Below are 143317 nucleotides of genomic sequence, written 5' to 3'. Positions count from 1 at the left end.
CACCATTCAATGGGCAGGATTTTCAGAAGGAGGGCTGCTCAGATTGGACACACCCAAATACGAGAGCATTGGAAATCACTTGGCCCTTTTGGCTCTGTGCGCTGAAAGCCTCTCTCCCCAAAAAACAACCCCGAGGCCAAACTGCTTCCAGATTACTAAGCCTATATTTAATAGAGCAGTTACTACTCTTTGTACAGCACCTAGCGCGATGGAGTCCCTCAGCCCCACTGTAACACAAATAATAATGTTGTTAATAAAATAATAAATAATAATAATAAATACTTGCTTACCTAGAGTAGGGTCATAATCCCCAATGAATCTCTTGGTGATGAATCTCACAGTTAGAGCTGCATTGGAGAAAAACAAAACAACCCCCCCCACCCCTGAAAGTCAGTTGTGATCAACAAAGCAAACTCAGTAAAACACTGATTAACTGAGACAGGAGGGCTCTGATGAGTTTGCTCCTCTCTGTAGTGAGGACGTCCTCCAACCCTGAGTGCAGGCTGATGGCGGTGTGCCCTGCTGGGCTCCGCACAGGCAGGGGGAGGGAGTTTTTGATCCCAACCAGGTATACTAGTAACTAGGTTGGGAGCCAGTCAGGATCTCTGAAGAAGCTACTCCAAAGTGTAACCACGAGCATCAATAAACACTGGGTAACAAACAAACAGAAAACAAAGTCTCTCTCCCGCACCGGGCAACGCTGCCACCTGAAAAGCTACGGGGCAGGGGAGAGCATATTAAAATGGCAGATTGGCCAAGACCTACTTCCAGTACCCTGGGAGTTTGAAGGCTGAAAACTGCAAGACTTACAGTAGATAGACTGGAAAGGATCTGAGGGTAACTTTACATTGACCAGCAAGCAGTTCTCTGCCCAAATCCAAAGTCAGGACTTGCCGTGTGTGAACAGAAGAACAGAGAAAGCCTGATTGTGCCTCTCTGCACCCTGGTTACCAGAGGAACTGACTAGAGCTAAGAGTTAACTTAGCTGCTTCCAACAGAGAAGTTCACAATGTAGCCAATGCTCTGTTCTCCCGATTGGTGGACGAGAACTGCCTTGGCATTGCCCAAAGTTGTTTTTATATAGCAGCCGCTTTACAAACACAGATCCCCAGAGCAGAGGGCAGATGTCTTTCTAAAGGATATGCTCGAGTTCAATCGCAAATTGCTGGGCGGAACGCAGGATCCCTGGGTAGAATTCCGTAGCTCGTACAATTCAGAAAGTCAGATTGGATGACCACAACGGTCTTTTCTGGCCTTAAAATCTAGTGAAAGTATCTAACCACACAGTGACACAGATGAACTAAATTCTGGCCCGATTTACACCCTGGGCAATCCTACTGATTTCAGTCAGGAATGTATTTTAGGGGTGCTTCATAGTGCTTCTCTTATCCCTTGCATTTGTGCACAAATATTTCCCTCGCACACAGATGCAATACCAACAGAAAACGAACCTGAGTCAATATACAGCAGTACAGTGGCATTTGACAAGTTCCCTAAGAGCAGAGAGATCACGGAGACCCAGAGCTTTTGCTCCGTCAGCAATTTCACCTGCTTCACCCCGTCCAATAGCGCACGTCACATTTTAAAACAACATTTCACAGCTAACCCTCAGGAGTCGCATTGATTTCACCCACAGATTTTCAAGACCAGAACAGACCATTATGAGCAATCTAGTTGATCTCTTGCATAACACAGAATTTCACACAGACTCCTGCCCTGAATCTTACACTTTGCGTCTGGACAAGAGCATATAGTGTAGAAGCAGTCAGAGACTATTCTGGTGAGCACTCTAAAATACAGGTCATCATAATTCAACATGCTTTTCTGTATGTGTGACATTGGCAAACAGTGCTTTGTGGCCCGAGCCTGCATGTGCTTAACTTTACGCACAGTGAGTAGCCCAAGTGACTTTGGTGTAGGGTGACCAGATAGCAACTGTGAAAAAACATAATGGGGGTGGAGGGTAAAAGGCACCTATATAAGAAAAAGTCCCCCAAAACAGGACTGTCCCTATAAAAACGGGACATCTGGTCACCCTACTTCAGTGGGGCTATTTACTGCGCAGGAAGTTCAGCATGGGCGTACGCTTTGGCAGGACAGAGGGATCTTGATGTATCACATCAGCCTAGGTGACATAACTGCTCCAGAAAGGGTGGGATATCTGCTCGGTCTGATGAATTTCCAATACTGTTTATTGAACGTTTTATTCTCAAGTTAAATGTATCGAACGCAAATTGTACCATCTTGTATATTCGCATTCAATCGGTCAAAGGCTCGACACCCCAATAGTTGTAAAATGAGACAGCACCACCACATTTGTATGTTATATAAGAAATTAGAGGCGCTTGGCAAACAGAGGGGGGGAAGATAGTTCAAAGCTAGGTTCTACCTATAGTCAGCAGTATCCTTTTAAAATAAGACATACAACAAAACAACTATTAAAGAATATTTACGTCTGAGAACATAGTGGAGGGTGGGGAAGAGCAAGACAGAAAGGCCTATACAAGGAACAGCTTGAAATGTAGCCCAGAACCTCTCTCCTCACTCTCCTGTTTGCTGTCACTTACCCCTTACATGCCACACATATACTGCATTTATGCCTGGGAATGTCTGTCCCCAGCACAGGGAAGGGATGTTGTTTTCGCTCGACCCTTCCCTACCTAGGCTTCAGAGACCAAGCTCCAGCGCGAGCTGCAACTTCAAAGCACTATCTGCAGTTTCCTTTAGCGCACTGGCCCGAATCTGTGGACGCAGGCTGGGAGGCTTGCTCCCGCTCGCCCCAAAATGCTACGTAGGCATACCTGGGCCAGGGCCCCCAAGGGGAGTTTGCTTTAGCCCTTCACAAATAACCGGATGGTGGCAGTGAAAATGTCTTTTTTTCCCCTTTTGTATTTCCCAGTCAGGCAGGCCCGGAAGCAGCAACAGAGATCAAATCGTTCAGTCAAGAGCGTTGGGTGGGAACAGCCACAGAAGAGGAATGTACACAATTAAACCATTCTATCCAAGCGTCCAACCTCCCTGCAACAGGGGGACAGGAGGCCCAAATCCTTTGTGTCCAATTTAATACTCAGTTGAACCAGGACAAAGCCTAATGCTGGAGCGCTGGGCCAGTAGTTCCATCCCAACACTGCATCTGTCTAGTGCTTAATTGGTAATGAAAGAGGTGCCGGGGCTCAAGCAATTTTTTTATATTCATAACTGATGCAGCAAGCCCAGAGGTGCCTGGCTGTGAACTGCCAAGCCCAGAGGTGCCAGGGCTCAGCGCTGACAAGCTCTGGCACAAATTAAGCATTGCATATGCCCATTTCTCCCTTCCCCTCCCATGGAAAAGTACTGGCTTGTGTCGTGTCTTGCACATTCACTCTAAGCAAGCCAGACTAACCCCAAAGCAGCCTCGGGAAAGGAACAATCCTCGAGGGAGGCCACCCAAGTGAAATGACAGGCCTGGTAAAGGTGAAGTATAGTGGGCTGGGAACTAAATAAATGCCTCTTCAGAGCTGGCTGCAATGGGTTACTAGGTGACAAGACTAGTCTCCGGGTGAGGCAGATGTCCTCTGGCAATTCCCAGAGAAATGCCCTGTCCAGCGGTGGGGAGAACCAGGCCCTTGCTCACCTGCTTACACGGAGCGTGGAGACTCAGTTGGCTACAGTCCAGGAGCATGCGGGAAGGAGGAAAGGCTCTTTCTAAAAAGCGAGCGATTGCAGTGCTGATGTCCTGGAGATTCAAACTCGGCCTTTCACCATAGAACAGGGGCAGGGGCTGCAGCTGAGCAAGCTTCTCCACCCCACCCCACCAATGTTCCTCTTCCCTGACCTGGAAGAATAAGCTGTAGGGGTGAGAGCACAGCTTACTATAGAGTCCAAAGGTTGACTGGACATGGAGACTCAAGAGATGTCTGTCGTCTCACTGTTTCTATTGCAATGGTGGATTCCTGTCTACTAGGAACTTGGCTGAGTGCAAACAGCCATCAGATGGCAGTCACTCTTCCATGTGACAGGAAGGCGAGCATCTATGCCTAGAGTAAAAAGGGGGTATAGTGGGTAGCTAGACTAGTGGGTCATTAAGGGTACAGTAGAAAAAAATGCCCATTTAGGGTGGGATTTTCAGAAGCACTCAGCACTGGCCTAGCATTACTCCCATTGACTCTAAGGGAGATCTAGCTAGACAGCTTTTACACTGAATCTCTATTTTACTAGTTCCAGGGTGCTTGATAAATGCAGTGACAAGTAAAGAGGAACCAGCCCACATTCACAAACGGCCCCCCAGAAATCTCAGAGGACAGGAGAGGAGGTTCCTAGGGACTGGTGTACAGGTGGGAGGGAAGGGGTGTGCAGGACATCACATCGCAGAGAGGGAAGCTCTGATGAGGAAATACAAGGTGTGAGCTAATCACAGATTATAATCAAACTAATGGCTGTGTGCCAGGTTACCAGAAACATTAAAAGTTAATACATCAAGGCTGAGTATCAAGGTAAAGAACTAGCAGCTTTACTGAACATCTCCAGCTTGGCTGAAGGTCTACGCAAAGCCAACAAAGTCCCATATGGCCCTGTCCTAGCATGCCCTGGGGCTGGGCTCTGGGCTGGCTCTATTTCAGCTGCTCTGGAGTCCTGTTCCGGAATACAGAGATCCTGCTCTTGACAGCTTATCCATGGTAATGGAGAGGTTGAGGACAAGTTCAAAGTGCTTGGAAGGAGGGATTTCAGAGACACAACCAGTTGGTAATTAGTGGAGTCCCAGAAATGCCTTACTAAGGATGCAACAAGATCAGGTCAGGGTTCACGCTGATGGGAGAACGCTGCTGGTGGTGGGTAAGGTTAAAGAAAACAGTTGAATACTCCACAGGGGAGACTAAGAACAGAAAGGTGATGTTTACTGGTTCATTGTTTAGCAGGGAACACAGGAGCAGACAGAATAGAAACCTGAACATCAGGGCGGAGAGACTATGTGACGCAGGGTGGAGGGCTTCCCTTCTGCCAGGAGCTGGAAACCATTGAGGGGGCAATCTACATGCCACATTACACACAAGAACTTAGCAAAGCACATACCCGTGTGGAAGAAATGATCATGATTGTACGCTTTAGGGGTAATGAGGGAGGAAGCACAAAGGGGAGGTTCAAGAAGTATTGACTTACTACTCGCCGTACAAATACAGACAGCCCAGCACAGAAACACAGCCAGCCAGATGCAGAAGGTATAGAAAGTTAAGTGGGACACTAGAGACTCTCTCCATCTGGGAAAGGATAATTACCAGGGCACTAAGGTCAAGAACGTAGGTGGTGTGGTGGACACAGGCAGCCATGCAGAGGAGATGGGTGGGGTCTTGCTGGTGAAAGAAGGCCCTGGTTAAAGCACGGATGGAGCAGAAACTGTGTGTGCTCCAGCCATTAGGGAATACAGTTAGACAGATTTCCCACGGTGAAAGAGCCACAGGAATCAGGAATTATGGGTCACTGAACCAGAAAGACCCATGTGGCTGGGAAGTGACTGAGCAAACACAAAAAGGATTTTTAAAAGGCCCCGATTCTACCTTGTCTGGACTCAGAGAGAAATAAGGATCTGCTCCTGCTCCCACACTGTTCAATGGCAACACTCCCATTGGTTTCAATGGAACAGGAGCGAGCCCTAAAATTGGATACACGCTCAGAACACCAACAACATTCCAGCTGATAAGGAAGGAGCCGTGCTGGAGCTCTTAGGAGGAAAAAGGGTTTCACTTTGTCCAGGGATGGGAAACGGACTCCTGCTTTGAAACAATAAAGTACACTAGAGCCGTGGTTTGCAACCTTTTTTGAGACCACTGCACTAGGGACCTTTAAGTGTGCAGCAGCAGGGTCCACATGGACACAGTGCGCAGCCGGTTAGCGCGACATAGATTTGCACCCCAGGTTGCCATGAATTGAGCGCGCATTTAGACAAGCCCTTATTCTATGTCCTGTTTTACTTTGAATATTCTATGCTGACACCTGCATTAAAAGCGGTTCAGTTTGAATTGGATGGACCTATTATTTTCCCATAATATATCAGGGACACTTCGGAAGTTGCTTCTAAAGATCTTAGTTAAGTATTTTTGCAAATCACACTGGACTTCCACACTACAGGGAGGTTTTGAAATATAGTACCTGCTCTGAACTTCAGATCAAACACAATCACCAGTATTGTGTATGAGGATACCCAGATAAGTCAATTTCTTAACTGGTTTCCAAGCAGTCAAAATAATTGGTAGGCAAATTAATTTTCATAACTTCGGTCTTCGATGTATTGAGAAGACCCATTTTCTTGGCGGAATTTGCAAGATCATCTGTCTTTTGCTACTTGGGTTTCCACCTTCCACCCAAAAAACGGGACACCTGAACCATTTCATCTGGGACAGTTACCTCAAATGAGGGACAATCCTGGAAAACCTGGGACAGGTGACAACACTACTTAGAGATTTCCTGGGACAACTACCTCAAAAGAGGAACGATTCTGGGAAAGCCTGGACAGGTGGCAACCCTATTTGCTGCATATCTTCAATTATTTTATTTAGAAGACAGATACAATCTGCCACGTCTACAGCTCAGATCTCACCACCTATCCATGCAATGCCTGTTTCCATACTGAGAGTCTATCACATCACAAAATCAATAGCGACTCCAAACCAGATGGTGGATACGATGCAATGTCACCTTACACCAGTGTGAACTGTAAACCAGCCTGTTAGCCCCTGGTTTATCTTTATTATTCAGTAAGTGTTTTGATACACATTTCTAATCACACAAGTTGATGGAGTCCCCAGAAAAGTTATCTGCCAAATTGACTATTATTTATTAAATAATAAGGGGAAAAATCCAAAGAGTCTTACAGGTCTCTAGTTTCATTTTCCCTGTGTTGTAATTATTGACAAGAGACAAAACGCAGAAATACACTGTAGCTTAATAAAACTGCCCAACAGGGCTCGCTAAGAGTTGGATCCTGCTGCGGGTATTTATTTTCATCTTTAAGGACACTATTGATTTGTCAGAGAAAGGGGGAGACAGTGGAACAAATCAAACCTGATTCCTAGGAAGCACCTGACACTGTCGTACGCTCTAGGCAGTCTCCCAAAGCTGCATCACACGGTACTTTATTAAGATGGAGAACCAATTAAATTGATTAAAAATTGGCTTGGGTACAAGAAAACAACAGAAGTTGCCAATACAAGGAAGTGGATGAGGGCAGAGAGGCGTGACAATGTGAAGACCTTTTTTGTTCATCACTTCAGATGTTTTTATACCTTTCAGAGAGGGGGATTTAAAAAGCGGACATGGTTACACTTTATATTAAGGTTCCATTTATAAATGGTTAATAAATTAACAGATGTTTTAATAAATCGTTAACTGATTGCTAGAGAGACCAATAGGTTGCTTGGAATGATGCTTTACAACCATCTATAATGCCACCTACCAATGTGCATATAGCTCTCTATATCACATGCGACTCATGTCTGCTGCAACAGGCTTCTGACATCTCTTAATCACTTATTAATGCTTTATAAACAGAACCTTCATGTGAAATATGACTGTGATGACACTGGCTAGTGTCAAAATTAGACAGCAGAAGATATGCGGCCAGGGGAGAGGGGGAAGCAAACACACATTAAAAGGTTTGGATATTCTGGATTTATAAGCTTTTACAGGTGACTTACCTAGTTCAATATCCAAACCTCTAAACTACAGATAAGCCTGAAACAAAGCTGCTCGACTTTGATGATATTCAAATCCAGATGCAGCTGGTCCCAGCCACCCTTCCTGCAATGGCTTTGAACATGGTTTTGTCCTGGTCACAGTGTTTTGCTGCTAGCACGGACACCTGTTGAGGATTTCCAGTCAACCACATCAAAGGATTGGCAGGAAATTATTTTCAAGGAGTGGGTTACTTTCCTCCTGGAAACGCATCTTTCGCCATCTCCCAAGATTTTAATTGCTCCTGCATGTGGAAGGGGTTCACAGATAGTGTCCCTGACAGCTCACTAAACCTGACCTCTAACTGAACTGTCTGATTCCAAAAGGATCATTACGGGACACTGCTGTCAAGTTACAATCAGACTGGGGGAGGGGAGACGTGGAGCGGGGCTGTTCGTAGCTGCACTTCAGAGGACTGAAACCAAGGGGATTTCAAAAAAAATCGAATTCATTTTTCATTTGCAGTGTTGTAGCCATGCTGATCCCAGGATATGAGAGAGACAAGGTGGGTGAGGTCATACCTTTTACTGGACCAGCTTCTGTTGGTGAACAAAACAAGCTTTTGAGCTATATAGGGCTGTTGAAGAGCTCTGTGCAGCTTGAAAAGTCATCTCGTTCACCAACAGAAGCGAGTGCAATAAAAGATATTACCTCCCCCACCTTGCCTCTCAAATTCGTTTTTCCTCATTCGCGTTGCCTGTTTAGCTTTTACATGCTTTTCAGCTTGGATAATGAAAACTACTCACTCTCTGGTTTTCATACACTAAAACAATGCGCCCATGTGTGAGTTAAAAAACAATCCCGGGGAATGCTGAAACTGAAATAAGAGAGGAAAGCACGGGACTCAAGAGCCCTGGGTTCAAATCCCACCACTGCTATATACTTTCCTCTGTGACGTAGGGCAAGTTACTGAGTCTGTGCCTCAGTTCCTTATCTGCAAAATGGGGATCATATTTTTTTTTGTCTGTCTTGCCCATTTTTAGATTATAAAATATTCAAGGCACGGACTGTCTCTCAGTCCAGCGCCTAGTACAATGAGGCCTAGATCTCAGCTGGGCCCTCAAAATGCTTCTGTAATACAAAAATAATAAATAGTCTACGTGAACTGTCATCAAACATTTCTATGTCTTAACCCCCCCCCCCGCACAGGGCAGTAGGTGATCTTACTTGTCGGTGAACACTGGGATAGAAATACAACTGTGGAGCTCTGCTAATACACTAGGATTGTGAAAGCTGAGAGTGGGACAATGGCATAGTCCGAAGTATGAATCAAGCTCCAGAATTCACCTTACTGTAAGTATGAAAGTCCGTCAGACTTCTGAGATTTGGCTTTCTCCAAGCAATGTTGCAAAATAACTATTCAAAGGCAAGCAATTGGGAGACATCACTTCCCCCACCTCACCTCCGTGCCTACAGTCTCTAGGGAGGCTACCCAGCTAATTACTCACTCTTCTGACCTGTATTTTTAAACTAAAAAGTAAGCCAGATGTTAGTGTCATTGTGGAGACTGACTTATTTTAACAGGCTATCGCACTAGCACATTGTACAGACAAAAGCATTAGGAGTGAAGTCTAAACTTCAGAGGGGATTTCAACCACTGGTGTAGCTGAACTAACGCACATCCTTAATGCAGACATGCAAAGCCACTAGAAGCCATAATTTGCACCGATGCAGTTCACTCCCTACTTGAAATTGAGCTAAACTGCATCACTTCAAATTGTGGTTTATAGGCGCAGGTTTGGCTGCCTGCACTGGAAAGGTATGTCTATACTGCAACGGTGAGCAAGTCTCCTAGCCTGGGCAGACAGACTTGTATTAATGAGCCTCGCACAAACATGCTAGAAAAGGCAGTGTGGACACTGCAGCACCATAGAATCATAGAATATCAGGGTTGGAAGGGACCTCAGGAGGTCATCTAGTCCAACCCCCTGCTCAAAGCAGGACCGATCCCCAATTAAATCATCCCAGCCAGGGCTTTGTCAAGCCTGACCTTAAAAACTTCTAAGGAAGGAGATTCCACCACCTCCCTAGGTAACGCATTCCAGTGTTTCACCACCCTCCTAGTGAAAAAGTTTTTCCTAATATCCCAACCTAAATCTCCCCCACTGCAACTTGAGACCATTACACCAGCAGAGGCCTGGGCTAGCCACCTGGGCTTGGACCCACGGTCAGGGTGGGTTCAAGCTTGGATAGCTAGCCCAAGCCTCCGCCAGGGCCACAACCTCCACGCAGCTATTTTTACCACATCTGTGCAAGCCTCAAGCCTGTGTACCCAGGCTGAGAGGCTCACTCCCAGCTGCAGTCTAGACATAATCTTGGTTTTCACTGCTGCTGCTAGGCAGGTGACTGGCCAGTGATGGCTGCAATCAGGGCAAATCCTCAGTGCAGGCATGGCCAAAAGCCATTAACCTTTCAAGTGCATTAGTCCACTTTGATCTTTTAAAATAAACAAACAAAAAATAACCACCCCCCCACCAGTCATTTTATAGATGGAAATAATTCTTTCTAGGATCAATTTAAATGGAAAACGGGAACCACCACTTAATTATAATGAGGGGTGGCCTGAAATTCCCTGGCATCTGGTTAATCAAATCGTGTTCTCTCTGCAATTCTTTTCTTGTATGTTATGGCTGATGAGTTATTAAAGTGCATGAGGGAACCATATATGTTCAGCTTCAAGGTTATGAAATTGACTAGTTGTTGGTTTGCGGGGTTTTCTTACCAGCATTCTTCTGCATGAAACACAGTTCATGTGACTTTTCATTTACTGTTCCATCTGCTCTTCCCACTTCCAATTACTCAGTCCTGGCCTGGATACCACACATAGGTCCCGATTCTACAAGCAGCTGGGCGCGGGAGGATCCCTGCACCTACGCAGAATCCCAGCAGGCTCTGCCCACATGAAACTTGTGAGTTCAGGGCTTTTGACACTTAACACACCCACGTCAGAGCCACACTCAGGTGCTGTCTTTTTTGCAACTGTACCCCATACTAGGAGCTGCTGGCAGGATATTTTCCTAGGAGGGGTTCCCTCCAATTTGGTATTCATTCCTTTTCCTGGTCGAAAATAGCCTACGGTGTTGACTTTTGAAACCTGCTGGAAAACCTGTCTATCTAGGAAGGTGTATGGGTGTGAGTATTTATTTGATGGGAGAGGTTAGGATTTTACAGGAGCTGAAATGGAGGTGTTGTGATTCGCCTTCTTTTCTGTGTGGAGAAAGGCTGTTGCTTTTCAACCGCTGTTGGGTTTTTGTTTCATGCCTTAGTTGGATTGCACTTTTAATTCTCTTACTAAGCCCAGGCTCTAGGGGCTATGGAGACCTTTTCATGTTTATATGCCCAATTCAAAAAAGTCATAAACTTAAGTTAAAATGTTAACTCCAAGAGTTTATTTCACTTCCTTTTAAACAATGAAAAATTGTGATTTTTCATTTACTGAAAGGAAGGAATTCACCAGTTTACAAAGAAATAAATTCGGTGGAAATGCACAACTAACAGAGCATCTGCAGCCAAAGCAAAGTCTGTGTTGTGAACCAGACAGGGATACCATATCTGTAGGGTATTTCTGGAGTGGGCAAATAAATGGTGGGGAAGTGTTCTTTAAAACTTGCCATCTCTCTCCCCCCACAAAAAAATGACCACAATACTTTCCTGGAGTTTACTGTGGAAATTTGCATTTCAACTGCCAACACCACTGACCCCTAGTAACAGAGAAAAAGTATGACTGTACCAGAGTAAACTTGTATCTCCCAATAAGAACATAAGAATGGCCATACTGGGTCAGACCGAAGGTCCATCCAGCCCAGTATCCTGTCTACTGACAGTGGCCAATGCCAGGTGCCCCAGAGGGAGTGAACCTAACAGGTAATGATCAAGTGATCTCTCTCCTGCCATCCATCGCCACCCTCTGACAAACAGAGGCTAGGGATACCATTCCTTACCCATCCTGTCTAATAGCTATTAATGGACTTAACCTCCATGAATTTATCCAGCTCTCTTTTAAACCCTGTTATAGTCCTAGCCTTCACAACCTCGTCAGGCAAGGAGTTCCACAGGTTGACTGTCTGCTGTGTGAAGCCCCTACAGAAGCTCCTACAGCAGGGATGGGCGAACTACGGCCCGCAAGCTGTTTTAAGCCGGCCCGTGAGCCGCAGCGCACGGCTCGGCCCCACTCTGGTGCTCCGGCCAGGGGCCAGACCACGCGGCTCCTATGCGCTCCAATGGCCCCCTCCGGCATTCCAATGGGAGCTGCATGGGCAGTGCCTGCGGATGGGGCAGTGTGCAGAGCCACCTGGCTGCACCTCCGCATAGGAGCCAGAGAAGGGACATGCCACTGCTTCCAGGAGCCTCTTGAGGTAAGCACCGCTCGGAGCCTGCATCCCTGAGCCTCTCCCCATGCCCCAACCCCCTGCCCCAGACTTGGTCTCCCTCCTGCTCTCCAAACCCCTCGATCCCAGCCCGGAGCACCCTCCTTCACCCCAAACCTCTCATCCCCAGCCCCACCCCAGAGCCCGCACCTCCCCCCAGCCAGAACCTGCACCCCTTCCCACACCCCAGCCCCGATCCCACTCCTGCCCTCTGTACCCCTTGGTCCCAGCCCAGAGCACCCTCCTACATCCGAAACTCCTCATCCCCAGAGCCTGCACCCCAACCCCAATTTTGTGAGCATTCATGGCCCGCCACACAATTTCTATTCCTCAATGTGGCCCTCGGGCCAAAAAGTTTGCCCACCCCTGCCCTACAGGCTCTCAGACCATTGTGCTAGATGCTGTACAAACACATAGATGAAGATGGTCTTCCCCCCCAGTAGTTTACAATCTAGACAGACAGATGGGGGTGGGGGAAAGCAAGTGACTTGTTTAAAGTCACAGCAGTTCAGTGATAAAACAAGGACTAGAAGAACCCAGGTCCCTGACTCCCAGTCCAGTGCTCTATCTACTAGACCACACTGCCTTTCAGTCCACAAACCTACCCAAACTTCAGCTTAAAAAAAAAAGTCACTTGAAAGTGCAGTGAAAGTCATTCAACTTTTAACCCCACTTTCCCCACCCCCAAACTTATAACTAAAGGATGTTAATGGCTTGCTCGCTTTAATTTACTAAATACAGGTAGGAATTTCAGAGTAACTGATGGGAGTTTAAACCTGGCATTTACATTGTTTTCCCCCAAAAGATATCTTTCATATGGCTCGAAGATATAGGACACTGACCCACAAGTCTAAGCCAAGCTGATCTACAAGGAGCATTTCTGCAGGCAGGCGGTGACATGAGCCAAAAATCCTTTGGGTATGATTCCCAGAATCAATGAGTCCCCGCTAACTCCAAATGGAGTCAGGGGAAGTTCAGCACCCCCACTAATGAGAACTTTTGTGTTTACTGCCTCCAGTCCAACAATCTCCAGTCCACTGTCCTTTGCAAAGGCTGATTTTAGAAGCCAGGACTGCCTGCCTGCCCGACCACCCCCTTACAGAGCCCGGTGTTTGCCCTGTTTCGAGCGGCAGTGGAAAGCATCTGATCGGCAACATTTCAGGCGTGGGGCAAGTGATCTATTCACGCCCCCAGCGCACGTGTCTGCAAGGGAAGCCCATAACACACCGGCTGGGCTGAGGGCTTTGGCGGGAAGGTGCTATGCAAAACACGAAGGGTGGGGTGACAAAGCGCACCCACTTGCCAAACCTGACGGCACCAGGGGTGGGGAAATCCCTGCTGGGGCGCCAGGGGGAGCCTGACTGCCCAGGGCCCCCGGGGGCGCTGATCTAAGGCCCGTGTCCGGGATCTCGGTCCAGGCAGCCTCGCAGGCAGGGCACAGTCAGCCCGGGGTGACCACGGGCGGCCTGAGCCTTTCCCCCCGCCTGGCTTCCCGCTTCCGCCGTCCGGCAAAGCCGGGAGGAAGCGGGGAAGTTGCCTGGCCAGGCGGCTGGCGCTGCCCTGCAGGGCGGGGGGTCCGAGGCCCCCCCGGGCGCACGGCGGGCAGGGTCCCTACCTGTTTTGCCCACGGCGCCCTGTCCCAGCACCACCAGCCGCAGCGTCCGCGCTTGGCTCAGGCTGACCGAGCGCCGCAGGGGCCGCGAGAAGCTCATGCTGCCGCCGGGGAAGGGGCTCAGGGCGCTGCCCGCTCCATGCTCCGCGGCCGCCGCGCTCGGGCTCCGGCTGGCTCCGCTCTGGCTCCCGGGCGCGCACAGTCTGCGGCGGGGGAGGAGAGAGCTCCGCCCAGGAGGGACGGGCCGGCCGCCAGCGCCCCCGACTCCTCCCGGGATCCCAGCCCGTCAGCTCCGGGGCAGAGCTAGTGCTGCTCCCCAATCCTCAGGGGGCCGGGATCTCCCCGCTCCCCAGCGCCTCCTGAATCCCCAAGGGGCCGGGATCTCCCTAGCCGCTCCCCAATCCCCAGGGGGCCGGGATCTCCCTAGCTCCCCAGCCGCTCCCCAATCCCCAGGGGGCTGGGATCTCCCCTCTCCTCACTGCAGGCTCGCTGCCTTTTCCTTGTCTCTGGGGTAGCTACCTGTCGCCCTCCCCCATTCCCACAAAAGACACCCCTCCTAGCCTGGGACACAGTCAAGCCCCCAATATCTGTAAATCTACTGACTCTTCAGAAGTAAGTGGCTGGATGTATCTCTGTGTACAGGAGGACTGATCTGAGAGGAAGAATGGCATTATGGTTAAGGCACTGGGTTGAGAGTCAGGCAATCTGTATTCTGTTCCTGGCGGTGCCACCGAATTCTTTTGTGACTTTGGGCAAGTCACTTAGTCTCTCTCTGCTTCAGTTTTCCGTCTGTAAAACTGAGATAATTCTACTTCCTTTGACTCATCTATTTAGACGGTAAGATCTTCAAGGCAGGGCCTGTCTCTCACTTCCTGTGTGTACCATGCCTAGCACAAAACGACCCTGATCTCAGTTGGGACCTCTAGGTGCAACTCCAATACAAATAACAATGTAGACAGAGGAACAGGGAGAGAATGAGCATACCAGGCAGAGAGACCATGACAGCATGATGTTTACAAATGAAGCTGACAAGATTTCATAATTTTACATCATGATTTTTTTCTAATATGATCTTTGTTTTGCCATGTAAGGTTATGAAGCACAGCTTCATGGATTATGTTTACAGAGGACGGGCTGCTTTATTTTCCCTTATCAAACTTGGTACATTGACTGTAAATTCTCTCTCAATTCTGCCCTTTCTTCCTCCTTTGCAAATATGCCAGAAAGTATTTAATAACTGTACACATTTTGCTTATCCCTGCAGACTGCAGTAAGGAACAGAAAGCCAATGTTTAGTGAAATACATCTTCTACCCGGACAGCAGGGAATGTGCTGTGCACACACACGTTGACAAAACAATGTTCAGCACTGGATTAGCATTTGGAGAGATGTTTTCATTTGTGACATTAAAAGTCTGTATCCTTTGTGGGAGGCAGTGTGGCCTAGGGGTTAAAAGGATGACTGGAAGTCAGGACTCCTGAATTAATGTGACTTTGGGCAAGTCCCATAAACACAGCGCTTCAGTTTCCCCATCTGTTAAATGGCTTAATTAATAGTTCCATACCTTACCAAGTCTCTTGAGTTCCTTGGGTGGAAGGTGTTATATATGTGCTAAGAAGTCCCATGTATTATGTCAGATGTGTGCATTTCTTCAGTGGATTAACAGTCTATCATTATTCATTTTCTTAATAAACAACTGTGCCTTACATTGAAAAGTAGCAATTTGCATCCTAAAAGTGGTGCAACAAACTTTACAGATATTGAAATCAGTTTTCCCCACTGCTGAAAAACAACCACCTCTCGGGTAAGTCTTGGCATCTCTTTGATAGTGCAGAGCCCACCTCTTCCCTTCTTTGAGTACCAGCTCATAGAAAATCTGTCATTTCATTAATAGAAAATGATATGCACAAAGCCTGTTATCTCAAATGGAGGTTTGCAAACAAACACACACTGGTTTAGATAAAACAATAAAACAAGTTTATTAACTACAGAAAGATAGATTTTAAGTGATTACAGTAATGAGGCATACAAGTCAGGATTGGTTACAAAGAAATAAAAGGTAAAATGCAAACTAACACCTACCTTAACACGCTAAGTGAACTTGAAGCAAAAAGAAAAGGAGTACTTGTGGCACCTTAGAGACTAACCAATTTATTTGAGCATGAGCTTTCGTGAGCTACAGCTCACTTCATCGGGTGCATCCGATGAAGTGAGCTGTAGCTCACGAAAGCTCATGCTCAAATAAATTGGTTAGTCTCTAAGGTGCCACAAGTACTCCTTTTCTTTTTGCGAATACAGACTAACACGGCTGTTACTCTGAAACCTGAAGCAAAAAGGTTTTTCTCACCACATGCTCACAGAAGTCTGGCTGGATTTTTCAGTCAAGACCACTCCCCCAGTTCAATGATGCTTCTTTTGTCTTTCAAATGTTGTTGATGCCCTGAACAGAGATGAGGGAAGAGAGCTGATTTGTGTCCTCTGTTCCTCATTTTTATATCTTTTCCTCCTCTTTGAGAATCATCTCCAGCTGGGGTTCAAGTGACAGCCGGTCTGTTTACATGGGAACCTCCAACTAAAATGTAAATTTCTCACTCACACCCTTCTTGCTGTCAAAGAATGGCCACTTAACGAGGCCATAGTCCATCTGATTTTGTTGATATCTGGCTGAGGCATCAGTTTGCTTCTGAGGAACTGGTTTGGGCTGCTTCCCCAGATTTGCAATATGCCTTAGTAACATCATGCAGTAGAATCTTATAACTTTACATGCAATGTTGCCACACATATTTTACCAGGACAATAATAACCAGTGAATTATAAGTTTTCATATGATACCTCACAAGGCATACTTTGTACAAAATGTATCCTAGTTTTGTAAAAATGGTGAACTTAAGGGTACAGTGTGTCACAGAGACCCCCCCTCCACCCCCACCCCCCTTCCAGGAAAATCTAATCAGTCTAGCCCTTCTTTGCCTAAGAGATGATAAAATCCTAACTTGAGTAGTCATGGCTGCAGGCCACTTTATAACATACCTGTTATCTAAAGAGGAACTAATTTAAAAGTATGTTACTTTGGTTTGAGAGGGATGGAGGGGTTTTGAACCAATTTAACTTGGCACTGTCCACTCTCTACTGTGCCCCTTTGCTTCTGCATGCCCTTTCCACAGCTTTTGCTTGTAGTGACTAGGGGCATGTTGGCTTCAGGCCGTCTGGGCATAATCACAGTGTGGGTGGACAGAGCAGCTCCTTCCTCATTTCTCCATGAGGAGTCTGGGTTTGGCTGGGCAATGTGCTAGGGGAAGGAGAATATGAGCACATGACAGTAGGCTAGGGAAGGAGTTTTGCAAACATCAGGAAAATAAAGAGAGGTCCATTCTAGGTGCTCATCTGTTGGTCTTGTCAGCCATCAGAGCAGCCTGCTGGGGTGAGTGCAAATTTGCCAGTGAGGCCTCTGTGTGGTGAGGGGATTTAATGGAACTTTTCTCCCAGATTGCATGTCACCTGTTCTATGGGCGAGGTGGCCGCTGCAGAAGACCAAGGTGCTCTTAAATCTCATAGGCTGAGGGCATAAATGGTGCATCGACCTTCGGCTGAAACTCAGAGGGACAGTCCAAGAGGCTGTAGCAGAAAATGTATTATGTCCTCAGAGCTGCTAAGCATCCCCTCAGCTGCTCATCCACATATATTGTTCCCATCTCCATAAGGGGCTGGGGACAGGGTGGCCTTGCTTCTTTGTGATGTCTCAAGGCATTTGTGTGAAGAACTGGGCGGAAAGAAAAACAATGTTGGTGTGATGTGGGAACTTTTCTGCACCTCTGGCATTTATACATTGGCAGAATTTCATGGGACAATCAGTCTGTAGCCAATCAAGAGAGCCTGGTCAACGTGCCCCTCTCACTAAAACACAGGTCAAGGATGCAGGAGAATTACTGCGAAGAAGCTAACGGCGGAATCTATGGGCAATGCGCACACAGTAGCTGTGTTGTCCATATCTAACCCACCACTTTGTGAAGCTCTCAGAGCATAAAAAACAATTAGAAACCCCAATTCTCTTGCCCCTGCTCCAATTGAAAAAGTGAGAGGCTACCTTTCTGCTGGGAGGGAGAACGAAGATCCTGTTGTACTGAATTTGTGTAAAATACCTGGTGTGTAATAAAAGTGTTACGTGGACCCACTCTAAGGCTCCCATTGATTGCAGTGGGCTTTGGATCAGCCCCCAGAAGAGCTAATTATGAGTGCTAATTGCTTTTCACTGCAAGGCACAGAACTGTAGTGTCTCTAACCCAGGTGGGGAGAGGGGAAGCTGAGCTCCATGGCAGTTGCTGTCCCTCCTGCAGGCTCCCCCCACGCCCCTTTACATTCCTGCCTTATTTCACCTACTTCAATAAAAGCCTGACTCAGACTTGTACAGGTTTGTTTTCTTCCTCCTTGAGGAAAGTCAATAGGCCTGGGAGAGCCTATCGTGTTCCCTTATACTCAGCTTCAACCCAATTAAGTGCTGGCCCTGGGAGTCACGGGATTAATATTTGCCACTCCAGAGCCTTCTGCTCAGACACAGCCTAGAATGCGCCCAACAGGAGAAGGCTGCACTGTTCCATTCACACTGGAATTGCCAGGGCAGAGCAGCGCACTGGGCCACCCAGTCCAGTATCCTGTCTCCGAGGGTGGCCAGCACCGCTGCTTCAGCGCAAGGTGCAAGAAATTCAGATGTGGCCAACTATGGAATAAGATGCACACAGAAGAAGTTTCCTTCTGACCATGCGTCCCCCATGCAGAGGTTGGCGTATGCCCTGAAGTAGAAGCGTTTATATCCTTGACAACCCATTCAGAAATAACACTGACAAACCACCATGCCTGGCTCTCCTTTCTCAGCCCTGCTCCGGGCCACCTGCTGCACGTGATGCCCAGAGGTGGCTGCATATGCTATATCCAGAGGCAGCACACCTGTTGCATGCTACACACCTACCTGCCTAGGTAGCCACCTGCTGTATGTAACACAGAGTGTAAAGGGAGTAACAGACGATATAAGTGTTGTCAGTTAATACTAACTGAGGGTGAAATTCACTCTGGTGTAGAGGACCCATACAAGGGTATAAACACAACTAATGCCCTTAAAATAAGGCTTAATTGATGCATTTTGCACTAGGGTGAATTTCACCCTAAAGGCAATATGGGCCTGTGGAAAGGGCACTGGTCTCAGGAGACATGGGTTTCTACTAGTCATGGCTCTGCCACTGACCTACTGTATGACCTTGGGCAAGTTGCTTTCCCTCTCTATGCTTCTGTTAACCCTCCTACCCTTTGTCTGTCTTGTGTATTTAGATTTTAAGCTCTTGTGATGCTGTATGATTGAGATATGATCATGTATATCATTAATATTGCCGCTGTTGGACAACTGCAATAGAATGTGTACAAAGTATATCATGTAAGGTGTCAGTGGAAAAGTTATGATTTGCTGAGTATGATTATCCTGTTTACATGCATGTATCATTTTTGGATCTGAAGTTATGAACAGACTATGTACTGGCATCCTACATATGTGCTGTATTCCTGAGCAACACCCCCAGGTAAAATCTACACTGAAGCAAGACAGCTTTGTGTTGATGGCCCATCAAAGGCAATTAACTCTCACAATGGCCCGTAGAAGAAATCCATCCAGCCCAGCAAGCCTTCCTGTGGACCCCCCAGCCAGAATATGGGTAATGGCTGTGCTTGTGATTCATCAAAGCATGTGTGGGCATGTGACTTGTTCATGTGACCCTGGACTCCATCTTGTGCCTGTAATTTTCCACAAACAAAGACTGAGAACTTTGTTGCGGACAGTAAAATTCCATCCCCATGGGAGAGGATATAAAAGACCCTGGCTGGAAAATCTCCATTTTGTCTTCATTTCCTGCTTTATTTCTCTGGATTGGATTTCTAAGAAGGAAGCTCTAAACAAGGACTGATGACCCTGAAGCTGTTTGGGTAATTTCCAGAGAGACTTTTTGCAAACTAGCACTTTATTCCCTCACTGCTACAAACCTGATACAATAACTTTGCAATGATTGTATATATCTGATTTGACCATTTTAACTCTTTCTTTTCTCTCATAAATAAACATTTAGATATTAGATACTAAAGGATTGGCAACAGCATGATTATTGGGTAAGATCCGGGTTATATATTGACCTGGGTACGTGGCAGATCTTTTGAGATCAGAAGAACCCTTTGATTGATGAATTGGTTTTCAATAACCTCTTGTCATAAAGTCTAGTATCTTGGTGGTGAAACCAGGGCTGGGATGCCTAAGGAGAGTGCATTATGGACTTCTTGTTAACTAGTGTGGTGAGACATAAGTTTACTTTTGTTTCTGGCTTGGTATAGCTAATAATGGAATAACCATCAGTTCGGGGTGAGTCTGCCCTATTTCTCACTTGTCCTGAATCTGGCATCCTCAGCTGTGACCCATGGAGGCACGGTGGGAGCTCTTTAGAGCAGGGACTGTATCTTACTCTACGTGGGTACCGTACATAGAACTATGGGGTCTCAATTTTGGTTGGGACCTTTAGGCTCCATTGTAATATAGGTAGGAAATTAGGCATAATGATTAGCAGTTATGTAAACCAGCATCCAGGTTAACCAGAGCACTAGCAATGCTCAATGGAGCCAGTTGAAGGTCTGCACTTTCTGAATGCATTTTGTGTTATATCGAAATATCTATGCGCAGGATATTCCATATTGTGCCTTGCTACCTTTGAAGCAGAGTGAAGATCTCTGCAGAGTTTGCATTTGGAAATAGGCCAGATTCAAAGTGAATTGCATCATTGCAAATTTCAGAGTAACAGCTGTGTTAGTCTGTATTCGCAAAAAGAAAAGGAGTACTTGTGGCACCTTAGGGTATGTCTACACTACGGAATAAGGTCGAATTTATAGAAGTCGGTTTTTTAGAAATCGGTTTTATATATTCGAGTGTGTGTGTCCCCACAGAAGTGCATTAAGTGCATTAACTCGGCGGAGTGCTTCCACAGTACCGAGGCTAGAGTCGACTTCCGGAGCGTTGCACTGTGGGTAGCTATCCCACAGTTCCCGCAGTCTCCGCTGCCCATTGGAATTCTGGGTTGAGATCCCAATGCCTGATGGGGCTGAAACATTGTCGCGGGTGGTTCTGGGTACATATCGTCAGTCCCCCCTTCCCTCCCTCCCTCCGTGAAAGCAAGGGCAGACAATCGTTTCGCGCCTTTTTTCCTGAGTTACCTGTGCGGACGCCATACCATCGCAAGCATGGAGCCCGCTCAGGTAACCGTCACCGTATGTCTCCTGGGTGCTGGCAGATGCGGTATGGCATTGCTACACAGTAGCAGCAACCCCTTGCCTTCTGGCAGCAGACGGTACAGTACGACTGGTAGCTGTTCTCGTCATGTCCGAGGTGCTCCTGGCCACGTCGGCTGGGAGCGCCTGGGCAGACATGGGCTCAGGGACTAAATTTTTGGTGACTTGACCAGGTCATTCTCTTAAGTCCGGCAGTCAATCCTATTGAACCATCTTATGGTGAGCAGGTAGGCAATATGTCCTTCTGCACTGTCTGCTGCCAGCCAAAGATGTAAAAGATAGATGGAGTGGATCAAAACAAGAAATAAACCGGATTTGTTTTGTACTCATTTGCCTCTTCCCCTGTCTATGGGAATCATTCCTCTAGGTCACACTGCAGTCACTCACAGAGAAGGTGCAGCGAGCTAAATCTAGCCATGTATCAATCAGAGGCCAGGCTAACCTCCTTGTTCCAATAAGAACAATAACTTAGGTGCACCATTTCTTATTGGAACCCTCCGTGAAGTCAACCCTGTAACCCCTCCCTGCGTCAGAGCAACGGCAAACAATCGTGCATCTGAGTTGAGAGTGCTGTCCAGAGCAGTCACAATGGAGCACTCTGATTGGGCTAAAACATTGTCGCGGGTGGTTCTGGGTACATATTGTCCGGCCCCCGTTCCCTCCCTCCCTCCGTGAAGGCAAGGGCAGACAATCGTTTCGCGCCTTTTTTCCTGAGTTACCTGTGCGGACGCCATACCACGGCAAGCATGGAGACCGCTCAGGTAACCGTCACCGTATGTCTCCTGGGTGCTGGCAGACGCGGTACTGCATTGCTACACAGTAGCAGCAACCCATTGCCTTCTGGCAGCAGACGGTGCAGTATGACTGTTACCCGTCCTCATCGTGTCCGAGGTGCTCCTGGCCACGTCGGCTGGGAGCGCCTGGGCAGACATGGGCGCAGGGACTAAATTTTTGGTGACTTGACCAGGTCATTCTCTTTAGTCCTGCAGTCAGTCCTATTGAACCGTCTTATGGTGATCAGGCAGGCAATACGGATTGCTAGCAGTCGTATTGTACCGTCTTCTGCCGGGCAGGCAAGAGATGACGATGGCTAGCAATCGTACTGTACCATCTTCTGCCGGGCAGGCAAGAGATGAGGATGGCTAGCAGTCGTACTGTACCATCTTCTGCCGAGCAGCCATGAGATGTGGATGGCATGCAGTCCTTCTGCACCGTCTGCTGCCAGCCAAAGATGTAAAAGATAGATGGAGTGGATCGAAACAAGAAATAGACCAGATTTGTTTTGTACTCATTTGCCTCTTCCCCTGTCTAGGGGACTCATTCCTCTAGGTCACACTGCAGTCACTCACAGAGAAGGTGCAGCGAGCTAAATCTAGCCATGTATCAATCAGAGGCCACGCTAACCTCCTTGTTCCAATAAGAACAGTAACTTAGGTGCACCATTTCTTATTGGAACCCTCCATGAACTCCTGCCTGAACTACTCCTTGATTTAAAGCCACCCCCTTTGTGGATTTTAGCTCCCTGAAGCCAACCCTGTAAGCCGTGTCGTCAGTCGCCCCTCCCTCCGTCAGAGCAACGGCAGACAATCATTCCGCGCCTTTTTTCTGTGCGGACGCCATACCAAGGCAAGCATGGAGTCCGCTCAGCTCACTTTGGCAATTAGGAGCACATTAAACACCACACGCATTATCCAGCAGTATATGCAGCACCAGAACCTGGCAAAGCGCTACCGGGCGAGGAGGCGACGTCAGCGCGGTCACGTGAGTGATCAGGACATGGACACAGATTTCTCTGAAAGCATGGGCCCTGACAATGCATGCATCATGGTGCTAATGGGGCAGGTTCATGCTGTGGAACGCCGGTTCTGGGCTCGGGAAACAAGCACAGACTGGTGGGACCGCATAGTGTTGCAGGTCTGGGACGATTCCCAGTGGCTGCGAAACTTTCGCATGCGTAAGGGCACTTTCATGGAACTCTGTGACTTGCTTTCCCCTGCCCTGAAGCGCATGAATACCAAGATGAGAGCAGCCCTCACAGTTGAGAAGCGAGTGGCGATAGCCCTGTGGAAGCTTGCAACGCCAGACAGCTACCGGTCAGTTGGGAATCAATTTGGAGTGGGCAAATCTACTGTTGGGGCTGCTGTGATGCAAGTAGCCCACGCAATCAAAGATCTGCTGATATCAAGGGTAGTGACCCTGGGAAATGTGCAGGTCATAGTGGATGGCTTTGCTGCAATGGGATTCCCTAACTGTGGTGGGGCCATAGACGGAACCTATATCCCTATCTTGGCACCGGAGCACCAAGCCGGCGAGTACATAAACCGCAAGGGGTACTTTTCAATAGTGCTGCAAGCTCTGGTGGATCACAAGGGACGTTTCACCAACATCAACGTGGGATGGCCGGGAAAGGTACATGACGCTCGCATCTTCAGGAACTCTGGTCTGTTTCAAAAGCTGCAAGAAGGGACTTTATTCCCAGACCAGAAAATAACTGTTGGGGATGTTGAAATGCCTATATGTATCCTTGGGGACCCAGCCTACCCCTTAATGCCATGGCTCATGAAGCCATACACAGGCAGCCTGGACAGTAGTCAGGAGCTGTTCAACTACAGGCTGAGCAAGTGCAGAATGGTGGTAGAATGTGCATTTGGACGTTTAAAGGCGCGCTGGCGCAGTTTACTGACTCGCTTAGACCTCAGCGAAACCAATATTCCCACTGTTATTACTGCTTGCTGTGTGCTCCACAATATCTGTGAGAGTAAGGGGGAGACGTTTATGGCGGGGTGGGAGGTTGAGGCAAATCGCCTGGCTGCTGGTTACGCGCAGCCAGACACCAGGGCGGTTAGAAGAGCACAGGAGGGCGCGGTACGCATCAGAGAGGCTTTGAAAACCAGTTTCGTGACTGGCCAGGCTACGGTGTGAAAGTTCTGTTTGTTTCTCCTTGATGAAACCCCCCGCCCCTTGGTTCACTCTACTTCCCTGTAAGCTAACCACCCTCCCCTCCTCCCTTCGATCACCGCTTGCAGAGGCAATAAAGTCATTGTTGCTTCACATTCATGCATTCTTCATTCATTCATCACACAAACAGGGGGATGACTACCAAGGTAGCCCAGGAGGGGTGGTGGAGGAGGGAAGGAAAATGCCACACAGCACTTTAAAAGTTTACAACTTTAAAATTTATTGAATGACAGCCTTCTTTTTTTTGGGCAATCCTCTGTGGTGGAGTGGCTGGTTGGCCGGAGGCCCCCCCACCGCGTTCTTGGGCGTTTGGGTGTGGAGGCTATGGAACTTGGGGAGGAGGGCGGTTGGTTACACAGGGGCTGTAGTGGCAGTCTGTTCTCCAGCTGCCTTTGCTGCAGCTCAACCATACACTGGAGCATACTGGTTTGGTCCTCCAGCAGCCTCAGCATTGAATCCTGCCTCCTCTCATCACGCTGCCGCCACATTCGAGCTTCAGCCCTCTCTTCAGCCCGCCACTTACTCTCTTCAGCCCGCCACCTCTCCTCCTGGTCATTTTGTGCTTTCCTGCAGTCTGACATTATTTGCCTCCACGCATTCGTCTGTGCTCTGTCAGTGTGGGAGGACAGCATCAGCTCGGAGAACATTTCATCTCGAGTGCGTTTTTTTTTCTTTCTAATCTTCACTAGCCTCTGGGAAGGAGAAGATCCTGTGATCGTTGAAACACATGCAGCTGGTGGAGAAAAAAAAAGGGACAGCGGTATTTAAAAAGACACATTTTATAAAACACTGGCTACACTCTTTCAGGGTAAACCTTGCTGTTAACATTACATACATAGCACATGTGCTTTCGTTACAAGGTCGCATTTTGCCTCCCCCCACCGCGTGGCTACCCCCTCCACCCTCCCCCGTCCCTGTGGCTAACAGCGGGGAACATTTCTGTTCAGCCGCAGGCAAACAGCCCAGCAGGAATGGGCTCCTCTGAGTGTCCCCTGAAGAAAAGCACCCTATTTCAACCAGGTGACCATGGATTATATCTCACTCTCCTGAGGATAACACAGAGAGATAAAGAACGGATGTTGCTTGAACGCCAGCAAACATACACTGCAATGCTTTGTTGTACAATGATTCCCGAGTACATGTTACTGGCCTGGAGTGGTAAAGTGTCCTACCATGAAGGACGCAATAAGTCTGCCCTCCCCAGAAACCTTTTGCAAAGGCTTTGGGAGTATATCCAGGAGAGCCGCGAATGCCAGGGCAAAGTAATCCTTTCACATGCTTGCTTTTACACTATGTATAGTATTTTAAAAGGTACACTCACCGGAGGTCCCTTCTCCGCCTGCTGGGTCCAGGAGGCAGCCTTGGGTGGGTTCGGGGGGTACTGGCTCCAGGTCCAGGGTGAGAAACAGTTCCTGGCTGTCGGGAAAACCGGTTTCTCCGCTTGCTTGCTGTGAGCTATCTACAACCTCCTCCTCCTCATCATCATCTTCTTCGTCCTCAAAACCTGCTTCCGTATTGCCTCCATCTCCATTGAAGGAGTCAAACAACACGGCTGGGGTAGTGGTGGCTGAACCCCCTAAAATGGCATGCAGCTCATCATAGAAGCGGCATGTTTGGGGCTCTGACCCGGAGCGGCCGTTCGCCTCTCTGGTTTTCTGGTAGGCTTGCCTCAGCTCCTTCAGTTTCACGCGGCACTGCTTCGGGTCCCTGTTATGGCCTCTGTCCTTCATGCCCTGGGAGATTTTGACAAAGGTTTTGGCATTTCGAAAACTGGAACGGAGTTCTGATAGCACGGATTCCTCTCCCCATACAGCGATCAGATCCCGTACCTCCCGTTCGGTCCATGCTGGAGCTCTTTTGCGATTCTGAGACTCCATCATGGTCACCTCTGCTGATGAGCTCTGCATGGTCACCTGCAGCTTGCCACGCTGGCCAAACAGGAAATGAGATTCAAAAGTTCGCGGTTCTTTTCCTGTCTACCTGGCCAGTGCATCTGAGTTGAGAGTGCTGTCCAGAGCGGTCAAAATGGAGCACTCTGGGATAGCTCCCGGAGGCCAATACCGTCGAATTGTGTCCACAGTACCCCAAATTCGACCCGGCAAGGCCGATTTAAGCGCTAATCCACTTGTCAGGGGTGGAGTAAGGAAATCGATTTTAAGAGCCCTTTAAGTCGAAATAAATGGCTTCATCGTGTGGACAGGTACGGGCTTACATCGATTTAACGCTGCTAAATTCGACCTAAAGTCCTAGTGTAGACCAGGGCTTAGAGACTAACCAATTTATTTGAGCATGAGCTTTCATTACAAATAAAACCCTCTCAGCAGGCAGATAAAAAGCAATAGTTGTCTTAAAAAGAAAAGGAGGACTTGTGGCACCTTAGAGACTAACAAATTTATTTGAGCATAAGCTTTCGTGAGCTACGGCTCACTTCATTGGATGCTCATGAAAGCTTATGCTCAAATAAATTTTGCGAATACAGTCTTTTTGCGAATACAGACTAACACGGCTGCTACTCTGAAAGTTGTCTTAAAGCAGATGAAGCAAGAAATCACCCTGGGCTACTGTCTTGGAGCATGGGATAACCACCACATGATCCTAGCTATATCTTAGCATGGGTCACTGGCTATTTCGAGATCAAAATGGATTTGAACTTTGCTGGGACTGAGAGAAAAAATAACTGGCTACTTCTTTTATGAGTCAGGCCCTTCCCTCACAATTCAATGAACTGAAAGCGAGGGGATGTAATCAAAAATCTTGGGGGAAATTTTCTAAAGGGCCCAAGTGACTTTGGAGCCTAAATCCCATTTTCAAAAGCAGTTTAGGTGTTTTGGAGCCTAAGTCTCATTGGCTTTTAATGGAACTCAGGCTCCTAAGTGCTCAAGTCACTTTTGAAAATTGGATTTAGGAGCCTAACTCGGGTGCTTTTGAAAATGTTACCGTCTCATTAGTGATCTTACAAATACTATCATTCTACTATGACACACTGTCACAAACATTGCTATCACCATACATCTCTATAGTTAATCTAGTAATACATTCAGAAAATTCACTCTGGGGGACTCCACATTCTTCCTGTAGAGACAGCAATGCCACCTTGCCAATAAACACCTAGCATGGGTTTTTGTTTTTTATTTTGTTGCTGTAGAAATTAACAAGCGCTCCCATTAACTTCAGGAGGAACTGGACCTGCCGTTTTTCTTAGCAGGTCTGTGGACCCGCTTCTGCTCCTACTGAAATTAACTTAAAATAAAACTTAAGGAACTTAAAATTTGAGCAGTTGCTGGTAGGATAGGGACACAGGTCACAGTCACTTTTCCATATTCTATAAATAGGAGCTAACATATGTGAAAGATTACTGGCCTCAATGTCTGATCATGTCCTAGATTGCTCATTGCTGCAAGACTTCTGCAAAACAGTTATAACTGCATACACCTACTGACAAAATATTACCAACCCTCCCCCCACCGTTTATTAAAAAGCTTATTTCCTTGGTCACAAAGAAAAGCTCCATTATACAGAGAAATCTAGCCAACACAATTCCCTGATATAACAGCCTTCCTGGTTCTGAATTCTAACCACTACAACGTATTTTGTATTTGCAGCCAGGATGTGTCTGTATCACGCTGAGAAAATAAATTTGGGTCTCGAAAGAGTTCAAAGATGCCTTACAAAGCTGACAGAATAAGAAAGAAAGAAAAACAAAACCAAAGGGGAATAACAAGAGCATTTCCTTAGCACCCCTCCAGCCTCAAAGCTCTACGAACCTTTCAAACTGCATTTTCATTTAGCTGGAAACATGCTGCAGTATGGGACGTGTCAGGGAGTTCAAGTATTAAGTAATTCCAATGATTGTAACTAGATGCTGCCCCTAGCTGTTGCCAGTGGGTCTGAATAGATAGTTTTACACAACTTGGGGCATGGCTATACTTGATGTAGAGCGCTTTGAGTTAGACCCACCTTCGGAGAGTGCCGTAGGGAAAGCGCTGCAGTCTGTCCACACGGACAGCTGCAAGCACGCTGGCGTGGCCACATTTGCGGCACTTGCAGCAGCATTGGGAGCGGTGCATTACGGGCAGCTATCCCACAGAGCACCTCTTCCCATTCTGGCGCTGTGGCTTGTGGGAAGGGGGCGGGGCATTCTGGGTCCTGTCCCAATGCCCCGTGGTGCATCAGTTCGCATCCCAGCAATCCCTGTGCTTCCGTCCACATTTGACGCCATCTTTCAACATTTTTTGTGCTGCACGCTCTGTCTTCCCATTCGGTCTGGGGGAATGGAGCCCGAACTGCTGAGGAGTATGCTGACGAATCTTGCCAGCACGTAACGTTTGGCAGTCGAGTTATTCCTTATGATCCAAAGTGACAGTGAGGGCTCCGACATCAACTCTCGCAACACATATGACACGAGTTTGCTTGTGGCATTCACGGACATGCTCACCACCGTGGAATGCCACTTTTGGGCTCGGGAAACAAGCACTGAGTGGTGGGATCACATCGTCATGCGTGTCTGGGATGATGAGCAGGGGCTGCAGAACTTTCGGATGAGAAAAGCCACTTTCATGGGACAGTATGAGGAGCTCGCCCCCACCCTGCGGCGCAAGGTCACGAGATTGAGAGCTGCCCTGACAGTGGAGAAGTGGGCGGCTATTGCTTTTGAAAATGTTACCGTCTCATTAGTGATCTTACAAATACTATCAACCTATTGTGACACAATAGGCAACTCCAGACAGCTACCAATTGGTCGCTAACCAGTTTGGAGTGGGAAAGTTGATTGTTGGAATCACGTTGATGCAAGTTTGCAGGGCCATTAATCGCATCCTGCTCAGAAGAACTGTGACTCTGGGTAACGTGCATGACATTCTTGCTGGCTTGCACAAATGAGTTTCCCTAACTGCAGAGGGGAGATAAATAGCACACACATTCCAATTCTGGCACCAGCCCACCTAACCTCCGAGTACGTTAATCGGAAGGGGTATTTCTCTATGGTTCTCCAGGCGCTTGTGGATCACCCTGGGCATTTCATTGACATTAATGCAGGCTGGCCCGGAAAGGTGCATGACGCACACATCTTTCGGAACACTGGCCTGTTCAGGAAGCTGCAAGCCAGGACTTTTTTCCCAGACCAGAAGATCACCATAGGGGAAGTCAAAATGCCCATTGTGATCCTTGGAGACCCCGCTTAACCTTTAATGCCGTGGCTCATGAAACCCTACACAGGGAGCCTTGACAGCAGCAAGGAGCGGTTCAACAACAGGCTGAGCCGGTGCAGAATGACTGTGGAGTGTGCTTTAGGCTGTTTAAAGGGCCGCTGGTGCTCTCTGTATGGGAAGCTGGACCTGGCCGATGACAGCATCCCTGCGGTTATAGCCGCGTGCAGTACCCTGCATAACATTTGTGAAGGGAAGGGTGAAAGCTTTACTCAGGTACGGACCACGGAGGTTCAACACCTGGAGGCTGAATTTGAACAGCCAGAGAGCAGGGCTATTAGAGGGGCCCCGGGCGGAGCTGCAAGGATTAGGGATGCCTTGAGGGAGCAAATTTGAGGCTGAAAGCCACCAGTAATGTCTGGTGCCCTGCATGGAAGTGAAGTGCAGAGGTTCCAATGTTAGTAGGAATCTGTGTTTGCTACGCTGATTTGAAGTGCCTGTTTCTTTCCTGGGCTAAGGTATCTTTTACTTTATGCAATAATAAAGAATGTTTTCAAAGCCAAAAAATCCATTTATTGAAAAGAAAATTCATTTATTGAAAAGAAACACAACTGCTTGGGAAACAGAAAGGGCAAGGGGGTGCGGAACGGTACAACCACAGATTTGCATATGTCCTGTTATCATACTCAGCCTTCCTGTCTGGAGTGCTGTGCAATGAGTGCTACACTTCAGGATGGCTATACTGCATGGTGATGGGGGTTGAGTGCAGTAGGTAAGGGTCGTCGTTTTCAGGGCTGGGTGGTGAAGCTACAAGTGTTGGAGGCAGCTGGTGGCGGTAAGAACCTGGATGTTGGGGAAAGTGGGTTGGAGGTGACATGGGGGCACAAGGGAAAGAGTTTTCGGACAAGGGCTGCGGGGGGGGCGGGCGCGGTAGTGGTCCACCTGCATGGCTACGAACATCTGGATAGAGTCCGCTTGGCACTCCATTATGGTTATCAGCCGATCTGTGCTTTTCTGCCAGAGTACCACGCTTTTGTGCTGCCACTCCTCATTCTGTTGGCGGATCCTCCTTTCACTGTCCCACCACTCCTGCACTTGTTGATTTTCATTACTTGAATGCTGCATTACTTCATGCAACATGTCTTCCTTGCTTCTATGTGACCGCTTTCTGATTCTTTGGAGTCTTTCAGCCGGTGATAACATGGATGGCTGAGATCTCAAGGTTGCATCTTTCAGAGTAACAGCCGTGTTAGTCCGTATTCTCAAAAAGAAAAGGAGTACTTGTGGCACCTTAGAGACTAACCAATTTATTTGAGCATAAACTTTCGTGAGTTACAGCTCACTTCATCGGATGCATAGCGTGGAAAATACAGAAGATGTTTTTATACACACAGACCATGAAAAAATGGGTGTTTATCACTACAAAAGATTTTCTCTCCCCCTATCCCACTCTCCTGCTGGTAATAGCTTATCTAAAGTGATCACTCTCCTTACAATGTGTAGGATAATCAGAGTGGGCCATTTCCAGCACAAATCCAGGTTTTCCTCCCCCCCGCTCCCAAAATCCCACTCTCCTGTTGGTAATAGTTTATCTATGCTTACCTATCTAATCTTACCTACTTATCTTATCTAAGCTATTACCAATAGGAGAGTTGGGTTTTGGGGGCGGGGGGGAGGAAAACCTGGATTTGTGCTGGAAATGGCCCACCTTGATTATCATACACATTGTAAGGAGAGTGATCACTTTAGATAAGCTATTACCAGCAGGAGAGTGGGGTGGGGGGAGAGAAAAACACCCATTTTTTCATGGTCTGTGTGTATAAAAACATCTTCTGTATTTTCCACGGTATGCATCCGATGAAGTGAGCTGTAACTCACGAAAGCTTATGCTCAAATAAATTGGTTAGTCTCTAAGGTTGCATCTGTAAAGGCAAAATGCAACACTTAACAGAGGCAGCATTGTTCACACCAGCCAGAGCAATGATTCCCTCATACTTAAGGGCAAGCACAGTCTACACAATAGCATAATTTGCCCGTCCCAAAGTGAGCACACACAACCCACAGGAGCCCCAAAATGGTGAGTAAGCACAGGGTCAAGTGTGACTGATTGTTTCATGGCTGTACTGTCCTCTGGGTTTCTGTGCCTTGGGGAGAGCCAACAGTGGCAGGGGGCCCCTATACTGAACACTGTCCCCACATTTTCCACAGGAGTTCGTCCTGGAAGATATTTTGCTGCCGAGGGTGACCTGGGAAGCAAGGGAGGGCCTTCTACTGCAATGCGGCTTCCGCCCTAGCCCATATGCAGCTTGCCCGTGTGCAGCAATGGTCCCCCCGCTCCTCACAGCACAGTGGCGCGGACATGTTAGCCTTACTGGGACAAGGACCACAGTGGCTCTCCTGAGAAACCTGCGCAAGCACATTGCCCAGGTTCTGCATGAGACCTTTGAAGAGATCACTGAGGCCGATTACCGCAATGTGAGAGAGCACATCAATGCCCTATTCCGCATCTAGGCATTCATTCAGCCCTAACCCTCCTCGCCCCAAGAGCCCACACCAAATAACTTCCTTCCCAAAATAAAAGCCACTTACTGGGAACCTCCTCTGGTGTTTGTCCTTCCCCAAGCACCGGCCCCCGCGACTGGCTACCTTCCTTGAGAACAGCTCCTGGCTGCATGCATCTAGGGATTCTGGGGTGTCTTCCTCCGCCTCAGCACCCTCACTCCTGCTTTGCTCCTCCTCCTGCCTTGTTGAACTGGGCTCTGAAGTGTCCATAGGGGTACTCAGGGTGGAGGTGGGGTCACCCCCAAGTATTGCGTCCAGCTCTTTGTAGAAACTGCAGGTTGTGGGGGCAGCACTGGAGCGGCGGTTTGCCTCGCGGGCTTTGTGATAGGCATTCCGCAGCTCCTTCACTTTAACCCTGCACTGCAGTGCGTCCCGGTCATGGCCCCTTTCCATCATGTCCCTTGATATCTGCCCAAAGGTATCGTAATTTCTACGGCTGGAGCGCAGCTGGGACTGGACAGCTTCCTCCCCCCAAACACTGATGGGTCCAGCACCTCGCCATTGCTCCATTCTGGGGATCGCCTGGCGCGTGGAGGCATGGTCACCTGGAAAGATTCGCTGAGAGCACTCCACGCCTGGCTGAGCAAACAGGAAGGGGATTTTCAAAATTCCCAGAGAATTTAAAGGGCAGGTCTGACGGTTGGTCACCTGAGGGCAGGGCAGTAGAGTTCAAAGTGATGAGCAGAATAGCGAGAACAGGCATCGTGGGACGCTTCTGGATGCCGATCGGAGCGCACTAACAGACCAGGGCCTCCACACTGGCGCCGCGGCGCTCCAGCAGGGGTGCACCAAACGTTATTCCACTCGCCAAGGCGGAGTACCAGCCGCACTCTAGCCGCGGAGTCAGAGCGCTCTACATGCCTTGCCAGTGTGGACGGGTAGTGAACTAGGGCGCCCGGGGCTCCTCTAATGCACTCTAACTCGAAAGTGTAGCCAAGCCCTTGGTTTCATACAATCCTACGCCAGTCTCTAAAAAAGTGGGGCAGGATATGATGATAACACTTAGCAGGTATATAGTGCTTCATTACACTACACCACACTAATGAATCCTCAACGTGTAGGCTGAGCATCAAGAGCAATTTCTTAGCATTAAGGCTTATTCTAGAGTGTGGATTAATTTGCCAAGGGAACAGATAAAAATGTAACAGGACAGAGCACCGTAGATTATGCTGCAGGGAGCAATTCTGCACTGGGCACCCTGGGGGACAAATTTGATAAGCCTTTTTCCATCCTTCATTTTGATGAATCTGTTGTTTTGGGGATGAGCGTCACCAAATGGCACACTTAACAGACAAGCAAACATTACCAGTGGGTGACATGTGCAGAACAAAGGGAACAATATTAGCCCTTCTACTTAATAAAACATTAAAAATCCCCAAAACATTCATATCTGGCTAAAAAACCCACACAAACAAATTAAAGTGCCATAGTTCATGCTCTTGAGGGTGATTGACGAATTCATCATAACGCTGATGTTTAATCGGGCCAAGAATTCATTGATCTCTTGCACAACACTGCAAGCTGCTCCCCAGCACAGCGAACACTTCATTACTGCCTGGCTAAGTGGTTTCCCTTTAGTTCTCCAGAATGGTGACCGAAAAGGTGGGGTGAGGGATTTATTCAAGACTTCAATTTGAGTCAGGAAATGAAGGCCTGCACAGCCATTAATCCAGCCCTTTGCATACAATCGCTAACAAGTTCAGAGACAGCATGGGTCTCTCTCATCGTACTAGCAAAGATGGAGAAGGAGCATTTGTCTCCCTGTACATTTAATAGACAAGCTTTTGGCAAGCCGCCTGCAGTATTGCCAACTTCAAGCATTCACAAATCACGAGTGAGCCTCCCCCGCCCCACTCCAAATCATAATATTGGTAGAGCTGGGTGGAGAATGGAAATCCCGTTTCGTGGAGGATTTTGAGATTTTTGAAACTTGTTTTCTGTTCCTATTTGGACCCAAACCTGAAAATTGTGAAAGTTGCTGTAAAAAGAGATTCATTTTGGCTAAATGAAAAAACAAATGGCTAAATAAAAGCTAAATGTTTCACCTTGATTTTTTAAATCTTATAATACAAAATAAAACAAATTAGAAATCAAAAGTCATGTTGAAACGAAAAATTGAAAGGTTTCATTCTGAAAATGTCAAAGCGAGACATTTTGACATTGTTGGAACTTTTTTCCCCTCTAAAATGAAATTTTGGAAAAATTGACAATTTTGCAAAGTATTTTGCTTTTGACAGAAATGTGTTTTCCAATAGAAAACTTTTCCATCGGCGGTTTTCTGACCAGCTCTAGAGTGGCTTAAAAAGTATGTAAAGTAAGTAAAAAGTAAAAAATGATAAAAGGTGGGTTCTTTTTATTTGCTTTCTGGTTTCTCAGCCTTTAGGTTGCACTCACGTCACATTATCAAGCTTTTTTCTACAACCAAGAGAGCTAGAAGTTTAATTTAAAAAAAAAATGAAAAGAGATTCTCATCCAGTCTCTTGGTTCTGGCAGCTGGGGGTTTAAGAAAGACACCAAAAATTGCTGGGACTGATGTAGCTATGCCAACCTAACCCACAGTGTAGACACAGCTATGTCAAATGGACAAATGTAGCTACCATTGTTTAGGGAAGTGGAGTTCCAACACCACCAGAAAAACCCCTTCTGTTGGTGTTGGCTGCATCCACACGATGAGACTATGCTGGCATAGCTACACTGGAACAGTCTTTGTAGTGTGGATACCCTAATTCTGTTTCCTGCACCACCTAGTGATCCTTTGGAGGCTCCTATTCAAGTACTCCCTTGACCCAACCCTGCTTAGCTCTCTCAGGCTCACAGCACAAGTACCCAAGCATATTTATAATGAATGTTATTATGGCACAGGGTGGTAGAGAACCGGATGGATTTGTAAATGAGATGTTGGGCCCTCTTCAACACCCTTTCTTTGGACTTAGTCTCTGCCACTTTGAAAGGGTTATTACCCCCCCTAGGAAGTGCTGAGCAAGGGCCATTTTTTACTTTACGTAGTAGCTGCAGGGAATCTGACAGCTACTCTGACAATGTGCTGAAAGATCTAAAAAAAGCAGGTTTCAGAGTAGCAGCCGTGTTAGTCTGTATTCGCAAAAAGAAAAGGAGTACTTGTGGCACCTTAGAGACTAACCAATTTATTTGAGCATAAGCTTTCGTGAGCTACAGCTGTGCCGGGCGCTGTACACACGCAGTACAGTCAAAGTCAGTCCCTGCCCCAAAGGTCTTACAATCTATATAGACAACAGGTGGGGAAAAGGAAATACAATCCCCACACACACTGATGGGGACTGAGGCACAGAAAGACTAAACACCTTGCCCAACGTCACACAGTTCGTCTGTGGCAGAATTGGGAATTGAATCCAGTTCTCTGGAGTCCATTCAGTGCCTTAGCCAAAAGGCCATCTGGAAACACTTCCTTACATTACTGTTTGTACTGAAGTAGTGCCTAGGAGCCCCAATCATGAACCCAGGGACTGGGGCCCCACTGTACTGTAAATATACAGAGCAAAAGGAGAGGCCCTGTCCCAAAGAGCTTATAGGCCCCTCTTCTCTGCTTTAAATGTTAGTGCCACCAGCTGTTAAAGGACCCTGAACTCAGCCAAAAGAACATTTTCAAATATGGCAGAGATCTGTCATTTCTAAGGCTATTTATATGACTTCTGCTAATGGGTTGGGACTCTGAACAGCTTTTTAGAAATAATCAGGTTCACCTTTAAGAGGATTAACTCCTCAGCTGCATCTCCTCTTGCTAATCATTAACACGGATTTGCACCGATCGGCCCCATCGTGAAGCGCATTCCAAGTCCTGTAGTCACCAGGTTCATCTCTCCCGTCGCCCCCATGTTTGTTATGTACCATACCATACCACATTATTCTCTGGAGCTGTAGAACTGCAAGGATCATATCATACTACTCTGGTTTTGAGCTCCCAAAGAATGGAACAGTAGTGATTGTGTCATGAGAGGGAGGAATCACATGCTACACACAATGTCTATTGACCTGATTGTAGGGTTCATTTATGTTTGTGCACTAGACCTCATCCAGCAAAGCACTGAAGCGTGTGAATAACTATGCACAGGAGCAGTCCCATTGAAATTAATGAGGCTATTAACACACTTAAATGTTTTGCTGGATCAGGGTCTAAGCTGCAAGGCTGTGAAGTTACGTGGCTTTTCTCTTTTACACCACTAGATCTCCGTCCATTTTAAAAGCTGAGCTGACCACTTGCTTTCATATTTTCCATGATGCCTGTCTTCTGCTTGTGAGAGTGCTGGAGCTCAGGCAAAGACAGACTGGAGTGGAATTAAACATCTTGTCAATGATCCTTGGATTCTGAATTTCAGAAGGAATTGGTTACAAACAAACATCATTAAAGCTGAAATAGTATTTCAACAAACAATGTTTGTTAAAAAAGTAAAAATAGGTTTCCATTATAGCCAATAATAAAAAGCCCAAGACTTTCCAGTGACAAGAGTTCTTTATTTCCATACTTCCTAAAGCAGTAAAAATAAACCTAGCCCTACTAGACCAACAATCCGTCATGACAAGCAGGGAGCAATTTCTATGGTGTTTATCCGGAGGACCGTCTGTGGCTGCACGATAACTGAAAAGGAATGAAAGAAGAAAAATAAGATCATGCATTAAAGTATCTTATACACTAAGGCCCGGATTTGTAAAGGTATTTAGACACTGCTGTTCACAGTGCCGCAATGCCTAACTGATTTAGGAGCCTAAATATCATTTTCAAAAAGAGATTTAGGCATTTAGATAGCTAAATCCCATCGGCAATAAAAAAAAATGAGAATTAGGTACCTAAATCAGTTAGGCTTTGTGATGCTGAGCACTGCAATGCCTAAATACCTTTAAAAATCTGGACCAAAGGCCCTGTCTACACTAGCCGGCTTTTGCTGACACAGTTACGTTGATGCAGGGTGGGATAAGGTGCGATCCATGACCCACACGGTGGTGCCGGCAAAAGTCCCACATGTAGACACAGTTATACCGAAACAATTGTGCTTTTACCAGCACAGCTTGCGTCACTTGAGAGAGCTGGAGTGGACTACACCAGCAAAAGTGCAGTTTTGCTGGTATTGTTATGTAGGTATAACTATACTGGCAAAGCCGTCTCACGTAGGCAGAGCCTGAGCGAAGGTATGAGCACGAATGGTGAGCTCCTGTGAGAGTGTGACAGGTTTCACTTTTGCCCAATATTTCTACCTCACTGCTTTTTCCTGTTGATAATTCAGGAAGAAACTTTACAGCTGCCACATTTACATGGTAATCAAGGCCTGGTTCAAGATGCTGTTTAGACTTGTTAACATCTGTGGATAAATATGCAAGATTAGAGGCTGGGGAAGGAGAACAGCAACACTTCCATGTGTTGAAAGCAGTATTTTAAACAGTCTTTTTGGCAATGTGTGTCAGATAGCAGAGGAAGGAAATGAGGTCACTTTGCTCAGAACGGTCAGGACTTGTGTCCCCTGCCCATGTTGCTGTGTTGTGAACCATCAGGGCACTCCTCTGGGCACTGTGTCCCTGTGCTGTGAGACACGAGGGCATTGTGTATAGAGCCCATAGCCCTGTGCTGTGTGTCAGCAGAGCATTCCTGTGGGCACTGTGTACCATGCCCATGTCCGTGCTCTGAGCTCCAAGGGCATTATGTAGTGGGACCATGTCCCTGTGCACTGAGCTGGGAGGGTATTGGGTACTGAGCCCACATCCCTGTGCCATCTGGGCACTCCTGTGGGCATTGCATACCATGCCCTTGTCCATACTCTGAGCTGCAAGGACATTGTGTGCTATGCCTATGTCACTGGGCTCTGAGCTGCGAGGGCATTCTGTACCGATCCTGTGGCCCTGGGCCATGAAGGCAGTGGGAAGTGACGGTGCTATATTCTTTTCATCTTACTTTTCTTCCTTTGATAATTGTGCCTTTTCCAAAATCTCATGTTAATTCTTGGCCAAGATTCTGTTTTTTCGATAACTGTGGCTTCCACACGGACAAGATCTTTCCTTAAAAATGAAAAAAAAGAAACACAGCGTAACTAATGACGGCCTTCTCTAATCAATGGGCAGACTCCCTGGAAGACTATCACAAAGTAATGCACCTTTCTGACAAAACCCTGTCCTGTGGGAACTGCAAGGTCCCCAGCTGCTGAGTGGGTAAATCCATCTCAGCAGTGCCCACTTGCAGGCTTTGCACTGAAGAAACACAGGATTGACTATGCAAGTCTTATCAGGTAAGTGCCACACTAGTCTGCAGGGCAGTACTTCTCTGCTTCACTGGGAGGGCGTTAGAAATGTCTGATGCTGGTAGAGTAACAGTGGAAGTCTGCAACGACACTCAGAGCTGGCAATCCCAAATTCCCAGTGCTGTGAATGCCTGCAATGAAACCTGATGCACATCGTGCTTTTAAAAAAATCCTGTATTTCCCACTTGGCTTAAAGTACAGCAAACCTTCAATACTGGGCTCAGACTGGTTGGCAACTCTTCTACAGAGCTCTTCCTTCGTCAAGACCAAAGCTGTTCCCCTTTCTACAAAGCAGCAGAGACAGCAAGCACTGGCATTTTGATTTATAGACTGAAGGTTACATTCTTCACCTGAGTATTGAGTTGGTCCTGCTTTGAGCAGGGGGTTGGACTAGATGACCACCGGAGGTCCCTTCCAACCCTGATATTCTATGATTCTATTCCTAGAGAAGACAATGGACTGTTCACCTGATAAGAGGAGCAGGACTTGATCCTGTGTCCAATAATGTGGCTAACAGACCACTGCTCTCTGTCTTGTTGTGTGACCTTGCATGAGTCCTTTCACCTCTCTTTCTCCTCCCACCCTTTGTCTACCTTGTCTATTTAATCCTGAGATTTCAATCTTATTTGGAGGAGAAGTCCAGATATAAATTCAGGACTTCATGCTTTCCTAGATCCAGAATGGATCTCTCACAGACACCTGTGGGAGGCTTGCCAAGAGATTATTAAGGGAAGAATATGGCCTTAAATGTCTTGATTCTGTAACCTATTGCCACAGTCAGCATCACTCAATGATAAAATCTTTCCTATCCTCCCTTCCCTGTGAAAAGAAAAGGAGTACTGGTGGCACCTTAGAGACTAACCAATTTATTTGAGCATAAGCTTTCGTGAGCTACAGCTCACTTCATCAGATGCATACTGTGGAAAGTGTAGAAGATCTTTTTATACACACAAAGCATTAAAAAATACCTCCCCCCACCCCACTCTCCTGCTGGTAATAGCTTATCTAAAGTGATCACTCTCCTTACAATGTGTATGATAATCAAGTTGGGCCATTTCCAGCACAAATCCAGGTTTTCTCACCCCCCCCCACAAACCCACTCCCCTGTGAAAGATACTCAGAGCAGCATGGTTCCAAAAGCTCCCATCTCACATGAGCTGGCACGCAAGGCATTCTCTCTCGAAAGGGCAGTGACTCAGCGTGCAAACACACATGGAATTCGGCACTCAGCGACAGCTCACACACACATCCTTGGATGCTGGAAGCTAGTGAGAGGAGAACTCTTGGCCAAGACCACTGAGGTATCCCCTTGTGGAAGAGCGCCCTGGAATCTTTAACTGCCATCTAGAGAGGCGGACAGAAAGGAGGGCAATTTAAGGTCCACGCCGAAGAATGAGCTACCTGCTTGAGCAACTGTGCCCCTCGCTCATAACAAATCAGCCTCATTTTAGGACAGGAAACCCAGTCCTGTGCTTTGGGAAGTTCTGGTTGTAATGAACGGTAGGGGTGGAGGATGCTCCTTTTCACAACACCCCAAACAACATTAAAAGCTCACTACTGTGCTCCCTTCTCCGCTGGAGGACACGTACAGAACACTTTCCTGACAAATGACTCAGTCTGCATGTAAGGAAAAACAACAGCCCTCCAATAAGATCATGAAAGGGCCAAAGGCTTTGAAACATTCACCATCAGTATGAACATATACCCTTTGGGAATACAATATCTATAAGAGATTGAATTCTTAGGCTGATTTTTTGTCTGTGTTCCGCTATCTGCATATTCTGCAGCCAGACACAGGGAACAAATACAGTTTAATATACATGGCTACTGGCCACATCTAAATGAGCTACAGAGCAGAGCGTGACCCGGAGAAAGGATGTACTCCACAGCTAGCACAATGACACCCCAATCACAGTTAGGGTCTCTAGGTGCACGGAACAGCAATGCTAGAAAAGAAACCAGCAAAGGCAAAGAAAAGCAGGGTACAGGGGTATTTTGTGAAAAATGTCTTCCTATTAGGGAGCTATTCTGCCTGACCCTGTGCCTGAAGCCAATGAGAAAGCTAGACTCCCGCTTGCCTCACGACTGCAGGATTAGACTCCATGCATGTAAGCAAGTCCAGTCACTAACACTAGCAGCTGTGCTGTGGAATCACATGGACATAATCGACACTCAGAAGGCAAGATCAGTGGGGACAGAGTGATTCAAACACTAAAATCTGTGGGCTGTTTTAAGCAAATAGTAGTCAAGATTTTAAGCAGTGCAGTAATGGGCTACAGGCCACCAGAAGTATGAAAAACAGAGTGGTGGTGCAGGGAAAGCTGGTCCAGAAATGAGCCTTTGGTTGCTGGCGGGCCAGGTGTCCTAGCTCTCATGGGCCTTACTTGTGTTCAGCCAGAGGTGTTACACTAGGGAAATATCTATACAAACCCATGTAGGCAACTCCCCTCTCTAGGCGCTGGATACACACTGTCCTACAGGCATGTGTACTGAGCAACAGCAACACACATACAAGCAGACCTTCCAAAATGCCATTCTTAAGCATGCCCAGGTGCCAAGAAGCAACTTCTGTCTGCAGGTCAAGTTTCAAAGCTATCTGACAAAGCTGTGTGTCTGACTACAGTGTGAATTTTGCCCTCTGTTGAATCAGTCATTAGGGCTGAATGTCTGAGAGACTGAACTCTTCAGGGAAGGGACTCTCGCTCTCAATAGGCATCTGTCCAGCGCAGCGCAAAATGAGGTCCTAATCTTGAATCAAGGCCTCTTGGCGCTAGAGCAATATAAATAATAAATAGTAACGGTTTATTAAACTTCTCAGCTGTTAGCCTTATGCAATCACAGAGGTGAACTCCTGGCCCCCCTGAGTTGAATGGTAAACTCCCACTGACTTCAGTGGTGCCAGAATTTCCAGATTAGGTTTTTCTAATAAGGAAGAGGAATTCATACGATAACTTCCTATATCCAAGTTGGAGTGAAAGTGATTGTTACTAAATAATGAATATAATCCATGCAGGGGACATCCCATAAGTATCAAGATGCTTACTGATGACAATCTTTATATCACGCCCAGGAGTCTCTCTCCTGACAGGAGGCAGGTGAACCTCAACATGGCTTTTTTGGGGGAAAGAGGCAGTTTGGCACCGTGCCATCTGGCAACCAGGATTCTGTAGCCTTGGCCAACCTGGGCAAGCAGACAAGAGGAAGCCTTGTGTAAAATAGCTGGCTACGTTAATGGAAAGAAATCTGATCAACAGCATCTAGGGTTAGAGTAAGCTGAGCTCTTTGCCTAACACATGAACCACCAAGGACGCCATGTCCCCTTTACTTAGGGCTAAATTGCCTTAGGGTGTTTTGCAATGGTTCAGAGCGTAAACACCTCAGTGGAAAGCAGTGAAAACGCTGCTATGATTTCTGGATCACAATCATTTCCCGTTGCAGCTTTGGGGTGTACAACACTGTACAAGTTATAAAGCTAAGGAAATGACAATTGAATACAACTTAATATTGCTTTTGCATAGAAACACTGGACAATAAGTGGTTGCAAAGAACAAGGCAGACCACAGACTTGGCACTTGGTATGAGCTACTGGGAGTGGGAGGAGAGACACCTTTTGTTTTGTTTGAAGATGTTAAAGGAGTATCATGTTGGGAGGTATCTGATTTCTAAGGAAAATTAAAATGACCATCTGTCTAAAACAGAACAAGTTCCTACCCGCCTCCAAGTCTGATCAAGGAATGCAGCTGAAATGGACTGCACTGCACCGACACTGGCTCAGATGTTCTCTTATGTGTTGATTTTTAAGCCAATGGAAAACAAAAAGTCTTTGTATTAATCCAAGCTGTTATCTATCCTCCAAAACACTTGTGGCTTAGGGAGAGTAGGGAACTATGTACAAATACTACCATCTCTAATAGGTGGTGCTCTGTTTTCCTTTGTCTCATACCATAGTAGTGGGCAGCTTGTAGATATGTCAGAGTTTCCCCAAAGCCCCAAAAGAGAGGATGGGATGTAGGGTGACCAGACAGCAAGTGTGAAAAATCGGGACAGGGGTTGGGGGGTCATAGGTGCCTATATCAGACAAAGCCCCAAATATCAGGACTGTCCCTATAAAATCAGGACATCTGGTCACCCTAATGGGACACCACACCACACTTCTATTTCACACACATTTCCTCTCCTCCACTACTTTTAACTCAGTGTAACCTAATACTGAAACGCAACCGTTTGGGCTGCAGTCAGTCACACTGCCAAAGCCCCCCCACTTTTGAGGCACATACAGAGACCAAATGATGGCTTTTCCTCTTCCCCAAAATCTCCAGGGAAGCCCTGTGTTTCAGTGTGTGCCCAAAGGCTAGTGCACAAATATAGCTTTGCCAGGGTACTGTCATGCTAGCAATTAATTAGCAGAGTTTAGGGCACTGCGCAGAAAGATCTGCATTGCTGGAGGAACGTTCCTTTAAGTGGTGCCAAAAACGTGGCCTTTTTGAGGTGACTCACAACTTACACAGAGTCTGCAAAATCTGAGCTTTCATTGCAAGATATTAAGTTTCTAGCCCTATTGGTATTTTTGCAAAAATTCCCCACAAATGTCAATGCTGGTTCACTTCCTCTGCTGGTAGCAGTGTTGGGAGCCCAGAGTACACAAGGCTCCCATGGGCCCCAGCGTTTCAGGTCTAAAATGCTGGCAGCCACGGAAACCCTGTCTACTGTAGGGCTCCCAATGCTGCTAGCACTTCTGCAGCTGAACTGACAATAGTGACTGTGCAAATGTTTTACAAGTAATCCCTAGGGTAGACAAGGATATGGTTGCAAAGAAAACTGGCCAGCCAAGAACAGAACGTGAATCAATGCAGCGTTGTCTTCCTGATTATGCATAAACACAGCCTGAAATAAAGGCTCTGCGAGGTGTGAGCTCCCTCTTCTCTCAGTTCATTTCACTGGGGGTGTTAATGCTAAAGCCTAACATTGTCATGCAACACATCAACATTAACTATTTTGCTGCTGAACACTGTAGCAGATGAGACGTGGCAGAGAGTGGGAATGAAGCTGGCGGGGAGGCATGGAAACTGAGAGAAGCTGCAGGGAGGGAAACAGACAGAGCAAAAAAGAGGAGAAACACAAAGACCAGGTCTATGCTACATGCTTTTGCCAGCACAGTTGAGTTGGTCAGTGGTGTGATTTGCGACCCCACATAGCTGTGCCAGCAAAAACCCCAAGTACGGATACAGCTTATACTGGCAAAACCATGCTTTTGCCGGTATATTTTATTTCACCGGGGGGACTGGAATAAGCTATCCCAGCACAAGCGCAGTTTTGCTGGTATAAGCTGCATCCACACTAGGAGTGCTTTGCTGGCATAATATTCCTGAAAAGCTATACCAGCAAAACACTCTCGCCTAGATCTGACCAAGGACAGGAGAGGAAGGAGGATGAGGAAGGAAGGAAGTTTAACTCTAAAGGGAAGTGCATTTACCCAATACGTGATGCTGAATATGACAATAAGGCACTTAAATAATGACAAAAAGTGAGGTTACTAGATACAGTTCCCCATCTTTCAACCCTTGATCTTTGTGCGTATCAGCCTGTGACATCAGGGAGAGTTCTGCTGTGGGCTGGGGAATGTACATAGTCTGATCTCCCAGCCCACGGGCCATAAATTAAAAATGTGATTTGGCCCGATCCACAGAATGAATTTGCCTCCCCTGCTTAACACATTCTGCCCTGAGAAGCCCCACAGGCACATTTTACATTAAAACATTTGAAGTGAAAAAATATTGCTGTAATCATCAGTCTGTTTCCTATTTTTAGTACAATGAGTAACAATAATAATGCTTTACAGTTCTATCATCTGAAGATCTCAAAGCACGTTAGAAATGTTGAAGAATTTTGTCTTGTGACTGGCCTGGGAGATAGACAGAGCCAGGAATAGGGGGTACTCGTCACAAGACCACCCTTCCTCTCTATGAGAGGATTTACAGTCTTTAAGTGTATGTAAGAGTAAGATGCCTCCACACTGTCCCCATCAGCAGTTGGATTCACTTCCTCATCCCATTAATACGTTACAGCTGTGTTCAACCCTTAACTATTTTGCTCTACGTTACTAGAAGAGCAGATTTAGTTCTAGGATCAAATGAGAGTCACAGACTTAGGGGCCTAATCCCTTTGATGTGTGCACCTAACTCCCCACAAATGCTAAGAGAAGTGACACACGCACAACCCCCTCAGCACTGCTTGCAGTATGCTGCATAGACTTCTTGTATGCCCGCAGCCCTGGCAGGGCTGAATCTTGAAAACATTTCACTTGGCAGTCAGCTGACTTGAAGATACGTTATTATAAAGTGTGTCTTTCTTACCCCAGAAGTGGCTTTCCAATTAGTGTGAAGTCATCGGCACCAACCAGCAAAACCTGGAGAGATTAAATTATGCACTTGGGTCACTTGCCAGTGGTTGCAATGTAATTAGAAACAATATTATCAAAACTTTACAAGTATCCTAGAGGCTAGGGTGTTGGAAAATTTGCACTTTTATGAGCTTCAAGCCTCAATCTGCTGCTGAAAGAGAGCAACAAGCCAAGAAACAGACCCATTCAATAAACATTCTCCCAGGCAAGGGCTAGGTTTTTTTCTACCAGAGCATGTTTTACGAACACTCTGCACTAATCAGAGCCCCTAAATCCTTTGATTCTATCTGCATTTGTAAGACAGTGGAAGAAAAGGCAGAGAAAAAATAAAGACCCTGAATTTCTAAGATCTTCATGCCAAGGCCTGTGAACATAGCTGCTATGATCACTGGAGTTTTATAGCAGTTGCTATGCACTCCTTAGGGAAATAGCAACATTTTCATTCTTCTTCTCTCTGCACACTCAGATGGGTAACAAACAAATAGATATCCAGGGTAGAGTCATGCCATGTACTAGTCCTTTGGCTCAGGGAATTTAAATTGCCTGCTTAAGTAAGAGAACAGTCAAGACTTGGGCAGACTGGGAAGTATTTAAAACACAGAGTTTCTACAGCCTATTTCTTTTCCCCACTAACTGTACTGCAGCAGTTAAAAGGGTTGCACATATAACTAGGGCTTTGATTTCTGGTTCAGATAGACATTTGTTAGCAAAAACCTGACAGGATTATGGTCTGGATTTACTGGAAGAGTAAACATAAATGCCTGACTTTCTTCACCCTGCCCCAGATCTGTGCACTCTCAGCAGGCTGCTTCTTGCAATCGCCTGTCTCACCCAAGGATTCAACCGGCAGTTGCCAGAAAAAGTGCCTCAATACTGGGCTTTAAAGCAACAAACTTGTAGAAAAGTGGCCTCTTCCATACCCTATTACACTGCAAATAAATGCTTGGCTATGATGAATAAAGATTAATCCAGTGTAGCCTCACTTCATGGTATTTCAACCAAGCTTTGGATTAATGAGTTTCTGTGGGGTCATTTAAGTGTTAGAAGTGGATTATGTTGGAAATATCTAACCAGGAGCCCACAATTATCCCCTCCATGCCTTCCTTATCCACAGATACAATGAACATCATGGAAGCTCAGGAGAGAAATCAACTCTTACGTCACTTTCGGATGTACAGTCTCTTTTGGGCAGATTACTGCGTCAACTGATTAGTGTTGTCAATCCCAAAACAACAAACTTTTCTTGTGCAGCATGTCTGGGAATGCAAACATCCAACAGAGAGATGTTTACAACTTTGGACCGAATGGGTAAAGCAAACTGTCTGTCTTCCCACACAGAGGGAAGGAGCCTGAAATCTGCAGAGCAATTCAGTCCATCTCTCTCTGATGTAAATCATGCTAACACTGTCAATAAGAGGGTAATTAAAATCACAGCAACAGTGAAGGCCTTGCAAGTAGCTACAGTTAGAACTGGAGCTTCTGCAGATCCAAAGGGAATATTCAGGACTTCTCTGAAATTGATTTCTGAGTTCTCAGGGAACTTCTTCCCATTTATGATGCCACGTTGGGAAAGCTGGCCTCTATCCACGGCATTTCTGCTAATGTGCCCAAAGAATAACAACACATCCTTGTGGTTAGCACAGAACTGGTGGGGCTGAGCAGTATAAACATCTTCTGTGGAAACACATCCATGACATTAAACCTTACAGAGGGCTACTGTGGCAGGGGAGAGCATGGGACACCAGTTTCCCATAATCTGTTGTTTGTTTATTTTTATAAACAGCCAGCTCCCTCTTCCAGCCCTCAGCACAATCTTAAATACCACAACACCCACTAACCCTGCTGAGTCAGTTTTATTGCCTTCCATATGGGTGAATGGAGTTTTCTTGACTTGTTGGTGAGGTAGGGGGACCCCTAGGGTTTTATGAAACAATGAAGCAGGCATCGTGAATAGTAAGTAGGTGGCTTGGATCATTTGGTCAGTGACCTCTAGTTTCAATAAATGAATAGAGGTCAACAGCTTTTCCCAAGGATGAAATAGATATACCTTCCCCCAAATTGCATTAGCTGAGGCAGCCTGGAGAAAGAACCAAAGCCACAGTGGGCTGCATGGGTGGGGACTAGTCTCATGTCTGTCACAAACAATCGCTGACATAAGGCGGGCTAGGAGTTCTCGAGTTAACGTACATAATCCTGAACATCGGGAGGGTTTTACCTTCTCCAGTCGGATTCGGTCTCCACATTCAGCCGGCAGCACGTTTTCCATTAAAATCAAATCTTCACTGGTTACCTTCCACTGCTTACTGGCAAAGTGAACCACAGCAAAGAGCCTTCCATACTGCCCAGTGGCAATCATCTCATTCACTTTTTGCACGACCTCTGTTAACAAATGGTGAGTTAATGAGTACATCAGAGATAGGCCACAGTGAGAAAAACCAGCAGAAAAGGCTAGCTGTTCAACACCAACACATTTTGTCCCTGCCACCCTCCCACAGAAACCATTACCTGAGTAGTAGTCCTACTTAGGGTGGCCGGGATTGGCTGAACAGTGATGATGTTTCATAAGCATGGACTTTATCTCCCTTCTTGAAAGACTGAGGTCTCGTCTACACTTGGATGTTAGCTGCTGGACTGGCTGAATCCATACAACCCCCTAATGTAGACACAGTTTACACTGCTACAGCTTATATTGAATTGCTGAAGTCTGAGACATTTGTTTAGACACCACTGGAATGCCCTATCCTGCAGATCCAAGGTGTTCCACAAGAGAGTGCCCCACTCTGCCTTCGATGCATCCCGCAGTGTACAGGAGTCACCCCGTAACTCCTGAAAACCTTACAAAATTCACAGGGGCTGAAGAAGGGCTCCAGTGTACTTTGTAAGGTACACAGGCTCTGCAAATTGTGGCTCCACTGTACTTGAAAAGCCCAAGCTTGAGATCTTGTGTATTTCACAAAGCAAGCAGGGTCCCTTCCTCAGCCCCTTACTGTACATTTCCCAGAGAAGTTATCCATGCATGCATGTGCATTGCAGCATTCCTTAGCTATGCAAAATGTTCCACATAAGCAAAGCCCACCATTTTAAAAAGTCATAACTCAGTCAAATCAAATTCTATCTTTATGGGAACACTCAAAGGCACTTCCTAATGAGGGCTATTTCCCTGTCAAATTTCAACTTTCTACCCTCAAGCCTTTCAGCTCTCAAGATGTTCAGAAAATGAGTATTTTTTATAATAAGGAAAGGTATATTCCCCCCTTCCTTGTGCTCAAAAATAACTGACCCAATTTTACTCAGAATTTAAACAAAAATCCCATTTCAGAAAGAGATGAAGCATAGAATATTTTACCCCAAAAGGCACACAAAAAACCCAAAGTTATGAGCAACTGAAAACAGGGAGCTAGATGGAAACTATTACGCAACCTTAATGACAGAAGTCAGCGCCATTCCCACTACAATTAAGCAAGGAGCTTATGTCATGGTCAGAAAGTACTGCACATAGGAACAAACCAAATGTCCACGTGGTCTAGTATCCTTTGACTCACAGTTATTACTACTGGATGCTTCAGAGACAGAAGTGTGATCCCCATCTCCTTTCCATTATGACCTCAACTGCACTTCATGATATTGTTGGGAAAAAGTTTTTCCTGCCTCAAGATTGTGAATAGCTTATTCCATTGTGGTCAATATCCTTGTGGGCAAAATGTTCAAACCTATGTGCTTTAAATTAGGCTCCTAAATCCCTACTTAGGCTCCTAAATAAAAGTCGGCTGATTTACAGTAATGCAAAGTGTGACACTATACCCCATCTTTGTCATAGTAATATTATTATATGATATGATTAAGGCATAATTATGCTGCATTTTGTACAAGATGGGTCATGTAAGGCGTCATTGGAAAAGTTTTGATTTGCTGAATATGATTATTCTATTTGTGTGCATGTATCATTTTTGTATCTGAAGTTATAAATACTATGTATCTGTATTTCAAATGTGGTTAAATCTGGGTGACACCCACTAGGCAAAATGCTTCCAGCCTAGATAGCTGGTTGTGAAGGGCTTATTCAGGGTAATGGGCCGTTAGGAAAAACAATAGGCCTTAGGAGAAGCTTATCCCCCACCTGGTGAGCTTTCCTGAGAAGGCTCCAGACAGCCTGTAAGTAATGGCTGCAAGGGCATGTGACTAGACCACATGACTCTGGACTCCATTTTGGATACCTGTATTTTTCCACAAACTGGTCTGGGAACCAAGTTTGAAACAAAGGGTTCCTGCCATATGGAAGGCTATACAAGGCAGGGAGTGACATCATCTATTGTTCTTCACTCCCCCACAACTCAACACCCGAGAGAAGCTCTGAAAGAAAAGGACTTGGAATGGGGGTAGGGAGCCCAAGCTACAAAGCAAGTGCAGCTTGTGCCTTGAGAAGCTGCAAGCCTGCTTGTATCATCAGCCAGGGTGAGAAATTGCTGATTCATATCCAATCTTTCTGTTTGCTATCACTTATAATCACTTAAAATCTATCTTTTTGTAGTTAATAAACTTGTTCTATGTTTTAATCTAAACCAGTGTGCCTTTGACTGAAGTGTCTGGGGAAAATCCCAGCTTGGTTACCACAAGCATGCATATTCCTCTCCACATTGAGGAAGAGACGAACTGAGTAATAAGTTCATACTGGCTGGGGTTTTGACCAGGGCAGGACGGTACTGCTCTGGGGTCTTAGGCTGGGGAAGTGGGGGTTATTTGGCGGCAGCCTCCCTATCGTTGGTTCATGCAGTGGCTGGCCAAAGCCTGCATGCAACTGTAGCTGGGTATGTCCCTGCCTGTGAGAATGCTGGTGGGAGTGTTGGACTCAGAGCGGTCTAAAGCTTGTCACAGCAGCAAGGTGTGAGACGGAGCCCAAGCTGGTAAGGCAGAGGGCTCAGTGATACCCCAGTTCCAGGTGGCACCCTGTCACACACAGTACTAGCATCTCCCATTGAAGTCAATGACACTTGTAGGTGCTCCGTAAATTTGAAATTCAAACTACTTATATTCAGAACCCTAACTTCAGACCTGTATATTTGAAAATTTTGGCCTATAATTTTATCCGAGCTGAAACGACTGCAGTTTCATGATCAGATCCTTAAAAAAGGAAATTCACATCAACGAAATGCTGCCATTTTATCATTAATAGTCATCTGCATTTTTGCAGTACAGGGAATGATCTTACATAAAATATCTCTGGCCATTTCCAGGCACAACAGAGTGAGTGAGGGAAAGATTGGCAGGTAGAACTCAAATACTCTTATAGATGTGAGTTGAGGTCAGAGCTCTAATATTCGAAGCTTGCTCTGGAGGGGCAAGCCAGTAGCTTTGGAAAGAGGCCTCCTGGACACATCGTATGGAATGACACAAAACCATGAATATCTATGAGGTTATGAAGCCTGGAAATTACAATGGCTCAAAGGCAGAGAGCCCTGTGCAAATCAGACTCTACGGCAGATTTGATACATTTTACCAAACAGTTCAATACTTATTTCCCCCAGTATTGATATTAAAAATTTATGGTTCACTGTGTCAACAAACAGTACTTGCAGGACAAACACTTTTCTTCATTACATTAATTTGTCACTTGTGCAATAGCGAGTGGTGCAGTGTGTGCTGTGCACAGAGCAGAATAAAAACAATCCAGAAAAGGAGGTCTGGAGCTGAAGGCTCTTTTTCAAGTAGCTGATGATCCATGTAGTTATTTATTGATATTTTATCCCTCCATTGTTGAGTGAACTACATACATTAAATGCAGCATCCCAGGGCCCCAGCAGACAGTGCAACAGCTCCCTTCTCTAAAATATGCTGGGTGGAATGAGAGAAAAACATGAAGAAGACTGAGAAGAACCAAAACCCACTCAGAAGACCAAGGATGTGCTGCCTTACAGTCTTTCAAACGGCCAACAACAGTATGGAAGCAGTGCTGCCGGGCTCTGCAGCTGGAGAACTTTACCTGCATGGAACTTTGCCTCTTCTATTGGATCTGGTAGTTTGACTCCGGGCCATGGGGGTGAGGACAATGATGTTTTGGCAATAATTCTGTCAAAAATAAGGTGCGAATCAGCTATTACAAATATTTATTACCATGAGACCCAAACCATTAACAAAGACGAGAATCAATAGCATATGCACATAAAATTCCTACATAGCGGGAGAGTGAAAAGCAGGGCTGCTCTGCCATCTGCGGAGGGAGGCAAAACCTCAGGAGTTACGGTTCTCTTCCTGACACAGCTCACTCATCAGCACTCAGGGCCTGATCCAAAGCCCACTGAAGTCAGTGGGGAACTTTCCAGTCAATGGGCTTTGGATCAGCCCCTGAGTGAGTTAAAGAAGTTTTGGTTACTGATTCTCCCCACTCCAGTGTTCTGTGTGATGGTCAGGGGATGTCTAACTAGATGAAGCAAGAAAAATATCCTCTTTGCATAAGAGTCAGGATAAAACTTGCTACAGCAAGGGGGATTTTGATGGAGTAAATTTCCCATTCCTATCTCCCCAAACCCTGTTAAACTCCCATCACAGCAACTGAGCAGCTGCCTCAAGAAAGACCATATTAAAAGCAGGCCCAGTAATGAAATACATTGATGCATTCTGACAATTAGGGCACCAGCAGGCACTTTTCAAAGGTGTTGAAATTGCAACCCATTTGAAGAGATTGTTTAACCACATGCTGAAAACGCTTTGTCTTGCTTCAGAGCTAGTCTTGCAAATTACAAAAAGGCACTGTACTCAAACAGAAAGAGCTGCTACCCCCAATGCTCAATGCCGTTCAGCTACACAACAAAGTTCAGAGAACCCCTGAGAGCTTTGCGAGAAAGGAGATGAATGGCTCATTTGTCGTCCCCTCCCCCCACCCCCGTATAAACAGTACAAGTTGAGGACAAGTTTTTTCTTCAATATTATAATGCAACAAGCCAAAATATGCAAAAATGACCTTTAAGAATAAGCAGTTTGAAGTTGAGCTGGAGATTCGCTTAAAATCTCCTTCGGCCTTTGCTACACCAGGCTTTAACTTCGCACCATTGTTGACACCATTGCAGCTACAGCTGGGAATGCTGGTGCACATAAAGCGCCAGGGGCTACCAGTGGCTTTTACCACCATGTTGTGTAGATGACATGAGGCATGATCCCACCCCACTGCCACTGACTTCAGTGGGAGCAGGCCTAGACTGCTTTAAATGCTGGTGGCTGCCTGAAGCATTGTCTACACTACGTTGTCTACTCTCCCCGTTTGCTGCACTGGTGTTAACAATGGTGGGGAGTATTTCAGAAAACAACCCAGCACAGATGCAGCCTTAGAAGGAAAAGAAGGTCTAAGATAATGTCCCTAAATCAGCCTCAGGGGACTGGAGATTAATCACTCATGCATGTTACTTGTCCCTCTCTAGGCAGACTATTTTTAAAAGCTCTTCTCTGCTAAATTGGTAGTTTAGTGAGGGCCTTGAGAACCACAGCTGGGCTCTCTATACAAGATTACAAAGTTGCTTTTTTTAAGCTTCCAGCTGCACATCTTGAACGACGACACTGATAGCTGCTAACATCCCTCTTGGAAATTTCTGCTTTAATACAGCGTTTGAGCTGAAAGACTTTATTTAATCCGAAAGCCCCATTGTGAACATAAGAATAGCCTTACTGGGTCATACCAGTGGTCCATCTAGCCCGGTATTCTGTCTTCCAACAAAGGCCAATGACACGTGCTTCAGAGAGAACCAAGAGAGCAGGCCATCGCTGAGTGATCCTTCCCCTGTTGTCCATTTCCAGCTTCTGGCAATCAGAAGCTAGGGACACCCAGAGTATTGGGTTGCATTTCTGACCATCTTGGCTAACAGGATGGACCTATTCTCCATGAACTGATCTAATTCTTTTTTGAACCCCGTTATAGTTCTGGACTTCACAACATCTCCTGACAACGAGTTCCACCGGCTGACTATGCGTTGTGTGAAGAAATACTTCTTTTTGTTTGTTTTAAACCTGCTGCCTAATAATTTCATTGGGTAACCTCTGGTTCTTGTGTTATATGAAGGAGTAAATAACACTTCCTTATTTACTTTCTCCACACCAGTCATGATTTTATAGACCCCTTGCATATCCAAGCTGAAAAGTCCTAGTCTGTTTAATCTCTCCTTATGTGGAAGCTGTTCCATATCCTTAATCATTTTTGTTGATTTTCTCTGTACCTTTTCCAATTGCAATGTACCTTTTTTGAGATAGGGTGACCAGAACTGCACACAGTATTCAAGGTGTGGGTGTACCATGGATTTATATAGTAGTATTTTGATATTTTCTGTCTTATCTATCCCTTTCCTAATGGTTCCTAACATTGTTAGCTTTTTTGATTGCTGCTGCACATTAAGTGGATGTTTTCAGAGAACTATTCACGACTCCAAAATCTTTCTTCAGTGGTAACAGCTAATTTAGACCCCATCAGTTTGTATGTATGTTTGGGATTATGTTTTCCAATGTGCATCTGCCATGTTGTTGCCCAGTCACCCAGTTTTGTGAGATCCTTTTGTAACTCTTCGCAGTCTGCTTTGGACTAACTATCTTGAGTAACTACCACTGAGCTTGTTTGTTACTTTCCAATTTGCTTTGGGTTTTGGGGTAAACTGACTTGTGGGTCTGTCTACACAGCAACTAGACACCCGTGACTCGCCTTTACTACATCCTTTACTGTGGATGAAGGGAAAGCAGTGGACGTGTTGTTCCTTGACTTTAGCAAAGCTTTTGACACGGTCTTCCACAGTATTCTTGCCAGCAAGTTAAAGAAGTATGGGCTGGATGAATGGACTATAAGGTGGATAGAAAGCTGGCTAGACTGTCGGGCTCAACGGGTAGCGATCAATGGCTCCATGTCTAGTTGGCAGCCGGTATCAAGTGGAGTGCCCCAGGGGTCGGTCCTGGGGCAGGTTTTGTTCAATATCTTCATAAATGATCTGGAGGATGGTGTGGATTGCACCCTCAGCAAGTTTGCAGATGACACTAAACTGGGAGGAGTGGTAGATACGCTGGAGGGAAGGGATAGGATACAGAGGGACCTAGACAAATTGGAGGATTGGGCCAAAAGAAATCTGATGAGGTTCAACAAGGACAAGTGCAGAGTCCTGCACTTAGGACGGAAGAATCCAATGCACCGCTACAGACTAGGGACCGAATGGCTTGGCAGCAGTTCTGCAGAAAAGGACCTAGGGGTTACAGTGGACGAGAAGTTGGATATGAGTAAACAGTGTGCCCTTGTTGCCAAGAAGGCCAATGGCATTTTGGGATGTATAAGGAGGGGCATTGCCAGCAGATCGAGGGACGTGATCGTTCCCCTCTATTCGACATTGATGAGGCCTCATCTGGAGTACTGTGTCCAGTTTTGGGCCCCACACTACAAGAAGGATGTGGAAAAATTGGAAAGAGTCCAGCAGAGGGCAACAAAAATGATTAGGGGACTGGAACACATGACTTATGTGGAGAGGTTGAGGGAACTGGGGATGTTTAGTCTTCAGAAGGGAAGAATGAGGGGGGATTTGATAGCTGCTTTCAACTACCTGAAAGGGGGTTCCAAAGAGTATGGCTCTAGACTGTTCTCAGGTTAGCAGATGACTGAACAAGGAGTAATGGTCTCAAGTTGCAGTGGGGGAGATTTAGGTTGGATATTAGGAAAAACTTTTTCACTACAAGGGTGGTGAAACACTGGAATGCGTTACCTAGGGAGGTGGTGGAATCTCCTTCCCTAGAAGTTTTTAAGGTCAGGCTTGACAAAGCCCTGGCTGGGATGATTTAGTCGGGGATCGGTCCTGCTTTGAGCAGGGGGTTGGACTAGATGACCTCCTGAGGTCCCTTCCAACCCTGATATTCTATGATTCTATGATTCTACTCGACTAGGGCTCAGACTGTGGGGAAGTTTCATTGTTGTGTAGACCTTGGACTCTGTGGGGTGCGAGGGTCCCAGAGTTTAGACTCCAGCCTGAGCCTGGAAGTCTACACAGCAATGAAACAGCCCAGCAGCCTGAGCCCTGCAAGCCTGAGGCGGTTGGCACGGCCAAATGAGGGGTTCTTTTTGCTGTGTAGACATAATGCGTGTTCTCTGAATGACCGGATCCAACTGGCTAACAGATCCAGCTCACAGACCATGGTTACCATTTTGGGGGGAATACAAAGGGGTCAGGAGTTCTTAGTGACAGCTGGCACAGCAGTGCTTCATATACGCAGCCAAGAAGCTGTGGTTTGTTATTAGTTTTGTACTTTATACAGACTTGGTCTACGGAATGAGATCCAGCAAATTTTATTAAACGTTCCAACGTATATCCTCAACATTTTTTCTGTGCCTCTTATAGCTGTGATCCAAATTCCTTTACTTTCTGATGTACCTCCTGACTGCACCAAGAGAAGGGTTTCTACATACTAGACCGGGGTGGGCAAACTTTTTTGCCCGAGGGCCACATCTGGGTGGGGAAATTGTATGCAGGGCCATGAATGTAGGGCTGGGGCAGAGGTTTGGGGTGCAGGAGGGAGTGCAGTGTGCAGGAAGAGGCCCAGGACAAGGGGTTGGGGTGCAGGAGGGGGCCCACGGCAGGCAGTGGGGGTGCAGGATGAGTGCGGGGTGTGGCAGGGGGTTGGGGGCTCCGGGCAGGGTTCTGAGTGTGACAGCGGGCTCAGGGCAGGGGGTTGGGGTGCACAAGAGGTTTGGGGTGCTCGCTCCGGCCCACTGCCGCTTACCTTGAGCAGCTCCGGGGTGGCAGCGGCGCACAGCGGGGCTAAGGCAGGCTCCCTGCCTGCCCTGGCCCTGCACTGCTCCTGGAAGTGGCCAGCATGTCTGGCAGTGGCTCCTGGGGGTGGGGTGGGGCAGGCGGCTCCGCCGTGCGCTGCCCTCGCCTGTGGGTACCACTCCCAAAACTCCCATTGGCCTCGGTTCCCCATTCCTGGTCAATGGAAGCTGAGGGGGGCGGTGCCTGCAGGTGAGGGCAGCGCATGGAGCCCTCTGCCTGCCCCCCTCCCCCAGAGGCCGCAGGGAAGTGGTGCCGGACGCTTCTCAGAGCAGAGCAGGGCCAGGGCAGGCAGGGAGCCTGCCTTAGCCCTGCTGAGCCACGGGGCTGGTAATCCCACGAGCTGGAATGAAAGGCCTGATGGGCCAGATCCGGCCCACGGGCCGTAGTTTTCCCTCCCCTGTGCTAGACATTCTTTCCTGAGGAATCTCCTTGAGAATCCAGCTAACAGGAAGAACAGAGCATTATACTTGGATGACACTGGGTACCATAGATTGACTTTTCCTAAGGGCACTCAGCACTGACATCCACAATTCAAAAGAACTGTCATCAGAGCTCAAACTGCCCAAGCACTGGCTGCTAATTTCTGTGCTGAATAGGCCTTCCCAGGAGGCTGATTTAGTTTCTACTCTTAGGTGTTGCTACCTTACCTACTGGAAATGTCAAAATTGCTAACACAATGACAGCTCTAATTAAGTGACAGGTTTCAGAGTGTCCTGGGGATGCAATGAGTGGCAGCAAATCCTCTGCTGCTGCCACAACACTGATGAATGGAAGCTAGCAGGGATATTTAAGCCAGCATCCATCAGTGTTTTCCTGTCAGCAATCTGAGTGGATTCTCTCTGCTTTAGTCAAGACTGTCACTGTGTGGGATTCTTTGCCCCAACATTGAAAAGAATCCCTTGTTACCTGAAAAGCCCTGTTCAACTAATAGTATGTCAACTACATTGGCTGGTTTGCTTGTCCAAAGAAGGGATGACAGACAAGGAACTAGGACATCACTAGTGAAAATACCTATTTGCTATAAACTTCACAGATGAGCATCAATTAAAACCCTGCTCAAATATTTCAACAGTTTTAATTAGAAGATGAAAAGGTACATAGAAAATGCCTATATGCTATAAAATGGAAGTCAGACTAAATGATCACAATAATCCCTTCTGGCTTTAAAATCTAAGAAGTGTGATTTTAGGTGGAAAAATTATCTGAGTAACCTTTGCTGGAGTTAGGAACCTCTTATGATCTCTCATACAAGTTGTGACATTTTGGAAGGGTTGTGGCAACAGCTAACACCTCTGCTTCATGACTTTCTATGAAAGGTTTTCATTTGTTCCATAGAACGATGGAGGGAAAAGCATGATTATTCTAAAGGACAATACTTTGCACACATACAATGCTTCTCACCCAGAGCTCTCAAAGCACTTTACCAAAGAAGGTAAGCACTGAAGCGTACCCTCTTTGCAGAAGGGGAAACTGGCATAGAGAGATTATGTGAACTACACAAAATCATACTGAGGCAGTGGGAACAGAACCTAAGTTCCACTCTCACTCCTCACAGCAACTGTGTGTTTTGCTACGCAAGCCCCACCATGGAGCAGAAAGCTTACCTTCCCCTGCAAATACTCTAAGTAATAGTTGCCATCAAGAACAATTCTGCATATTCCAGTGTCTAAGGGGATCCTAACAGTTGCAGGATGTTTTAATTCAAAGAGACAAACAGTTAAAATGCCCCATACCTAATAAGGAATAAATATTTTAATAAGTAAGAACCAATGACACTGCAAAGACATTTGCAGAAAATAGTCTTTGATTCAGTATGATCTTCTCTTTTGAGCAGGTAATGTGTCTCAGATGGGCTGGCCAGAAAGGCATTGGCTTCTGAAACTTAAAACAGCCAGGAACTGTCCGACTACCATAAAATGGTCTCTGACATAAAAAAGGAGCAAAGAATTTCCTGAGAGCTCTGGTCAATACTGCCCTGCAGTAGTTTTCATAGTTATCAAGTGATGTGAAAATTACAACAAGCATTTTCAAATTCAAGGGAAACGCTAGACACTAGTAAATCAGGGTAAAATGAATAGCATGGGAGTTATGTTCAATCTACTTGGCAATGTCCATTAGTGCTCTTTAAAGTGCCTACATTTAACAGAAACACAAACCAAATGTTATCAAAAAGTTCTAAAGAACCATGCCTTTTTGGGCTGGCTCCATGGCTTAATGGCAGTGCCATATTCTGTGATGCAGGGACAAAGTAAAAACCCTCTCTCTCAAGCACTCAAGACAAAGGGAAGGGAGTGCCTCATCTTGCTCTTTAGAACTGCAGAAATCAGAGACAGAGAATAATTACTAGGTCATATATTTCAGGACCCAGCACAGAGTAATTTTCTATGTCTTTAGTGACCCCTTCTGGCTAAAGCAAGGAGCAGCACTGACTGAAGCTGTACCCTGACTTGCTCAGGGAGTTGCAGGTACCTCTATCTATACCGGGTCACTGAAAGGGAGAGGGAGACAATAATGGGGAGCAGGGGAAGGGAGGGTCAGTATTTCAGATGGAAGCAGAGCAACACGTTGACATTACCCTTGCTGTAGTGAAGTGCTTTGAGATCGCTCACTTCGAACTGTAGACCACAACAGAGACGCTAATAAGAAGAAAGGAGAGAGAGAATTAAAAATAAGCAGTAACATTTATCAGTCCCGGGTAATTTAATGAGTAAGTATGAGCCATGCCAATTTCAGCACTGCTGGGAAAAGCACCACAATGCAGGAGACAGAAACAAGACACAGTACGTAATAAATCAAGAACTCCTCCCTAATGCACCATATCCCAAGGGAGCAGAACAGAGACAGGATCACTCTTCTACAGCATACACGGAATACGTACAGTCAATGAGAGTGTCAGCTAGAAGATTCCAAATGTGGATTGCAACAACGTAATATTGTTGTATTTGTGCATAACATCTCTTTTGTCACCAAGACAGGGGAATGTTCCAGGAGTCTATACATAGCTGTGTTGCATCCTTCCAGTGCTGAACTATTTCTTTAATGGATACGGTTAAGTGTATCCTTCCCTGCCTAGAAGCCTCTCACCCTTTTAAGGCTGTGACAAGTTATAGAAAATGTGTAGGACAAAACAAGGTGGCTCTTTGCAACTTTCATTAAGCCTCACCAAGCTTCCCCACACCCTCATTTCCATGCATGCAAAGGAGGGGAGAGAGAGAACTGCAGATAACTCCAGTAACTCCCTGGCCATTCATTCTCCAAGCAGTCACTTCAGTGACAAGTGAAACATAGGGAACCAGTGTGAGTGCAGAGAGCTTAAAGAAACCTTTCTAGAGTGGGGGACCTTGGTTTGTACATGCATATGCCTTGGCTTTCCCTGACTCCAAGTACCATCTCTCTTCTCACAGACAAGCGGGCTGTAAAACAGCATCAGTTGGAGAGATTAAAAAACACAGAAAACTTGAACACAAAGATTGTTTTAAATGGCTAAATCAGGGCTCTCTATTTACATTTAACTCTCTAGACCAGGGGTGGGTAAACTATGGCCTGTGGGCCGGTTCCGGCCCACCAGCCATTTTAATCCAGCCCTTGAGCTTCCACTGGAGAGCAGAGTCTGGGGCTTGCCCCGCTCTGGCACTCCAGCCGGGGAGCAGGGTCGGGTGCCGCTCCACGTGGCTCCCAGAAGCAGCAGCATGGCCCCATTCCGGCTCCTACATGTAGGAACAACCAGGGGGCTTCGCTCTACACACTACTCCCGCATCTCTCATTGGCCAGGAACCACAGCCAATGGGAACTGCGGGGGCGGTGCCTGTGGACGGGGCAGTGTGCAGAACCGCCTGGCCATGCCTCCAGGTAGGAGCCAGAGAAGGGACATGCCGCTGCTTCCGGGAGCCGCTTGAGGTAAGTGCTGCCCGGAGCCTGCACCCCCTCACCACCCACCATGCCCCAAACCCCTGATCCCCCTCCTGCCCTCTGAGCCTCTTGATCCCAGCCTGGAGCACCCTCCTGCACCCCAAACCCCATCCCCAGCCCTACCCCAGAGCCCGCACCCCCAGCTGGCGCCTGCACCCCAACCCCTGCCCCAGCCCGCCCTCTGAAACCCTCGGTCCCATCCCAGAGAGCCCTCCTACACCCCAAACTCCTCATCCCCAGGCCCACCCCAGAGCCTACACCCCCAGCGAGAGCCCTCACCCCCCCCCACCCTGAACTCCTCATTTCTGGTCCCATCCCAGATCCCACACCCCCAGCCAGAGCCCTCACCCCCTCCTGCATCCCAACCCCAATTTTGTGAGTATTCATGGCCTGCCATACAATTTCTATTCCCAGATGTGGCCCTCAGGCCAAAAAGTTTGCCCACCCCTGCTCTTGACAATGAGCAACTGAAATGGCAAAGGAAGAGTGGAATGGAGGATTATCATTAATGTGACCAAATATCCAGAGAGATTAATGAAAATCCCCTAACGGAAGGGTTGCTTTCTGATGGGCAATTATTTTAATTTCCTTTTTGCAGTCACAACATTGGAGATATTTTCTTTGGAAAGGAACTAGACCTGCACAATTGCTAATTAACAGGGAGGGCCTAACCCTGGAAAACTGGGCTAGTAAATAAGAAAGACAGCAATTGAATGAAAAAGAAGCTGTCTCTGAAGTTGTTTGCTTAGCTAAAAGAAAGTGTTTGCACAGCTCCTTTAAGCAGCTGCTTTTGAGGAATGTTGGAAGTTGCGTTGCCTCCTTCTTTCACCCTCCACAGTGCAATAAATACATATGTCTGGAAAGGGCCCGTTACAACCAAATAAACATAATGATTCTAGACTATGTGCTCTGCTTTTGATTATAACCAACTGGAGGCACAAATCAAAGGTAGGTCTGGATTTAAAGCTAATGAGGCAGGCAGCTTATTCAGATAATCACACTTAGCTCTTTGTATAGTGTTTTGCATTAGTAGATCTCAAAGTGCTTTCACAAGCATCCTGCTACTGGCCACATCTACACGTTCAGCTCAACCTCTCCCATTTGATGGGACTGCTACCAGACTGCTGTCCCTGAATTTTGCTTAAGGGCTCCATATTTTATGACAAACTCTAGCTAGTAGATGTCTCAGAAATGTGAAGTGCCATTTCCTGTTGGCTGCTGTGAGGATGGTCACTGCTACTTTACTCCTCACCAGACTCTCTTTATGTCTTGTTCCCCTGCAAAAATCTCTGGTGCTTGCCTCTGCTGCACTACATAGTTTTTCGGAGCACCAGCAGCATGAAACTGACATAATTCTTGACTATATCACTCAGGCCTACAGGGTTCTGAATAGCAAATAAAAAACCCAACCAGAATCTTTGTTAATTTTACTCTGGTGCTGTTAGCCAAGGCTAAGCATCAAGGGGCACTCAAGCTGTCTGCCTGCAGACTCAGGAAGACAACTGGCATTGGTCTATATTTGGAAGGTAATTAGGGCTGGACACCCTTTATTTTTGATGAAATCATAAGTTTTTTTAGAAATTGATGGTATAGATCTCCTCTTTCACCCACCCAAGCTTGCCACTCACTTTTTCAAGCCCTGAGTACTAGTGATTCTGGCAGAGGTGCTGTGTCTGTCATACACAATTGCCTATGGCAAGACCCAACTGCTATGTGGTCCACCTACGAGTGACGTGTATGGGCAATATGTGACTGCCTTAGGCAGCAGATTTAAGAATCAGGAAATAGTGCCAATATCGAGCTAAGCTGCAGATTTCACCAGGGTATGACAACTAATATATGCATCTGTTCAGCTGATTATCCATTCTTTTCAGAGTCACAGCTTCCCAGGACAGAGTTCCCCATCGTATAAGTATGGCTTTCAATCTTTGTTCCTAGATGGATGACTTTACATATGGCTGTATTAAAATGCACACTCTTTGTTTGAGCCCAGCTTACCAAGTGATTCAGATTGCTCTGAATTAGTGACCCTCATCTTCATTATTAACCACTTCCCCAATCTCCGTGTCATCTGCAAATTATATCAGTGATAATTTTATGGTTTTTTTTTTTTCCAGGTCACTGGTAAAAATGTTAAATAGTGTAGGGATAAGAACCCATCCCTCCAGGACCCCACAAGAAACACACCCACGCCTGATGATTCCCTGTTTACAATTACCTGTAAATTAGCCAGTTTTTAATCCATTTAACATAGTACTATGTTGATTTTGTACCATTCTTGTTTCTTAATGTCATGTGGTACAAAGTCAAATACTTTATAGAAGTCTATTACATCAACACCATTTCCTTTTTCAAACTTGTAGCTATCAAGTTTTTGTACTGGTGCAATTATTTCAGCTAGGGATTTTTTTAAAATTAAAGTTATACAAGTACACTCCCCAGTGTGGACACAATTAAAGGGCAGCATAAAGGGATCTTACATTGATATAGCTTATTCCCCTTCCCATATGGGAATAGCTATGCTGCTATAAAGCACCAGCATAGGGATACAACTGCATTCATGCTAAGAGAGTCTTAACTATACTGGAATGGTTAACATGTTACAACTTTCCAATGTAGACAAGTCCTAACTTGTTTGAAGCCCGGCCAGCTGTGACACAGTTAAAGGCCAGAAGGGACCACCAGACAGTCTGTACATCACAGGCCACCAATACCCACACACCAAACCCAACTGATTCAATTAGACCAATGTATTACAGCCTACAGGAGGCTAAACTATTATGTGCCACAGGCAGAGAACAAGAGAGAGGGGGGTGCACCAGTGCCTGAGGCCCCCACAATGGCAGGGAAATGATTAAGTGAGATACACCCAGATAATCCTGGCAAGTTAACCGCACCCACACACTGGAAAGAAAGGGGGGGGTGGGGGAAGAAACACAACCCAACGGCAACAGCCACTGCCAATCTGACCCTTCACTGACGCCAAGGCCAGAAGGGACCATTGTGCCCATCTAGTCTGATCTCGGTCCTGGGTGACACAGGCCCTAGAACTTCCCCAAAATACGCGTGTGTGTGAGGGGAGGAGAGCGGGGAAGTCCATCCCAGCCCCACACAGGGCAACCCGCTAGCCCCGAGCATTCGCGCCAGAGCCGGCCAGGGCGAGTGCCCGTCCCTGCGCGGCGGACACCCGCACTCAGGCTGCGAGCTCCCCGGGGCAGGGACTGGGGTGACCGGACAGCGAGCGGGACAGAGCTGGGGGGGGGGGTCACAGGTACCCAGAGAAGAAAACGCCCCGAATTCCGGGACTGCCCCGATACAGCCCTGCCAGCGACGGACTTTCCCTCCTGGCCTTGCAGCGCGCCCAGCACACCGGGGCCCGGGCGCTCCGGTGGCCGGGACACGGACACCCCTTCCGCCCATCAGGGCAGGGGCCGGGCGTACAGAGGGGCCCAGCGCTGGGGTGCAGCCGACCCCGCGTTAACCGCAGCGCGGGGCGGGGAGCAAAACCCCAGAGGCCCCCGCCGCCGCCGCCGGGTCTCACCTGCCGCGGGGCCCGCCCGCTGCCGCCCCGGGCCCAGGAGCCGCCCGCAGGCCGCCGCCGCCATCATCCCGCCCGCCGGAGCCGGAAGCCGGGGGAGCCGGAGTGAGGGCGCACCGGGCCGGCCGGGAACGCAGCCCCGGCCCAAGCGGCGGCTGCAGGAGGCCCCGGGCCCGCGGCCCCCCCGGCGCCCATGGCGGCGGTGCCGGACTTCGTGTCCCGGCAGCTGGAGCTGCTGCAGGAGGAGAGAGAGGCCGAGATCCAGGAGACCAGGTACCGGGGCTGGGGTCCCGCCCCGCCGGAGACACGGCGTCCCCCAGCCTCACGGGGACCCCGGACCCTCCCCGTCCCCTATGGAGACCCCCACCGTCCCCAGTAACGACCCTTGCGGGGAGCCAGCAACCCTCCCCATCCCCGATGAGATCCAGGACTCCCCACCCGACCCTTATGGAGCCCCAGGAACCTCTGATATCCCCTAGTGTGAGTGACCCCCACCCCAATGAAACTAGGGGCCCCCACTGTCCCCTATGGAGACCCCCCCACCATCATCCCGTATAAAGAACCCCACCTCATCCTTTTGGGGCCTCCCAATCCCTGTGAGATCCAGGAAACTCCACCATCCTCTCTGGGGACCCCTCCCTTGTAACCTTATAGCCCCACAATCCGACATTACCCTCCCCCACCCACCTTATTAGCTACTTGGGACAGTAGATGCCACCCCCCAACCCCCAGTCTCATAACCACCTGGTCCTGCAACTCTGCCTGCAGCACCCACAGACTCTTGTGGATCCCAGCACTGACCCTATTGTAATAGAATTCTGTGCTTGCCACTCAGAAGGGTGTAGACATGAGTGGCTGGTATCAGCCCCTATATTAAGGTTGCCCAACACTTCCCATTGTAAAATATGATTTAATAATTTTTTAAAAAAAGAAAAGAAAATTAAAAGAATGTTGTAAACTTTTGAATGCTTGACTTTGCAACTTAATTAGCTTTCTTTTAGCAGAGGTTTGTTTGCTTGTGGGTTGTTTGTATGTAATTAAATAATTATGTTAAATACTAGGGGCTTGTTGCTTTGTAGACACACCAATAAAGGTCTCCAAGGACAGGAGTCTGGGGGCTTGTCTACATCTGGGAATTTAAGGAAACTTAGCCTGATGCAAATTTCTCCTTAAATTTCTCTAATGTAGAAATTACCTCGCATGCAGTCAGAGGAAAAACAAAACATTCTGAAAGACTCAGAGGAAGGAATGAACTTTAATTTCTTTATTTTAGCAACGTATTTTAATTGATTTAATGAAAACAAACAAACAGTGCAATGAGCAAGACCTTTACATTAATGTAACAGTCATTATCACCTCAATCATAAACTGCTTGCCTTAAATTTCAAGGCCCTTCATGGTCAGTCCCCACCCTGCTTATCATCTCTTGTTTGCTATTGCACTGTTGACTTTCCTCCAGTCGGTCCATGATGCAAGCCTCCTTTGCCCACTTCTTAAGTTTTCAAACAAGCACCTTCATGCTTTCTCCCATCCTCAAAGCTGCTTCATTATCCACCTTCAAATCCCTCCTCAGGACTGTCTTTTGCCAGGAGGCCTGCTAAAATCTTGACAATGGTTAGGCTGGTGGTCTGCAGAGACCACCACCTATCATGCTGACTAGTGCAGTGTCGCTGTTTCCTGCTACCCCTCTCCCCATCTGTCTCTGTTTGTATCCATCTTTTATCTTATACTTAGATTGTTATTGCCTTGGGGCAATCTTTTTGTTCTGTGTTTGTACAGAACCTAGCACAGTGGTCCATGTGGAAGGCTCCTAGGCACTATGGTAATACAAATAATAATCAAGACAAAAGGATGCAAATCTGCATATATACAAATTTCAAAATATACAAATTATTTTTTTAGGCCGTGATCCTGTAAACATGTAGGTGTGTGTCATCTAGTTGAAATCAATGTTTATACCTTACTTTTTGTTTTTAAAAATTTTTTACACAGAAAGGGCCAGTGCATGCCCACAGGACCTGTTTGTGTGAGTTACAAACGTAATGTAGAAACTGTTGGTTTGGGCTATGATCCTGCAAATGTCTAGCTGTGTGTGTCATCCCGCTGACCTCAGTGCGATGACTCATGTATAAGCATTTGCAGGTGCAGGCCTTAGCCTTGATTTGGTAGTAGTCATTACTATTTATTTGTATTGCAATACTGCCTCGGAGCCCCAGTCATGGACCAGGGCCCCATTGTGCTAGGTGATATACAAACACAGGACAAAAAGATAGTCCCCAAAGGCATTACAATCTAAATATAAGACAAGGGTACATAATAACTTGGTTCCCATCCCCAAAGTGGAGTTGAGGATGTAAAGACATAGCTGTTTTTTAAGAGGGGAAAAAAACTCCAAAGAACTTTCATTGAACTTTAAAAAAAGTAAGTAAACATTAGAAAGACTGCAACTGTGTGTCTCATGGATTATGCCCCCAGTTCTGCAAAAGTTTATGCATGTACTCAAGTTTACTACTTTCAGAGGGGTAGCTGTGTTAGTCTGTATGTTGCATCTGATGAAGTGGGTTTTAGCCCGCGAAAGCTTATGCCCAAATAAATTTGTTAGTCTCTAAGGTGCCACAAGGGCTCTTCGTTACGTTTACTACTGTGAGTAGTCCCATTCATTTCAATACGGCTGCTCATGCAAGTAAAATTTAGGGTGCGTTTGCAGGATTGGGGCTGATATGTCCATGAACACCAACAGAGTCTCAAAATAGTTTGGTAACATACCCTGTACTATAAATGCTAATCTGATTTGTGTGCTTACATGGAGTTTAAGATGTCCACAGGTATAAAACTAAGATGCCCAAATACCACGAGATGATTTGAGTTGTACAAAGTAACCAGTCAGGATGTGTTTTCCACCAAAAAAAAAAAAAGCAGCTGTTGGTTTTTAGGATATCTGGAAGCTCTCATTATATTAGGAACAGGCTGGTGGTATACAGGGGTGTACTTAAGGTGGTTTAGCATACTTAGCTTTGTATTTAAATACTTTCCAGTTATTTTTTCCCTTTAATTTAAAATATCTAGGCTTTTTGTTTTTAAATAAAATGCTCTGAGGTTTTGTAATCGCTAAAGGGTAGATTGTGACTTGGATTATAGGTTCACATAGGGAAGTAAGGAGGGGTAAAGAACCCCTCTTCCATTTGTCTGTGGGCTACCAGATGTTGAGACCAGGTGTGATGAAATAAACGGGTGCTGCACACCTGAGTTGGCACAGGGCGTATGATCATATGCTGTGCGTACAGGCAAGCAGTCTGGTGAAGACGAATAAAACCACGTCAGCGAATGGCAGAAGAGCTACGTTGGGGGAGAAGCTCTCCTGCCAACATAGCACGGTGCACACAAGCACTTACGTTGATGTAACTTATGTCGGTTGGGGGTGGTTTCTTCACATCCCTGAGCGATATAAGTTATGCTGATGTAGGCTGTAGTGTAGACATACCCTTAGGCCTGGTCTACACATAGTTTTTGTACCAATTTAATTATTTTGGTTAGAAGTGTGGATTTTTATCTCCTGAAATAGTTAAATCACAACAGTGATTATGGGTGCAGTTAAATCAGTATAAAGGTGCCTTATAGCAGTGTAGCTGATTCTCCTTCTCTTATGGGAATAAACTGTGCTGGTACAAGACATCTTTATACTGCTCTAACCATCTGGACTAGGAGGACTGTACCGCTTTAACTGTAGTGGTATAGTTAAAGTGGTACAGTTTGTGTGTATATACAAACACATACTAACCCACTGCACTCCTCTCACAGGACAAGAGGGGAGCTGGAGGGGAATGTGCCTCTGAGGGTGACTGAGGCCTGTCTACACTTAAAAGTTTTTCTGGTACAACTATGTCTGTAGGAGTGTGGGGGCGGAAATTACCCCTTAACTGACATAGCTATGCTGGCAAAAGTCCTAGGGCTGGTCTACACTAGATGTGAAAAATCCACAGCTGTGCCACTGTAGCATTTTAATGGGAGACATACCCTTAAGCCTGGTCTAAACTAGAAAATCAGGTAGGCTTAACTACGTCTCACAGGGGTGTGAGAAATCCAGCACTAGGTCGATGAAAAAATTCTTCTGTTGGCATAGCTATAGCCTCTAGGGGACATGGATTTCCTGTGCTGACAGGAGAACCCCTCCTGTCAGCAGAGGGGGTGTCTACACTTAAGCCCTAGAGCGGCACAGATGCGCTTCATGTGTATAGCTATACCAGTTAATTCTTTCTAACGTTGACAAGGCCTGTGGCTCATTGCCCTCTAGGGTAAGTCCTGAGGCAATGCAGTTTATACGACACTCCTATGCTGAAAGACACAATTTAGCCTTTATTCTGTACAACCTTAACTTCAGTTTTGTGAGTCTTCTAAAGCTTGCTTGCCAGTCCTCCCCCTCAGTGCCACACAGCTGATTCCAAAGGTTGGGCTACACGCAGGTTTCTGTATTGATTTGTACTGACATAGTCAAATTGTTGCAACCCCCGAGTGTCGAGGCTGTAATACTGGTATAAAGGTGCATGTGCTGGTAGGCATATTTCCAGAAGTAAGCTATATTGAACCAATATAGTTACATTGGTACAAAAACTGTGTCTACACCAGCCCTTTACTATATTCTTTTTGCTGAGGTCTCTTTCTCCACCCATCTCGCTCCTGGTCTGCTCTTTTAGTATTTGAAAGTTTGAATTGGTACTATCTCCTTGCAAAGCATTGCAGTGCCTGTGTGTGTGTTTTCCAGGGCATGGCGGGAAAGCATCTTCCTGAAAGAACTCCAGCGCAGAGGGGTCTGCTTGCTCAAACTGCAGGTAGCAAGTCAAAGAACTGGGCTGTACGGACGGCTACTTGTAATGTTTCAGCCTAGAAAATATGATCCAGAGGCGGAGCTGCCCTGTAACAGCTTTGGGCCTGGTATGCAACATTTCTATTGCTGATAAGGATGTAAGGTGAAAGGTTAATAATGTATTTTTGTAATATCCTTTGTATTATTAATATTTTTGAAAAGGCTGAACAATTGAGGCTAAAAGAGGAGAAACACCTAATCAATATATGTTGAATCTATAGAAAAAGGGCCTTGCTTCTTCCCAATCCATTATAGACTCCTAGACTTCAAGGCCAGAAAGGACTATCATGATCGTCGAGGCTGACCTCTTGCATGTTGCAGGCCACACAGAACCTCTCCCACTCACTCCTGCAATATTCCCATAACCTTTGGCAGAGTTACTGAAACCTTCAAATCTTGATTTAGAGACTTCAAGTTACAGAGAATTCACCACTTACTCTAGTTCAAACCAGCAAGTGACATGGGAGACCAGAACTGTACACAGTATTCCAGATGAGGTCTCACCAGTGTCTTGTACAATGGTAATTACGCTTCCCTATCTCTTGTCATTTTGCTGAATTGTTGACACAGAGTGTTTTCTGATGCAAAGGTTCTGTCTTGTCATAATCCCGGGGTTATGACATCATCGCAGGATAAAACAGCAGGAGAAACCACATTTATAAAAACGTACATCTTGTCCATAAGAGCATAGGGAACATAGACAGTGCTGGGCTGGGAGATGCTCTCATTTTAAAATTTGTCCCATTGCAAAAACTCTCTTGAACTCATCCTCTTTGAGTCAAATTTGTAAAGTATTTAGGCACCTAAAGATGCAGATAGGTTCCCAGTGAGAAGTGCCTAAGTGAGTTAGACACCTAACCCATTTAGGCACTCATGTAAAATTTCACTAAGAATCTATCTATATCTTAAGTGCCTAAATGCCTTTGCAAATCTGTCCCTTTATGTCTAAGCCAAGAAGGTCATATGGTCACTGGGAGATTTTAAGTGTCGCTCATATGGGCAGTGCCATATGGATGGGTATAATATTATGGGCCTCAGTTGTAATATGGAATTATTCTGTCCATAAAAGGCCACCTTTGGTATGTAATCACCAGCTGGTAGAGGTTTGCCTGTGCTGCATTACTCAGTGGTGTAAAATAAATGCCCAGTGCTGTCTGTAACTAGGGTTGGCAAGTTTGGTTGGACATATTCCTGGAGGTTTCACCACATGACATAATCTTTGATTAAAGATTACTCTTTTAATTCCTGGAGACTCCAGGACAATCCGGGAGGACTGGCAACCCTGTCTGTAACTCAGAGTTATGTCTCCAGTTACAAAAGGTGGATATTATTCTCCGCCTGCAGCCATGCCACCTTCTGCTCATCAGATCACTCATTCTAAGCAGAGTTGAGCCAGTTCAGTGCTCAGATGGGAGACCTTGTAGGAACACTTAGGGTGCAGCAGGAAGTGGTGCTGGTGAATCAGAAGGAAGAGACCCATCTCCTGCATCAGTGCCCCCGTATAGGGTTGGGAGGATTAGATAAAATATGAAAAAGAGGCCCTGATCTCTTTTGTTAAAAATCTCACAGCTTCCTTCAAAAAAGCAGGGTGTTGCCACTGTTGTTCTGGCCAAACGCCCAGTTCAGGTAATTACATTCTGCTTACTAAAACTGTCCCTTTGTTCTAACTGGAATGTGGATTGCTCTCTTCTTGCCCTGAATTATTCTATAAGGTTGCTTCATTTCTCCCCTGTGGTGGCTGCTTTTCAGAGGTGGGAGAAGTGTATCATTTGTTGTTAATTTAAGTTTCTGGAACACTTTGATATCCTTTGGAATAAAAGGTGCTTTAGAAGTATGAGATCTTTAGCTCATTGCCTTCTAGATCAAACTTGTTCATCTTGCAATTCAAAAGATGAATTTTACTTTTCCAGCTCAGCCTGGGATCAGCAAATCAGACTCTGTTCTTTCTTTCTATCCATCTCTCACTGTACATCACTGTCAGTACAAAAGAAGCTACAAGGGCAGTCAGAGTTTAGCTGGTGATTTTGTTGGTGCTGCACGAGGAAGGCTAGAATCCAGTTTGTTCTCCCATAATCGGCTTTATGTGCTAACATCTGTAAAAACTTGGATTTGTTTGTGAAATAATTAGATGTGACTTGAACACTCAGATGGCTGGAAGTTGAAGCTAGACAAATTCAGACTAGAAATACGGTGTAAATTTTTAACAGTGAGAGTTATCAACCATTGGAACAATTTACCAAGGATTGTGGTGGATTCTCTATCACTGGCAATTTTTAAATCAAGATTGGATGATGTTCTAAAAGAGATCTTCTAGGAATTATTTTGGGGAAGTCCTATGGCCTGTGTTATAAAAGACGTCAGATTAGATGATCCCAGCTGTCTCTTCTGGCTGTGCAATCTATGAATCTGAATAACCAGATTGTGACTGGGTGCCCCATGTGCACATGGGGAGGATGTAGCGCTCAAGGCACCTTCTCCCCTCCTCTTGCAGAATTGCTGTCCCTGAGCACAAGGACTGATTCCTCCTTCTCCTCTGGGGATGGAGGGACAGTGTGTACTGGCCTTTCAATTCCACTGTACTGACCCACAGTGCAGGACCAGCACATGAGAGGAGCAGGGCTGTACCTCCATGGCATGGTCTACTCCAGAGGAAGCAGATCTGTTGACTAAACATGGGAGCACAGACCTTCTTCTGATTACAACCCTGCTTTTTTAGTATTATTTCAAAGACGGACTTTAGAGTTTAATTAAAAATTTTTATTTCAGCCTGACTCCAACCCACAGGGGAACCTTTGAAATTAAAACGACTTGGCATAAATCTGTGTCTTGCCACAGGGGCAAAAAATGGCATATATCAATACTATTCAAAGAGGAATGACACAGTTGCAGTGGTAAATTATAAGTATGGAATCATTTTAAAGTAAGATTTAATAGGTCTTATTAACTAGAACTTCTTGTAGCTCATGATTCAAAAATATAATTTTAGATGGAATCGACCTAGTAGTTGCAGCTAAGTTGCTTTCTTGGCAGACATCCATCTCGCTAAACCACCATTTCATAATTAAACCAAGTAGCTTGATCAGCAGAGGCCCATCTCTAAGCTAAAATTAATTACGATTCCATCTAAATGTCAGGTCTCGCTCATTTGTTTTTTAGCGCTAACAGCTGACATACAGCAGAGCAGTAATTTGGAAGGAGCACAATGTCATGTCCTCTCAGGCATTGTAAAGAAAAAGGCTGTCTGCAATAAACTGTCTGAAGTTCAGAGAAACAAGAGCTTTCAGAAAAGCGCTCCCCCCTGCCCCCCCCCCCCCCCCCGAGCCTTGTAAATGCACATCATTTCCCTGAGTCCTGGCTCTGGAAGAGCACTTTGCTGCTGGTCTATGGCACAGAAGATGAAGTCCAGCGCAGTTGGTTTGGGGATTACTAGTGTCTGAACACTTCTCATTGTGCAGGGCAGAATGTATCCCATAATGAATCAATATTTTAGGAGGGGGAATGAAAGAGGAGGTGGAAGGGAAGGGGTATGTGGCTGGGTTGTTGCTTTAAGGCGGGGTGGGCAAACTATGGCTCGCAGGCCGGATCCGGCCTGTCAGAGCTTTCAGTCTGGCCCACGGGATTGCCAGCCCCATGGCACAGCGGGGCTAAGGCAGGCTCCCTGCCTGCCCTGGCCCCGCACTGCTCCTGGAAGCGGCTGGCACCACGTCCCTGCAACCCCTGGGGGATGTGGGCAGAGGGCTCCATGCTCTGCCCTCACCTGCAGGCACCACCCCCCGCAACTCCCATTGGCCGGGAACGGGGAACCTCGGCCAATGGCAGCTTCAGGAGTGGTACCTGCAGGCGAGGGCGGCATGCAGCAGAGCCGCCTGCCCACCCCCCCCTCGCCCCCGGGAGCCACTGCCGAACATGCTGGCCACTTCCGGGAGCAGCGCGTGGCCAGGGCAGACAGGGAACCTGCCTTAGGTCCGCTGCATGCTACTGCCACCCTGGAGCCGCTCGAGGTAAGCGGTGCTGGGCCAGAGCCTGCACCCTGAACCCCTCCTGCACCTCGCCCCCTAACCCCCTGCCTTGAGCCCCCTGCCACACCCCTCCTGCACCCCAATCCTCTGCCCTGAGCCCCCTCCTGCACTCCGCTCCCCTTCCTGCACCCCAACCCCCTGCCCTGAGCCCCTTCCTGCACACCGCACCCCCTCCCACACCCCGCACTCCCGCACCCCAACCCCCTGCCCCAGCCCTACATTCATGGCCCTGCATACAATTTCCCCATCCAGATGTGGCCCTGGGGCCAAAAAGTTTGCCCACCCCTGCTTTAAGGAGTGGCTCTCTGTCATCTAAGAGAAGAAGTCCTTTCCTTGGAGTTTGATACAAGTTTAAACCTGGTGGTGAACAAAAGTGCTAGATCCTAGTGGGTGTAGATTGGCAGGAGTCCTCTGATTTCAACGGGCTATGCTGATTTACACCAGCTGGAGGACTGACTCACTGTCTCCTCACGGGGGCTCCTCTTGAGGCCTCATCTGTGTTGGCTTGTGAACAGCATTAGGCCTGTTGTGCACTGAGTTTTGTTCTCTGCCATGGCTTGTTTTTGCAGGTGACATTGTGGGTCTTTATGAATCTGCTGGTCAGGGCGATCCACTTTCCACAGGAATTGTGACCCGCATAACCCCCAAATCAGTTACCGTTGCCTTTGAGGAGTCTCGAGATGGCCTGTTGAGCTTGGGCCAAGAGAATTCCTACCGCCTGCTGAAGCTAGCCAATGATGTCACCTACAAGAGGCTGAAAAAGTAAGTTGCTACCCACCTTCCATATCACTCACACCCTCAGACAACTCCCCTGGCGGCTCATGCAGTTCAGGATCCAGTTCAAAACTGCTTTGCTTTTTTAGGAAACCCCTCCCTCCCCCCCCCGGGACTTGCCTTAGTTTACCTCACTGATCTGATTCCTCTCTCTCCTCCCACTACCACGTTCCCTCTCTGTCCGTCAGTACAGTCTTGCTTCTCCTCATGGGAGAGCTTCTCTGCTACAGCTTCTGCCGCCAGGAACTCCCCCCTCCCTCCCCGCCTCCTTCCACCTCATTATCTCTCCATCTTGTTTTTAGATCTCCTCTGAAAACCCGTCCTTTCCATCTCCCGTACCTTATAATTTTTCTCTGTGTGTCGTTGTGTAACTTTGTGGTTAGCTTATTTATCTCTATAAAGCATTTTCAGATGCAGCTTCTGTGAGAGACACCGTGCAAAATAACACTGGGCTATATCTCGTGAGGTACTGCTTCAGCGAGTACCACTGAGGTATTAGTTGCACGGTCCCCGTTGTTCATGGGACTTGTATGTGTAATACTCCAGCCACTGAAGCTGTACCCTGTAAATCTTAATGCAGGCCTAGGTGCTCTGACACCTGCCTGCACTACAATTCATGACAGTTGCCCTTTTTAGAATGGGAAGTTTATTCACATGCCGGGTCTCTGTGTGGCTAGTGGGAGGCGCAAAGGCCCAGAAGGACAGCTTCTCGCTTGAAAACCAAATTGAGGAGCCAATTGTTAGTGGAGAGGGACCCAGACTAAGGCCTCAAGCCTGAACACCCTTGGGAAAGTCCCACTTCAGATTTGAACTTTGTGGCTTGGGTCCATGTCTAGATGGTTAGACACTAAGAGTGCCCTGTGAGGGAGGGAATGTTAGTGTTGCTTACCAGGGTTTCTGGATGATCAGGAGCTTCTGAAGGAGTCCCCTTCAAATTTTCAACCTTTATATTCTCTTCTTTGGCAGAGCTTTAAACACACTAACACAGTATCACTCGGGTCCAGCATGCAATCTTATCGATGTCCTCTTCTTTTCCTCTGATCCAAGTGCTCCCGGTGAAACAAGTAAGAACTCTTATTTCTCTTTCTGAAAGTGGATGTAATGCTGGTGGAAGGTGTTGGGTTGATAGTTCTGGAGATTGAAGTCCTCTGCCCGCAGATCAGATTAAGAAATTTGCCCAAGGTCACGCGGGAAGTCTGGGGCAGAGCCAGGAGAATCAATTTGTCCTTAGTCCCAGTCCAGGATCCTGTTCACAAAAACGCATCGTTCATGACCTGTTATACACTGCCCAGTGAATCCCTGCCCTAGCTCATTGATTGAGAATTATGCTGTCCCTGTTGCCCCTCCTTCTACACACTGGCGGAGGTCCTGTTTGTTGTCCTTTATGCCACAACTTCCTTGTGCTCTGTTCCTGCAGCTATGTTTTCTTTCATCTTGATTACTTAGCTTCTTTGTACATGAGCATCACATGGGAGCTCACATTTCCCCCTTTCATACCGACTCTCATTCGTACTTTTTAACTTTGCCTTGGACTAGATTTCTGGCATAATATACTGGGAATGAAGAATAACATTAATGTGAGTCAGGCAGCTATGTATTCCAAATACTGTGCTTAAACTGAACCATCCCCCTGTGCCTTCCTCTTCGCCTTTTGGATATTCAGGGACTCTGATGTATGTCAGATTTTTATATTAAATAAGTGCATTCATTTCATCCTTGTTTGGATGTGTCATTAATAGGGCCCTACCAAATTCACGTCTATTTTGGTCAATTTCATGATAAAAGGATTTTAAAAATTGTAAATTTCATGATTTTAGCTATTTATATCTGAAATTTCAGGGTGTTGTAATTGTAGGGGTCCTGACCCAAAAAAGGAGTTGTCGGGTAGGGGGTGTCTCAAGGTTATTTTAGGGGGAGTTACGGTACTGCTACCCTTACTTCTGCACTGCTGTTGGTGGCAGCGCTGCCTTCAGAGCTGGGCAGCTGGAGAGCGGTGGCTGCTGGCTGGGAGCCCTGCTCTGAAGGCAGAGCCACTGCCAGGAGCAGCACAGAAGTAAGGATGGCCTGGTATAGTATTGCCACCCTTACTTCTGTGCTGCTGTGTGCAGAGCTGGGCCCTCAGTCGGCAGCTACCACTCTCCGGTCGCCCAGCACTGAAGACAGCAGCGCAGAAGTAAGGGTGGCATGATACGGTATTGCCAAACTTACTTCTGCGCTGCTGTTGACGGGGCACTGCCTTCAGAGCTGGGCACCTGGCCAACAGCCGCCGCTCTCTGGCTGCCCACCTCTGAAGGCAGCGTAGAAGTAAAGGTGGCAATACCATGACCCCCCCCTAAAATAACCTTGTGACCCCCACCCCTGCAACTCCCTTTTGGGTCAGGCCCCCCCAATTTGAGAAACACTGGTCTTCCCCGTGAAATCTGTATAGCATAGGGTAAAAGCACACAAAAGACCAGATTTCATGGGGGGAGACCAGATTTCACAGTACGTGTCGTGTTTTTCGTGGCCGTGAATTTGGTAGGGCCCTAGTCATTAACTTTGCATTTCCTGCATGTAGGCAGAACGGCCTCATTTGATTAAAAAAATATATATATATCTATGAATTGCCCTGATGTGTAGTAGAGACTCTGCAGATTTTTTTTTACTCCCAGTCATTGAGTATATTGATTAATATGCAAATTTAGCTGCATTAATCAGCAGAGTTGTAATATGACAGCTGTGGCATATCACCCTAAAACACCATACCACAGTCACACGCAAAGCATGTCTTCCATTTATATCTCCAGTATACACACTTTCTGCTTAAAGAGGAAGATGCTGCACTGACCTGGCTTTGAATAATAATGATCTTACTTTATATAATGCCTGGAAAGTGCTGTGCATTCTCTGCTCCCATTGACTCGAAGAATGAAGGTGCCCAGTACCTAGCTGGGTCAGCCCCATAATCATTAGGCCGTCTAGCACAGGGGAGAGCAAACTATGGCCTGCGGGCCGGATCTGGCCTGTCAGGGATTTCAGTCTGGCCCGCGGGATTGCCAGCCCTGTGGTGCAGTGGGGCTAAGGCAGGCTGCCTGCCTGCCCTGGCCCTGCGCCGCTCCTGGAAGCGGACGGCACCATGTCCCTGCGGCCCCTAGGGGAAGGGGGACAGAGGGCTCCATGCGCTGCCCTTGCCTGCAGGCACCGACCCCCGCAACTCCCATTGACCGGAAATGGGGAACCGCGGCCAAAGGCAGCTTCGGGGGTGGTACCCGCAGGCGAGGGCAGCGCGTGGCGGAGCTGCCTGCCCCACCCCGCCCCACCCCACCCCGCCCCTAGGAGCCACTGCCGGACATGTTGGCCACTTCCAGGAGCAGTACAGGGCCAGGGTAGGCAGTTAGCCTGCCTTAGCCCTGCTGCATGCCGCTGCGACCCTGGAGCCGCTCGAGGTAAGCGTTGCCAAGCTGGAGCCTGTACCCCGCACCCCAACCCCGTGCCCTGAGCACCTTAACCCCCTGCCACACCCCTCCTGCACCTCTACCCCCTGCCCTGAGCCCCCAATCCCCTGCCCTGAGCCCCTGCCACACCCTGCACCCCACCCTCCTGCCCCAGCCCTACATTCATGGCCCTGCATATAATTTCCCCACCCAGATGTGGCCCTCGGGCCAAAAAATCTGCCTACCCCTGCTCTGTCATGACCTGAAAGAAGGGGACTTCAGCAGCAGTGTCTTCTAACACTGGTTTCATGCATGGGTTCAGGAGCAACTTGGTGAAGAGCGCCACCTACTGAATCCCAGATCCTACTTCCTTATATTGAGAGCCCGCAGCCCGTGCAGTGACTCCCAATGTAGCTGCACAGTCACTGTCTTTATATTGTGGGTTACCCTCACTCTGGTGGAGCTCTGCGATCGATGCCAAATATACGTCTTAAAACATTTGTTTTGGCCTAAGCAGGAAAAACACAAATCTTGTTTGTCAGTGTCTGTGGAAGGAGACTAGACATCATCTTTACAGAGGAGGAGGAGCAGCGCAGAGCAAGGCTGATTATGCAAATGACACTCACAATTGAGGCTGAGCTTGATAACATGCCATCTAGACTTAAATCCGTGTGGAGGAGGAAATGAGCATGTCAGGAGGCAGTGAGGCGGAAATGAACAAATAAATGGTCTGATCCAAATCTCATTGCAATCACCGGAAAGACTCTCATCAGTTTTAGTAGGCTTTGAATCAGGCCCAAAGAGAAAGTGAAGCTGGAAGGTATACAAGACTTGCTCCTATAACCCTAGAACTCTCTCTCTTTTTCATGGGGAAAGAAGGTTCAGAACTTTGTAGACTTAAATATAAACACTGACAAAACTCCTGTCCTGTCATCTCTGATCACTAGATCAACAAGGCCCCATGCAGTTTCCGAGTGATGCTTTTTAGCTTAGACAGGGATAAGATTCTACAAACAGCAAGGAAATGTATATAGAGAGAGAATTCTGTCAGGTTTCAGAGTAACAGCCGTGTTAGTCTGTATTTGCAAAAAGAAAAGGAGTACTTGTGGCACCTTAGAGACTAACCAATTTATTTGAGCATAAGCTTTCGTGAGCTACAGCTCACTTCATCGGATGCATACTGTGGAAAGTGTAGAAGATCTTCTTATATACACACAAAGCATGAAAAAATACCTCCTCCCACCCCACTCTCCTCCTGGTAATAGCTTATCTAAAGTGATCACTCTCCTTACAATGTGTATGATAATCAAGTTGGGCCATTGTGATCACTTTAGATAAGCTATTACCAGCAGGAGAGTGGGGTGGGAGGAGGTATTTTTTCATGCTTTGTGTGTATATAAAAAGATCTTCTACACTTTCCACAGTATGCATCCGATGAAGTGAGCTGTAGCTCACGAAAGCTTATGCTCAAATAAATTGGTTAGTCTCTAAGGTGCCACAAGTATTCCTTTTCTTTTTAGAGAATTCTGTGTCTCCCAGTTGTGCTTTCTGACACGAGTGGAAAAATGTTAAATCATTTCATGGGCCTTTACTGACATAGCAGAACGTCTCCTTCAAGGACCAAGAGTACATCTTTTGTGAATCACAAGATGCAATTATCTACAGGGATAGATGCATCAAAGATGCTTCATGTAATAATGCTGAGGCTGAAAATTTGGTCTAACTCGGGAGTAGATATCAAGTGCGTGACAGAAGTGTGTAGGGAGCGAGAGAGGTGTAGAAAAAAATGTAGGTAGAGGAGAGTTGTGCAAATAGGAAGAATAACTTGCACTTAATGTTGGGGACGAAGAATGGAATCCAAGGAAGGGATTCAAGAAGAGAGGAGATGGGGTCAGAATGGCAGGAGAGGAACATGATTTTTGACCACAGAACTTTGAATAGACAGAACGGGGAAGAATTGAGCTGCAAAGAGGTCAGAGAACAGGAGGTCCTAAGGACCAAGATGATAAATGACAAACGCTTAGAGCAGGGTTTCATTCGTGACAGAGCTGTAAGTAGGGATGGGAGGTATAAAGCCTAAGAAGCTATATAATACCCTAAAAATACACATGCTGCAGCATCTCAGTGTGAATGTGAAATGATGTTCACAAGTAATATTAAGAGACAGAGTCAGAAGGGGGATAGTAATTTCTTGTTGCTGGAGGTATGTCAGCAGCTAGGCAGAGTCCTCAAGCCACTGTGTGCTTTCCTTGTAGATTTCTTTACTGGATTGATTCCTGGCATATAGCCTCTTGGCCTGGAGAAGAAGTCTCTTCCATTTTGCAAAGGATTAGTGAGGCTGGTTTTCTTCTGAAGTTCTACCAGAGCACAAAGAAATAGAATTGTAATAGCTTGAGAAACTCTTTTGTGCTGCTTAAACTGGTCAATGGGTTTCAGTTATTTTCTAATGAAGTGTACTATGATTTACAATGTGGTCTTAACAGCTTTTGTTATTTTGAGAACCAATGTGTAAACTGCCAAATACTGTGGCTGAAGGATCTATGCAAGTGGCTGCACAAGCGCTTATGCTTGCAAAAGTTATGTCGCTCGTGTGTGTGTTTTTCACACCCCTGGGCAACAAAAATTTTGTTAACATAAGTGCTAGTGTAGACAGTGTTGGAGGAGACATAGTGGTTGGCTGGAGTGTTGTGCCCTTTCTTTCCTCCTTTGTCACTTCTCTGTCCCATGAGCACGTCTGTTCTCCTCAAAGTGAGCTGTGGCTTGGTGTATGGTGTGGGGTCAAAGTGTTCTGTTTCGCGCCAAGTCCTCCCAGTTTGTTGGGTTGATGCCTCCCTTTTTAAGATGTACTTTCAGTACGTCTTTGAAACACTTCTGCTGCCCTCCGTGACCCCTTCTTACCTGACTTAACTGAGAGAAGAGTACTTGCTTTGGGAGGCGAGTGTCAGGCATACGTACACAGTGGCCAGCCCAGCGGACTTGGTATTTCATGACCTGCACTTCTACGCTGCTGATGTTGGCTGCAGAGAGAACGCTGATTTTAGTGTGTTGGTCTTCCCAGCTGATCCGGAGAATCCTCCTGAGGCAGCGCTGCCGGAACCACTCCAGCCGCTTAAGCTGTCGTCTCTAGGTTACCCAGGTCTCACACCTATAGAGAAGGATGGGGATGACAACTGCCTTGTAAACCAAGATCTTGGTACCTGTTTGTAGATCCCTCTCATTAAACACTTGTTTGAGTAGTCTTCCAAAAGATGTGCTGGATCCTGTATTCAATTTCTGTGTCAATGTGGTATGGAAAATGGTCCACATTTTCCAGGGTTTCTCCACTGATGGTGATTTGTGGAGTACGAAGAGTAGTTTGTGCAGGTGAGGGCTGGTAGAGTACCTTGGTTTTCCTGATGTTGAAAGAAAGACCCCCTAGGCAGTGATAGACATCTGCAAAAAGATTTAGGGTGCTTTGCAGGTCGGCCTCTGTGCATGCAAGAATGACACAGTCATCTGCATACTGAAGGTCAGTGATGCCAATTCTCGTGATCTTAGATTTTGTTTGGAGACATCGAAGATTGAGGAGTTGGCCATCCATACGGGACTCTATCCCGATTCCGTCAGGAAGGCGGTCGTGAATGAGAATCAGGATCATGGCAAGGTAAATGGAGAAGAGTGTTGGAGCAGTGACACAGCCCTGCTCGACACCGGTGCAAATGGTGAATGGTTCGGTCTCTGAGCCATTGCACAAAATGGTGGCAGTCATCCCATCATGGAGTAGTCTGATGATGGAAATGAATTTCTGTGGACCGCCAAACCTACACAGCACCTTCCATAGGGCATCACAATTGATAGAGTCAAAGGCCTTGGTTAGGTCGATGAATGCCATGAACAGTTCCTGGTATTGCACTCTGCACTTCTCCTGAATCTGTCCTGCCACGAAGATCATGTCGGTTGTGCCTCAGGATAGCCTGAAGCCACACTGTGATTCGTGGAGGAGTTCCTCGGTAAGGGGGAGGAGGCGGTTTGGTAGGATCCAGGCAAGAATCTTCCCTGCGATAGAGAGGAGGGCAGTACATCTGTAGTTCCCGCACAACGATTTGTCCCCTTCTTGAATATTATACCTGTCACATCTGTAGGAAAATCAGCATGGCAAGAATTGGGCTCCTCAGCCACTTAAAAACTCACCAATAAACCCCCTTGGCAGACGTCATCCTCGCATCGAGGGATAGCCGAAGAAGAAGAAGCTAGTGTAGACATGGCCTTAAAGTAATTAAAAACAGTCAGCACCCAACTACAGTTTGTGATGTTGCACCGCATAAAGAAACAATCACTCGGCACATAGTGGTCATAGCAGCAATTTTAAGCAATTCCACCCGGACTCTCAGTGATTTACAGAGTTGTTGACAGTAGTCTGCGCGCGTCCCTTCTCTCAGTCTCAGTGTCGCTAGAAAATCCCAGACACCAGTAGCGGAATGAGCTCCAGTTCAGTAGCAACAAGGCGCAGGGATGTCTGCTACCAGAATTCCAGCTACTGAGGCCTTGTGCTAACTTCCTTTCATTTTTGAGTTTCTTTGGGCCTCTCCCTTGAACTTTGGACACACGAGGCTCGCATCAGTGGTCTTATAACTTGCATTTCTACCTCTGCTGTCTTACTGCTATTGTTGTTTGATGCTGGGCAGGCATTTCTACCACCTCTGGCTGTGACCTACTGAGAGCTCGCAAGCTGAGCAGGGCCAGATCTGGTCAATACTGGGAGGGGAGAGCTCTGAGGAGCAATTCTGTGCTGAAAGAAGTGATGCTGGTGATTTAGAAGGTGCTTCTTTGCACGCACCAGCATGGTATTAAGGAACACTGGGCTGTAGGAGGTGCTGCCTCCCCCATGAGATGGAAAGCTGAAATTCTGATGATTTGAGGTTGTTTTAAGATCCCATGGCACTTTTCTGAAGCATAGCCATGGTTAGGGCCCTAGTGAGGCGCAGCTGGGCCCCTCTTGCTTCTGTCCTCACAAATCAGTCAGGGTCTGTCAGGTGGAAGCAATCACCAGTGCACTTTATTTATAGCTCTTTCCCATCACCACCTTGCTATTTATATATAGGTTTGCTTCAGCCAGGCTTTACAAGCAGCAGACCAGAGCCACTCCCTTTCTCTCTTCCCTTCCTCTCCCCTCAGCTTCCTTCTTCCCAGCCCTTTTATCGCCCCTGACTAATTAGGCTGGCAGCTGTTGCTATTTGCCAGGCAGGCACAGGCCTATTCAGCCAGCTTCAATCTACTCCCCTTAATTGGAGTGGGCGTGGCAGGGGTCTGATTAAGCACTCCTTGCCCAGCACCCTGTCACAGGGCCCTACCAAATTCACGGCCATGAAATATGCATCACAGACCTTGAAATCTGGTCTTCCCCTGTGAAATCCGTTTTTTAGTATGCTTTTATCCTATACTAAACAGATTTCATGTGGGAGACTAGTGCTTCTCAAACTGGGGAGCCTGACACAAAAGGGAGTTGCAAGGGAGTCACAAGGTTATTTTAGGGGGGTCACAGTATTGCCACCCTTACTTCTGGGCTGCCTTCAGAGCTGAGTGGCCAGAGAATGGCGGCTGTTGGCCGGGCGCCCAGCTCTGAAGGCAGCACCCCTCCAGCAGCAGTGCAGAAGTCAGGGTGGCAATACCATACCCTGCCATCCTTCCTTCTGCGCTGCTGCTGGCGGCAGCTCTGCCTTCAGAGCTCAGCTCCCAGCCAGCAGCCGCCGCTCTCCAGCTGCCCAGCTCTGAAGGCAGCGCAGCCGGCAGCAGCTGCACAGAAGTAAGGGTAGCAGCACTGTGACCCACCCCGACAATAACCTTGTGACCCCCCCCAACTTCTTTTTGGGTCAGGACCCCTACAATTACAACACCATGAAATTTCAGATTTAAATAGCTGAAGTCATGACATTTACCATTTTTAAAATCCCATGACCGTGATATTAACCAAAATAGACCGTGAATTTAGTAGGGCCCTAGGCATGGTAGACCCTATGTCTATGGCAAATTCCAGGGTGACTAATTACATTCATCTCTAAAACAGCCTGCAGTTACAGCTGGATACAGCAGTATCCACTTCCCATCCTAAACTACTGAGTGTTATTTATTGATTTAATTTTTAGTTATTTACACTTATAATCGTGCCAGTCCAAGCCTACAGCATTGTAAAATGATTGAAACTGCAACCAAGAATAAATATCTTTAACACAAACACAAGATCTTTCAGAGAGGCTACAAATATAATGGCTCATGCAGTAATCTAGGGTAATATAACAAGCAGCTTTTGGACATAATATGCCCAGATGAAATAAGTCTATTGCAAAGAATAAAACCCTTCCTCAGAACAGTTACTGCAAATCCCTAATTCTGCTGCTCCCAGGGAAGCCTGTGAGAATAGATATTCCTAATGGCAGGCTCTGAACTTTAAGAAGTCTTGTCTTGTCAAACCAAATAGGCAGCAAGCTCCAGAGTCTCGTGGAGAATGCCCTGCCAGGATCTCCCTCCCTTTTAGAACAGCCTGATCACAACTGTTGTGTGCCATCCCTTGTGCAGCTGTGGCCCAAACCGTTTAGAGCGTTCTAAATAAATCCCACACTTAATTCCAGCTGTTAAACAGCTGCTCAATTACACCCCAGAGGTGGCTGCGTTTCAGTGTGTTTGGAGCAATTCCTGTGTGTATATGCGGAAACTAGTAGGGTTTTGGAGTTCTTCAATGTGCAAGGCGATAAATTATACTATTATCCACCAGGGGTCAGCATTGTACTATTAGCTGTATGCAGCTAGGGCAGCCACCTCGAATGAGCGATCCAAGGATGTGAATCCCTAAACTTCTTTCAGAGTAGCAGCCGTGTTAGTCTATATTCGCAAGAAAAAAAGGAGTACTTGTGGAACCTTAGAGACTAACAAATCCGATGGAGTGAGCTGTAGCTCACGAAAGCTTATGCTCAAATAAATGTGTTAGTCTCTAAGGTGCCACAAGTCCTCCTTTTCTTTTTGTAAATTTCTTTTGTGAAGCATTCCATGTTACAGGCCTAACTATGCAGTTGCACAGCAGAGAGGGTAGCAGAATCTGTTGCTTTTCTCTGCTGTCCAGGAGAAAGTGGGAAGAGTAGGTGGGTCACCCAGGATCCTGATGCTGTCTTGATCAAAGGCGTGTCACAAAAGAATCTGTTTTGCTGACCTGGTCTGACTGTGAGCCAATGCTGAGGACAGAGTGGCTGCTGCATTTGGCTGTGCGGTTGTTTTGCTACCCACGTTGCTTTGGGAAGAGCTTGTGGATATCTCGAACAAGAAAAGGTGCTGCTGAAATCCCAGTTCAGTTTTATTGCTCTAAGAGTACATGGTTTAAAGAACTTGTTTAAAAAGGCCGTAGTGATTAAGGGCAGAAGCTGAGCCATCGGCAGAAGTATGACAGAACCGCTGAAGATTTACTGCAGAACTTTGTCTAATGTTCTTGTGGGGTAATTCTCCATTTACACGGGACTGTTGTTGCACTCATTCACCTGACGAATCCCAAATATGCCATACCTCTCTAATGCACTCTGGATTTACATAGTCACTGCACTGCTAATCTGTAGTGTTTGTGAAGGAGTCAGGGAGGACTGCAAAGCACACTTTGGAGTAGGAAGCTGCTGCCCCATGCAAGAACCCCTCCTATCTTTGGTATGTGTCCACTTGTGACATGCCCTGTCTAAGCACGCATTAGGAACAGAGAGGAGAGCATCTTGTTCCGGGTTAAGCCCCCCGTGACCCCTTCTTTAAAGTCATTTAGGTGCTGTCAGGTTATAATGGAGAAGCTGAATGGGATCTGTTCTTCTACCAGTACCTGGGTGTGAGTCTCTTTCATGTCTCTACAGCTATGAGTATATGTCAATGAACCCCTCAGGTCTGAGAGGTCTCTGGACGTTGAAAATTGAATTCCTTACACTGGTGAGCAGGTACAGGAGTACTTCCACTGACTACAGTGGGGTGACTTCATCACTGTAAAGAGTTTGCAACCTGGCCCTTAAAGTTCGAAGAGATCTGGGTAATCACATGCTAGAGCAGGGGTGGGCAAACTTTTTGGCCTGAGGGCCACATCGGGGTTCTGAAACTGTATGGAGGGCCGGGTAGGGAAGGCTGTGCCACTGCTCCCTATCCGCCCCCTCCCACTTCCCGCCCCATGACTGCCCCCCTCAGAACTCTCGACCCATCCAACCCCCCTGCTCCTTGTCCCCTGACTGCCCCCCCGGGGCCCCCGCTCCTAACTGCCCCCTGGGACCCCACCCCCTATCCAACTCCCCCTGCTCCCTGTCCCCTGACTGCCCTGACCTCTATCCACACCCCCGCCTCCTGACAGGCCCCCCCGGGACTCCCACGCCTATCCAACCGCCCCCTGCTCCCTGTCCCCTGACTGCCCCCCGGGACCCTGTGCCCCTTATCCAACCCCTCCCCACCCCTTTACCATGCCGCTTAGAGCACCAGGACTGGCAGCCATGCCACCTGGCTGGAGCCAGCCATGCCACCACGCAGTCTAGAGCACCGGGGCAGGCCAGCGGCTCTCGCAGCCACACTGGCCGGCAGGAGCTCACAGCCCCGCTGCCCAGAGCTCTGGTGGCACGGCGAGCTGAGGCTGCGAGGAAGGGGGGACAGCAGAGGAGGGGCTGGCGGCTAGCCTCCCCAGCCGGGAGCTCAAGGGCTGGGCAGGGCGGTCCCGTGGGCCGGATGTGGCCCGCGGGCCGTAGTTTGCCCATCTCTGTGCTAGAGGAATACTATCCCACTTCACAGGCTCCTCTTCACAGGCTCCTCTCCCTACAAATGGCTTCCTCATCGCTCTGACACTGAAAAGGGTTTTGGTTTGTCCCAAACCAGGGCTGCAACAGCGATAAGATTCCAGCGTCTCATCTGTGTGACTCACAGCCACCAAGCCCGGGGGTGGCTGGGTGTGTGAACAGGCCCTTGCGCACTCTATTTGTTAGGATTAAAATTTGCAAGCAGAATACTGATTGGAAGAGAGGCCTGACATACATGTATTCATTTCTCCTATGTACGTGAAGGCCTAAGTATGCTGCCAGGCCTGATTTCAGGCTATACCTGGAAATTCTTAATTAAAAAAATAATTTTGAGTAGCTCTTAAGAGCAACAGTCTGCTCGTAGATTGAAGCAGATCAGCTGAGCTCTGTGCATTTCACAGCAGATATTCTGAGCCTAAATTTTGTATGGAGAAGAGAAATAAGAGCAACAAAGACGCCACAGCAGCAGCTGGAAAGCAGCAACTTGGTCAGCAGAGGCAAGTGTTGTGTCAGGAGAAGGCCAGCTGGCCATGGCAGCAACTAGAAAGGAGGATTTTCCCTCTGAGTGGGGCTAGAGATGAAAAACTCTTTAATCAAAAAAAGAAAAGGAGTACTTGTGGCACCTTAGAGACTAACCAATTTATTTGAGCATAAGCTTTCGTGAGCTACAGCTCACTTCATCGGATGCATACTGTGGAAAGTATAGAAGATCTTTTTATACACACAAAGCATGAAAAAATGGGTGTTTACCACTACAAAAGGTTTTCTCTCCCCCCACCCCACTCTCCTGGTGGTAATAGCTTATCTAAAGTGATCACTCTCCTTACAATGTGTATGATAATCAAGGTGGGTCATTTCCAGCACAAATCCAGGGTTTAACAAGAACATCTTGGGGGGGGGAACAAGGGGAAATAGGTTACCTTGCATAATGACTTAGCCACTCCCAGTCTCTATTCAAGCCTAAGTTAATTGTATCCAATTTGCAAATGAATTCCAATTCAACAGTCTCTCACTGGAGTCTGGTTTTGAAGTTTTTTTGTTGTAATATCGCAACTTTCATGTCTGTAATCGCGTGACCAGAGAGATTGAAGTGTTCTCCGACTGGTTTATGAATGTTATAATTCTTGACATCTGATTTGTGTCCATTTATTCTTTTACGTAGAGACTGTCCAGTTTGACCAATGTACATGGCAGAGGGGCATTGGAATTCATTTGCAAATTGGATACAATTAACTTAGGCTTGAATAGAGACTGGGAGTGGCTAAGTCATTATGCAAGGTAACCTATTTCCCCTTGTTTTTTCCAACCCCCTCCTCCTCCTCCCCCCCCCCCCGACGTTCTTGTTAAACCCTGGATTTGTGCTGGAAGTGGCCCACCTTGATTATCATACACATTGTAAGGAGAGTGATCACTTTAGATAAGCTATTACCAGGAGGAGAGTGGGGTGGGGGGAGAGAAAACCTTTTGTAGTGATAAACACCCATTTTTTCATGCTTTGTATGTATAAAAAGATCTTCTGTACTTTCCACAGTATGCATCCGATGAAGTGAGCTGTAGCTCACGAAAGCTTATGCTCAAATAAATTGGTTAGTCTCTAAGGTGCCACAAGTACTCCTTTCCTTTTTGCGAATACAGACTAACACACCTGTTACTCTGAAACCTGTCTTTAATCAAACTAACAGTCTGAAGAATCAACAAAAAGTCCAGGCCTAAGCTGGGAATGAGCTGGGGTCTGTTCAAGAGAGACAAAACCCACCACCTGCCCATTCCATTTCACAGACTGGTTATAACCTCAGAGAGACCTAGAGAGGTTTCCAAATTTGACTCTCAGTGGAAACCTGCTCCACAGGCTCTTCTTCCACTTGCCAGATGGCTGAGCATCTGTAGCCTGAACTCCCTGCCACTCAGGGTAGGTCCACCACTGTTCCTCCCTTCTGTCTTCTGGGCAGCCTGTAGTTTTCTGGCCTTTGGGAACAAGTTCCTTCTGGATCTACAAAAGGGCTCCTCCCTCTGCCTCCTCCGGTCTCTCTTCTTAGCCCTCCTGGATCTTCTGTCCAGCTGGAGAATGCTCCCCTCTAGGCTTGACACTTCTGGCAGGTGTTGTGGAGTGGCCCAGACCTCAAGCCCTGTCTGCAGGTGAGACCATGAAACCCCTTTCTGTCCTGGCTTAATGCGCGGTTCCTCCACCCCATGCCAGTGACTGATGGGCTGCTTGGTGGCCATAGTGAAATCAACTGGTGGTCTCGGTGCACACAAAATATTCTCAATGTTTACCTCTTTTTAGTGGTCGTAGAGTGAGGCTGAGAACTGAATGGGTTTGGGGACTGGGCCACCTTGCCCTTGTGAGCGATGGCCCCTCTAAATAAGCACACTGGTGGGGGGGAAGAAGCTGGCACTGTCACTCCTCCTGATGTGCCTGCTCCACAGAGCGCCTTTTGCCAGCATGCAATTGAAAACACCTGTTCCTGTTTGCCAAACTAAAAAAAAAAAGCAATGACTCCTACTTACCAACTGTTCCTCTTTGTGGGAACATGCCTCTCATTTGGGAGCTGCTTTTTCCCTATCCCACAGAGACCTGATGTTCTTCTGCTAGTTACTGTAACAGGCTCTACCCTCCCAAAAAAAAAAAAAAAAAAAAAAAAAAGGGCAGAATAAGACCCAAGGACAAGACACCATTTTCTTCCCCTCCCCCTGGAAGCCTTTTGAGCCCCCTGGGTTGTTAACCTGTGCCCAGGAGTTTTAAAGGTGAGCTCCCGAGGTGGCAAAGTGTGTACCAAAGGGAAGAACATCATTCAACCTGCCAGTGTGCCAGGGCCTGATCTAAAGTTCATTGAAGATGGAAAGTCACTTTCAACAGAAAGTCTCCCACTGATTTCACTGGGCTTTGCATCAGACCCTAAGTGAAATTAATGAATGACACCAGGCAAAAGATGGTGCCAGGAGCCTGCCTTATGTGGGTTTTCACCCATCATTTTTGTGTGTGTAAACTTCAGTCTCATGAGTTAGCTTTTCCGTGATAATTAATTTGCAGTAATAAGGGAGATTAGCAGCAGGATTATGTGGGATGAGAATAAATTTGGCTCTAACTCAGAGAAATCTGAGAAGTATAAAGAGAAATAAACTGCTTGTAGAAATAAGAGAAGAATCCCATATTTTGAAATTAAGAGCACAGTCAAGATGAAAGTCACATATTAGTTTTCCTTTTCCTGTGTTGCTAGCAACATCTTAGATAATTAGAACTGAAAGAGATTTGAAAATCTAATTTTCTTTTTCACCATTTATGCTGTTTGCTTGGGGTTGTGCAGTGAGACTAGGCTGGTCTGTTTTACTTTTGTTTACAGCCAGTGTAATTTTTCTGCTTCTCCTGGTTGCTAACACAATGTTCTTGTGTGTGGATTCATAACCAGCAGAGGAATGATTAAATTTAAAAAAATCTCTGAATTTTCTCCAACTGAATTTTTAACGTTATCAAAACATTTCTGGTCCCTTTAACAACAATAACAACAAAAACCCTTTGGTTTTCCCTTAAGGAGATTGCTCCTTTAAATGCTATCCAGTGCAGCAGTGTTTTGATAAGACGCTATCTGGAAAAATAATACACGCTCCCTCTGAAGCATGCCCAAGATAACAAAGCAAGGATGATCAGGAAAACGCATGTAACCTATCATTTTTGAAAGAAATCCAAGTTTCAAGTGTTAGTCCCCAGGGTGTTAAACAGCTTGCCTCGCTCACTAGAAATGTTATTCTCATTGTCAGACTGATTCACGCCAGCTACCAAGAACATACTTTATTTGTACTTGTGTATTCACTCTTTTGCAAATGCCCAATGTGTAGCTGACATCTGAATGATCCTCTTGCTGTTTCCACAGAGGCTTTAAAATTCTATAATGAATCGCTGGATGTCTCCCAGAGGGAGGCTGTCTCCTTCTCGCTGGCACAGAAAGAACTTGCCATCATCCATGGACCACCCGGAACTGGCAAAACCACTACCGTGGTCGAGCTAATACTTCAAGCTGTGCAGCAAGGCCTGAAAGTGAGTGAGAGATGCCAGAATCGCTAGAGATACGCTTATTTTGCTAACTAATCAGGCACGTTGAGCTGTGGAATTCTTTATTGCTGCCCATCCCTGCTACATTTCAATGCAGCTTCCGTGTTGACTCACGTACAAGCCCCATTAGTCGGGGGAGTTGATAGTAAAAAGAAAAAAGTGAGTGTGTATGCACCAGTGCCGGAACAATTTGTATAGTGCAGGTGCTGAGAGCCATTGAACCAAACTGTAAACCTTGTATATAATGGAAACCACATCAAGCCAGGAGGCGTGGCAGCACCCCTAGTTCCAGCACCTATACGCCAGTGCCTTTGAGTGACATCTCTGATCCGTTGGGCAGCACCTGACATATTTTACCACATGTACCAGGCCCACTTGGAAGCAGTGGCTTAAGTTGCCTAGGCACTACAATGATGGGCCCTCTAGCAATGCCTGGATTTGTATTCTTTATCTTACAGTCGTACCCAGAGTTCCCAACTAAGACGGGGGCCCCATTGTGCTAGGTGCTGTATGTGCAAATAGCCTAAGAAAGTCTCTGCCCCAATGACTGCAGTCAGCGTAGTATGACTGCCCCACAAACGTGAATGGTTTATTCTCACCCACCCATAGGAAGTAGGGAAGTGTTGTTTTCCTCATTCTGCACATGGAGACGTGAGGCACAGGGAGATTGAGACTTCCACACAGGAAATCAGTGGCAGAGGTGGGAATTGATCCCACATCTTTTGATTCCCAGTTCAGTGTCCAACCACAGGACCACCCTTCCCCTCCAGCTGGTGAAATGTCACATTTGTGGGCTGTGTGAAATGGGGGTGGCTTTCCATATTGTCTCACTAAATATACACTGCTGTAAGTTTTATAAAACATGCTAGTTCTGAATCCTTATGAAATGTCATTTCATTTTTTTTTTGCAACAATACATATCTGTTAGGGGCCAGGAAGCCAGCTCTCGTCCTACTGTGGGGTTCTCTTGAGAATGTTAAGTCACTTGCATGGCACCCGTGGGCGGGAGGAGGCGGGAAAGCATATTGAGCAGCCATTAATCGTCTTCAGAGAGCCCAGGCTTTGACACCTGGGAGAAAAGGGCCCTATCTGCTTGAGCCAACCAGTCCATAATTCTAATGCTAGTGCTGTAGCTATAGATTGTGCATTTACATGTTGTCATTTGCGTTGTTTGAGCATACAGGGTGTCTCTACTTTGGAATCGAGGGCCTTGTCAACATCAGCGATTTCCCCCAATTCTAGCCATTGGCTGAAACCAGGATAAGTTCTTCTGGTGCAAGTAGCAGCTTCACCAGCCTATGCTATCGGTTGCAAATATACAGCTATGTGGATGGCTGGAACTGGGGCAAATCCCAGGTGTACGCAAGGCCTAAGTGAAGTCTTGAGACATAGACTGTAGGTAATTATTTAAAATCTTGCACTGTTTTGTGTTGTGTACATGTGTATTTCCAGCTGTATTTTGAAGCTACAGAGATTTAAACTGTTGCCTTTCCTCTTAGCTACATTCACCAATCTCCTCTTCCCTCCTCTCTGCACTGGTGAGACTATCGTTACGTTAAATTCTCTTAATCAGAGGCTTTGCAATCCTCAACAGCTCAGTGTTTGAAGTTAATTAGCACTTTCTTTTGTCTCCAAGGTCCTGTGTTGCGCTCCCTCAAATATTGCAGTGGATAATCTGGTGGAAAGACTGGCTGGCTATAAGGAGAAGATACTGCGTCTTGGTCACCCTGCTCGTCTGCTGGAGACCATCCAGCATCATTCCTTGGATGCGGTCTTGGCACGCGGCGATAATGCCCAGATAGTGGCAGATATCAGGAAGGATATTGACCAGGCATTCGTATGTGTCTCATTCCACTGTCAACAGACTTACTCTCTAGATAATATTTATATTGCAGACAGTGCTCTGGGTTGATGTTAATATGCACCAAAATGTCACTCTTACAGCTCGATTATGATTTCTTCCTACTTTCAATGCACTCACTACGGGCAGCTATAACCTATTATACAGGATCAGACCCCTCATTTTGTTGGGATCAAATGTAGGAAACAAATCCAAAATTTATTACAAATGCATTGTAGTGCAGGAATCTTAAAATATTACTTTGAATAATCATAGAAGCGTAGGACTGGAAGGGACCTTGAGAGGTCATCTAGTCCAGTCCCTGCACTCCTGGAAGGACTAAATATTACCTAGACCATCCCTGACAGGTGTTTGTCTAACCTGCTCTTAAAAATTTTCAAAGATGGAGATTCCACAACCTCCCTAGGCAATTTATTTCACTGCTTAACTACCCTGACAGTTCAGAAGTTTTTCCTAATGTCCAACCTAAACCTCCCTTGCTGCAATTTAAGCCCATTGCTTCTTGTGTTATCCTTAGATGTTAAGGAGAATGATTTTCCTCCCTCCCCCTTGTAACAACCTTTTATGTACTTGAAAACTGTTATCATGTCCCCTCTCAGTCTTCTCTTCTCCAGACTAAGCAAACCCATTTTTTTCAATCTTCCCTCATAGGTCATGTTTTCTAGACCTTTAATCATTTTTGTTGCTCTTCTCTGGCCTTTCTCCAATTTGTCCACATCTTTCCTGAAATGTGGCACCCAGAACTGGACACAATACTCCAATTGGGATCTAATCAGTTCAGAGTATAGTGGAAGAATTACTTCTTGTGTCTTGCTTCCAATACTCCTGCTAATACTACCCAGAATGATGTTTGCTTTTTTTGCAACAGTGTTACTCTGTTGACTCATATTTAGCTTATGATCAGCTATGATTCTCAGATCCCTTTCTGTAGTACTCCTTCCTAGGCAGTCATTTCCCATTTTGTATGTGTGCAGCTGATTGTTGCTTCCGAAGTGGAGTACTTTGCATTTGTCCTTATTGAATTTCATCTTCTGTACTTCAGACCATTTCTCCAGTTTGTCCAAATCATTGTGAATTTTAATCCTATCCTCCAAAGCACTTGCAACCTCTCCCAGATTGATATCGTCTGCAAATTTGTAAGTGTAGTCTCTATGCCATTTTCTAAATCATTCATGAAGATATTGACGAGAACTGGACCCAGAACTGACCCCACTCGATATGCCCTTCCAGCTTGACTGTGAACCACTGATAACTACTCTCTGGGAACATTTTTGCAACCAGTTATGCACTCACTTTTTAGTAGCTCCATCTAGATTGTATTTCCCTAGATTGTTTGAGGTCATGTGAGACAGTATCAAAAGCCTTACTAAAGTCAAGGTATACCACATCTACTGCGTCCCCTCATCTACAAGGCTTGTTACCCTGTCAAAGAAAGCTGTTAGGTTGTTTTGACATGATTTGTTCTTGACAAATCCATTCTGACTGTTACTTATCACCTTATTATCTTCTAGGTGTTTGCAAATTGATCGCTTAATTATTTGCTCCATTATCTTTCCCGGTACTGAAATTAAGTTGACTGGTCTGTAATTCCCTGGATTGTCCTTATTTCCCTTTTTATAGATGGGCACTATATTTGCCCTTTTCCAGTCCTTTGGAATCTCTCCTATCTTCCATGACTTTTTGAAGATAATTGCTAATGATTCAGATATCTCCTCAGTCAGCTCCTTGAGTATTCTGGGATATATTTCATCAGGCCCTGGTGACTTGAAGACATCTAACTTGTTTAAGTAATTTTGAACTTGTTCTTTCCCTATTTTAGCCTCTGATCTTACCTCATTTTCACTGGCATTCACTATGTTTGATGTCCAATCGCTACTAACCTTTTTGGTGAAGACCAAAACAAAAAAAGTCATTTAACACTTCTGGCATTTCCACATTTTCCATTATTGTTTTCCCCCCCTCACTGAGTAATGGGCTCACCCTGTCCTTGGTTTTTGTCTTGCTTCTAATCCTGCATTTCAGATGTAAGTATCCTACATCCATAAAAGTGAGACCTGGTGATGACTTTGGATCTATGATGAGGGACATTCAAGTGGAGGAGTGTACAGGATTCAGAGAGGCTGGAGGTTTCCCTTTGCTCAGCAGTTGTAGATCATTCTGAGGCAGTGAAGGGTTAAAAGGAACGCACTGTGGAAAACTGTCTGTGCAATCTGTTTACTACAGGTCTAAAAGAAAAAATCTTTAGCTGCCCTTTCCATAAGGCTGTTCCTCATGACTGCTGTGCTTTGTATGCCAAAAGAACACTTAGTATAATGAATCCATTTCAGTCTTTCAAACACTGAGACCCTGACATGAGCTGTTTTCACAGTGTTCCTTAGATTTCTCATGCGAGAATATATTCATAATTAGAGCCTGATTTCTTCTCTCCTGTGGGAATAAGGAGACAGTGGGGTCCAGGGGACAGGGCAGTGGTCTGAGAGCCCTGGGTTCTATCGTTGACTGTGCTGTGCGACACTGGGAATGTCATTTCCCCTTTCCTGAGTGTGTTTCCACGTTTGGAAAGTGGGGCTAAGGACACCCATTCCTCATCCCGGGCAAAGAGGTGTGAGATCTAAGCTCTGTATAAGAGAGAAATATTCTTATTACTTTTTGGTGGGCAGGGGACCTTTCAGGATTTCCCCACTTTTGCCAGATTCCCACTCGGTGGCACAATGTCCTCCTTGCTCCTGGCTGTGTAGGGCTAGTTGAGGCTCCAGCTATGGCTCATCGACACAAATCACCATACTGACCACAGAGGACCTGCGCAGCATACTTTCCTAGTCTCAGCATGCCACTGCTAAGCCCTTTTGGTCCAAGGAGTGAGTGAATGGGATTCTTGTGTGGCAGCATGCTATAATGGTATTGGATCATGGACCAAGTCCATGTGGGTATTGAGTGTCCTTGTGTTGATGAGATTTTTATCCTGCTAATAAGTGAAACACATCAAAGCAATAAAATGGCTAGCAAACCCTCCCTTCTGCCAATTGTCAGTGGTTGTGGTTGTCTCCTGGCAGGTCACAACTGTGGTCTATTTAGTTGCATGTTATGCACTTTTAAAAGCTACAGCCCGCTCTCAGAACTGAGTTATTCCGTGTCATTTTATCATTTGGATACTTCCGATAAGAGAGAAGACATAATTAACGGTATGAATAGTCCAGAGGGTTGGTAGTGGAATATTTAGTTGTTCACGTCTAGGTCGGTGGTTCAAATACGATCCAAGGCTAAAACTGGTGGCCAGTTGCTGCCGTTCCGCTTATCTTTGTGAAGTGCCAGCAGTGCCTTCAGTGCTGGTTAGTGTGGTCTCGCTGGAAGGGTTAGGTGGTTTCAGCACAGTTCCTATTGGACAGGTGTCCACATCGGCACAGTCATCAGCCTTGTTGACAGACTCAGCAGAAAGGCCAGGGATTGAGTGCAGGTGGAGAAGACTGAATACTCACGTTAAAGCCTGATTCAGAGTCAGTGGGAGCTGCTCCATTGACTGGAGTGGGCCTTTATGGCTAGAGCTGGTCCATCCGGGTGATGATTGAGACATCGCGGCATGGCGCGGCAGAGAAGAGTGTGCCGTATTGCCTCTGCTCTGTGGCTAGCCACTGCAGCCTCCCAGACAGTCAGTCTGGCACCTTTCTCCAGTGCTGCCTTTGACACTGAAAAGGCAGAGACACAGTCACATCAGTAAATAACTTCAGAATGATCGTTCTGGTTGCCCTGATACATCCTCCCATTATGATTTTAATGTAATTATTTTTAGCTTAATTTAGAATGCGGCACTATTTTAGTTGGCATAAAACATTTCAGTGCAGATTACTGTTTTCCCCCCAATGATGACATGGCACAGGATGGCTTTACAATCTCAACACAGTGTGCTGGAAGATGTTCCTTTCTCACACAGTGAAACACTTGAGGTATCCTCATATCCCAGCACAACAAAAATTGTGTCGTATCTGCCAAAATCTGTTATCTAGTTCCCCCAGGACTAATCAGTCCTTCCCTTCCTCTGTGTTCTCTGCATTCCCTAAGATCATGACTCCTTTTAACATCTCCAGTAGAAGCTAAAATGTACAACCTTGCAGTGAAAGCCTCCAAGGCCATTTTTTGTACCACTGCTCTCCTTCCTCCCCCTCCCCAATAAAATGCTGACTTTTGACTTTTGGAAGGTTTTGCTCTAAAGCAGAAGACTTCAGACTTTCTTTGCAAGGCTGGAGACAAGGCAACACATTTCTACTATATAGATGATGCAGATTGACTGTGGCTTCTGGATCCATAATCCTTCATCTGCAGCTATTCCTACGGCAGCAGCTTACTTAAGTTTTTCAATTGAAGCTATTCATCATCTTGCATTTCTGTTGCCGCTTTTGAGTGTATTTGCAGTAGAAGCAGCTGAGAGCTAGAAAGGAATCTCACTTGGTAGACAGGTCTCCTGGCAGCTTTTTCATTCAGGTTCCTGCAGGTTGACATTGGGGCAGGAAAGGACTTTGTTCCATGGATAGATGGATAGGTATGCACAGCCAGGGGTCTGTCCTGTAAAATGAATGGGTTTCCAGCAGTTACTTAGCATCTGCTTTAACAGAGACTTAGGTTGTTTTCACATCTGTAAGCCATAGATTTTGATTATGTTTTAAGTCATTTCATACCTTTCCAATTTTCAGGTAATTTTTCCCCTCAACTTTGCTTCCTTGGGGGTACGTTGAGGAAATGGGAAATTTTGACGGACAAGCCCCTTGACTCTCCTGATTCCCTATAGCAGAATGGAAACTAGGGGGGAAATGGCTACCAGGGTTTCCCTTTCTGCTTCCTCTTGTGGGCATGGATGTGGTTGATGAACTGTGTTCCAAAATGACTGCTGAAGGGAGGACTTTAAAGGGGTTTATGTGATGCTTTATTTGTAATGAAAGAGGTTCCGGGGCTCAAGCAATTTTTTTACTTTCATAACTGATGTGGCAAGCCCAGAGTGCTGGGGCTATGAACTGCTAGAGGTGCCGGGGCTCAGGCCTGGGTGTATGCTTAATTCTCAAAATGCAGAATTAGCAAGAAGATATTTTAAGGCCCACTGATTGGATCCCATGGCAATGAAACCATCCGTACTTTAATTTCCCCAGAGTTTCTCTCTTTGAAGAACGATGCTCCAGATTTATGTTCTCCTTTCCCCCCTGCCCCAGACTGAGTCATCATGTCAAGAGCAGCATGATATTGGACAGTGTTCAAATTGCTCTACTTTGGAGCTGACATGGAAGCTGAGGTAGATGCCTTGCCCCTCCCCATGTGTCACAGCTGGCTAGTCTTGGCCTCTTGGGAGGAAATCTGAAGGGAAAATACTGAGAGTGGCCTAACAGGGATGTTTGTTGAAAGTACAGGATACCGTATTGAGGCTGTGTAGGTGATATTCCAGATGCTTTCTTGCTCCCCCACCCCCAGTCTTTTCACCTCAGCCTCACTCCACCTGCCCTTCTTATCCTTTTACTTTCACCCCTAACTTTTCTCTCCCTTGTCTTGTCCCCTTCAACATTTGTCTCTCCATTTAGCTAATCCCCTTCCAATAAAACCCCCATTCCCTCCAAAAAAAATCATGGAATTAACATGCCATTTGCAAATCATCACTCTGTTGGTGTGTTCTGTCCCTTTGTCTACCTTGTCTCTTTAGACTGCAAGCTCGTTGGGATGGGGACTGTCTGTACTTCCGTTTGTACCATGCCTGGCACAATGAGGCCCTGATCTTATTGGTCCCTCGGCAATAAATAACTTTTTGATGGCAACGCATAGCTGCACTGATTTTATGTGCAGGAGATGAAGACAAAGATAATAGCAAAGAGCAGCAAACAGAACTCTATTACTGTATGCTGTGTACTCCAAAGCGTTCCTCCGGGCCCGTCTACCACACTTACTCCATTGCCTTGGCCCCGTCACACTGCAGCTGGCTCCCCTGGCTGCTTTCTGTGCTCGCATCCAATCTGCTCTACACGTGTTAATGGCAGCAGCAGATTTCAGGATACAGTTACTCCACTTACTCCTTTTACTAACCGTTTTAGTCACACAGGATCCTTCTGCAGAGCAAAATGTAAACATCGATCTACTGAGGCCTTATATTTTCCCATTTCCCCTCTGCTTCCTGCTGTTTTGCAAGAGATGTAATTGGTGTCTGTCTGTCTTAGCCATCTATGGCACCAGTCAGCATAGTATCTATAATCAAAGCCAAGTTTGCTTTTCACCCACTCTCTTCCACAGCAAACAGCTTACTGCTGCAGTTTGAGTGAGTGGAGTTTTTGTAGCCTTTCCAGCTTTCTAATAAGTTTTGACCAGCAAGGAGATAAAATCTTCCAAAGTTGTTTTCCGTTTGGGAGCGCATCATTGCTGTGAGAGGCTGGTGCCCTTCCAAGATGAATTGCAATGGGAGGTGGCTTTGCCAATGCACCACAACCACCAAAGATCAACCATGGATGTTTTAGAAACCTCTGGTTTAATTTTTAAATAGGTGCAACTAAAAAAACCCCTCTCTATTAAAAATATATATATTCTAAATCATTTATAAAAGTGTAAAGGCAGTTGTTAAAAAGTGTAAAGCTGCTGATTGGGCTAGATGAGTGCAAACAACTCATTTAGCCTTACTGTGTGGAGGATACATTGGAACTTTCCAGTCTGTCCTGAGTAAGGGGCAAACTCCTAGTTACAGCTTCCCATGAGCAGAGCAGAGAACAGAGTGTTACTCTAATGGTCTCTCGGTTCCTCCCCTGCCGCCTCCTTGTGCTGGGAAAGGAGTAATGGCTGCAGAAATGAGTAACCAAGATTATTTAGGACAGATCAAGATTAGGCTGTGGATCATGTTTTAAAATTCTAGAGTGTATCCTGCAAACCGTAGTCACATGATAACCATGGGAATAAGGGTTTTAGGGTTGGAGTCATAAGCCTATAGAGCAATCTTGTATTTTTTTTTTTTTTAATGAAGTGTGGTTGAATGAAATTCAGTAAATTGCACTTATACCAGAGATTCTGTTGCTTTCATTGTTAAATGGGCTACTACAAATTTCCTCTAGCAGTCCATTGGACTATAGGCTGTCTTTTTCATCTGGTTTTGATTTCCATTGTGCAGACAAAAACCAAAAAGACCCAGGACAAGGGAGAGAGAAGCCATTTCCGAAATGAGATTAAGGCACTGAGAAAGGAGCTGAAGGAGCGAGAAGAAACTGCTGTGACTGAAATCCTTACCCGGGCTAATGTTGTTCTTGCAACAAATACAGGTTAGACATACTGTTTCCTCTTTTGCCTTTAGAAATGTTAGGTCAAATTAGCTATGATTACAAATAAGGTTGTTTCAACAGAGCTTCATCAGAGACTCAAGTAGCTAAGAGTGATTCTGTAATAGTAAAAGCAATACGCAAAATACTTCTGTCTGGTCATCTACTTTGCTATTAGAATTACTTAGGGTATATCTATACTGCAGTCAAAGGTGTGATTGTGTGTAGACATGCCCAAACTAGCTTTAATCCAACTGGTGCAAGTACCAATAGCAGTAAAGCATGGGCTAGCCACCCGAGGAAGTATCCAAGGTCTCGTGTGGGCTTGTACCAACCCATGCTGAAGCCCATACCTCTCTGACTTCACTGCTATTGTTATTTGCACTAGCTAGAGCAGTGATACTCAGACTGAGGCTCCAGAAGCCACAAGGCTCAGGCACTACAAAGAGATGCAGGATAGTAAAACACTGTGTGATTTAATTATTAACCAATCAGGATGCTTTTACTATGTTATTAACTAATTGTTGAATATTTGGTCAGTCGTTTGTTGTGAAAATAATATATATATATATGTGTAAAAATAGTATATGAAACAATGAATTCACACTACTCTGGCTCTTTTGGGTAATGTTGATTGCAGTGTTCCCTCTAATTTTTTACGTCCATGTGCAGAATTAATTTTTCCTGTGTGGACCAATATGGAGGTGATGTGTGGCGGGGTGGGGCTGAGGGGTTGGGAGTGTGGGAGGGAGCTCAGGGCTGGGGCAGAGGATTGGGGTGCAGGGCAGTGAGGGCTCTGGCTGGGGATGGGGGTTCTGGGGTGGGGCTGGGGATGAGGGGTGTGGGAATGGGCTCAGGGCTGGGGCAGAGGGTTGGGGTGCAGGGGGTGAGGGCTGCAGCTGCAGATGAAGGTTCTGGGGTGGGGCTGGGGATGAGGAGTTCAGGGTGTGGGAGGGGGCTCAGGGCTGGGGCAAAGGGTTGGAGTGTGGGGGTTGAAGGCTCTGCCTGGGGGTGCGGGCTCTGGGATGGGGTGATGGATGAGGGGTTTGGGGTGCGGGCTGCGGCAGGGAGAGAGGACTTGCTGCAGCAGCTTGGGGCCGGGGTGAGAGGAGCCTCTCCCCAGCCACGCAGCTCCAGCTGGGCCAGGCTGGGAGAGGGGCACCTCTCCCTGCCTGCATGGCCTTTGCTAGCCTGCTGCACGGCTGCGCAGCTTAGAGGGAATTTAGGTTGATTGCTAATTTGGCTCCGGAACCACTGAGTTCTGAGTATTACTGAGCTAGAGTAAAGCTCGCTTGTATGTCTACATGTAGTGCAACCATACCTTTAATTGCAGAGTCACCATACGCTTAGATCAGGGGTGGGCAAACTACGGCCCTAAGCCAGCCTGCAAGCTCCCGCTGGGGAGCAGGGTCAGGGGCCGCACCATGCAGCTCCCGGAAGCCACAGCGTGGCCGTGCTCCGGCTCCTACGCACTCCAATGGCCTCCTCTGGCACTCCAATGGGAGCTGCAGGGGTTGTGCCTGCAGATGGGGCAGCATACAGAGCCGCTTGGCAGCACCTCTGTGTAGGAGCCGGAGAAGGGACATGCCACTGCTTCCGGGAGCTGCTTGAGGTAAGCGCCACTCGGAGCCTGCACCCCTCAGCCTCTTCCCACGCCCCAACCCCCTGCCCTAGCCCTGATCCCCCTCCCACTCTCCAAACCCCTTGATCCCAGCCTGGAGCACCCTCCTGCACCCCAAACCTCTCATCCCCTCCCACACCCCAATCCCAATTTTGTGAGCATTCATGGCCCGCCATACAATTTCTATTCCCCGATGTGGCCCTCAGGCCAAAAAGTTTGCCCACCCCTGACTTAGATAGCCAAACTATATGTAATTTAATATCACTCCATGTGGTGGGACTGTATGGTCTGTAATGCCCATGTGTACCCGGGATGGATAGGAGTCTTAGAACTCCTTTTCTCTGCCTTTTCAATTTTAATCTATTTCATTGGTTCTCAGCCTTTTCCCCTATGGAGACCCTCCTCCCTTCTGTCCATTACCTGCTTACCACTGAGCAATATAAGAATGACAGGGTGGTTGCGATTCCCTAACACCTGTTGGGATTGTGACCCAGAGGTGGAGAATCCCGATCTAATTTCTTTGTGTTATCTTCCTTTGTGTTCTATTTAATGTTGATAAAACAAACTAGCGCTGAACCTTCCTACACACACACACTTCGACTATGTTTCTTATTTAGCACATAAGCTCTTTGGGGCAGGGACTGTCCCTTACTACCTGTTTGTACAGGGCCTAGCACAGTGGAGGCATGATCTCATTTGGGGTCTCGGTGCTACAGTAATACATAGAATAAATAATAATGTATGGCCATTGTGATCACAGCTTTATATAACAAAGCAGTTAACGCTGCCATGTAAAGGTAATAAACTATTCTGTGAAAAGTAACATTTGCGGATGTTTCATGACCTAGTTGCAAACATGAGTACCTCTATCGTTTAAAAAAAAAATAAAATGTTTATAAACAACCAAAACCTTGTGAAGTGGCCTAACTCGTTTTATGGACCAACTGCTTGTAAAATGTACTGTTTATATAGCATTGTAAGCGCACAGGGCACTTGACAGAGCTATAAAAGACAAAGGTGCCCTGCTCTGCCAGGCTTAGCATGGACTGGAATGAGCTCGGTAACAGTGATAGGTCAGAGGCAGAAACAGAGAGAGACAGTATTGAAAGCTGAGCTGAGCAAATAGTGGTGCAGGGCTGGGAAAATTCTCACGTAATTATTTTGTTAAATACAAATCTGTTTTCACTTCTATGTGTGACCCTTTTGTGTTCACTTTCCACAAACATTCCAACTTCAGTAATATGAATACTCCTGAAAAGTGAATTTTCAACTTGAATAGTCATCAAAAGTGACTTTCAGACTGCTTTTGCTTGTAAAATGTGCACTTCACATGGTGGTTAAACAGCCAACACAGTATGAACTATGAATTCTATTTTCAATGAGTGACACTTGTTGTCTGAAATTTTTTCACTGTCCTAGTCAGGTCCATAGGTCACATGTTTCTGATTCCTGATGGGATGTTTTATGTAACTGACCAACAGAGTGAGAAATCGGAATGGAATATTCATTTGTACTTGACACAATGTATGCAGTGTTTGTTTAGTCACCCAATTAGGGAACAGAAACGATACCATGTGACTCAGGGAAGTAACATAGGTACTGATCCTGCCAACCACTTATGTGTATGCTTATTTTTAAGCACATAAGCAGTTCCATTGACATCAACGGGACTACTCACATGAAAGTTAAGCACATACTTAAGTGCTTTGCTGGATCAGGGCCCAAGGCATCAAGAAATGCAACCTGCAATTATTTGATCGATAACTATTTGAAGAAAAGTATGAATAATTTCAAATAACAAATATATTGAACAGTTTCACAGGATGGCCATGGACAATTCACGAATAGGAAAATGCCCTAAGAAATCCTTGAAATAAATTATTTGTAGGGAAGTAGTCCCTCAGTTCTAGTTGTAACTGTGTGAAAGAAGTGGGGCTTGACCTCTATCTTTCAATAATAATGGTACTCTCACTCTGCCATCTCAGCTGAGGTTCTCCCTGCAAACTCATGGACCCCTGCTGGCTTGCTAGCTAGTTTTGAAGTCTAAATAACTTGGCTTTGTTAAAAGTCCTTTACAAAACAAGTCAATAAATTACATTAAAAAAAAAAAAAAAACCAACGACCCAATGCAGCCTTGATTTTAGAAAGCTGGGATAGTCACAGCATGGGTAAAACTGGAGGTTCAGATAATTCTGGTTTCCCCAGTTATAGAAAGCCTGCTGGCTTACTCAGAACCATCCAGTTAGCAGGATTTATTCACACAAGCCAGACCTCTCTGCATCTCTCCGCTGCTAAGCTCAGCAGGAGGAGAGCTTAATTACTGCAACCCTGGGAGACATACCTGACCTTTAGTTAAGTGGAGATCAATACATTAGAGTCATACTGTATAGCTAGAATGGTATAGCCCTCTCTACCCGTACAATTGTAGTCTTTCGTTACATATATCTTTTTTGGAGGGGGCTTGGAGCTTGGCAATATATCACATGCCAGGTGCAAATTATACATCCCATGTAACTATAGTGGGTAAGTATATTCTGAAAAAGTTTTGCCTAATAAAAAGAGATTGCACTTAGGCTGACAAACTGTAGCTTGTGTCAGGTGTGTCCAATCTGATCCAAAACTGTACACAGACTGTGGTTTATAAAAGAAGAACTAAATCATGCCTAACCTGAGCTGCATTCCTCAGCCCTAGTACAAGATGTTTTAGAAACCAATCTTTCCCTTGATGAAATTGCTCTGAATAATAAACATACAACAGGTTCCTACATTTTATCTCTCCTCCTCACCCCCTTTTCACCCACTTTCATGAATTATTTCACCAACATTTTCAGTGCCTCAAATCTAGAGCTCTGCGCAATAGAAGTGTAAATTTAATTTAATATTTCGATTGCGGTTATGTCTAGAGACCCTGATTTTAAGGGTTGGGGCCCCGTTGTGCTAGATACTTTACACACTTAATGAAAAGACAGTCCCTACCCCAAATAATTTTATCTGCTCCGTTACACCACGAATGTTCTAAGGTGTGTTTGTGCAGCATTGTTGATAGAATTGGTTTTCCTATCTATGCTACAATATATTCTTGAGAAGACAGGTAGATTAGACAAAGCCTGTTCAGTTTAAGGTCAGAAATTCTTTCCCATAGTACATCATTAAAGGCGACTCTCAAATCTATTTCCCTTCTAGCTTTGGTTGTTTGATGGAGAGGGCAGAAGAAAAGTGAGTGCTTTTGCTCTGCTTTGGTGAGATAGTGGAGCATGTTGTTCTGTGGTTTTAATTATCTGGTTTTATTGTTGTTTTTAAGATGCTCAAGAGGGCATGGGTGTGAATGCCAAAGCAAAAACTGTAACTGTAGCCAGAAACTGGCAAATAGCAAGTCCCTTTTTTTTTTCCCCCACGTGGACTGCAGATTTGAAATTGTGAATTTCTGCAGAGAACCAGCATCTTTGTTACCTGCCTTTAACAGCAATTAATTTGTAAGGGATTTTTTTTAAGAGGTTTGTTTGTGCTCTTATTCTCTCCTACCAAGATGTGTTAATTCTCTTTTGATTTCTCCTTTGATTAGGTGCTTCCTCTGATGGTCCACTGAAGTTACTTCCTGAAAACCACTTTGATCTGGTGGTGATAGATGAATGTGCTCAGGCACTAGAAGCAAGCTGCTGGATACCTCTGCTGAAGGCCAGAAAGTGTATCCTGGCTGGGGATCACAAACAGCTGCCTCCCACAATCATATCTGACAAGTAAGCAGCGTTTCACAGCTTTAGAATCTCCCATTAATTATTCAGGCAGACATTGATAAACGTCCCAAAGATTCATGGTGGACAGCACTTCATTAGAACGAGCTGTTAGGTGTGTATATTACACTGGCTGAATTTAATACACATTCATAGTTCCGTTACAGCAACTTTAACTATGGTCCCTTGTTAAAGATTAATGAGTATACATTGCAGCACGCTCTTTTGTTACATGATGAGACAACACCATGTAATTTTACATGCTGGTGACCAAATAATGTAATACAAGGGCATTACGCCTTTTGTATTATCCTAGATGCACGTATATGGAGCTTCTTGTGGTGATGTGTGAATGCTATAGAACCAAGTAATAAAGGACTTGTAAGATGGTGGCAGGATCTGTGACCTTGCTTAGGGATGCAGTGGTCTTCTGTTGAATTAACCTCTTGGAAGGCATTTGAACGGTGCATTAAGCTGCTGAGTACATTCTGTTGATTCATTGTGGCAGGTGCAGTTTGGTAATTCCACCAAGATGTAGTCCTGACTCTCTGGTCAGAACTAGGGGCCATGACATGGAGATCCTTCAGGAAACTAGAAACAGCCAGGCTTGTAAGGAAAAGTTTATGTGAGGATTATTGTTTGAGTTACCAGTAAATGCAAATCCTAGGAATCTGATAAATTTGACTTCATGTGATATGTATAGACTTCATTTGGAGCTGGGTGGAACATATGTTCAGAGGACCCCATTTTAATGCATGTGGTATATGCAAAGGGGAAGATGGTTGCTTTGGCAGCTTTTACTTTGAATTTCCAGACATTTATGTGACGATAATGTGTCCATTCATTGCATATACCTGGGGTTTAATATAATACATACAAGCGTTTGAGATCTTGAAAGCAAAAGAAAGAATGAAGAGCAAATCAGTCTGATATAGGAACGAGGGAACGAGAAAGAGATCACGGAAGAAAGAGGAGGATCTCTGTAGAGTGTCGTTACAAATTAGCTAACTGAAATGTGGAGCTGGCATAGCGAGCAATAGAGGAAGAACTAGAGGCCTTTTAGGGGAAAGAGAACCACCGACAGCAGCTAGATACATTTTAGTGGAAGGTGTAGTTAGGAGAATGAAAGGAACAGAAAATGGATGTGGCTTTCTTGGGTTTATAATGATGGCATGCCCCATATTTCATGTGCATCAAGTCCCCAGGTAAGCAAAACACTCATGTTTAAAGTTATGCACCTTTAACTTAAGTCTGTTTCTATTCAGCAAAGCACTCAAGCACATGCCTCACTGTTAGTATATGAATAGTCCCATTGTGCTTAAAATTAAGCATCTGCTTAAGTGATTGAGGGAATGGGGCCTTAATCAGCAGTTGAATGGGATTGATCTAAAGCCCTATATAGTCAATTGGAGTCTTTCAGTTGACTTCTGTGGGTGTTGGATTAGGGACAGGTACTAATAAGAGAAATCATGGGAATACACTGTGAGATGAGTTGATGCTGTCCAGACCCCCATCCGGCTCCATCAGAGGATCAAACTTTTCCTTTCCACTGTCTGTAATGGATACTTGCCTGCATCTTTCCATCAATCAAAGTTTAGGTTCCGAAGGATTTAATTTATTGCTTGGCTTTTTTAGTTGCGTTGAATATTTGTTATGAATTACTGCTGGTTTATTGAAAATTAGGTCTAATTTGTGGATCTCTTCCCTGAGAGCCATAAATCACTAGCATAAATTGTCCTTTTAATATCCTTTCCCAATATTGATTTCCTGATATTGCTTCCTACATTGTGTATTGTTATGTTTGCTGATCTTAACATGCGAACCTTAATTTGGTTTTATGCAAGCAATAGCTGTGAGTCTTTTCACTATATATTGCTAGCTAGATGGATGAATGGCCTACCATATACAGAAACATATGCAAGGGAGCTAATTTTGTATCTAGAAATATGTACACTTTTAATGTTAATTATTTGTATTAGAGTAGCACCTAGAGAACCCATCTAAAATCAGGGCCCCGGTACTAGGTTCTGTACATATACCTAGTAATAGACAGTGTCTGACTCATAGAGCTTACACTCTAAATAGACAAAGAAGACTAGAGGGTGGGAGAGAGGAATTAGTATCCCTATTTTACAGATGGGAACTGAGAGGTTAAGTACCAGATTTTCAAAAGTATTTAGGTACCTAAGGATGGAGACAGGTGCTTAGTGGGGTTTACAAAAGCACCAAAGTCGGTTAGGCGCCTAACTCCCTCTGCCATTAATTTATGCGATAGCAAATTTGTATTTCAATTTATAATGAACTAAATGTTCATGGTGGTTACTTTCAATGCTGCTAACTGGTAGGTATGTTTGAATTTTACAAAACTACTGTAGGTAAAGAGCAAAAGATCGAAAATGAAGGCTTCTAGGGAATCGTGCTTAAATTAAGTTAAACAAGTGCATAAATGTTTGCCTACCATTGTATTTTTATTAAAATCTTATTAGTGGCATAAATCTTTGTCACTTCCAAACAACAGTGTTAACAAAAAAAGTTATTTAGACTTTTGATACATTTTAACAAAGCTATTGTGAATGTCTTGATACAAACAGGCGCCAACGTTTTCAAAAATAGGAACCTAGCGCTGGGTTTCTCAGTTCACATTTCGGCACTGAAGGTTGGATTTTCAAAAGCAGCTAGGAGTACAAGTCCCACAGATTTCACACCTTGAAGAAGGGGCATAGCTTGGTTGAAACATTTCAGGTATTGTGACTTGTGGAACTTTTAGTGTATTGGAAAGAGGAGTTGGTTACAAATATAGTACAGGCTCTTTGCTTCTCGGTTTTGTGTTGTGGTATTCTCGCTGTTAATGAGGACCTGGATTTGTCTAATATACATGAGCATTTTCAGTGTGAGACATCTTAGCAGGAAAAAAAAATCCCTATGTAAAATCTGAAATTCTGCTAACAGTTGGGAAACAAATTAAAGAAACAAGTACAAAAAAACCCCAAAACACTTCAGAAATTTAAGCCTATAAAATGGTAAGAAAATAGAGAACTAACAACATATAAATAAAAAGTCTGATTTAAATGAACAATTCATTTAATTTTTGAAAATAATCATAATGTAAATAAAAGATTTGATTTAATTTTTTTTTTATAAATCATGATTTTTATTGACCCTGTCAAAGGGTTTGCTTGGCCTATCTCTCCATACTGCTGATTAGAGTATCTGGCTTTGTGTGATGGATTTAGGCACTCTCTCTTATTAGTTCATGCGTTCTTTTTCCTTATTAAATTCTGTCATTGTGGTTCCATGCTTATTTATTTAAAATATTAATGCAATCGTAGGCCTGCTAAGAGGAAGCAATGCGAGTTATTATGCACACAGCCGCAATTATAAAATGACAATACATACAGCATGTGCTTTAAGAACAATTACATGGCAGAGGAGATCCGCAGCTGGTGTAAATCGCCATGGCTCCAAGCGAGTTATGACAGTTTACACCTGCTGAGGATCTGTTCCTGTAATTTCAAAAAGTGTCTTGAGTCACTGCACCTTTTTAAAAACATGAAAGGACTAGGCACTTGTTGCATCACAACCTGAGTAAGGGAGCTAATTCCATAACGTGGCAGCCAAAAGAAGCAAAATGCATATCTATAACCTGACTTAAATTTCAGAATAGCAAAAACCTCCTATTATAGACGTCCAGAGGATAGAACAACTCAAAGCAGGCTGCTAAGAGATCATTATAAATAAGGTTAAAGCAGCACATCATCTTGGAGCAATAGGTTCTGATTTGAACATAAATCTTGAGAGGCTGTTATGCAGCACATCCAAATCTCAGACAAACTAGCAGATCTCCCAGCACTAGCCTTGTAGTCAGCTATTGGCAAAAGGAGTTAGTGAGTAACTGAGAAGCCTGGCTGGAACCTTGGAATTCTAGTCTCAGCTTTTGCTGTTGTCTTGCTTTGTGAGCTTGTTGGCCAAGTGTTTTTGTGCCTCTGTGCCTCAGTTTCCCCCTATGTAAAATGGGGATAGGGATGCTTAAGTACATTAGAGAAGTATTAGAAGGATTAATTGTTTAGGGCCAGATAATGAGCTCCTCACTCCCAGCCACGAGCAGTTACATGACTGCATAGTCCCACTGACTTCAGTGGTACTGATTGTGTGAGCAACTGCTTACGAGTGAGAGCGACAGGTTTGCAATCTGGGCCTTCCAGTTTTCTGTCAAATATTGAAGTGCTGCATAAGTGCTATGCATTAGTATTAAAACCTGTCTGAAATAACTTCAACGCATTTAAATATCTTGGTTTTAATTGTAGAAGCACTTTTTATGGACATCAGAATTCAGATCAGACTACGAAGCATCCTGAATAGTGGAGGTTGTTTTACTGGACAGAGCTGCATCATTAGGAAATTTTCAAACACCGTCACTTGTTTAAATAATTTGGGCCAAATTATTAACATACCATTACCAAGCACATTGCTCTCTGAATGAATTGGTCAGATCCTCAGCTGGTGTAAGTTGCCATAGCGCCTTTGACTTCAGTGGAACTATGCTGATTTACACTAGCTGAAAATCTTGAAAACTACTGACATCTTTCAAGGCGTGCAACTGTAACAAGATACTTAGCCAGCTTGGGGTGTTTACAGGTGCTTCAGCTTCACATTTCACCCTGCACCCATGGCATGCGGGTACCCTGCTATATATAACTGCACTATTTCTCATGCACTCATTTCAGTTCCAACACAGCAGGCAGAACCAAGATTAGAACCCAAGTCTCCAGGCGGTCAGCCCAGTGCCCTAGCCACTCGGCAACACTGCCTCACCCAATGGATGAGTGGTCCTCCAAAGTTTTCATATTGCAGCTCACCGAAGGTGAGGATCCTCTCATAGACCCACCCTCCTACTCCATGTCTCACACCTTCCCTAGGGCTGGGTTACACGAAAAAGTAATAAGGCTATTTGACGGTGACAAGATAAAGCTGAACTGCCTTTCGTGTCATGAGTGCATTGGTTTGGGCGTATTCCCCAAATTTTGTATCTGTGCTGTTCACTTTGCTCCCACCTGTCCCTTAGACCTTGAGTCTTTCAGCTGCCCCTCTCTGATCCCTGAGCTCCAGTAATACTGACTTCCTCTGTCTCATGACTGCCGGTGCCAAGAGCCTTCTCTAGCTCTGGTTATCTGAGAGGAGACGTCTTTCTACTTCATCAAGACTCCAGCTATTTGCAAATGCTCTTGGAAATTTGTGTTTGCTCCCTTGCCTGGATGTCTTTAATGTGTCTCTCCCTCTGCTTTGAGTTTTTGTTTAACTTTGCAATGAATCCTTCATGATTTTCACCATTTGCCCCTTCCTGGCCCTGTGTTTACATGTTATGATGTTTAATTTTCCCCCACTCCCTCAGTTGCGCTATTTTGCTAATTAGTTGTTGCAAAGTCTCCAAGTGCCAAGCTGTTGACTTTTATTTTAAGGGAGTTTTGTAGCATCTTCATGCTTTTTTTTAAAGCTCTTACAGTACAAATAATTGGATTCTGCAAGAATAAGAAAGGGAAGGGATGGGTGGAAGCCAAATATCTGGTTTTCGACCTTAATGGCACCCTCGTAAACAACTCTGCAGTAAAATCTGTTGTTATAACAGCTTCTTGTGGACCTATATCCAAGTCTTCTGAATTAGAAGCTTTAGCACTATTTGGATGCTGTGGTACCCAGTGTCCCTCTTTAGGTTCAATAGATTTAAAATAAAACAGAGCAGAGAGAATGTGTCTCTAAATCAATATTGTTAACAGATTTACATCTCTCAAGTTACCAGTAAATTATGCTCCAAGGAGTTTACTGTATTAAAACCATTGTTCAAGGCATCTTCAGTGCTCTGTAGATCAGTAACCCCCGAGCTTTTCAGACAGGATACCAACTGTGAGCTTGAGCTGGTACCCAGGAGTATAGCTGCTGGTGCAAGGAGTCACATTGACTTCAGCCCACTTGGAGGATCAGATTTACAGAGGGAAAGAACTAATTATTTTGTCTAGTGGGTGCTTCGAAAAATAAATCAGATGTTTTAAATAGCTTCTTTTCATCAGGCTTCAAAATAATATAATTGTGCTCCAAATGTATTAGCTATTGCATTTAACTAGGAGGGTTATCAATCCAATCTCTGTCAGCTAATCCAATATAGCTACTGGACTCTACTCACATCTTTATCCTTTACAAACAAATGCTGACAAAGGGTTTTGGGGTTTTTTTTAATCTGTAATGGAAAAGATTTAGAAGGCATTTAAAAGAAATATTCAGCATTACGCAATTATATCTCCAGTAAAAACAGACAACACTAATTTAGTATTTTTGTTACCACAAGATTCTTTGCATCACTTCCACATCTCATTTTAGCAAATTGAAATGGTGTCTAGCAGCCTGTAGATTCAACTGCTTTGCAAACAATGCCAAGATTTGAGCGGAATGCTGATTCTCAAGATGGTGGAATGGTGGACTTTGCCTTGACCGGAGTGGCCCATTAGTTGTAGCCACAGGAAGAACATTACAGCAGTACAGCACCTTGCACAGTGGGGTTACCAGTAGGATCAGATTTACAAAGTACAGGTTTTAATTGTCATATGTGAGCAGAAATGTAGGCTTAATAAAATATGTAAGCATCATGACCCACGGTATGCCTTGCGACACTGCCCCCTTTAGCAGTACAAATAAACCTCAGTACTGGGAGTGTTGATTGTATGGTGTTCACACCTAAGAGCTCCACAGAAGGACATTAGATTATATCGAAGACTGTTGTCATGATGTATGGAATCAGCCTTACTTAAGCAGGCAGCCTTTATTAAATGAAACTCTCTACAGCTGCAGACACAAACAAACGGGCTTCTACACAGCTTGTGTTCCAGCTGTGTCTCCATTGCTTATCAGGGACCATTTCCTCCCTGGAACACTATATAGCACACAGGGGCAATTGCCCAGGTAGACTATACAGTACATATTCTAGTGCTTTCTCCAGTTGAAATTTAAGGGCTAGATTTTTGACTCTGGCTGCACAAAAGTGTGGGAGGTGAGACCCCTTTCTTATACCATGGCATGGGCTACCTGGACCTTGGCTCTGGGTGCAAAGGAGCAAGTGGGTGGGAAATGGGTAGAGGGTTTCCTCTACCCCCCACAACATGCCAGAGAGTAGAGCTTAGTTGGCTTAGAGATAGGTAGTAATTTGCTGCAGGGATAGCCCAGCAAATTATTACCCTGGGGGAGTATGGAGGGGGAATATGACTCCCAGAGTCACTGTTCCCTCCCTCTGCTGCTTCTGGGTTTACACAACAGTGCACTGTCCCTGAAGGGTTATGTCCTTGAGAAACAATCTAGTCGTATGCGTCCGAAACACTGCAATTCCTACAACTTCTTATGAGACTATTTCCCAATTTCGGGCCTGCTCCAAAGCCCACTGAAGTCAATGTAAAAAGCATCCCATTGACCTTTTTGGACTTTGGATGCGTGCCATGATGCATCTCATTGTCAGGACGCTTCCTGGTATTCATCCTAAACGTTTGCTTTTTTGTCAGGACGCTTCCTGATATTCATCCTAAACGTTTGCTTTTTCGTTTCATACCAGTCCATTACTCCTCATTATGCTTTTCAAATATTTGCAGATAATTATCATATCCCTTCCTGCTGGTGTTGCTCAGATAAACTTAGCCATATTTAGCTCTTCTAATCATTTGTCATAAATCAATCTGCATCTTTCTGCCACAGAGCTGCCTTGAAATCATCATAGTGTTGCAGCAGCAGTCTTCCTGCTCAGGTATATTATGTATTTGCATGTGGCATCCAAACAAATTTACTTCCATTTAATCACTGAATACCAAATATTGGGCCTTAACTTTCTGTGGCTAGCCACTACAGATCCCAACAATAAGCTGCACCACGTGTTTTATTGCAGTTGTACAGCTTATTCCTGCAGTGATTTAAAAGGAAAATGACTGTGGGGGAGGGAATCATTACAGTACAGTAAATAGCAGCCTATCTTCATAGCAGTTTCAGAAATCTCTTAGTGATACCGCACAACATAAAACAAAATGCCAAATGCATGAAACCGATGATACCGTGAGAGATCTAATCCTGTTGCATGGATATTGCTGTAGATGTGCAAAGAATGCCAAAGCATTTTACGGACATATGTGAGTTAAGCCCTCTTTATGTATGCAAGTGCTGTTACGAGATGGGGAAGCCAATGCCTAGAGAGGTTAAGTGACAAGCTCAGGCTTGCACAGTGAGAGTCAAGTGCTGAACCAGGAATCAAACCCAGATCTTTTGACTCCCTGTGCTGTGTCTTAGTGACAAGACCATCTGTACAAAAATAGCCAGAGAATGAAAATGTATTGGCTAAAAGCTTTTAATGGTACTTGGTTTTACAGATAATAGTACAAGATTGAAGAGAGGAAGTCATAGCTCCATCCTTTCATGAGTCCCAAAGTAGTGTCATTTTTTAAAATATAAATTTAATTCAATAACCTTATTTAATCCTGGAAATACTAACGATCCCTTTTATGGCCAGCCCAGAATGTGGCTGGGCAGCTGGGGGTGGAGTCACACGCTTGGGTAGGCCACGGCAGCCCTCCTTGGCTATGAAAGATACTAATCGTTCATTCAAAGAACTTCTTTCAAGTGCTAGCTGACGAGGGCTTGCCTGCAAAAGAGCAGCAGCAGGCAGCAGTGGCCTCTTTGGAGTGGAGAATGGACCGTTCTCATTGGCCTCTGCCATTCACAGAATGCCGTCGTCCAGCAGAACAGGACACCTGAGGACTGTACAGGTTATATCCCATCACCCTCTTCTGCGATGGGCTAGAGTACACATTGGGCAGTGCCCGAAAAATCACCCGGCAAGTCAGGTCAGGAAATAAAGGATAATTTAAACAACTGAACTGGCAGGGGACAGTTGAATAGGCCCAGACTATCAGGGCTTCACAGCTGAAATTTGGCTCAATAGTCTTCCTCCTCCAAACAGTATCATTGGCTCTTCAGTTACAGGAATAGTATAAGCAGTTGGGGCCTTACTTCTGTGTCTTAACCTCATGATGGCACCTCCAACAGCTAAGGACTGGATCCGTAGAAGCTCCTTTTCCCCCTCATCAGTGTTTCTTGCAACGGAGCAATATCACCAATATTACTCTCTGATCTTGTTAAAGTTATCCCTGCTTTTGTGCCCTCCCCATTCAATTGCTGTGATGCCCTCTCCGTGGGGCACCTTTGGAGGCAAATCGAAAGCTGCCCTGACAGTGCTTGCAGTGCACGTGTGCTCCAAAGACTTCTCTGGCTCCTGATTGGCTTCTAAGTGCAATTCGAGCCATGGATAGTCTGAAGAATCAATTTAAAAATGAAGGGATGATAAAAAGAGACATTTAACAGAATGAGGAAAATAAAAGTAAGTAAAAATGCCCGGGGGTGGGCGGGGGGGACACAGTTTTTATGTACCTCTCAAAAACTGGAACTAACAGAGCATGTGCCGGTCATCCTCTAGGCCACTTGGCTTGCATGTTGTATCACTTTCCTCCCCAAATAATGTTCTAACAGCAGGACGGCATTACTTTTCTACACAACCTTCCAACCAGTCTGTTCTGGATAGTGACTGGGTTATTTGTGTCACTATCCAGACTGTAGCTTTGCTGTGTTTTACACTAGCTTCACCGTGGGGAAACTGGGTTGGAGGAAGCTTCCTCACTCAGCAGTGCTGGAGACATGCTGGAACTCTGGAACTTTTTTTAGGAGTCAAACAGGTGGCTTGTGGTTCTTTAGGTACTTCCAGTGCTTGTGTTCTGGCACTTCTCAAGTGCTGTATTCACCTCCTGATCCTCCGTTGTGTGTGCTTTGAAAACTCCAGGAAGGGGAGCATATGGTTGCAAATCCCAGTCTTTTACTAAGGGACTGTTCCTAGTAAGAAATCATTTCATCTTCAATCAAGAAGAGTGCCACATTCTGGAAAGGCTCCAGTCTGTAGCCCTCTAAATCTAGTACCAGCCATCCAGAGAAGGATCAGTGACCAACTGAGCTGCAGCAAATATCTTTTGAAAGGCATCGGAAGTAAGGCTCCCAGAAAAGTGCATTGGAGGCCCAACACAGCCTGCGTTAGCCTAACACATCGATCTAAAACCCATCTCGTCTAAAACATTTTGAACTGTCCCCTGTTGCGTTTAGTTCCTTGATTAAATCCCTTCACAGGGACATGATATGTGGCTAACAGACGGGTATTGATGAATTAGTGGTGATCTGATTAAAGATGCAATTTAAAATGAGATTGCTTTCAGTAAAGTGACTCGGTTATGGACAGTGTACGACACTATTCCTCATAGGACATCCATGTTCTCAGGGACTTCCACATTAAATATGATCCACTGAGAAGTCAAAAGACCGAGACCAAGATAATAAAGTGGTTTTGTGTCCCTCAGTATTTCGATGCTGAGCTTGAGACATCTTAATGGGGCCCAATTTTCATAGAACAGGTGCTCAGTGTGTTTTAATCCCAGCCTTGATTTGGCAGGGAAATTCTGCAAGTGGATTCTGCAAATTCTGCAAGTCTTGCATCGTAATGTCTCTCTTTATATGCAAAGTATGATGAGTGCAATTTGACAGGGCACACAATGAGTTCCGTTGGGTTGGATGACTTTAGCTGTGCGTTTCCTGACTTCCTAGTTTTTAAGTGTGACCTTAACTTTGACTTTCTATGTGTGTTTTGAGAGAACTACATTTTTCCCCTAAAGACTTTTTGTCTTAAGTAACTGGTACTTATAACTTTAACTCCATGTATGCCTGGATTTGCTTCAGCAGCATCCCTGCATGGCCCATCAGGGCATGACTCATGCAGCCGCAGGCATCCAAGGTAGCGATGCTTTAGCCCTGTGGCCAAATCACACTTCAGTCCAGCCCCTTTCAGCGTGTTAAGGTTCAAAGAAAACCAAGAACAAAATACCACAGCTCAGAACAAGGTGGTCTGATGAACCTTTGGTGGGACCCTGCCCTTCTATTCAAGGCTTGTCTTCAAACAGTCCTTGTTTCCACCGATTCCCCAGAGGCGGGTTGTCCTGTCTAGCAGGAGGCTTGTCCAGCCAGTAAGCTAGCTCAGTCTCTGAGTGGCAACTAGGCTTCTCTCACATCCGAAGCAGAGCTCTGCTCTCCTTCCTGGTCAGCCCTGAGCTTGGTTAGGTTGCCTCCTTTTGAATCCCCGCTCCATCCCTGGCATTTGCTGTGGGCTCTCTTTAACCCTCTGATGGCCATTGTGGGGCTACCTGCCTTGGCACCCCTTGTTTCATGACTTTTTTGGAGTGGGACTCAACAACTGGAGAGACTAACTGGATGGTGAAATAATAACAAACGTTATTAACAGCTGAAAGATTTCTAAATTTATCCTCCTCATTAATACAACCCCCCCCCCCCCCCCCCCCCCGACACAGACACACACAACATACGCACCCCAGATGCACACAGACCAGCTGTATTGGCTACAGCTACACCCAGGGCTACAGACTCATTTTCACAAGCTTGAATTTCTTCAGCCCACCCTGCAGTTCTGCCCCTGCAGCCTGGTTCTGGCCCCCTAGTGGATACACAGGACCCTGGAAACAGTGTTGTGAATATCTGCATAGGGATTGTATTTCAGAGGAGAGGGCATGTTCTGTTACTTCGCCTGTGTTTTATGAGATGCCATTAAAAGAAATCCCTTAGAACATATCTTGCCTGGTATTAAAAAGAGAGGTTTTATTGCAAATACTCCATGGGGTCATCTTTAAACATGATCCTTGGTTCGCTTATTAGATTTGTGAAGAATTTTTCAACTGAGTGAGGGTAAAAGAGCCTCTTTGTTTGGAAAGACTTTAATCTGTTAACTTGTTACATGCAGTTGAACCTGTCAGTGATGTACCAAGAGGTATTTTTACATTGTTCGTCTGGAGCCGAGTGCCAAATCTCCTGAACCAGTGTGACTTGATTTGCCTGACCTGGCTAATGCAGCCAGCTGCTTCCCTAACATAGAACTAGAGTCCACGTCTCAATAAGTGGCTTGTTTTTCATTAGCAGTGGCAGATATTCAGAGGGCTGGCAGGCCCAGGGTGTTGGTAATGAGAATCAAGATAGTAAGTACAGTAAGCAAAAGGGGATTGCTCTCTGGCGGCCTGTGTGAAGCAAGTTGGTCTCAGTCCAGTTTCTAGTGGTCTGGTATCCACATCACAGTTAGCACTGATGACTGCCTTTGTTGATAGTGTGATTAGAAACTGCAAGGACTGAATGTGAATGGAACACAGCATCCTCTCACCCCTGGAGGTGGCCCTGCCATGGTAAGGTTGGGGTAGATTGGCTCAGCAGAGTAGAAAAGCTTAATTTCCTAATGCCAGACTTGTTATGTGAATAAACAGCAGACTCCAGGGCCTTTTTCTGATTGACACTACAACTCCTTAATCCTGCCAGAGCAAGGCAAAAAGGCCTTCTTATCAACCAGAATCAGGCCCTTCAGACTCCTGGGCTCTAAAACCAGCCCCTTTCATCAGCACTAAAATAATTGTATGTAAGGGATTGTCTGCAGTTGGAAATTGACCAGATTAGCTGTTCTGGAATAATTATTACAGAACAGGTTATTCTGGACACTCTCATTCCAAAATAAGAGTATCCACATGGGGGCTTATGGTGAAATAATTATCCTGCAATAGCTATTTCAGTAAATGTCCAAGTGTAACCAAGCTCGAACATATATCAAAATTAAACACAACACTCTGTAAACAAACGACTTGATTCAAATGACACCTGCATGTGGCTGGAGGGGATTATCTCAGTTCTCCCAGGTGATAATTATGCCTTTTACTTCTCACTAAGAGTTAATTGGCCCTACTGTTGCTAGGCCCAGAACAATCAATAGTGGAGTCTACCCAGATCAGAGTCTATCCAACTTGATTCTACTTGCCATAGGTCACTCACCCTAGGTTTTCTTTGTTGTTTATTGTTCAATCATCACTGCTTCTCTTCCTGCTTGCCTCAGGGCTGAGCTAACAATTTTCAGGACCGCAGCAGGGCAGAGAGGAAGATGGGGGATCAAGCTGTGAGTTACTTCCCCATTCATTTCTGCTCCTGGAAGGGAAGATCATTCCGGTTTAGTCGTTCCGTTTGTTCCTAAATCAACACCTGACCACAGAGCCCCAGTCCATGCCATGGTTTTGACTTATACTGAGTACCAAAACTTTTGCTTTTTCTTTGCTGGTTATTTACACAGGTTTGGTAATAAAATTACTACCTGGCCAGAAGGGTCTGTCTAGGTGTGTGTTCACTCACCATTTACCTTAGATGGGTGAAATGAGTGACTTCCATACCCACCTTTACTCTCCATCACAGCGTTCTGGTTTATGGAATTCAGAGCAATGAAAAAAACTTCTGTAGTTGATACATGTGTCAGAAGGAGTGGGCAAGCCCTGAAGCCATCCCATTGAAGGAGACTGAGGAGGTTGTCTCTACTGTTGGAAGGAGCTGAGCTGTGTTGTGGGCTTAGTCCTACAAACTCTGAAAGACCCAGTGGTGGAATTGCAGGGCAATGCATATCATCCCTTTGTCTGAGCTCTCTGTCAGCTGTAGCAAAGAAGTGTCAATTGTATGATACTGTAGTGTGAGGTGGAATATTCTCCTGGGTCCTGCCAGCAGTCAGAGTGTGCCATCTAACAGAACATTTCTTCCTTCCTTCCCCTGCCAAACTTTCCCTTTCCATCTATGGCTGCAAATGTTGATCATGGTAATAAAATGAGTGAGTCCTTTTTAAAATCCAGACACTGTATTTATCTCCGCCCTCCTGTGGCAGGGAGTTCCACATGTTAACCATTGATGATGTAAAGAAGTAGTTTCTTCATCTTGCTCTAAATATGTGGCCCTTTTAATTTCAAGGGGCTTCTCCTGATATTGTAATATGTGACAGGGCAAGAAGGAGAGTGTGGTCATATTTCACTGTAGACCCTTTCCTCATCAAGGAAGTGCTTCCTGAGTCTTCTCCTCTGCAGTTGTAATTAATCTGCAGTCTCTCATTTTATGTAAATCTTGCCATGTTTCTAACATGAGGTGACCAGACAGTACTACAAAAGAGGGCATGTATTATTGTTTCATTTAATTAAATATTTTCTGAATGATCTTCTGTCCCTTTGTTAATTGCACACTCCTTGTGTGTTTAAACAGCCGGGGCAGTGGCTTTACTGAGTTATCCACTATCGTTGTTGTTTATTTATTTAGTAGTGTTATTGTAGCATCTGGAAGACCCTGTCATGGGCCAGAACCCCATTGTGCTAGGCACTGTACAAGCACAGGGCAAAAAGCTTGTCCCTGCATCCAGGAATTTGCAGTCTAAGTATGGTGGCTCTAGATCTTTTCCAACAGCGTGCTGCAAGGTCAGAATGCATTACAGCAGAGAGGCAGACATAGATACTAGTTGTAGAACCCTGTAGAGTTACGCTTTGTGTAAGAGAATTTAAAATGAACAGTTAGAAAAAACAATCTGCATAGTGGAAGCCGTGGCTGGTTATAAAACAAGTATATACAGAGATAGTATGATCTATGGTTAGTGTTCGGGACTGGGTCTCTGGGTTCTAGAGGCTCTAATGGAGATCATGGCTCCTAATCTAATAATAATTTTTGAAAGTCAGACAGAAATGTGATGACTAAGTTGATGGCACCCCTTTAACAATCTTTAAACAACCTCCTTAATGGACTTTTCTCCTTGCCTGTTGAGTTTGTCTTGTTAATTGTTTTCCTGGTGCAGGGCTGCAGCAAAGGGTCTTTCTCTCACCTTAATGGAGCGTCTGATTCAGAAATTTGGCGAGAGCATAGTGAAGATGCTGACTGTGCAATACCGAATGCATCAGGCCATAATGCAGTGGGCCTCCACAGAAATGTACTGTGGCCGACTCTCAGCTCACCCTTCCGTGGCGCATCATTTACTGAAGTAAGTGACTTGGCTTTTTTTTTTTTTAACCTGGTGTCAGGGAGGAATGGACGTTGTCAGTTAATATTTATCAACCGTTAACAGTTTTCCGTCTGTCTGCGATATCCTTTTGCTATTTCTTTCCCATTTTGTTCTGATTTCATTTAGCAAACATTGATTTTGTTTTCCCTTGTGCAACCTACAGAATAGAAACCCACAGGGCTATGCTCTGTTTTGGTTTTTAAAAAATCCTCCTATGACTTGTTATACAGGAAGGCCTGATCTCCTGCCTCTCCAAGAAGAACTCCCCAGAACAGAGAGCTAAATATTGACTTAGCTATAACATCTGTAGCAATCTGTAAGTGGGTTTTCAAATCCAGCTCTGTTTATGAATCTGTGATTATCTGATGGCTATTGGTGGCCTATGCCAAATGACTTGTCTACAAGTAGGTATATTTTAGTCCTGATACTGATGACAGCATCCCTGGGAAGTGACTTTTAGAAGTTTCTGCCTATTGATATTTGAAAGTAACACTGTAGGACACTTTAATCATGTCTGCAGCATTCTCATGTATTCTGACTCTGGTTTGCTGCCTTTTCATTTTACTGTGCCCAGGTGCTAGTAAATGAGGATCAGATTAATAAAGTCCTGGCAGGTTTGGGGTGAGAGGGATACTGGAACCCTTTTTACAGACTGGTTGGGTGTATCCTGGTGAGATGCTAGAACCCATATATGTGAGGCTGGAGGGGAACCTAACCCTCAAAACTCTGATCTTGCCCTCATTAGCCACTCACCGAGCTTTGTCAAATTCGCACCACCCTACTTGCTGTTTCATATATCGGATTCTGTGTGAGGGTAGAAATTTCTGGGCTCTTGGAACCAAATAAGACAAGAGGTTTGCGAGATATGGAGGCTCAAGGGGAAGTGTGTCCCCCTCTTGAAACATCTTGAGTTGACTTGGAGGGAGGGGGTTGCTCAGCATATTGTCAAAAACGCCTTTGAGCAAGAAACACTGGCCAAGATTTTAAAAATGGGTAACCAAAATTAGGCTCTGAAATCAGTATTTAGGCACCTAAATAAGTATCCTGATTTTAAAAACTGTTACACCCGTAGCAGCACCCACTGACTTCAAAAGGAGCTGCTGAAAGGGGTTTAAAACGTCTGCAGCCATATATGAAACACCAAAGTGTACAGGATTGAAGATGTTCCTGGCTGTCAAGGTTCCTGACCCTACCACCAAGGTATCTGGTGTTTAAATGCCAACTCCTATGGTAAAATGATACTTGTGATAGATGTGTAGGGTGAGATTTGGCTTCAATGGGAGCGGAGTTAGGCCAAGGCTGAATGCTTTTGAAAATCTGCCCTGTACTGACGTTCTGTAGGGCAGTGGTTTTCAAACTTTTTTTCTGGTGATCCAGTTGAAGAAAATTGTGAAGGGCTTGGGGTAGGGGAGGGGGTCAGGACTCAGGGCTGAGGGTGCAGGCTCTGGGGTGGGGCCAGGGCTGAGGGGTTTGGGGTGCAGGAAGGGGCTCTGGGTTTGAGGGGGGTGCTCAGGGCTGGGGCAGGGGATTGAGGCACAGGGCTGGGGCATGGGCTTACCTCCAGCGGCTCCGGGTCAGCAGCGCAGCCGGGGTGCAGAGGCAGGCTTCGTGCCTGTCCTGGCACCACGGACCACGCTTCCTCCCGGAAGTGGCCAGCAGCAAGTCTGGCTCCTAGGCAGAGGTGAGCAAGCAGCTCCGCGTGGCTCTCACCTGCAGGCACCACCACCCTAGCTCCCATTGGCCGGGAACTGGCCAATGGGAGTGTGGAGCCGCTGCTCCGGTCGGGGGCAGCACACAGAGCCCCATTGTCCGTCCGTCCGTCCGTTCCCTCCCCCCACCCCCCCACCCCCGCCACCTGGGAGCTGGACCTGCTGCTGGACGCTTCCGGGGCGCAGCGCGGTGTCGGAACAGCTAGGGACTAGCCTGCCTTAGCCGGGCAGCACCGCCGACGGGACTTTTAACGGCCCAGTCGGCAGTGCTGACCAGAGCTGCCGCGACCCAGTGCCTTACATTCCGCGACCCAGTACTGGGTCGTGACCCGCAGTTTGAAAACCACTACTGTAGGGGGTGCCCTTCCATAGAAGCGCTAAGCATTTGACAGTATGGAGATAACGAGCTAAGATTCCATAAAAAACTTAGCTTTGCCCAGAGAGAAGTCTGTATTTCCTTAACAACCTTAGCTGTGCCCTCAGGGTAGAGTTTAGGTTGTTAGGGAGCCTTACTCTGTATTTCCGTATCTAATGCTTTTTTCAAAGTGTAAATTTGATTCAATTTTTTAAAATGGTAATTTACAAAAGTCAGAAACCAAGAAAATTAAAAATGTTTCCTCTTCCCCTTAAATGCTTGATATCTTTACAACCCTCACTATTCACCTGATTCTTCTGGCTGGGGATTTGACGTGCATTTTGGAGACTGCTTGCAAAGGTGATTCTCAGATCCCACAAGCTCCTCTGTTTTGCATGCTGGCACTGATCTGTCCGAGTCCAATTTTGCATTGATAAAGCGATTTGTGAGCATATCAGATATGTACATTAGGCAGCAGATAACAGATGAGGCTAACAGACTCCAGCTGTGACTGTTTCTTGGCCAGCGTGCATGAATCTGAGAAGAGCCTGCTGCTGTGAGTCAGGCATTGCAGCAAAACAGGAAAGCAGAAGGAATCCTGCAACATTTATGCTGCAATAATTAACTATCACCTACTTCTTCAAGCACAGCATAAATGGTAGGGCCAGCAGCCATGTGTGAATGCTCCAGAAAAGAACATTCCAAGCAGATTGCAGGAAGCCGTTCTTACTCAGAGGATAGTAAATGGAAGTAGCCTTCTGGGCAAGATTGACACTTCAGCCACTTGGGTCACTGAAGAAGTGGAAAGGATGCTGTCCTGGGAGAAGCAGTGCCCAATGCAGCCCTCTCTGTGGGAAGGTCTTGGTGGAGGCAGCTAAAACCTTTGGATATGTAGGGTCTCTTATCAAAGGGGGAGCTTGGTAGGTCCAGGCTCTGAGATCTGGACCATAAGCTCTGATGAAAACAATGCCAGATTATTTAAAGGGACCCTGCCAGTTGGAGTGCGGCCCCTTTAAAGTTGTCTTTGATTCTGATGCTGATTGGCGTCTTATGCAGGGATACTAACTTACGCAAACACGCCTTGTTCTCCCCTTCCATGTTTGTCTGTTTATTCACCTGTTGCATACTGTCAGAATCCTGGTTTGTGAGCTGTCTGGGGCAGCTCTTCATGTTACTTTTCTGTATAGTGTCTATCATGGGGTTGGGGGCCTGAACCCTGCTTGGGGTTCTTAGATGCTACTGCAATAGAAATAATGAACATGAATAATGACAGTAAAGCCCCATGAGACACCTAGCCAGATTTCAGTTAATGGGGGTTTTCAGTAAAATGGGGTTGTGCTATATCAAAAGGATACACTTTGCCTTCAACATCCCTTCATAGTCCTAGTATTTCTTAAGGACCAAACTCTTCTTTCCAAACTTCCTTTCAGACACTACCGGCAGGTGACAGCACACTTACGAAGCTGGAGCACTGGGCTATAAGAAACCCCCCTATCTCACTGTTAAATCTGTGAGGCCATAGTGCAGTATCGCCAACCCTCAGCATTCAATAATCATGAGCCAGTCTCTAAGAAATCCTGAGATTGGCTTAAAATCCTGAGATTTAAACAAGACGTACATCTTGGGTTCCTTTTATTAGCTGCCTGGTTTCTGAGTCTTTAGGGTGCCCTTTGGTCATGTTTTCAAGATTTTCTCTGCAACCACGAGGGCTTAGAAAATTTTTTTTTTTAAATGAAAGGTGCGATTCTCCCCTAATTACAAGAATCCAAGGGTGGGCATTTTAAGTGAAACACCAAATATTGTGAGTCCCCCATGACAAAATCACAAGAGTTGGCCACACTGGCTGTGCCTGAGAGGCACCTGACACCTGTGGTTATTGTGTCCAGCTAACTAGTCAGTAAACAAACAAGAAGTTGGGAAATGTTTCTTTCAAAGGAAGTGCAGGAGGCAGTAAAGCATTATACGTATTGCACCAGAACTGGGATTCCATCCAGCATTTGACTGCAGTGACTGTCCCGACTGTGATACTGACGGCAGGATTCTCTCCCTAAAACAGTAACACATGGCTGCATTTCAGGTTGCTTTGCAGCAGCCAGTGGGTTTACCTTCCCCCTTTGTATCTAAGGGGTTAGCGTTTAAATAAGCACCAGAAATTTTTCCAGGGTAACACCCTGTTCTGCTGAATGCTTTCCTCTCCCAAAGGAGCACGTTGTTTCTCTCCCCCAAAAGATGTATGCAGCTAATTATTCCTCTGAAATGAAGTTTCCAGATTAAGATTGTTCCTTATAATGAGACGTGCTGCAAGTACATTCTTTGGCCTCTAGGAGTTGTCAAAGAATCCGTGTCAACAGGATTGTCTGTATGGAGGAGACTCACCATGTTTGGTTCTAGACAAATCCTTCAGTGTGTAGGTAAGCAGGCTACCAGAATGAAGAATAGCAGGACAGATGTTAAAGGGATGGGAAGCTGCTTAGGGTTTGCATCAAGAAAAGGGGGATAAATCTGTCCTGCAGACCAAAGGGGAAGAAGTACTTCAGTGAGAAACTGGTTTGCTGCTGCTCAGAACTGGATCTGTGGAAAACATGGATGGTAATTACAATAATTAACTGTAAATATGGGGGATGAGTCACATTTTTATTAAAATCCAAATGCTGGACTGCAGCATGAAGCCCGAGCAGCTGTGCTTTGGGAAGGGAACCTCCGTGGCTGGGGGGGAAGAAATCTTCCTCTAGGTCTAAAAGCAGCAGTGGAGTGTCTTGGCAGGGCCCAGCGTGCTGTGGCTGGTAAATCCAGCTCGGCCCTCTCCCAGGGCGCCTAAACACCCTACGTGATCCCTTCAAGTGGGCACTAGACCAGTCCTGTGAGGGGCAGCCCTGAGCTTTAAATGATTGTCCGTGAGGCTGCTGTCTGTCTTTGTGCTGCTTCTTGCAAGGCAAGTGGAAACGTTGGCTGGAATTTTCATAGGGGTGTACAGGAGTCTGTTGTGTCGGTGTTCATTTATGTATGCGCACGTGCTACCCTGGGGATGTCTCTAGCTAGAAGATGAATGAGTGTCAGTCCAGAGAGGAGAGTTCTTTTGTTGTTGATGAAGCAAGTAATATCCGAAGAGAGCCCATTGAAAGCAAAGCAAACCAGTGGAATGCAAATGCAGACGGGCAAACTTACCGAGCTGGAAAATCATTCAAGTGTTTGGGACTGTGGTTAAGGCCCTGTCTTGCAAATCAGGAAACTTGGGATCAGTTCCTGGTTCTGCTATGGGTTTCCCTGGTTACTTTAGAAAGCCACTTCATTTCTCTAGGTGAAATCCTGGCCCACAGACTGCAGTGGGGTCAGGATTTCATCCTCTGTCCTAGTTCCCTATCTGTAAAATGGAGATAACCCTTCCTTTCTCCCACCTTTTGTGTCTCTTGTGTATTTTGCTTGTAAGCTGTTTGGGGCTGGGACTGTCTCCTGCTATGTGCGTGTACCCCTCTTAGCACGGTGAACTGCCAAACGGGGCTGGGGCCTCTCGGTGCTGCTGTAATAATAGCGACCTTGGCTTTGTTCCTGTGACATCTCAGTGATGATAGGATTGTACTGTAGGATCAGAGCCTTTGGACTTGCAAGTGTACTTGACTTGGAGCTGTCCAGCATTCTGCTGGTTTTCTACTCCAGCCCTTCCATCTCTTGGTCCATTCGCAGACTGTGAATTCAAGGAACAACTCTCTTCGGGAATAAAATGTAACTTTTTGATGTAGCTTCTTAGGATGCAGAAATGACATGAAACCAGAATCCCTGGCTAGTTACCTGGCTGGTGTGTTCTGACTCGACTGACATCACAGCTGTCAAATTGCTACGTCTTAGAACACTTTTAAAGTCTCTTCCTCCTTACGGTGCTAAAAGCTGCTGCGGAAAAAACCTATTTCTGTAGCTTTACTGTCTGACACTAGTGGAGTGAAATACTAACTCCCATGCTCTCTACTTAGGCTTGTATTAGAAATGATTGCAGTTCATAAAAAAGTAGTGTGTGGTTTTTACATAGTCACAAAGTTTTTAGGGCTGGCTGGCTAGCCCGGGCTTTGGGAAGAAGCAACTGCCCAGTGATGCCCATCACCCCTCCCATTGGGTGGCTGGGGAGAGGGGTTTAAGGGGCTGTTACGACGTAGTCCCTCTGACCAGTGTTCAGATCAGTTTTTCAGACACAAAGTTCTGCCACTGTTGAACTGCCACCATCTTGGAAATTGATATATGTCGTGGTCACAAGTCTGTCTTGCAGTGCGTTGCAATGACCATCATCTTGGTCAATACCAGGGGCTGAACGTGGGGACCCAAGAGCTAAAGGTACGAGCCTTTGCACTAGCTGAAGAGCCAGGCTCTCAAGCTGAAAGCTAGAGCAGACCCATGTCCTCTGTGAAACAGGCGCTGTCCAGGACATGAAACAGGCGCTGTCCAGGACATGTAACACACCCAATGGGTTACATAGGGTGATCCCGGAGCTGCAGCATTCGTCGCACTCTTAAAGTGATGCAATACACGGCAATTAGAGCCATGTCATTACAAGTGCAGCACGCCCAGAACATTGAGGAGTGGAGAAGGGGATCAGGGAGGCATTATATATCATAGGTGTGGAAAATGAAGTAGAGAGGTGAAGGGACTTGTGCAAGGCCATACAGCCGAGCTGAGATGAGAATGCAGGAGCTCCTGACTCCCAGTCCTGTGAGCATTCTTGTGCACCGTGTGACATACAGACCTGTTTGAACTTCCCCTCCAGAGTGGATGCCTCTGTTGGTCTATAACCTTGCCTGTAGTGGGTGCTATATAACGGTTTCTCTGTCTTACCCTTGAGACGAGAGTCTCTTTATTCGCCGTGTCAGGGGCGGAGGCGGGAGGCAGAATGTTTGATCTGCTGTCTGATGCTGCAGTGTTACTTCAGTGTTGTTAATTCACTCTTTTCCACATAACCCGTTAGGGACCTGCCGGGAGTTGCTTCTACAGAAGAAACTAGGATTCCATTGCTGCTTATAGATACAGCTGGCTGTGGCTTATTTGAGCTTGAAGTGGAAGATGAACAGTCTAAAGGGAATCAAGGTACTGTTGCTTCACAGGATGAAAGATTTGCTGACAGGAGTAGATTGTCCCAGATTCCCAGCCCTTTAGCTTGCAGCCACGCTGTCCATTCACCCGCTAAGTCATAGCACAGCTCGGAGGAGAGTTCAGATAACACCGGATAACTTTCTATCAGCGGAAGTTGGAGGGTTACTGAGCGGATGATATTGAAAAACAAGATACTGGCTTTTACAGGGATACAGAGACCGGTCAGCTGGCAAGGACTGCCAGTAACTATGTGGTGGTGTCTCCTGTGGATGGGGTTAGTCCTGTTTCTTTAAAATGCTGGAAAGAGCAAAGCAATAAGATATAGTACGTCAGATGGAGGGAATGCCGGGGGCTGCTGAAGGATATTTATAGTGGCTGATCAGCCAGCCCTGCCACATCCCAAAGAGCTACCTACGGACCCCGACAGAGCTGGGCTCAGTGGTGCACAGGGATAATTGCCCCTCCCCATGAGCTCTTGCATCCTCCCCACCCAAGAGTTTTGCTGTGCAGGGGTCAGGATTTGAGCCGCAGAGCGCGGTGGAACTTGACGTTCTTGGGCTGCCCCGTGTGCTGGGACTGAGAGCAGCAGCCACCTTCATGCCATTAACAGCCTTACTTTAAAAGGATAAATGCCTCCTGTCAGCTCCCTCTCCCTTTTGGACGTAAAATGCCAGGGGGGTGGCACCCTGCCATGGAGAGAGGGCAGCAGGAACAGTGATATCAGCATGGGCTTTCATAGACAGTGACAAACCTCTTTATTACTTGGTTACCAATTCAGGGAGTGGAGCCTAATCAAATGGGTCACACCGTTTATTACCCGCTCTTCCCATCATTATGAGATTCATTTCCTTAAGTGCATGGCAGTGACTGTTTCCTAGGCGAATCGGTTGTGTACAGCCCTTGTCCTCTGGAGTTAAGGCCTGCATCAATTCCTTTCCAGTGCTTTCTGATACCTCCTTTCCCGTCTGTGATCATCTCTCCCCGTCCTCTTCATCTTCATCTCTTTACCGCAGACCCAACCGCGCACCCAGAGTGAGAGCTGAGTCCTCTGAATCCATTTCTTCTCTCCTCTGCTTTAGTCCAGATCCAACCAGGACTCAGGAGTCCTGAGGCCCCCATCCTGCTAGGCACTGTACATACCCACGATGAATAGCCAGTCCCTGCCCCAGAGAGCTTATTATGATTTGGAACCACTTCTCCTCTCGTGCTGGAGCCGCTTCTGTAAGTGCAGCTCCTGCCCTCCTCTCAGAAGGGACAAATCAATGTTTCTTGCAGGCGGCAGTGCCAGTTTAACTCCATGGATCAGTCGGCCAAGAGTCTGGAGACAGGAAGAATGGGCCCAGCCCCCTGCTCTGCTGGCCTAGAGCATGACACTTGGCATGTGCTGCATGCATTGGGGTTTCTGGGTGGCGACACAATGGACTAGGACCATAGCCGCACCAGCTGCTGCTCGTTAGAGCTGGAGAAGGCTGGAAGAAAACAGACTGAATCGCCTTGGATCAGATAATGGGGGTTTAATACCACACAGATTGTCACACCAGCCAGGAAATGGTGGGCAGAGCTGTGAGTTTTCAGCACGGAGTGTCACCCTCCACGCTGAACTCCCATTTGGTTTGTGCTGTACAGTAGTCTACGGGGTTGTTGCTTTAATTGCCTTGGAGTATCACTTTGTCAGATCTTTATTGTAACACATTAGGTACATAAACCTCTACATTAAATGGGACAGTAGCGGTTTCACTATATTAATATAATGAGCTTCCAAACAGGGAGAAAGACCAGAGCAATGGGGACAGTGTTTTATGTTGGCAAATTAGTTGGGCAATAATGATGAAATGTTATCCCTTGGCATTACATAAAGCAGTGAATTTCATGTCTTTCCTGTATCTGATGGGGCTCACTTAGCCCTGTGTTTTAGGAAGATTGGCTTATTTTGATTAGCGTACATCGTACATAAATGTTAGGAAGGAGAGCAGAAAAGCGAGCAGCTCTGACTTCCTCATACCAGCCATTTACACAGTGTATCATGGTGATGCTTGAACACTGTAATCGTCTGAGACCAGAAGTAAAAGCCCTCTCCCCCAACCCCTATATGATGGCTGCTAGTACGATAGCACACCCTCGCCTAGATTTCAAGCTCTCTGGGGCAGGGACTGTCTTCTTTGTTAGTTGTCTGTGCAGTGCTATATCGTGCCTGGCACAACAGATCCCTGATCCTTGACTGAGGTTCCCAAATAATAATAACCAAGCGTACCCAAAACTTTCGGCTTCTCCTCTGGGCCAGCGATGCTATGGACTCCCTGCCCCACACGCCGTCACCTCTACAATAGCCTGGATTTTTTTCCTTGTTCACCAAGTATCTATCTGCCACATGGCAATGCAGCCTGCTTGACAACTAGGCTGCCCATTTCAGGGATTAATGTTTTTTTTCTCTGCTCACTAGCCCAAATCCCGTGCTTGGAATGTGCATGACATTGAAAGTTCCAAGTGTCATGCTCTAGTTTCCTGGGTCTGAATGCTGCTCTGGCAAGTCAGACCTTAAGAGAACGTCGCCGTCTTTACCAGCTCGGCCTTTTTAACCTTCTTTCAATTGAAACTCATCTGTCTAGATGAGGTACTTTTATGACCCCCGTTACCACAGTATCTGAGTGCCTCACAATCTTTATTTCTCCTCACAACACTCCTGTGAGGTAGGCAGTGCTATTCTCCCTATTTTACAGATGGGGAACCAAGAGACTGAGTGGCTTGCTCAAAGTCATGCAGGAAGTCTGTGGCAGAAGAGGGAATGGAACCTCGTCTTCCTAAGTCCCAGGCTTGTTGCCCTAACCACTGGGCCACCCATCACCTCAAAGAACCTAGTTTTAGCAACTAAAGCTCTGATTCTGCAAACTTACGTGCTTGGCTACTCGCTTGCAAAAAGTTAAGCATGGGCGTAATAAGTGTTTGAAGGATCAGGTATTAATACCGTCTCCCATGAGCTTCTAGAGCTAGACCAGTGCTTTGGACCATTGAAAGCCAAGATTCCAAGCTCTTAGACAGAACCCTGTGTACTCTGGGACAAACTGGACCTAAATTCTGCAATAAGATCCCTGGACTCTGCCACATTCTGGTGTGGCAGACTGGAAATTCAATGGCCATTACCTTTAAACAAAAAATTTGATTTTTAAAAAGTATTAAATACAACCATAGGTAACCGCCAGTCCAGCAGCCCCCAGGGTATTTCTTTTCATGTTAAATTCAATTTATTTTTTGCTGTCCCCATATTTATAGTTTTCAATAGGCAACTGATGTTGGTATTGACAAAGAGTAATTGAACTATAGAAGTTGCCAGGGGTTTGGTGGGTGTGTGTGTTGGGGGAAAGCTGGAAGTTTTGGCAGTTGAGCATGACCCTTGTTAGGTTTGTAAGTTTTAGCACTGAGGAAGGGGTGGGAGGTATTATGGGATAGGCACATTAGCTGGCTATTGCTAAAATGATTAACGGGGAAATAGTTAACAATGTTCACATCTACATCACCTTCTTCAGGATTCAGAGTTAACACTCATTGAGCTGAATGAGGTGATTTTTTCTTCTCAGAGCTACTGAGTCAGGCTCTCTGCAGCCTCAGGAAAATAACATTGCATCTCTTACACTTGGATGGCATTTTCAAGGTTGTCTTCACAACCATGGGAGATAGAAACTTTCTAATTAAAAGTTTAGATTCTAGATCACAATGAGAGAGGGTAGATTCTGCAGCAAATTTCATTGCTGTGTAATACACAGGGCCCTGCTTCTCAACAAGATAAAGTACTGACAACTGAAATCATATCTGAATTGAAATGGGAGGATGGGAAGAAGCCTGATGATGATCAGAATGCTGTGATCATATGTTTAAATGGCTAGATATCTTATGATCTGGGAGAGCTAGAAATAAATGGACAGGAAACTGGGGAGTCCTAGCTTTCCAGCAGTATATAGCAATAAGCTCCATCCAAGGAGATCGTGGGATGGAACCCATTAAGACTGTCACTGATCCTCTGTTTGACAGTGCTTTTTTAAGCACTGGTGCAGGGGTTACTATAACAAGCCTTTTCCTGTCTCTGACATTTTCACTGAACCCTGGAGCTTTCTGTCCACGCTGGTGCCATGATATATAAATCTGATTTATGGAAAATGTCCAAAGTCCAGAGGGTGCCTTTAAGGATGCAGTTGAGTTAGTTTGGAAAATGTAGCTTTTCTTAATCACTGCAGCAGAAGTGAGTAGTTGAGTGGCCATCACCTTTTGGCTTTACCTGTCAACGTCCCCTGGAGTGAAATCGCCTGTTCTTGATTTACTGCTGGGTTTGTTTTTTCTCTAGGGGAAGTGCATCTTGTCGGCTTGCACGTCCAGGCTTTGGTGGAAGCTGGTGTTAAAGCAAGAGACATTGCTGTCATTGCTCCTTACAACCTCCAGGTGAGCGCACAGTACCCCCTACACAGCTTTTCAAGCTGAGTGTAGAATGAATACACCAGAACAAATCCAGATTCGTTGGTATTTTAGAATAGTACTTAGTATGTTAAAGGTTCAGAGCTCAATAACCAATCCTACCTAACTCTCCCTAGTATCCTCATGTTGCAGATGAGGATGCTGAAACAGAGGGCCAGCCCTCTGCTGGTGTAAATGGGTCTCACTTCAGGGGAGCTGAACCAATTTTTACCAACTAGGGATCTGGCCCAGCAGGATTAAGTGACTATTCCAAGGCCACAGAGGGAATCCGTGTCAGAGATGGGACTGGAACTAAGGTGGTTCTTCACTAAAAGTCCCATGACCAGTCCCTTGGGTAATAGTCCTCCCCCTTAGGATATGCAAGTTCAGGCATGCATGAATATGGAGGAAGGCGTGCACCTTCCAGGAGGGGGAGATATTGTTTTCATCCTTCTTATCTTGCATTTACCTTGTCCTTAATATGTGCATGTCCTTGTTTTTCAGGTGGACATGCTAAGAGAGCATCTTTGTCACCGATATCCAGAGCTGGAAATTAAATCAGTAGATGGCTTCCAGGGACGGGAGAAGGAGGCTGTCGTGCTCTCCTTTGTGAGATCCAATCGGAAGGGTACGTGTTCCGTGCTGGACAATATTTTGGGGGTAGAGGAAACTTGATCACATAAGGAAATGGGAATCATTTAACAATGCAAAGTTCTGCGTTGCCAATTCTCGTGATTTTTTTATTGCAAGCCTCTTGAGAGCTGGTGTTTTTTTCTGAAGTCCCGGCTTTTGGAGCCACGTGATTACCTGAGAATCACAGCTCTCTTTTTTTTTTTAAAACAAGTAACTTTGTAGCCCTCATTATTGCAGAGAAAAGCTTGAAACTATGAACCCCAAGGGCTCACACAGCAGAAAGTAAATAAGAACTCAACGTGTATTATTTTTAAAATCTCATGATCCATACATCCTCAAAAAGTGAGGAGAATGGCTTGACTCATTTTTGAATCCTTTGGGTTGGAAGTCCTGCACTCACATCACCGGCTTCTTTCTTGGATGCAAGCCCCAGGCATTCCCCACAGAACACTGAGTTCCTGGGGAAGCCTGTTTTTTGCAGGCTTCCTCCCTTAGAGAAAGAGCAACCCGAATCTGCTATTGTAAATAATGCATAACACTGTTTGTTTTCAGAGCAAAATCTAGGGCAGAAAATTGGGGTCTTTCCTATCAGTGAATACAGCGGAAGATAATAGCTGAAATGAGGCTAATCACCTGAAGCTGGAAGTCTTCTTCACTGGAGGTTTTCACAAGGAGACTGGGTAGCCATCTGTCTTGGATGGTTTAGACACAACAAATCCTGCAGCGTGGCAGGGGTTAGACTAGACGACCCTTGTAGTTCCTTCTAACCCTGTAGTTCTTCTTAGACTCAATCTGCTGAACCATGTAATTGGGGCCCATTGCAACACATCTTGCGCTATCTGAACCATAAGGATTATCATTCAGAATCATTTCTATAGCACCATAAATGTGCATCCAGAGGTGAAAGTAAGCCGGTACGGTACAGTACGGTGTACCGTCCGGAGCCGGTACACAGCTGACCGTACCGGCAGGGGGCAGCTTCCCTAGGCCAGCAATTTAAAAGGGCCTTGGGCTCCCAGCAGCGCCAGAGCCCCTAGCCCTTTAAATCGCTGCCAGAGCCCTGGGGTAGCAGCGGTGATTTAAATGGCCTGGGGATTTAAAGGCCCCGCCCCTTCTGCCTGATGCCCCGCCCCTTCCACATGAGGCTCCCCCCAGCTCAGGACCCCAGCCCCTCCCTTAAATTACTTACACCCTTGTGTGCATCACACCTTTCAGACACAGAGCGAGACCCAAAGGGCTTACGGTCTAAGACAGTTACAGACGAGACATTGAACAGTGGTTAGGGAAAGGAAGGGGTGCAGGGTTTGAAGAATGAGAGAAGGAGTTGGGAAGGATTCATGGAAGAACTGTGATTTGAGAAGAGATTGACGGAGAAGAGGGGGCGTCGGTGGATTAGAACAGGCTGATGACTGAAAGCCATTAGTAATCAGGGACTCACTGCCATGTGACGGCTGTCGGTGACTTACCCAGAATGAATTCAGTATGGGTGGCTACATCCCCAAACTCCCCATCACAGTCTGCCCCTGTTGTCATCTAGTTGGCATCTGAGCAGAGGCGTCACAGTGGGTGACAGCACTTCACTAAGGACAGGAGCCCAAGTCCTATTTCCCAAGGTGTGTACATCACAGAAACCCCACACTTTGACACTGCTGGCAGCCTCTGCCCAGTGAAGGCCAGCAACCAAAACGCCAGGTCGTGGAGCACAGAGACGTGGTCACACGCAATTAGCTATTAAAATCCAATGTGGCTTGATTCGTTCTGTATCGTGATCCTCAGGTGCTCAGAATGAAGCTTGTCACCTCGATCTGCGTAACGTTTATTTTTCCAGTTGTCTCCGATTTATCCATAGAAGCAGGAGACTTGGGAGCCGCCCACACTGGCCTTCTCACTAGCTGAGCTGAGTCATTCTGGCATTTGCTATCTATTATTACTGCTCCTTGAGAAAATAGCCAGAGAGCAGAAATAGACTGGGGATAATCTCCTACATGTTTGTTATTTTTAACCCTTCGTCTGTGTGGGTATGGGGGAGGGGGTGTAGCTTGGGATTGGTATATTTCTCTGCTTGTGAAAGTGAGACTAGTATCGATAGCTGGAGACAGACGGTGGGTGGGCAGGTGCCGTGAAGGCTGATTTCTGCCCGTGTGTCATAATCCTAATATGCAGCTTCCCCTTCTATTTCAGGCATTTCCTGCTGTTGCTTTCCTGAGCCCTGATTATAATCCATTCAGACAGTAGCTCTTGTATGCATTTATCTGTTCTCTGTCACCTGTTCGCTATATAAGTATTGTTAGTTCCATTTAGCAGATGGTGAAACTGAGGCAGAGGTTGAATGACTTGTCCAAGGCCATAGAGGGACTCAGCAATAGAGCCAGGACTGGAACTCCGGAGTTGTTGCCTCCCAGCTCCATGGTCAGGCCACTAGATCCTGGGCTCCCTACTATCTCACTCTGCAGCCAATACAATATCTTGGGCCAAATCCACAGCTGGAGTAAACCCCTGGAGTTCCAATGATCTGTGCTGATTTACACCAGCTGAGGGATCTGGCCTTTAGTATGGAAACATTGCTGTTTGCGTGGCCAACCACCCATGCTGTTGTTTCTGATGGCCCGAGGGGTTTTGTGTTTTGTAGGCGAGGTGGGTTTTCTTGCTGAAGACCGGAGGATAAACGTGGCCGTGACTCGGGCACGCCGCCATGTGGCAGTCATCTGTGACTCGCGGACCGTCAGCAGCCAGGCCTTTCTGAAACGGCTGGTGGATTATCTGAGTGAGCATGGGGAGGTGCGGACGGCCTTTGAGTACCTCGACGACATCGTGCCAGAAAATTACTCTCACGAGAACTCTCAGGGTCATGGTGAGCAAGGGGCAGGGTCTAAAACCAGCACAACCTCTGCTCTGAAACCTCCATCTGAAGGCCGGAAATCCAAATCAAATCCAGCGAAACCATCCACACGCAAGCCAGCAGCAGGTCCCTTGCAGAGTGTGAAGGAGGCCAGGGTGGAAAGACCAGAGATGAAAGACAATTCAGGCAAGTTCAGAGCCATGATGGTGGAGTTTCTGGAGAGCAGCGAGATGCAGTTGGATTTCCCTTCATCCTTAAACTCGCACGACAGGATGCTGGTGCACCAAATGGCCGAAGAATATGGGTTGCAGCATGTAAGCACCGGGGAGGGGAGAGAGAGGTACATCAGTATCAGCAAGAGAACCACCACCATCAGCTCCCCTCCAGTGAATGCGGGTGGCAGTGAGCAAACCCTGCCTGCCGAATCTCAAAGCCCTGCAAAAGAGGCGCTAGCTCCTGTCAAGAAGGGAGGAAGCAGCATAAACTCAGGGAAAGTGGATCTGAAAACGCTGCACCTGGAGAGAATGCAACGGGAAAAAGCCAAACAGGAAGAGAGGGTCAGAAAGAATCAGGAGCTGAGCACCAATTTGCAGGAAATAGCTGGAAGGAAACACAAAAATGAAGCCAAAGGTAGGCTCCTCCTTCCGGGGATTTCCAGGGCTTTTCCAGGGCTTTTCCGCTTTCCCCGCCTTTAGGAAGATTCACTATTTCCATAGCAAAAGCCAGTCACACTTCAGGCTTCCCATTGTCACTGCTCCCTGGGCTCTTCTCAGAAGAGCCGAAGAAAATTAAGGTGCCCAGCTCTCGCTGAAATTCAGTGGGTGCCTAACTCCCTTAGGCTGCTTTGAAAATCCCAGCCTAAGACTGTAGCTATGTCAGACCTCTGAACATTGCACTGCTTTAGTAAAGTACTCCCAGCTACAGCCTGTTTCTCTGCCTCTGCTCAGGGATAGAACAGGCCCTTTCTGAATAGCGCCCCCTTTGGCCTACATGGGGAGAAAAGCACCGTGGCACGGCCAGGGTTGGCCTGGGTCAGCTGGCTCAGGGGGCTTGGGCTGTGTAGACATCGAACGTCTACACGGCAATTTTTCAGCCCCGGAGCCCGAGCCCAGCGAGCCCGAGTCAGCTGACCCGCTAGCCAGGGGTATTCTATCCCCAGAGAGACGTAGTCTTGGACAGTTGCCATGAGATGGGGGGGATTCAGTAGAATTATTGACCATGCTTAAATCGAGGGCGTGCAGGGCTCTCATTAATTCCCTGCATTTCCCCTCAGGGGGTGAGCTTTGTATGCGTCCATAGAGCATCTGACTTGACTTTCAGAAAGGTCACTGATGCTCATCTCCAAAGAAATAGCTCCTAGACGATCACAGGCTGGGGCCTGGATCTGTTTGTTATGTAGAATGGATTGGGAGCGGCACTCACCTGCTTAGAAATAGGCTTATTGACACATGGGGCAAACATTGGCGTGTCGGGGATGACGAGAGACACATGGGGCAAACGCTGGCGTGTCGGGGATGACGAGAAGGAGCTAGAAGTGTTTGAGGCTTAAGGCCACATGAGTCTTTAAACCAATGGCCAAGCTCCTCTAGCACAAGGAGCCCGCAACAATCTGTTTCAGCATTACCAGTGAGTGTCCTAACAATGCCCAGTCAGCGGAAGGCAGATAAACACCAGGGTGGTGAAGAAAAACAGAGGATGGGAACAATCGGAACGGGTTACAATCTGAGATGTCTGCTACCTACTGTTACATCTCCACTACCATGCATGTGTGTCAGTGGCCTATGCCATTTGGTACATCTCACTGTCGCATCTGGCTCTCCGCAACTGTTCTCGCTGATCAAGTCTGGTTGGCGGCGTTTTGGGGCCAAATCCTCTGCTGGCGCAAATGGGCCAACCTCTCTGGAATCTATAGAGCTGCATAACACCAGCAAGGAATGTAGCCCGTTGTCTGTCGAGTTCATTTGATTATGTTCAGGTAACCAGTTGGGTTTTTCCCTGGACTTCTAGGAAAGACTGTGGTTAAAACCGGAGCGGACAGCCCAGCTGAGGAAGATATCGATGCCCTGATTTCTGCTGCGGTGAAAGCTGACAGTGTCTGTGGTTTCCCCAGGTGTCAGGCCGGCGTTACCACCTTGGGACAGCTCTGTCTGCATTGCCACCGGCACTACTGCCTCAGCCATCGCATCCCAGAGGTATGAGCTGTGCGCGTCCGCCTCCGGCAGCCCCGAGGGGCTGGGTGAAGGCAGGGGGCTGAGCAGTGCCAGGAGCTGGCCGTCTGCTTGGTCTCTCGGCCAAGCTTGACCCAAGATGAATTTTTACGAGCTGGGATTGTGGAAGTGACTTTCCCAGCTGAACGTTCTGAGGCTGATTTCCTTAGCCTTGCTCTTGGCTTCTCAGAGAAGTTTAAAATGAGGGCTCTGCTCCTGGATCTGAGCACCTTTTCGTTCCGGAGGAAACCCTCTACGTCAGGAGCATTTGTAAAAAGTGAATGCAAAGAGCGTACAGGTTTTGTTAGCCGTACACAGGCTACAAAGTCCTCCTGGTGGTAGCTGCTTCTCTCTCTTACTGATCTCTGACATTCACATTTCTAGAAAATAGAAATAGAAAAAAAGAGAGGATGATCTTGGCACTGGATTGGGGATCTGAAAAGGTGGATTTCATTCCCAAGTCAATTCGGGCTTGATCCCGAGAGCTGCTGAGCACTCTGGCCCCAATAAAGCAAAGCATTTAGGCATGTGCTTACGGGCTTTGCTGGATTGGGACCAGAGTGCTCAGCAGGATCAACCCTTAAATTCTCTCGGCTTCAGATCCCCATCTGTAAAATGGAGATAATAGCGCTTCTGTCTCCCATCCTTGGGACTGTGTAGGTCAGGGGTGGGCATACGTTTTGGCCCAAGGGCCACATCGGGGTGCAAAACTGTATGGAGGGCCAGGTAGGGAAGGCTGTTCCTCCCCAAACAGCCTGGCCCCCACCCCCTATCCGACCCCTCCCACTTCCCGTCCAATGTCTGCCCCCCTCAGAACCTCCAACCCCCCTTCTCCTTGTCCCCTGACCGCCCCCTCCCGGGAACCCCGCCCCTAACCACCCCCCGGGACCCCACCCCCTATCCAACCCTCCTTGCTCCCTGCCCCCTGACTGCCCCAACAACTATCCACACCCCTCCCCCCTGACAGGCCCTCCAGGACCCCACTCCCTATCCAATCCCCTCTGTTCCCCCTCCCCTGTCCCACCCGAAACTCTGCCCTATCCAACTGCTCCCTGTCCCCTGACTGCCCCCCGGGACCTCCTGCCCCATACCCAACCCCCCCGCTCCCCGCCCCCTTACCATGCCGCTCAGAGTAGCATGTCTGGAGCCGCGCCGCCTGGCCAGAGCCAGACACACTACCCTGCATGAGCGCGCAGCCCCACCGCCCAGAGCGCTGGCGGTGCGGTGAGCTGAGGCTGTGGGGCAGGGGGCACAACGGGGGAGGGGCCGCGGGCTCGCCTCCCCAGCGGGGAGCTCAGGGGCCAGGCAGGACGGTCCCATGGGCCGCAGTTTGCCCACCTCTGGTGTAGGTAGGACAGTATCTAACACACTGGAGCCCCGGTCTCCGCTGGGGAGCCTAACCACTACTGCAATACTGGTAATAACCCTAATGAAACCAACACGCACCCTGCTGGAATGTGAGTGAGAAAGAGAAGCGAGGTTATGGTTAGCCCCCAGAGAGATGAGAAAATGGAGCATTTGCTCCTGTTGGTTTTTTACCCAGGGCTTTGTTTTGTGCCTTAGCTGTTTGGACTGATGTGAATTGTTTTCTGTTGATGGTAAAAAAAAAATCTCCTTTCACCTTTTTCTCCAGCAGATACTTGAGAAAGGTTTTACTTGCTGTCAAGGTTCAGGTCCAGCATGTGTTTTGTTTCCAAGCATGGGAAAACACTTTTTCCCCGATCTCTGGTTTTACTATTTTTATATGTAAGAAGTGAACAGGGTGTACAATTCTGCACGTCCTTGGATTCAGTTACTAGACTATGCCGTCAGAGAGCGCTTAAACCCAGATCTGAGGGTAGGCAGTGTAACGATGGGTTAGCGCTGAAATAATGCAGCTCTTTGGAGTCCTTTCCCTCCCACTGAGTCTGAGTCACTTCCTCTCTGCAGATCTCACCTCAAAACCTGTCTTTCCTCTTCAGCTCACAACTAACACTCAGGCCTTGTCTACGCTCTGGGGGGAGATCAATCTAAGTTACACAACTTCAGCTACGTGAATAACGTAGCTGAAGTCAACATACTTAGATCTACTTACCGCGGGGTCCACACTACGCGATGCTGACAGGCGTCTTCACTAGACCCGCTAAATCAACTGCCGATGCATCGATTGCTGCGCATTGATACCCCGGTAAGTGTAGACAAGCCCTCAGTGTTCTTGCTGTCCATGGCATCTTGATGTAGAAGATGCTCCTTAAAACCCTCTACCTATATTAATATCAATGCTTAAACACTGAAGCATGAGGTTTAATATCCCTTCAGAATTTTTGTTGTTGTTAATTATAACAACTCAGGATAGTCTTGAAATTAAAGGAGCTAGAGATTTACCCATTGCTGCCAGGGCATAGCTGGGATATGAACCCAGAACCTTTGGAACTGGAGGCCAGGGCCATACATGTAAGTCACACAGGTAGTTAGGGTTCAGAATTGAGTAAATTCAAGTAGCTCATGGTCACTGGTTCTAAACTTCCCTGTTCTCATACACCTAATCAGTTCCTCCCTTTCAGTAAGTAGATCTGAGGAAGCTTCTCCTTGTTTGGAGGTTTTGATTTCTGATTCAAAAAGTTGTGTCCACATGTTTGGCTGAACAAGTTACCAAGCCAGTCTCTCTGTAAACTTCCTCCATGTTACTCTTCCAATGCACCCGAGTCTCCGTATTCCTAGACTGGACTTCTCCTGAGCAGGCTTCCTGCTGGGCCAGATTGCATGGCAGTTTGATGCAGTTTCCACCAGGAAATATGAGATACCGTCAAATTGATTTGTCATACGTGCCACACCCAGAATCTGCACTCAGCTCTGCAGAGATGAAAAGCGAGTACATATGAACTGCCTGTGCCACCCTGTCAGATATTCACAGACTTTAAGGCCAGAATGGATAAGGGACTGTTATGATCATCTAGTCTGACCTGCATAACACGGGCCGTTACATCACCCACCAGAATATCCTCTATACTTCTAAGAACATAGCTGGTTCTGTAAACTATCAGTGTAGATTATTCCACTGAAAAAACAAGATCTATTTCTATGGCAAAGAATATTTGTATTTATGTTAATTCAGAATCTGGTTTGGACAGAATTTCATTTCATGCAGAATCTAATTGAGATCCTTTCTTTGACGAATTGTAATGAAGAATTAAATGGGAATTAATTGTAAGGATAAAATCTGCTTCACTACCTTTTTGTTGCTTGTTTATTTGGGTTCAGCAGGTCAGACTTTAGTCTGATCTAATAAGGGGCCAGGCTTGCCATTAACATCAAACCAAACCTCTTAGCTCCTATTGGGATTGATGTGCATGTGGGGACTGAACAGTGTTTATAAAGGGTCCAGTTTTTTTCCTAATAAAGACCCCAATTCAACAAAGCACTTAAGAGTATGCCTATCTTAAACACATGTGTAAATCCATTCCTATTCAGCAAAGCCCTTGTTAAATCCCATTTAATGGGATTTAATATGTGCTGTTTAAGAATTTTGCTGAATAGGCTTGATATTATTCAATAGTTTAGGTACATGCTTAAGTACCTGGCTGAACTGGGGCCAAAGTCAGTGACAAAACTCCCACTGATTTCAAACGGTACCAGATAGGGCCCCAAAGGTCCCAAAATGCCGATTAAAATGACTTTGTGCAATTCCATATTTAATCTCCCTCAGTGATCTTTAGATGATATACATCATCTATGTGAAGATTTTTGTAACTGTCAGCACTGCAAGCTGTTGCTGGCATCTGAAAACCCAGCTGTGTTCTCTCTCTCTGGCCATGTAAGCCGTGGTAACAAAGACTCCAGAGTAAGAATTTAGATGGCAGTAATTTAAGTGGCAGTTGCATATGGCAGATCAGAATCCAGTTCTTTATTCCTTAACATTTATTATTTATATTATTGTAGTGCCTAGGAGTGCCTCAGTCATGGACCGTGACTCCACTGTGCCAGGCGGTCTACAAACACCGAATAAAAAGATAGTCCTTGCCCTAAAGAGTTTACCAGCTGGCCCTGTAGTACTAACTAGCAAAAATGTTTGTCATGTCAGTAAAAGAATCAGGTAATATGACTCTAAGGGTCTGTCTACACTGGGAAAATGTCAAACTGGTTTTAAAATAGGTTGAACTAACCCGATTAGGTAAACTGGTAAGAGCATTAGTTTCAGCCTGGTTTTAAGTGATTTAAGGTGGCCTGACCCTGTCTTACAGAACCAGTAATGATCTTAAAAAGAGTTGAGTGAATCAGGCCACCTTAAGCAGAGTCTTCACTACAGTTCTGTCCAGTTTTGAAACTGGTTTAGCTGACCTGATTTTAAAACCAGTTAGAAAATTTCCCCAGTGTAAATAGGCCCAAGCACACAGAAGGGGCAGATATTTGAATAAAAGGTGCCTTTTTTTCCCCCCACAGTCACTTTTCTGACTTTAAGTGCAATACCTGATTGATAAGACCTATTTTAGATGCGTTCCCTCAATGAGAGCGAAAAGAAATAGCGGACATTAACACCGCAGGTTAGAAAACAGAGTTAATATTTCACCAGATGGTATGAGAGAAGTTTAAAAAATCCGGTGACTCAGATGATGGAGCAATGATCTCCCAAAATGTTTAGACTTTGTGAAGGAAATACTTAAGCTGTCTAAAGGGATGATTTAATTACTGTGTGTATTCTATCGGGCAAATGACTTGTGTATTTTGTTTCTGAATTAAAAGAGCTATAAATAACCAGTGGACATTTTTATGGACTGTGAAGTATGCTCAAGCTTAGAAGTCTGCATGAGGAACTTCAGGTTCTAACAATGCCACTCATTCATAAGGCATCTTCTGGGTAACATCTCAGGGCAGTTCCAGGTCTTCCACCAAAATTATTGTTTTGTCTCCTACAGGTTCATGGGTGTGGGGAGAAAGCCAAAGCACAAGCTCGGCAGAGAATTAGCAGAGAAGGAATTCTCTATGCTGGGAGTGGATCAAAAGACAAGTCACTGGACCCAGCAAAAAGAGCTCATCTCCAGAGGCGCCTGGATAAAAAACTTAATGAATTGACCAGCCAGAGAAAGAGCAAAAAGAAAGACAAATAAAAATGAGGGATTTGCTCTCAGTAGAGTCTGAATTCCATCATGTTTCCCTTTTGGGACTGATATTCCAGTTGAACACACAGGGATGTGAAAAACCAATGGAGATCTTAAATCTATGGCCTTTGTAACTTGAGTTCGTATTGTGCTGAAGACAGAAAAAGGACCTTTTCGTTTGGAAGTGTGTAAAGCTTAGAGCTGCTCTGTGACTGTATGATGTGCTGCAAAATAAATATCAGTCAAGACCAATCTAAAATGCACTGCTGGTAAGGGTGGGGTAGGGGAGGAGGGAAGGTGATTTGCTTTGTTTGGCTCATGGTAATGTATACGGAGAGGATGCACGGAATTACAATAAAGAATGGTATAAAACCCCGTAAGCAGTAAGCTGTCAATGTGACATTTCATTGTGATACTCTAATAAGAAGTTAAATGTCCATGGGATATGATGTAAGAACCTCATAACCAGTGGGGTGGGAACAACTTAGCCTCAGGTGACTATGCATTAAGGAAACAACAGAATAAAAATCGTATAACCAATTCAGTTTCTCCAGCCCAGAAATCTCACTTGTGTACTGAAGAACAAACAAGATTTTTGAGTCAGAATGAAATGAAATTTTCCAAGTTACTCAACCGGGTCTTCTGTGCTAACCAGTGTGAAAAGGCAGTCAGGACAAGAGTCTTCCATCTCTGAATGGTAAACATTTTAGCTGCCACATGTGCCCCTCTACTAAACATTTTAAATGAATTGGAATATGATCAGGCATATTCTAAAACCTTGACCACAAGGTAGAGGTTGAGTGAGCCACTGGCAACTTAACAGACCACTTCTATGACTGAGCGGACACGGTGCCCCCAAAATGCTTGGTGTGGGCTGTATCTAGGAAGCACAGCAGCTCCTACCCCTTGGCTCACTTCTGTACTAGTGTGCAGTAGATATTGACCCTGTTTAAGATTTGGGTTATATCTGGTGTATTTGGAGGACAGAATGACGGTTAGATAAATATCTGCCTTGAAAGAAACCTCATTAAATATCTGCACTTTCTTTCCCCATATCTCTTTGTACTTAAGAAGTGGGGAGGGACCGCTTTGGGCACTAAGGGTGAAATTCACCTTTGGGCAGAAAATCAGCACAAGGCCTGAACACTTCTCAAGCCCTGTCAACATGGCTTAATGATGCAAAAAGCTTTGTGCAGGCCTTCTGGGTTGGAGGGATTTTGCCCCCAAAGAGTAAAGATTGGGGTCAGTTACATCTGAGAAGCCAGGGTTTCTTAATTAAACTTCAGCAGGGAACACAAAGGGTTCTGTGGCCACCTTGTTTTAAAGGCTGTAAGAAATGGAGAATCTCCAAAAACTTGGAGTAAGGAGAATCAGAAACAAACATTTCTTCACCTTCTGAATGCACCAAATCTGAGACACACAGTCCAGAAGGAGAGGAGGCAGGAAGCCATAGGCCATGCCAAGAAGGAGGTGTAATATGAAGCCAGGCCGGTGCCAAACTCTCAAACCTCCCCCAGGCAAAGTATGTGTGTTGCCAGAGCGAGGGTTGATCAGACATACCCCCATATCTCTTCAGAAAGTGCCTTAAAAGAATGTTGCAGTTAACCCCAAAAACAGTGAATTTGAAAAAAAGATGGAAAAACCTTAATTTTCAAAATGTAAGGTTCAGCATTAAAATGCAAACAGCAGCCACCACTGGAAATGCTTAGCTAAGGTCACCCAACCAAGCTTCACTCTGGTCCTCTTCCACCACCAGGCTCCTATCTTCCTTCCCTTCAAACCGGCTCTCTACAATGTGGTCTTTTGGGGCTGAAGAATTTTTTGGAAGGGTTTTTGGTTGATAAAATCTCCGTGTTCCTAAGGGCTATGAGAAATCGTCTTCCCATCTGAAAACAATTCCTGGGTTTCCAGGCTCTCTCCCAGTGGACAGGAAGGCCATTGGGTTTGCTTATACTCCATCAAGTAAAGCAATGTTACCATCTTACCGAAGCTGCCTCCTGATTGCTTCAGGGAGGCAGCAGGGGAATCTTCACCCAGGGGTTTATTCAATGAAGTGGTGAGCACCTGCCATCCCCAGTGGAGTCAATAGAACAGAGCTTCTCAAACTGTGGTCCGCGGAGCTCCATTCAGGTGGTCTGCGGATAGTTCCTTCGAAGGTGCACACCTGGGCAGCTGCACACGAGAGAATGAAGGGCCACCCACCTAATTTGTGGAGCCGCGCAGGTGTGGCTCCACGAATTAGGTGCCTGGACCCTGGAGAAGACGCACATGTAAGGTGAGGTGGTGGCCTTGGAAGGAATGGGGGTAGGGGGGAGTGGGGTGAGAAGAGGGGGTGTGGGGAACTTGGGACATGCAGGGCTGCGGCAGCCAGAGAAAGAGGCAACTATCCTCAGCTCCAGGGCTGTGGCTGCCAGGGAGAGACCCCCCTCCTTTCCAGCCTCAGCTCTGGGGCTGCCGTGGCGGGGAAGAGAGGGCACATCCATCACATTAGAAAGGCAAGACTCTTGATATTAAAATGAGTTGTGTGCTTTTATTTGTAAACAAAAAATGTTAATTATTATTAAGGTTTTTTTTATATAGTGCTTTTATCCAAAGCGCTTTACAATACTTAGCTAATGGTACAAACGACTTTTGGAAAGATCATTAAGTGGTCCACCGAGACCCTCGGCAATTTTCAATTGGTCCGGGAAAAAAAAAATTTGAGAACCACTGCAATAGAAGCTGAGGTTACTCGGGACATGGGAGAATGGGACTCCAGCGGAGAAGCCATTTTTCTATGAAAGTGCACCTCATGTATTCAGACAGGATGATGCTACTTCAGAGGAAGAAGAAAACCAATTTGGGCACAGGTCACTTTGAACGTGAGGAGGAATATTTCAGGTTAACGGAGACCGTTTCCTTAAGCACCAATTTCTGCATAGTGCCTGGGATTTAAATACCATCTATGTACAGAGAGACCCAGCACTTCTCCTGTATGCAGCCACTTCAGAGCATTCCTAGTGCTCATGAATGCTGACAATGGTGGCTAGGGGGCCCAAAGGCGAATTAGGAGGCCATCCATGTTGACCATTCCTTTCCAAAACACTAGTAAACCGTGCAATAATATAAACATTATAATAGTAAGCAACGACC

General features: G+C 46.1%; 3 protein-coding genes and 1 long non-coding RNA gene across 10 annotated transcripts in view; 1 reads left to right on the top strand and 3 right to left on the bottom strand.

Annotated features, from left to right (window-relative positions):
- The window catches only part of LOC102930701 (ras-related and estrogen-regulated growth inhibitor), a 23105-nt gene extending 8773 nt beyond the window's left edge, over nt 1–14332 (bottom strand). The window contains exons 1-2 of the mRNA XM_037899516.2: nt 13687–14332; nt 291–347 (exon numbers count right to left, since the gene is read on the bottom strand). Of these exons, the coding sequence (XP_037755444.1) occupies nt 291–347; nt 13687–13783 (154 nt within the window). The 5' untranslated portion in view covers nt 13784–14332. The remainder of the gene's footprint in view (nt 1–290; nt 348–13686) is intronic.
- A 13732-nt stretch (nt 14333–28064) lies between these two features.
- Nucleotides 28065–31732, bottom strand: LOC122466109. Its single transcript, XR_006291377.1, has 3 exons — nt 31720–31732; nt 30206–30212; nt 28065–28256 (listed from the first exon to the last, which is right to left on the bottom strand). It is a non-coding gene; the product is annotated as an uncharacterized LOC122466109 (long non-coding RNA).
- A 2253-nt stretch (nt 31733–33985) lies between these two features.
- On the bottom strand, nt 33986–62685 carry MRPL21 (mitochondrial ribosomal protein L21). 5 transcript variants are annotated; one of them, XM_037899513.2, is made up of 7 exons: nt 62541–62588; nt 60998–61070; nt 57666–57726; nt 50293–50378; nt 46531–46694; nt 44269–44321; nt 33986–36267 (listed from the first exon to the last, which is right to left on the bottom strand). In XM_037899513.2, exons 2-7 carry the CDS (start codon nt 61068–61070, stop codon nt 36018–36020), a joined length of 687 nt encoding a protein of 228 aa, XP_037755441.1. In that variant the 5' UTR covers nt 62541–62588; the 3' UTR covers nt 33986–36017. The 5 variants fall into 5 exon arrangements, with proteins under 5 accessions (XP_037755441.1, XP_037755442.1, XP_043403848.1 ...); XM_043547913.1 differs by lacking the exon at nt 60998–61070 and adding an exon at nt 37573–37676 and having other exon boundaries at nt 36123–36267; nt 62541–62651; XM_037899515.2 differs by lacking the exon at nt 62541–62588 and adding an exon at nt 37573–37676 and having other exon boundaries at nt 36123–36267.
- IGHMBP2 (immunoglobulin mu DNA binding protein 2) lies at nt 62670–140568 on the top strand. Of its 3 annotated transcripts, XR_005225411.2 has the most exons (16): nt 62670–62810; nt 67297–67466; nt 71987–72179; nt 73158–73255; nt 88245–88408; nt 90060–90260; nt 97405–97552; nt 102733–102907; nt 117651–117833; nt 124867–124985; nt 129325–129419; nt 129936–130059; nt 132694–133533; nt 134911–135095; nt 137072–137277; nt 140003–140139. XR_005225411.2 is itself a non-coding variant. In XM_037899512.2 (15 exons), the coding sequence occupies exons 1-15, from the start codon at nt 62731–62733 to the stop codon at nt 140192–140194; spliced, it is 2967 nt and encodes a 988-aa protein (XP_037755440.1). In that variant the 5' UTR covers nt 62670–62730; the 3' UTR covers nt 140195–140568. The 3 variants fall into 3 exon arrangements, 2 of the variants coding, with proteins under 2 accessions (XP_037755440.1, XP_043403847.1); XM_037899512.2 differs by lacking the exon at nt 137072–137277 and having other exon boundaries at nt 140003–140568; XM_043547912.1 differs by lacking the exons at nt 71987–72179; nt 73158–73255; nt 137072–137277 and having other exon boundaries at nt 140003–140568.
- Nucleotides 140569–143317: the final 2749 nt, after the last annotated feature.

Source organism: Chelonia mydas, chromosome 6 (genome assembly GCF_015237465.2).
Source record: "Chelonia mydas isolate rCheMyd1 chromosome 6, rCheMyd1.pri.v2, whole genome shotgun sequence".
NCBI lineage: Eukaryota > Metazoa > Chordata > Testudines > Cheloniidae > Chelonia > Chelonia mydas.
The sequence above is the reverse complement of the archived record's forward strand: the minus strand, read 5'-3'. Positions and strand labels throughout refer to the sequence as shown.

What these genes read in the sequence shown, in the direction of transcription:
- MRPL21 (XM_037899513.2), bottom strand. Translation starts at nt 61,070, where the DNA reads ATGACACGGAGATTGGGGAAGTGGTTAATAATGAAGATGAGGGTCACT. An exon ending in AGAGCAATCTGAATCACTTG is followed by an intron (nt 57,727 to 60,997) that starts GTAAGCTGGGCT and finishes TCTTCTTATTAG; the next exon opens with CGTCTCTGTTGTGGTCTACA. An exon ending in ACCGAATCCGACTGGAGAAG is followed by an intron (nt 44,322 to 46,530) that starts GTAAAACCCTCC and finishes TAATCTCTCCAG; the next exon opens with GTTTTGCTGGTTGGTGCCGA.
- IGHMBP2 (XM_037899512.2), top strand. Translation starts at nt 62,731, where the DNA reads ATGGCGGCGGTGCCGGACTTCGTGTCCCGGCAGCTGGAGCTGCTGCAG. An exon ending in AGGATATTGACCAGGCATTC is followed by an intron (nt 90,261 to 97,404) that starts GTATGTGTCTCA and finishes TCCATTGTGCAG; the next exon opens with ACAAAAACCAAAAAGACCCA. An exon ending in CCCACAATCATATCTGACAA is followed by an intron (nt 102,908 to 117,650) that starts GTAAGCAGCGTT and finishes TTCCTGGTGCAG; the next exon opens with GGCTGCAGCAAAGGGTCTTT.